General features: G+C 36.1%; 6 protein-coding genes across 6 annotated transcripts; 2 read left to right on the top strand and 4 right to left on the bottom strand.

Annotated features, from left to right (window-relative positions):
- Positions 1 to 7648: 7648 nt before the first annotated feature.
- Positions 7649 to 18561, bottom strand: LOC127808043 (transcription factor VIP1). The gene is made up of 4 exons (XM_052346357.1): positions 17911 to 18561; positions 17247 to 17379; positions 8987 to 9071; positions 7649 to 8174 (listed from the first exon to the last, which is right to left on the bottom strand). The coding sequence occupies exons 1-4, from the start codon at positions 18447 to 18449 to the stop codon at positions 7903 to 7905; spliced, it is 1029 nt and encodes a 342-aa protein (XP_052202317.1). The 5' UTR covers positions 18450 to 18561; the 3' UTR covers positions 7649 to 7902.
- Positions 18562 to 31471: 12910 nt separating this feature from the next.
- LOC127808212 (vacuolar iron transporter homolog 2-like) lies at positions 31472 to 32257 on the top strand. Its single transcript, XM_052346639.1, has one exon. It carries the CDS (start codon positions 31526 to 31528, stop codon positions 32141 to 32143), a length of 618 nt encoding a protein of 205 aa, XP_052202599.1. The 5' UTR covers positions 31472 to 31525; the 3' UTR covers positions 32144 to 32257.
- A 3682-nt stretch (positions 32258 to 35939) lies between these two features.
- Positions 35940 to 51817, bottom strand: LOC127807289 (eukaryotic translation initiation factor 5B). The gene is made up of 12 exons (XM_052345002.1): positions 51563 to 51817; positions 48593 to 51375; positions 48396 to 48503; positions 48215 to 48315; positions 47986 to 48076; positions 47764 to 47874; positions 47622 to 47687; positions 42831 to 42890; positions 39601 to 40158; positions 38059 to 38178; positions 36540 to 36659; positions 35940 to 36457 (listed from the first exon to the last, which is right to left on the bottom strand). Exons 2-12 carry the CDS (start codon positions 51305 to 51307, stop codon positions 36392 to 36394), a joined length of 4116 nt encoding a protein of 1371 aa, XP_052200962.1. The 5' UTR covers positions 51308 to 51375; positions 51563 to 51817; the 3' UTR covers positions 35940 to 36391.
- Positions 51818 to 57272: 5455 nt separating this feature from the next.
- Positions 57273 to 58096, top strand: LOC127807288 (histone H3.2). Its single transcript, XM_052345001.1, has one exon. It carries the CDS (start codon positions 57335 to 57337, stop codon positions 57743 to 57745), a length of 411 nt encoding a protein of 136 aa, XP_052200961.1. The 5' UTR covers positions 57273 to 57334; the 3' UTR covers positions 57746 to 58096.
- Positions 58097 to 59027: 931 nt separating this feature from the next.
- Positions 59028 to 63101, bottom strand: LOC127807286 (protein WHAT'S THIS FACTOR 1 homolog, chloroplastic). Its single transcript, XM_052345000.1, has 2 exons — positions 61329 to 63101; positions 59028 to 59478 (listed from the first exon to the last, which is right to left on the bottom strand). Exon 1 carries the CDS (start codon positions 62593 to 62595, stop codon positions 61342 to 61344), a length of 1254 nt encoding a protein of 417 aa, XP_052200960.1. The 5' UTR covers positions 62596 to 63101; the 3' UTR covers positions 59028 to 59478; positions 61329 to 61341.
- Positions 63102 to 64221: 1120 nt separating this feature from the next.
- LOC127807285 (uncharacterized) lies at positions 64222 to 124090 on the bottom strand. The gene is made up of 7 exons (XM_052344999.1): positions 123026 to 124090; positions 102312 to 102390; positions 73555 to 73709; positions 72756 to 72879; positions 72456 to 72641; positions 65537 to 65608; positions 64222 to 65408 (listed from the first exon to the last, which is right to left on the bottom strand). Exons 1-7 carry the CDS (start codon positions 123454 to 123456, stop codon positions 64599 to 64601), a joined length of 1857 nt encoding a protein of 618 aa, XP_052200959.1. The 5' UTR covers positions 123457 to 124090; the 3' UTR covers positions 64222 to 64598.
- Positions 124091 to 136123: the final 12033 nt, after the last annotated feature.

Here is a 136123-nt window from a genome sequence, read left to right as displayed (position 1 = left end):
ACGGATGACCTTGGCCATTGGATGTGTCGTAAACGCTATTCAGTAATCCTTATAAAGATCCATTTTAGGCCAGGGTCTTTACCATGTGTTCCTTCAGCCTTCCACTTCAAAGATGGCTTCTTTCTTTTTATCTTGCTTTTCCTTGTTGTTGATTCATCAAGATCGGGATAGGCCTGAGGTTAGGGCGTCGGGGTTGATCGGCACCAATGGGTCAATAAGGTGTGAAATGGTTATAGTCTATACCCGGCCTTTCTTGGGTTGCCTGAAAGTGGCGGTCTGGGTGTTGTGTTTTGAGGGCGCGTGTGACACGGAGTTTGAAGCGCGTGGTTATAGAGGTGAAACGACATTTCCAGGTGCAGGATGTGCTGTTTTCCTAGGAGGTGTGTTCACGAAGATGGGAGGACGTTTTCACAAGCGTGGTGTGTCGATTCCTTAATGTAGAGTATTAACTACTTGGGTACGTGGCCATATTTCAATGGCAACTATTCAGTTGCTAGATACAGAGAAAAAGAATGGTTGGAGGCAAGCTTGCAACGAAGAGGGGCAGGCTCTGGCAATCGGTCCGTCTAGGGGTAGTTGACACCTGCAACCACTTAGACACTCAAGTGAGTAAAGGAGTAAAAAATGGCAGAGTCTCAGTGAGTCAGAGAGAATAATATACCTTGGTTGGTTCATATAGAATGAGGATAGGTCTTTTTGTATGCATGCGTAGTGTGTTTTCAAGCTGATGGGATTGAGTATCCAACGCTAGTGAAGAGGTTCCCAGACAGTAACATAGCATCGACGAGATCCTCATTAATGTGGATGAGATCCACCATAAATGAGGATGAGATATGCCATAAATGAGGATGATATCTTGAGTGAGCACGCGGATTCCTAGGATACGACTGCAAATAATGTTATTGTAGACTGGCGCAGAGGCAAGATTGGGCCGAGGGCTGAGATTGGGCAGACATTGGGCCGAGGGCCATAGGCCGAGATTGGGTTGGTATGGTCCAACTTTGTCAAAAAATCTTAAATAAATTGTTATAATAAATAGTATTATTGATTTCTCACTTAAACTCGTAACATATAAGATAAGAATAAATTAATAGAGTACTCATAATTTTAAATTCATAAATATAATATTTAATTTCAAATCCTCCTAGGCTACATAATATATGATTGGGCCGCCACATTTAATAAACAAAGGGAAAGTGTGAATTATAAAGTGATTCGATGGAATCCATCCTTTTCTAAGGGAAATAATGTCACTCTCTATGCTTAGTGAGATTGGTTAAGGGGTTGTGTCAAAGAATTTTCTGGTTTTGTTTGCTTTTTATTTTTTATTTTCATTCAAAAAAAAAATAACTTTAAATATTGTTTGATAATTATTATTTTTTTATTTTTTCCCTTATACCTTCCTAAGTAGGAGAAGATAGAGAAAGAGAACAAATAAAATTACGAAAATACATTTTTTTTAATTTTAATTTATTTTTTGGCCAACTTAATCAATAAATAAAAATGAGATAAATTGGACATTTAACGTAGCCACTTTATTTTCTTTGACTTCTACATCAGTTGCTTTTTAAAAAAAAATAAAAAATAATAATGGGATGTGAGATGTTTTACGATTTTAATTTTGAATTAAGATATTTATTATCACATTATAAAATTTTAAAACTATAAATAAAGGAAATGTTATAATGTTGGTGTTTTATGGATAAAAAAAATATTTAAAAAAGCATGAGACAAAAGCTAGCTTCCTTGTTAGCAAACTCCTATGAAAACAAGTTTCCATAAAAGGAATCTCAGCAGGTCTGCCGAAGGCATATCTATTCCAAAACCATTGGAATTTGCTCGGCTAAATGACAAAATCAATAATTTTTTATATATAAGGATAAGGTAATTGCAAGAACAATAGTACAAATAAAAATCTTACTTACCATTTAGTATTTAAGATGTTAAAAAATAATGCCATTACTAATGTTTCGAGAATTTATGAATTTGGTTCAATCCGCCGTCCCAATTCATTTTTTTTTTTTTGAGGAAGAAGAAGAAAAATAAGTTTATTAAAATTAATTAACAAGATTAGTGGTGTTAACAAGATTAATTTTCATCCATAATCTTATGGATTAATCTTTTCTTTCTCTTTATCTAAGTAGGTGAATCTAAATATGAATTAACTTTTGTTTATTGAGAATTTTGGGTGATATAATGTATAATTTATTATTTTTAAGTATAACTTATTTATCAAATACACACACATATTTATATATATATAGAGAGAGAAATATTTTGGTGTCTGCATCTAACAAAGAATAAGTGGGTCCTACCTCATGCCCTTGCTCGCCCGATACGGACAACATAATTGTTGTTCAAATAATAAAACATTTTTATATATATTTATATGTGTCCTTGCTCGTCGATGCGGGCAACATAATTGTTGTTCAAATAATAAAATATTTTTATATATATTTATGTGTGTGTATTATGATTAAAGGAATAAGAAGTTGATATATAATAATTTTGTCAAAAAAATCTTAAAAAAATTATTACATCAGAATTATTGATTTCTCACGTAGACTCGTAATATTATAAGATAAGAATAAGTTAATAGAATACTCATAATTCTAAATTTATAAATATAATATTTAATTTCAAATACTCTCATTATTAAACGTTAATAATGGTCCCGCCAATACACATAGCTTGTTGCAATTAGGGGGCGGGGGGGGGATGATAGATAATGATAATAATTACGTGACGCCGGCCATGGCTGTCTATTGGATTGAGGGTCCCCTTCCAAAGGAAATTCATTGCATGAAGAAATAGAGGATAAATATGAGGGCCAGCGTTTGGTAATAGGGTGGGCCATATCCAGATTTTATGCATCCGGCAGATGTTGACTTTTGGGCAGCATGGAGTCTCTGCGACAGGGATATGTTAAAAAGCACCCAAATTAAAACCCCTTTCTTTAATGGAAAAAACCAACCAAACTTAATGGTGCAACTTTTATAATTATAAATTATTCGATGGGTACTTTTCTTTTTATGTATAATCATCAATCAGTTATATTATTTTGTATAAAGTTATGTATAATTTTGAATTTTATATGTGCATGTGGGGGTGTGTGTGTGTGTGTTATTAGGGCAACATAAGGTGGAAGGTATATGGATCTCACTTTAGACTTCATTTCCCTTGAAAGCTCAATGTCCATTATTGACATGATCAGAGACCTCTCTTTCTTTCTATTGACCATGGAAATATGGATGCTCTTGAGATGTCATTTTTATGGGATTATTATTGTTTAGTTTCATGATTTTTTATAAGAAAAGTAAATTTAAGTCTGATTTATAATAATTGTGCAGAGAATCAATTCGAATCTAAAAATTCAAATCGTCTACCACTTCTTACTGACTATTGAGATAACTCAAAAGACGAGAAAATACTTAACTAATGGAGAGAGATGGATGCTCTTAGCACCTCCATTGATCATGGAAATATGGAGTCATGATTCCATTACCATATTATTTGGTGGATTGTTTTATGTGTTTAGGAACAAAAGATATGAGTTCTGAGAAGAAAATAAGGCCATATCTTCTTTGTTTTTAGGTTATTTTTAAATTTTTAAATAGAAAAAATATATTTAATTTTATATTTTTAAAAATATATTCTGAAAAATAAGAAAAAAAATTATAAAGAAAATTCAAAATAATAAAAATTTATTTTAGTTGTTTTCATTACAAATACACTCAAAATTTTTAAAATGTGAAAAATGCTAATGACAAAAATAAGTGTTTTTAATAATTTCAAAATAGACACTCAAAATACAAAATTGAAAATGAATTTAAAACTCAAAACTGAAACACGAAAGAATACCACCTTAAACATTTGCAGTCATGTTTCCCAATTTTTGCATGAATTATAAATATATATATAAGTGTGGTCCGTGTAAAAAAATTAAATAAAATTTTAATATGTGAACTTTTCACTTTTAATTTTTTCAAACAAAATATACTTTGGCGCAATGGTAAAATTTTTTGAGAAACTAATTATTATTTTAGAGATCAGGAGTTCAAATTTTTATTAATATAGTTAATTTTTATTTTTTAAGTAAGATACATGAAAGATAATATTTTATTGATAGAATTTCATAACATTAAAATATAGTATTTATTTATAAAATAGTATACATATAGATATATATATTTCTTTATCTATTTATATTTGTAATGTAATGTATGAGAATTGGAGGAGGGTTATATTTGTACATAGTATTTTTTTTTATTTTTGTACGTTTCTATTTAAAGAAAATTAAGGAAATAAATTCATATTTTGTTTTTGAGAATTAAAGAGAGAAATTAGCTATTAAATAATTGATTGGTCCAATAATTTTGTTTTTATATTGATGTTGATAAAAAAAAAAAAAACAATCTTATTAACAATCAAAAACTCCCCTTAGGCGTCAAAATAAACAATTAGGGTGGAAAAACATATCCATAACTCAAACCATTATTTTATATGAAAGTTGATATTTGTGATGTCAACCTCAAATTACAAAGATGTTTAAATTAACACAGTAGTAGAAATTTCGCTAGTCGAAAGTAGGGACGGAGCCAAGATTTTGATTTAATGGGGGCGAACTTAAATACAAAAAATATAATTTTAAAAATAAGACAATAATAATAATATTAAAATATAAAAACTTTTTACAATTATTTCTTACGATTTTTTATACTTTGATAATGTCGTATAATGACTTCATTATCAATTTTATTAAATATATCATTTTTAATATACACAACTAAGCTATTATTCATCAATTGGTTTTCAATCCTATTACATAACCAATTATTCATAACGTTCCTCGCAAAAAATACTCTTTTAACTATAATAGTAGCAACTAAAGAAAGAAAGTTGTGTGGGTATTGGAAAAGAAAGTAAGAAATAAAATAAATTTGGAAATTAAATGGATCACAACTCAGTGGATTTGGACCATTTGACTTATTTAAGCTAATCTTTAATATAATAATTTTGAATTGATTTTAAGAGTTGGATTTGATTAAAAATAATATAAAATAAAAAAAAATTAAGATCTAGCCCAATAAGGGTTATTACCCTCATTGGGCCTCACTTGGCTCCACCCTTGAGCGAAAGTTGTCAATAATGCCACAATGCATAGTTTTGAAGTGTTTATAGAAAAGAGATGGTGGACAATTGCGTTCAGACAATATATTGAATTTGATACGTCAATTGGGACGCAAAATGCTCGTACTCTCAAAAGTAACGATTGTTGCGCTTCCTCCAAATAAAATAAACTATAACTTGTAAAACCAAACGGTTAGTAATTTGCCAGGAATTCTTATCACTCTATTTTGCTATTGCCCCTAATACATTGTCTTCCATCTACCCAAATCCATTCAAATTTCTTCGAATGACGAAAAAATGACATCACTTGATTTTTTTATTTTTTATTTTCATTGTGAAGTTCAGGGTGTCTTAATTTTAAACTCTAGACACTCATTTATTTCTTTCTAATGAAATTCTTGTTTATAGAAAAAAAATATTTTTTATAATTAAAAAGCTCAAACTATTACATGTAATTTGATTTCAATATAATTCAAGTTTTAAACTAAAATTTGTGGTCGAATTATTGCTACAGCTAATTGCATGCCTGACTTCCTCAGAGAAATTCCATTCTGATGCGATAAAATTAGATTTCATAGGTACATTCTAATCATCACTCACTAAATACAACCATTTAAAATATTAAATTATATTAATTAATACAAATTAAATGAAACTAATAATTAGTTGGAGAAAATCCTGCACTGGATAAGAACTGAATTTGAAATCTCAAAATATCTGTTTTGCCACTAAGCCAATACGACATTATTAACTAAATTCATGATTCCTGGAAGAGTAAGTTTATTTTTGGGTACAAGAATGACATAACACAGCACTAGAAGTAGAAGGATTACTTTATAGTTTGGGTAAAAGCAAAAGCCAATGAAAGCTTGGGTTGATCCAACAAAAGATGGAAGTAATTCAATGCAAAGCATGGAGTGTATCTGAGAAAGTTGTGGCTTCAAGTGGGTGCTGCCATCATTTTACTTTCAACCCTAAAGTTAAATTGATAGGGAAGGCCAACAAATAAGTGTCACACACCACTCACTTTGTGTGATATATATAACTTAGTATTTCTCTAAAGTAGCTATCATCAACTGCACAATTCCAACAGTAAATCTGTATTTTAACCAAAAGAAGGGAAAATCCATTGAGGAGAAAGGTGTTATTCTGCAACCTGGACAAGACCCTTTGAGAAATTACTCTCTAGTGACCAGTAGTGAGCTTGTTAATTCCTTCTTGGTGGATTTGCAGCCCTGCATTTTCCATCCTTTTGGAGGCATTTCCATATAGAAAATTTGCCCTCCACTGTTCTTAGGATTAGACCCTTAAGAGACATTACAAATTAAAAATGAATGGTTTCATTTTTCCAATTTTCCCAAAGTCTTATAAGTTGAATTAATCAACTTCAAACTTTCTAGCTTATTCGAGATTAATCTGCTTTTATTTTTACTTTTCAAGAGTAAGTTTAAGCTTTTTTTAATCTATTCAATATTCTCCTACATAGTTCTTTTAAATTTTAATTAGCTTTCAAGATATTTTTTCTTCGATTATCTAATAAATCACTTAATAATCCCTTCCTGAACCAAACATGAATTTTTTAATTCATTTGATTCTCACACTCAATTACCTTAATTACTTTTTATAAATTCTCATATTTTTTTAAATATAGCAAGCCTATTTTATTTTCTCTAGTCATATTCCAAAATATAAATATTGAAATTGGTTACTAATCTAAAAACACAAAATTGATTCAATATAAATATTGTATCAATCTAAACTTATAACTCAATAATAGTACGAAAAATCCACTCAATTTAAAGAGAAAAGTTAACAAAGCCTCTCACACAGTTTTTGAATGGGCAAAATTAGAAACTCTTTGCTATCTTCATCATCAAGTCTCTGATATTCACCATAGAAACACAACCCCATTAAGCCAATCACGTCCTTTCTCGTATTAATGTGACCACTCAACTACAATATAGGTAATAACCTCATCCGGATTTTCAGTTCTCACTTGGAATAGATTTCCAAGACCTAGATTTAATTTTTCTGAAAAACCTAACCTCCCATGGTTTGAGATGTAGAGAGTTTATCCAACATCTGCTAATCAAGCAAGGAATCATTTAGTCTGTCAAAAGAGGGCACGAGGCTCATGTCATTGATCTTGACACCAAGGGAGGAACACAATGGCCACCATTAATGGTGGATCTTGAATTCTTGCATCAAGACGAGATATTTCTAAGAAGATACCTGCAGACATTTCAGACCCACAAAATGCAGTTTTTATTGAATAGACAGGCAGGAAACTGACTCAATTTGCAGACCCTATTAGCCTGTAATGTGACTTTTGACTACATGCTGATGGAGAAAGAAGATTTTTTCAACAAAAAATTGATCAGCTTGGTCATATACTGATGATAGCCAACTGCAAGACTCAAAAGCTTCACATACCTAACAAGGACAACTCATTAATTAGCCAAAAGAAAAATACACTGCACTTTCTGATTTCAGTAGTTAAAGAATATAGCTGCTTCACTAAGATGATAAACTAGATCATTTCCAGATCAAGAACTTGAAATTTATTAAATACATTAGCCATCAACTCATTGGATGTTTCACAACGATCTAATAGGTCCATATAGCACGATTCTTATCCTAAGAGCACATACTATCTGTAACTTACATAAAGGGCAGATCACACTCTTTACAACCAGTACCTCAACACATTTGTATATACAAGAATGTGACCTTTATACCACTGAAGCATATGGTTAATGAATTTCTGGGATGCTACTGAACTCTCTGATTGAAATCCATGAAGCTAGGCCGAGATTGAGGACTTGGTGTCTGATTGTTAGTTGTTGATTGAGACACCTGAACCTGCTGCTGCTGCTGCTGCTGGGGCTGCCCAGATTGATTGGTATTGAAGTGTTGAAACATCTGGGGTTGGGAGCAGTATTGAGGAGGTAAAGCTCTGTTAAAAGGGTTTCCATTGGCAGCTTGGATCTGGCCGGCTGCTATCTTAAGCCGCTGCACTTCTTCCCTCAGAGCTTCGTTCAGAGCTGCAGCCAGTAGCAGAAAAATATAATTCCTTACTTCCTATAGATTCTATATGCTAACATGCAAAATTGGAGCAGATTTAATCAATGTTCCAAAAGTTCTATACAGAGTTATCATGAAATGACAGAATAAAACTTCTAATTCGTTTGTGAACATGCATTGATATACTTCGTTTCGTCTGTGCTATATAAACAGGACCATTCATGAATCTTGTTGGTTCAACTTTCTGTACCTAGAAAAGTTTCTTTCCCCCTTTGATTGATGAGTCCAAAATTGTAAAATATGAAATATCAATTTAAAGGTGTTCCCAACTCTGATGCATGGAAACACTGAAACAGAGCCATTTTGGGAACGTTTCCTGCCCCGAAGTGGCCAAAACACCAAAAAAAACATTTGGGCTGTTTCTGTAATTTTAGAAACGTTTCGGGACCATTTCACAATACTGAAAAAATGGGAAATGCATTTCTATTCCACTACCACGTTAGAAACAAAAGTTCCGTCTCTACTGTCCCGACAACCACGTTAAAGACAAAAGTAACTTGTGTTTATATTTACTTGAATAGATGATGAAATTTATGTTTATACTTGATTGAATAATTATTTTTTTTATAATTTTCTATATTAAAAATTATATTTGCAAAAGGCCCCTATATTTTTTTATTTACGCGTTTCCCTGTGTTTCCATTTTCTTTTCTTTTTTTTAAATGTCATTTCCCCATTTCCATTTTGTATCGTATCCGTTTCCATGCAACCTAGGTTTCCAAATGTCTAAAGAAGTTGCACAGATGCCCTTAAAAAGTTTAATAATGCATACCATCTCGAAGATGCGCCTGTTGTTCCATTGCCTGCAACCGCAGTTTGAGCTCTTTGTTCTCAGTAGTCAACCCAGAAGTGTCTCTCTGCATCACATGAAATGATAACCATAAGTTCATGTATATTAGTATTTTCCTCTACCTGTTCATGTTTCTCCAACCATGTGCAACATGGCAATAACTTTCATATGAGTGAACTCTGATTATAAATTCTTAATCAAGATATTAGAAGACATTCAGATATTTCTGAAATTAAGAAAATTAGGAAAACATCTGTGGGAGGAGAGAAATTAAATGTGGGGCATGTTCTTGAAGAAACACTAAGACAGGTTAAAGTCAGATGCTCAGTTTGCACTGCTTCATGAGACTGGATTTTAAAACATCAAATGGCTTATCAAGGATTGAATACTATGATTTCACCAATGAAGTTATTTCAGATAGAAAGTAAAAGCCAAGAATAACACAATGTCTCTTATCAACTTACAGCCCAGATATCAAAAGAAACTGAGAGGATTTAAGAAAGGACAATTGTTGAGTGATGAAATTTAACATTACCAAATTCTGTGTAATACCACCAGGATTGAGAAAATTTAGCTCCTAGCTGTTTCATTCATATACCCTTTTTAATTGAGTGAAGTTGGTTAGTAAACCAGGCTGCACCATGATACTTCAAAACATAAAGATCAAAAGATGAAAGCAACACGAAGGACTGCCCTAAACACTATGATGTATAGCTTAATGGCCAAGGAAAGATGGAAAAAAGGAAGGATGCCTCTTACAGGTTAAATTCAGGGGGGAAAGGACAAATTCCAGTTACTTGAGGTTATATGAATGATCAAACTTAGTTATGAGCCATCATATCTCTTATCAATTAACAAACTTTTCTTGCCTTTGACCTCTCCTTTTCACACCATTAACTCAAAACTTACTCTCCTACTTGGCCATCTCAACTTTGCTATTAATTTTTACCTTTTTTCTTTTTTTGTACTTCTAATTCAGAATGCAGAGTGCTAAATACCAAAACTCTCTTTTATCTACATATTTTAGTTTTTCTTTTTTTTCTTTGTAATAAAAAAAAATCTACTCAACAAAATTTATATATGCGTATATTAAGTCATACATTTCCACTTCTTTTATTGTAAGAGAAACACAAAACTTCTTGAGTAGGAGATAATGATCCTAATTGAACTCTACAAAATTTTCTGATTTACCTATTATGATTTGTTTCAGAGAAATCAATCTGAATTTTGCCAAAAGTCAAAAACGATCTCATGATTTCCACGTCAGATCTAATTAGAGTTGGACTCTAAATTCATGTTGCTTAATATGATGACTTTCTTGTTATTCTTATTCATATGTTTGTGGATCAAGTACTCATTTTCACTATATTAAAATCAATAGGAATAAGAAATATTGAAATAAATACGTGGATGGGAAAAATAAAAGCATATGAGGGGGGACTAGCAGTCGCATATTATAATATTTCAGAAAAACTACAGTTATAAAAGATTAAAAAGAAAATAGCCACAATTTAAGCAACCCGATCACCTTCTCTGACATCACTCTTCAACCCTGTCAGTGTCAGCCTTCTTTTTTTCTCTCTCTCTCACACACACTCTGCAATGAAGAATCAAAGATTGTTCCAAATGTGTTCTTTCTTGCTTTCATTTTCTCTATTTAGTGGAACAACTCAAGTTGATGCAATTTTCTATTTTTTCTTCTTTTTCATTCCTTAATGTTCTTTTATGATTCCTGTTTAGGTTTTCTTCTCTTTTGTCATCTAGCAGCTAGTTTATTTCTTGGTCATAATTGTCCACTAAATTACACCACTCTTATTCAAACCCTTTTTCTGTTTACTTTTTTCTCTTTTCTTTCCATGTATCATTTTTACAATCATAGCTTTCCTCACATTATATAAAGCTCTTTTTTTCCCTTTTATTTTATTTTTCAATCTCATACTAATCCTTCTCTCAATTTAACCCTGTTCCCCCCCCCCCCCCCCCCCCTTTTTTTTAAAACTACTACTATAGAGTGAAAAAAGCTGTATAGCAAAATTTGTCTTCTCCACCACATTTTCATTCTTTTTTATGAAATGAAAAACATTAACACAAAAACTTAAAATTCCATAATGCTTACATTTAAATGGTTAAACTGAAGGATGTTACACATAACATCAAGGTAGGATAGTTAAAAGCAGACAAGTGCATCTAGCATTTTATACAATAGTCAAAATCACTTTAAAGCTAAAAGGAAAGTTTTATTGAAAGTCATATGCCTCAAAATGTTGGGCAACTAAGCGCCAACTTGTCCAAAATAAGAACGCAACTGCAGTACAAATGTTATTGTAGATGTGCAGCCATACAGTAAATGATCAAATAAGAAATGACATCATATGTAATAAAGTTAGAATGTCACCTACTAGAGATAAGATGCATGAGTTACGATTAAGATGGATTGGACATGTGAGAAAAAGACCAATAGAAGTACCTATGAGATGAGTGAATGAAATGAAGAAAATTTGTAGCAAAAGAGAGAAGAATACCAAAGACAACTTGATGGGAAACCCTTAAATATAACATATGATATAATGGTCTTACAAAGGATTAGACCATGGATAAAGATGGTTTAGGTTCTAGAATTCACGCACACATGAATTGGCATAATTTTGGGCTCATGAACAAGCTCATTTAAGTGCTTGATTGTAGGCTACGTACGTTTATATTTGGGCTTGTTTACAATTGAGGAGTTTTTGGTCATATTATTTATGTTGAATTATTAATCGCCATCTCATCTAAAAGCTTAAGTTATAATCTTAAGCATCTAAAAGCTTAAGTTATAATCTTAAGTTTTACTCTCAATATGCCCCCTCATGTGCGACCAATGTTCATTACATAATTGGTCCAAACAAGTACAACAACATAAATAGTGGGCTCGTGAGGTTTGAATTTAAGACTTTTGCCTACTCTTGGGATTTATGTCCCCTCGGAAATGTCCCACACCATCGAGCCCCAACGGATGGCGCAAGAGGTAAATCAGAGAACTTGGTGGCCCTTTTGATCCCAGAGTAACACTCTAACTATGAAGAAGCAGGCTTCAAAGGGAGTCGCTAGGACCACCAAGCTATGCCCCTGGGGGCGACTTTTGCCTACTCTAATATCATGTTGAATTGTTAACGACCATCTTGTTTAAATGCTAAAGTTGTTAGAGATAAAAAAAAAAAGTTAACTTCATCTTTTATATTATTATTTTTACTCAATAATTTATATTATTAAATAATTAAATATATATTGAAATATACCATTTTATATGTTCCTTGTAAACAAGCTTGAAAATTGAGCTTAAAATTAAAGCTCATGAAAAAGTTTGTTTGAAGCTCGTTTAATATAAATGAATCGGACTCGACTTGAGCCTAAGCTCGCCAAATTTCTGAATAACCTTTATGGCCTTGGCTCGACTCAACTAGTTTGCAACCCTAAGCATTAATAAGAAAAGAGATTTGAAAAGACCTCTCATTCAAGACATAGTAAGATTGAAGTAAAAATATAGACTAATTTTCTTTGAGAAAAGAGACATAAATGTCTAAATTTTTCATAAGATGAAAAATGCTCATAGGAGATAATGAAACAAGCAAATTGAATGGAAGCGGTCTATAGATTAATAACAAGTGTGAAACTACTTCAAAAATAATTGATTTTTATACATGTCTTGAGGAAACTTAGAGGCTAATCCTTCCTAGTTTAGAGTTTAGATCCATATCCAAGGATAAGAGTGATAGGTTGTGATGTTGCATAAACACTGATAAATTAATAAAATTGATTATTTTGAAAAAAAAAGTTTCCTAAAAAATATATATTTATTTATAAATATGTATATAAAAAAAAATAGAATACCTAGTTTAATGGTCTAAACCCAACCCAAATTGACTAGAGTTAGGCACAAATAAAAATAGCACTTTAATCCACCTAGGCTTGGCCCCATTAGGTCTCTGCAGGCTCCCCTTGTTTCTTACAGAGAGAGAGAGAGAGAGAGAGGCTGAAGGTGTTGCTGATTGAGGCCCAAAGATTGAAGCCCAAACTTGAGATCAAAACCAAAGACCTGAACCATGACCCAATTTGTAACCCAAGACCAACATTCAACCCCTAAGCCCAAAAATTGGATCAAACTTACTCAAAATAGTTTTAGCCCAACCTGCTCAAACTGGGCTTGATTGATCTAAAGTTGACCCTTAAACCTAGACGAGAGGCTTGCTTAGCTTCATAAACAGAAAACAGGAAAATAATAATAAAAAAAAATAGAAACACGAAAAAATGCAATTGATAGGAAAACACACACACACACACAGCTTGTAAGCTAGTTTTTGAATCCAAAACGTGGAGCAGTTTAAGTTAGGCCTGTAAGTCATGACTTAGTGGTGCACTATTAGTCTACTAGAAAACTCTTAAAGACGCATTTCTTGGCCCTAATGAGTTCGAGATTACTTTCAACTAACACTTTTGAGTGAGAATCTATGATGTTTCAAGTGGTGCCAAAGAAAACCCAAGACCACTGCCGAGTAGGTATGGGTTAAGAGAGTGTTTGAGACAAACTTAGAGTCAAATTTTGAGATGTGAGATTTCTAGCCTGGCAAAGATAATAAAAGCAAAAGAAGATGAATTTGTCACCATCTAATCCCACATGAATGGTCCATTGAAGAAATCTTGGGTATACTAGTTAGTCTAATAAGTCCAGCAGTTTACCTTTAACTTGAACTTTTCGGGTGAGGACCTATGATATTACAAGTTGTCAGTCCTTCTGAATTTAGCAGGTTTTAAGGGCTCCAAAAGATCTAATGGTTGCATTTAACCTTTCTTTCATCACTGTTGGGAAATTGTGGGTGTTGAGGCCTTATAAGCAATTAAAGAATTTTTTATAATCGATTTCACAAAAAGTCTCAATGCTACTTTTATCACTTCAATTATTAAGAAATGAGTATGTAAAGAGCTTAAAGATTTTACAACTATTAACTTCATAAAGTCACAGCTAAGAATTTCTCAAAGAGCCAAGATCAGTAATCTACTTTGCAAGTTCTGATTAGCAATGCCATTTTGGCAAGCAGGCAAACTTTACGTGCAATTTTGGCGGCAAACAAATCTTTAGATACTAGACAGAAGGTGCATTCTAATTTTAACATGCAAGTTAAATAATGAGAAGGCTTGTGACCATGTTCATTGGAATTTTACTTCAGATTATGAATATCATGAGGATAACAAAAAGGTTACTTATTAGTTTGAGCAGTTTATGACAAGGAGATACTTCATCCCTATTCCTTTTTTAATGGTTCAAGAGGCATTTAGCCAATTGTTCCATAGAGCAGTGAGCTAGGTTGAATTAGTGGCTTTTGGGTGGGTGTGAAGTTGATTTGAATCTCACACCTTCTTTTGGCAGGTGAGACAATTATCTTTTATGACCTTTGTGAAAGAATCTTAAGTCATCTTTGCCTATTTAGGCCTTGTCTAGCCTTCAGATTCGTCTATCCAAAAGTGATATCATTCTTGTGGGAGAAATTAGTAATATTCATCTTTTAGCTAACATCATCGTTCCGAAGGGGTTGGTTTGACTTTGAAGTATTTGGGCTTACCTCTTGGCCACCCATCTTCAAACTCTAAAGCAGTTTGTGACTTAGTAATTTACTAGTGTGAATAGAGGCTAGCACTGTGGAAACGACAATATTTGTCAAAGGGTGGGAGGATTAACCTTATTAAGAGGACACTTTTGAATATCCCTACTTATATTTCATATCTTTATTTCCACTGGCCTCAGTGGAATCTAGATTAGAGACTTTGTGAAGGACAATTTAGGTGACACATTCAAGTTTCATTTAGTTAATTGGGGAAAGATTTGCCTACCTTAGTTGGGAGGTGATTTAGGAAAAATAAATGAAGCTTTTCTGCAAAGCTCTTTTGGAGAAGCAAATTTGGAGATTTACAAATGAAAATAACCTATAGTGGACAAAAGTTAATTAAATGAAGTATCATTCCCTTTGAGGAGTTGTTGTACAAGTTTGGCAAGGGAACCACATGGCATGGAGATATGGAAAGGCGCTATGAGAGTTTGAGATAATTCTTTAACTCCTTTCAGGAGATGGTCAGGTCAGATGAGGTTAGAATCCATTTCTGGCTAGGTTGTTGGTGTGGCTTCAGTACTTTGAGTAAATTCTTCTTTGATTTATTTCAGTTAGCTAGTAATAAACTGTCTTCCGTTACTTTTTCTCTTTTAGCTGGTAGCATTGTTCTGTCCATCTCTGCATCCATAGTTGGCTTTGACTGAATTCAAATCCACTTTTGTGTTATTTCAATATCTTCACTCATTCCAACTCAGAACAGGGGAGGACAAATAGGTCTGGGGTCCACTAAATAAGAACATTCTTGGTTCATTCCTTTTATGAGAATCTTTACGATGAAGTAGATTGAATTTTCCATGAAAATATATTTGGAATTCTAAAACCCCTTCCAAGGTGGTCTTTTTTTGTTTGGATATCCTCTCTTGCTGCATTTTCACAACTCATAATTTGAGGAAAAGAGGTTTCTTTGGTACAAACACTAACTTAGCAAGAATGATGAAGAATCAGTTGATCCTGACTTCTTAACTGTCCAATGGCTTGGGATGTTTAGAGTCTTTTCTTGGTGTCTGTTGGATAATGCAACAACCATAGTTTTGGATGCTTTATCTTGGATTCAAGTTTCTCTAGTGGTAGATTGAAAGAGTTTTGGTTTATTATTCCATTATGTATCATGTGGAATATTTTGAAAGAAAGAAATAAGAAAGATTCCAAAAATGTTGACACAACAATCACAATCACAAGCTTGAAAATTTTGACAATTCTCCTTCTTATCTGGGGGAAAAATTCCTGGTTTCCTTTTCCTTTAGGTTAGAAGGAATTTTTCTTATAGTCTTCCGTAAATTTCTTAGATGCTCTTGTTTTTTAACTAGTTTTGAGGTCCTTTCGCAAAGGGTAACCCTTCAAGGTTAAAATAATAATAACAAATATCTCCAACATCCAGGAAATTAAAGGTTATATGATGAATTTATGATGTACATGCCGACTTATGATAAGTGGAAGCATAAGTTGGACAACCATATAGAATATTGTTCCAACTGAGATCCTACTAATCCCTCCAGTGTTCCAGAGGAGGATCCTGATTTTGACAACCTCAAGTTAGAGTTTGAAAAAGAGAGAGAGCGCGCGTGAGAGAGAGAGAGAGAGAGAAAAAAAACAAAGTGAAGGCAGGAGGAAAGTGACATTTGATGACAGTCCCATGATGAATTTCAATGTACACATCAATTGATGTTGGTTTATAAATGAGTGATTATGTGGTAAGTTAGTAATTTGTGAGTTTAGACTATGCAGAGTATAACCAAAAGACAGGAAAATGAAATTAACAGACACTTCATGGTGTGCTATGTATGGATCCAGCATTAGAACTAATCAGATATGCCTAAAAAAATGCCTGACATACGTTCAAATATATCATATTATTTTAAAATTTATTTAGAAATGGATACTTATCAGAAAAAAGGGACCCATGCCAATTACTTAATAAACAAATGAAAGACATTGCAAGTTGACAACATAACTAGAGTGATAAAATAAAATAAAACAAATCTAGCGAATTACTTTTTTTATACTTCTAAAGCCCCAACTTTTCACATGGAAAAGAAAGCCAAACTCAAATTATTCATATGATACAACCAAAGCCCTTTACACCACATCATCCACCTTAACAAAAGCAAAACCAACCTACCTTCTCATTCCTTAAAAAGTTCCAAGAACCATTGCTAGATCTATTAGGCACAAATAACTAGTATAATGCATAAAATGCAATTGACTCTATGCTTATGCACCATTTAACACAAAAGTATTTCAAATATGCCAGCCAATCCAAAGTTGGAAATCTATTTATTCCAAGATCTAAAAATCTTCCATAATAACGTCCTCTTTGCATGTAAAAGAGTAAGACGACATAAAATAATATGGCATCAATTATGAGATTTGCCTTTCTAAAAGGTCAGATAGCCAACCTTCATTTTTCAACATGTTCATATAATATAAGAAGCACAAATTCCCTGCACCTATATCAATTCAACCACGAAATTCACCTATAATTTGCATAATTTATGCTTCAAATCATCAGTTAGGGTTTCTATTACACGGGATAGGTTAATTTATATATCCGCTGCAATTCTACATAAGGAATAGTTAAAGCAGGGCCAATAAGGCAATACCTGGAGCATTGTGACCTGTGCAGAGAGTGTGGTGGCTTCTGTCTGAAGGGTCTGTACTTTCCTCTCCAGCTCATTTGTGTACCTTATTTTTCTCTCCTTTGAGCGTGCAGCAGATTGTCGATTTGCGAGAATCCTGTAATTACCAAAAACAAATAAGGCCCAAATAAATCACCTTGCCTGTTTTAAAGCTACAGAATTTTATTCATAAACCTTTAATGGAACAGGAAATGTTCTTCAAAACATATACCGGGCCTCGAGAAGTAAGGAAGCAAAAGAAACGAAAACTTCAAATCAAGCTTAGCAAACCCAATCAAATGTCAATTCGTTGCAGTTTCATGAACTTTAAAACAGAACCAAGACGAAAGATGGTAGCAGTCCAGGTCTGATGTCGATTTCCCAAATTTTTCATGAAAAACATTGCAGCAGAAACCGAAGAACGAAAATTTTGGATTTTCTCTCTTTGTTTTCTTAGAAACCAAACAGAAAGAAGTGAATTCCAAGATTCATAAGAGAAAGCATGTTCTATCTACGGCTAAATTAACAGAAACTACAACATAAATTGATTAAAAGGAAGAAGAAAATGACTTGTCTATTCCACCCAAACCACTCACAAATTAAACCCCCTAACCACACAACCACACACACGCACACACGCACAGAGGACCTTTTAGCTCTCTTGGGGTCAATCAGAGCCAGCTCAGCGAGTCGATCAGGTCCCATGGCCTTCTTCATTCCGTCCAACAACGACGAGTCCGCCTCAAACGACGTTGTAGAGCCGTCCATCGAATTACTGTGCCTGTGACGACGATGAAGCTGTTGTTGCCCCCCCGACGGCGGCTTCCCGCCAAGCCTCTCAGCTTCGCCACCACCGGAGCTGAAGTCGAGCCCGTCGAAGAAGTCGGCGCCGACGGAAAAGCTCCTGAAGTGGAGAGTCGGCACTGACTTGGAGCTCTCGGCGTCCGGCTTGGTGGAATCGACGGCCATGGCGGCGTTGTTTTCGGTGTCGGAGGAAAGAGAGGGAACGTCGAGAGTGGCCAGGTCGAATTCCGATACGACGTCTTCCAGGAGGATGTCGTCCGGGAAGCGGAAGAACGTCTCCGACTGGGCCCGCCGGTGGTGCGCCCGCCGGTTCGGCGTGTCCGGCATCTGCTCGATGTCGGTCCTTCCCACCGCGATCGCCTTCCCGGCGAACTTCTGCTCCATCTTCCCGGCGGCGAAATTCGTATGCGCTGCAATGATTAGTACCCCGAATGAGAGAGAGAGAGAGAGAGAGAGAAGAGGGAGGCAGGGAGGGGGACAAGTAACCTGTCCGGTAGAGAGCGTCTTTGCTGTAAGAAAAGAGGGTATTAGTGAAAACGACATGTACGGCGTCGGGTCAAAGTGTAAATAACAAAAGAATCTGGGACCCGCTAACTTTGTCTTCGGAACCACCATGTGGCGGTTGCGTAGTCTTCCTTAGAAAAAATGCTCAATACATTTTAATCACATTTGTTTATATTTTTAAATTGCGAATACATAATAATATTAAGTAACTTTTAATAAATTAAAAATAAAAATATAATACAATGGTTGAATTCAACAATTTTTATACTAATTCAAATTCATAATTTAATAATTATTATTAATCTCTTAACTTAATTTATAATAATACGATAAATGAAGATATAATTAATTTATAATAATATGATATCATAATTATAAATAATATATATTCCTTTTGGGCCTGCGAGTTGTGTCCTGCATCTTTGGTCAAACCCAAGAAAACCCCACGGGAAGACAGATGTGCAAAGCAAGGTGGCCCAACTATACTTTCAGACATCATCCTTTGGCTTTGGTGAGGTACGCCCTGTTTGTTTCCTGGGAAAACATTTTCTCGCAAAATCTATCTCCCAACAGGGAAGTAAAATAATATTCCACGAGCGCTTCATTATGTGCCACCAAAGCAACAATAACTCACCAATCTGACTTCTTTGTAAGTTGTTTTTGGATTCACGTGATCCTCTCCTTTTGTGTAGCAGCAACCAACACTTATTAAATTAAATGAATCTTTGACATTTGCCTCCAAATAAGATTATTACAAATAAAATAAAGTCTAAATTCTCATCTTAATTTTTTTTATATAAATAAAGGCTTTGGGCATAAAAATGTCCCAGAATTTTGTTAGTTTAGTTGCGTGCAGGCATAGGCCCAATGCGGGCCATGACCCTTCATTAATTTGGCCCATGCTGAGGCTGTCCAAAATCTACAAACTCTCCTATGTCCCACATTCATTTCCTCTTTCATTCAAGCGTCCGTCCTCAGTCGTTGTCCACCCCTCTGCGCCTTGCCCTTCATAATTAAATAAATTATATTAATTTTTAATATATTTATATTATTTTTTTTCTTTAATAAATTTCGCCCTCACTGAAAATATTTTCTAGCTCCGCCCCTGGTTGCGTGGTACTTCAAACTCATCTATTGCATCTCTTTACTGCCTAATTTTACAATAATTAGACACCTTTATGTTCATATGAGTGCACACATTATATGAGCAAATTTGAATATATATATTTATGTTTGTGTTTGTAAACATTAGGCATATTATGTTGTTCATGTTGGGTAAGGATGGATTTGGTAGTGAGCTACCTTGAACTGAAACCAGGGCAATCCATAACAAAATTTATATTTGTAATGTAATTTTTTTAATTTTTTAATAATAATTCAACCTAAATTTAGTTCAGTCTACCTCCAATTTTGTCCAACTCACCTACTTGGATCTGCCTCTAGTATTAGGCAACATAATACTACTGGTTGATACGGACTTGCAAGGGTCCCACCCCTGTGAGACCCATGCCCTATTCTCAATTTGTTTGTGTTGAGTAAATAGTATCTTGTAAGTAACATAATATTTTTGTTATATATATATGCATATATATGTATCTAAAGATATTGGTGTAAAATATTTTATTTGTAAAAACATTTTTTAATTTTTTTGGCCAAACATTGGAAAATAGAAATTTATTTTTAAGAAAAACATTTAAAATTCAAACAAACAGAGAATTAATCATATTATTTGATTATATAATAATAATAATTTAAAACATTTAAATTAGAGTTTAATTCGATCCTAATTTTAGACGGAAACAAATAGTTAAATTTAAACTAATAGCTAACTAAATAATCATTTTAAATTACAAAATTGAAAACAATATAATTTAAAATATATGTATCAAATGAAAACAAAAAGGTTTAAAGCATAAAATGCCCTTTAACTTTTGCTATTTTGGTTGTTTGTTATCCTTAACTCAGATTTTGACTCATTGTGTCCCTCAATTATCTAATTTTATAATAATTAAACATTCATTTATCTGCATGACTGCACGCATTGTATGACTATAAAGAATGGTGTTTAATTATTACAAAATTAGATAGTTGAAGGGCACAAAAAATTAAAATAAGAGTTAACGGTGTCACATAGCTAAAATGACAAAGTTCATAAGTATTTTTGTGCTTTAAACAAAAAATAAATAAAAAACATTTACATTGTAAAATTATTAACTAAAAAACAATGATATGCGGACAAAAATTTTATGTGAATTTATATGACTCGTAACAACTACGTACCAAGAGAAAAAATAGTGATCAAAATGATTTGTAATTATAAAAAATACTATTGTTACATATATTTTAATTATTATATAAAAACATCATTTCCGAGATGTTATTAATTATGGGCCCAAATCTAAATTAGGGGTGGCCGCGATCACCATCTTTCATGTGGGCATGTGTCTTAGGTAGGAGGCCGAGGCACAATATGCCAATTGAAACCATCTCTAAGCTCTTCAAACCCAGTCACTGTCTTAGGTGACCTTCCAACGCCACCTTGGTGGGTGGCCCAAACCCAAAGGAAGCGGAGAAAGGAATCACTTCTCTTCTTCAGATGACTTGTAATTATAAAAATACTATTGTTGCATTCTATTTGTACAAAAAAAAAAAAATATAAAAACATATAGTGAATAATTTTATGATACATTAAAGTTATCGGGATATCAAATTCAAAGGCATCAACATGAAACCTTGTGGTCACATGCTATTGTCATTATGGAATAAGAAAGATTAATTTAATGCAAAAGAGGTCGTTGTAGACATGCATTAGAACGAGTTTTCAATGCTTGAAAAAGAGAATATGTGAGAAAGACTTTTTTTGGTATTTTGTTTATTTTCGTATTTAAGTGGACCCCGATTTTAGTGCATATATTTAGGGAAAATCTTTTAGGGCAAAAATATTTGGTGTATATTTGGTTATGGCTATTTCAAGTTTCAAGATCAACTAACACATAGTTAATTTGAATGGTGTAGTGACTTAAGCATATCAGATGCCCTATTTTAGGACACCTCAGTCTCAAACTCTAATCAAAATGGGCTTTAGATTAAATTTTCAGTGAAGTGTAAGCCTGTGAGGGTGGAGATGAATGTTGAATGGGCCCAGTCCATGGTAATTAACCAGAATAGCAACCCAGCCCAAGTCTAGAATTTGGTGGCCCATTAAGGTTGTTGGACCGTGGTGGCCATTTAGGCCTTAACAAACCAAGTTTACTGTTTTTTTTTTTTTAACATCATAGTACAATATATATCTCATGAATTGAATCAAAATAATTTAAATAAAGTATTAAAGTATAGCTCGGTGAAATTTAATAACACAAATCAATTATCAACAACTAAAAAAAATTTTAAAAACACCTTCACAAAATATGATTCGAACTCAAGATCTAAAATATTGAGCGTAATTTCATCGATTATCACAGTAATGATAATGGTAGCAGTTCTAATTAAGGACATCATATTTTCTGTTTTAGGTCATTTTCTCAAATTGGGGTCATATTAATTTAGGAATTAATAAATCTTTTATTGAACTCTTCAACTCTTATGTTACTTAAACTATACATGCCCGGCCAAAAAATTTCAAACACTTCCTTTTGAAGGATAGAAAAGAAAGGTGTATGGAGACAAAAACAAGAATGGGCAAGCATTATGTATTGCCAAATGTGTGGATAGAGCAGACACCCATTTAGGGAAATGGAAGACAAGACATGATATTTATTTAGGTCATGGACTGGTAGCATTGCTTCCAATTTTTAAGATTGATGGCATGCTTCCCAAATCAGATGCCTGACCGACTGAGAGTAAGGCCACTTCCAAAATGGGTCCTCATCACCATTCACTAGTCATCACTAGCTAATAATATCTGCCACAATATTGATATACATTTTCTTTCTTACAATTATATTTGGGAACAGAGATGTGTTGCCAAATGTTAGTGATAAGAGTAATTTATATTTTATGGCTATTATTTTTCTTAATTAGAAGATTTTTTTTAGATAAATATTAAGATCGTTATAAATAGAATTAGGTGGTGGTAGCATCTCATTGGCTTGGGGCATAAAAAATTTCCAATAATATAGTGCTTAAGATACACAAAATAATTTTTGAAAGAGTTTAAGTCAGACTTAGAAAAGTTATCGTATATAGTTGGAGTCTAGTTAACGTGTATTTTTGAAATAAACCCCATATTTTTTACTAGAATTTTAATGGCAAAGGGGGTAACTTTTCTTCCATTTTCTCTATGATCTCCTCTTAAACCTTCACCAACTCTCTAGCCTTCTCTTTTCCTTTAGGCCTTGTTTTCAGCCCCTACCTATCATTCTTGGCACTTTAGAGTAATCTCTTTCCTCATTATTCTTGTTTATTTTCAAATCAACAACTAACTTCCTTGTGAATTCTGGCACAATAATTAATTTGGTGTAATTTTTAGCCTTTTGGTTTGTTGAGTTCTTCCAGACTAAACAAAGGGTGTTTTCTTCTTCATCAAAGGCTTCTAAGTATTCATGGTTAATAACATAGTCTTATCCTCAAACTCCAACCTTAGTGATATAATAGGGCTCAGGTCCCTCATAGTTTGGCCAAGATTTGATATTTCATTAAAATTTTCAACTTCTAAAATGACATTCCTTTTGGTATATCATCATTCCTTGGCACATTAACCTCTCGAAAACAACCTCCTTTATTGGTGACTTGGTGTGCGTGCCAAACCATGGATAGGATCTCCAATGCGTTCAAACAAGCTTTTAGTGCTCACGTTTTGGCCTTGCTCATCATTCTCTTATGAAAACTCTGCAGGTGTCACATCTTCAATAGTTAAGGGTTTTTAGTAAGCAATCTCCCTTCTCTAAACTCACCACGTGTTGTTTCCCATCCTTTTCAACCTTTCACTCCATCAACATTGCAGAAATTTACATTTCAAGATAAAGTTACTAATAAGATTAATATACAATCGCCACACAAAAATCTATATGTGAACTCAACTCTAAATATTTCTTAGGGTTTGAATATTGATTGTAGATAAGACAATTATAAATTTCTTACCAATAGGCCAATTGAGAGTCTATTTAAAAATGTGCCAATTTGGGTATTTTCATTTCATTTCAAAAAATTGAAAACAAAAGACATGATGGTGTTACCATTTTGTAAAAATGGCAAAGGTAGAAATTATTCAACATAACTATATATGCCCTCTTTTTGTTTCCAATCCATTCCATTTTGATGGGGAAAAGAAAAATATGAAACCCTTTTCCTTGAGCTTAAACCCCTGTTGGAATAAGCTCTTTGTCAACCACCATCGTGGAGATCTAAAAGGTTCCCTTTTACATTAATGACCCAGCTTCAAGCGATCAACTTCAAATACCACCATCAATGACCTTACCTCTTTGTTTCATCTTTGGCATTTTATCCATTTCTACTTTTTTTTCTTCTTCCTCTTCTTATTTGACTCAAACGCAAAGTAATAAATAAAGTCAATCAAACTTTTGTTATTTTGCCTTTATTATGATTTTGATGATGAAAAATAATATTATTTTTATGATAAAAATATTTTATAAATAGTTCTATACTTTATGCTCTTAAATTATTTTATAAGTTCTATAAGCACCAATCATAAAATTCAATTTCATCCTTAGTCAAAAATCTTATGTTTAATATTCTTCATGGCAATTGATTTGGAAAAATAAGTTTTATTTGTCAAAAGAATATTTGATATATCAAAATTGGTCGTATTGCATTTGAATCTCAAATCCACGTTTGAATTTTGAAGGCCAACATGTTAACCATTTTTGAAAAAGAGTCAATTGTTTTTGAAAACGGTCAACTGTTTTTCAAAAGAAGTCGATTATTTTCTCTTAAAGTGTTGACCGTTTTTTAAGCATGTCAAGCATTTTTATGCAAGCTCTAGGCTGTATGCGGTCGATCGTTTTTGCATCATTTTCGGTCAACCGTTTTTGGACTCAGTCGACCATTTCTTATATACTATCAACCATTTTTGTTTCTAACAGCTAGTTTTGCAGGTTCCAACGATCACAAACGACTAGTTTTGCTTTATACTTTTGTGTAACCTATAAATACACAGCCAAATGGAGAACTTGATAAGACTAATGGATGAGAATGAGTTGATTTAAACTTACAAAATATATTCATCTTCTCCATATATAGTGATTATGCTTCCATTTTCTCTCAAAAGGCTTTGTTATTATTTGTATCATTTGTTCAATGTTTTGTCTTTTTATTTGAGAGATTATTGTAACTAAAATAATTATTTTTTAGATTCATTATTCATTTTATCATTCTTGTATTTCCTAACTTGTGTAGTTAGATGGCCTACTTGTGTATAAGTAAGAGGTTTGAATTTCCTAAATTGTTGCTAGAAGGCCTACTTGTCTAAGTAGGAGCCTTGTAATTCCTAATGATTTATCCTAGAGGGCCTACTGGGTTTGATAAAAGCTTTTAGTGAATTGTTTAAAAATCTTTAATAAAGAGTTAAGATAGTGGATTAGAGTTGGTTTAGCTGAACTACTATAAATCTTTATGTTCTTTATATCTCTTGCTTTACTTTCTTCAAGATTTTGAGATTTTATATTTTCGCTTTTAACTCACTAAAACCTCATTTTTAGTAAAAGATTTTCAAACTTTAAGTAAATTTTTATCACCCAATTCACCCCCCTTGGGTGTGTGTGGTGGCATACATTATGCTAAACCAAACCTAACAACTTTGATTCTCCCCCCTCGCCTTCCCCCTCTCTATATACCCACATTGCTAGATAAATTTGGGTTTAGTGACACTAGCTTGTCTACCACAACCTAGATCTAAGGTAGAGAAGAAAAGATGATGATGATGGTGAAGAGTTGCATTTTCTAACATTTTTGCTAAATTTACGTTTTTGAATTTTTTGTAGGTAAGAACTAATGTTTTAAAAACAAGATTAGGGTATCAAACTAGAATGTAGAGAGATTTACCATTCAATGATCAAATTGGGATCAACTAGTATGTATTCTTATAAAATAAAGTAAATATATATTGCTTAAAATAGTGAAATAAAATTTTTAAAAATAAAATCTATCACATAAGGGTAATAGATTTAAAAGTGTATTAAGTGGCATTAATTATCCTATAATTAAAAAAATTTAAAATAATATTAATACAAATTTATGATGAAAGTAAAATAAAACTCATGATAAAATATTTAAACAATAACAAATGTATCTTGCTTTCATACAAGATATATATTTATTATGTATTATTTTTAACATTCAAACAATTCTATTGGTTGATTAATTGATTCAAAATACGATACATTTATCATTAATCAAGAGAATTATTTAGATGTTGAATACATGCATTGCATCTTGTATGAAAATAAGATAGGTTTATTATTGTTTGTCCATTGCATGTAGTATTACTCTTAAATTATAAATAAAAAATTAAAAAAAAATTATCTATATATTATCAAAATGATAGATTGTGAGTGATGTACCCTAATACTAGATCTAGATGGCATTTAAATGAGTATTTTGATATGTTCTTATACATAATAAAATGATAGTCTATTTTCATTTATAACTCTTAATTTTGTATGAATAAATCCTTAGATTTTTTGTTAAAGATCTCATTATTAAGAATACGTGGATGAGATTTTTAAGTATTAGAAATCTTAAATTGTTTCTGGTCCTTAACTTTCTTAAATGGAGACTTTAATCAAGCGAGTACGAATTAACACAAATGTTTACTATTTTGATTAGTATAAGATATTAATGATAAATAGTGGTGAGTTACATACAACAAAGTGTGAGACGCTTATAGTAAATGAGGGTGCATGGTTGTTGGTTGCACAAAGCATCAAATGTGATGTTAATAACAAATCATATGGTTAAGAGAATTAATAATTTTTTATTAGTTAATTACAATTGTGTAACTGATCTTCCAACTTGAAACAACATGATTGTCTTGTGTATTGGTATGTGAGATTTGTTGGTAATGTGAACTTACCCAATTGCAAGGTGTGTGGTCTCATTTAACTAGTATATGAAGGTAGGTGTCCATTACCTTCGATGTGAGGTGAATGTCGTATGCAATAATCTGTTGGTTTGTGATGAGATAAGTCCTTGGCCAAGGCATGAATGATTGAAAATGAATTTTCAATGTGTCATTTCATCACACCAATTGAGATTTATCGTATATAGTACTAGTAAGTTAGCTAGTGAGTTTGATTAGTCCATAGATCTTGCTCAGTCAGGACGTTAGTAATGGAATGATTTGAATTACATGATAATTGATATGTTGCTAGATGTCATTTTGATTATCTTGATATCTTAATGACCAAAATAAGAATTTTGGAGTTTGTATTATGTTTTCGATGCCATTAAGAGTTAAAAGAAAGTCTAATTATCATTAAGAGTTAATGATATATATATATATATATAATTGAGTAAGGGTCTCATAGCAGGAAACACCAAATTGTTGACTCATTTCATAAGCTATTGACAGTTTTTCAAAAATTAAAAACTATCAACCCTGGATGCATATTGTCAATACTTTTTGTTTGACAAATTGTTCGTGGAATTAAATATCATTTTCAGTTATATTTTCTCGAAAATTGACAATAGAATCAAACACAATAAATTATATTTTCGTTTTTCCAATTGAAAATGAACACAACACAAAATATTGAAAGCCAACGCTCAAAACACACAGACACAGAGAAATCACAACATTTGTTTTTAATATTATTCTTAAAATCACAACATTTTCAAACTCACTAACAATTTGCCAATACAAATGTTTACTACTTTGTATTATGAGATCCTAATAATAAATGTTTACTACTTTGATTATGTTATGATCCTAATAACAATCACAACATTTGTTTGTATTATGTTCACAACATTTGTATTATTCTTAATACAAATGTTTACTACTTTGATTAATATGAGATCCTAATAATAAATGGTCAAAAATTGACAATAAAATCAAATACAATAAATTCTATTTTCGTTTTTCCAATTGAAAATGAACACAACACAAAATATTGAAAGCCAACACTCAAAACACACAGACACAGAGAAACCACAACATTTTCAAACCACCCCTAATATATATAAGATTACTCCCTTAATTATAATACAGAAAAGGAACAGCACTAGCTAGATATATATACTTGCTAAAGAAGATGAACACCAATCATATACATGTACTGTTGAAGTGGAAGCCTTCAACCTCCAATACATATAGTAGTGGAATTAAAGTTGAAAAAGAAAGGAGGCTTAAAGGGAGGGGAGGGAACCCCAACTAACAATTGCATTTTTTTTAGTTGAATAAGATAATAAGTGTGGTGGTTTTCGTGTGGAATGCACACTCCCCTCCATTTACTAACATTATCTCTCCCATAGTCCTCCTCTTTCCCTCTTCCCTCACTGCGTAACTAGTGCTCTCCTCTTCAGCAATCCATTCTTCTCAATTTTCTATAAAAACTAGGCCCCATGCATGCATCATGCATGGCTCCCCAAGCCCCTATATATATTTTTTCATTAGAGATAATGATATTATAAAATAATGCGACTCAGTAATGAATATATGGATGACTAGCTATATATGTATGGAACCCACTAGGTAGGGATTCTTACTGGAGCCATGGTCGAGATCCAGCTAGCTATTTGATCCCTGTAATTCATCAATGATGATTAATTTTTTTAGGTTTTCTGTTGAAAATATCACTAATAGAAACATTATGCTAGCTGGTCTAAAAATTTTATGAAAGACATCGTTTTTCATTCTGCCATGCATGCCAGACAGGAAAGGAAAATGAAGCTTATCAAACACGACCCACAAAATGACTCTATAATTATATATTGAGGAATTTATTAACTTTAGATCATTATATATACACAGATATGTCTAGACCATATATATTGTGCTTGCCCCTTTCCCTAAAGGCCGTTCTTACATAAAGGGTTAAGAAGAGACATTGACTAGGTTTGAATATCTGTTTCCATTTCCTTTTGACTCCACATATCTGGATAAGATAAGATTTTATAAATCAACACAAATCTTGTTTAATTATATGAAGCAAAGTTCACTGATGTGAACTCAACTGCCTCAAATTCTTTAGACAAATTAAAATTCATTATGAAGTTAATTTTCAAGTATTTTCATCATATATATTGTATTACTCTAGGGAGGAGGAAGAGGGGTGGATCTAACCCACCATCTACCAGGCGGTCTTAAAGAATATTATTTGGGGTCTTAGTCAAGAGTTAATTTAGTGGTGTTTTAATAATATAAATAAATATTAAAAATTATCTAGTTTTTATTTTGTTTGTTTTTTGAGATCCAAAATCACTAATTTAATTTTTGTATATATTCAACTCTAAAAAATAATTTATTTTTCAGTTGACAATATAAATAAGAAAAAAAGATTTGAAAATGTAAAAATTGAATAAGCACAAAATGTGAAGAGTTTATAGCTAGATCATGTAAATTAAAAATTAATTGATTTACTTTTTTTTTTCTTTAATGTTTAGATTAGTGCAGATTTTTCATATAAAATTTTCGTTGTTCAAAAAATCATTTTATCAAATTGTCTTTCTAAAATAATGTTATTTTTTGTCTTTTTTTCTATTATGTTACTAGTTCACACTCCATTGTTCATTGTCTAACATTAAAAAATGATATGTAAACTTAAAAAGTTGGAGGCCTCTTTGTCTAAATAACATCTTACTATACATTGTTTACTATTGAAAAATGATCCGTAGATTTGGAGAGTTAGAATGCCTCCTCATTCAAATAAAATAACAAAATAAATAAAATATAAATTTAAAATAATCCATCACAAAATAAAATTAATAATTTTACATCTCAAAATATATAAAAATAACCTTTAATTAATTATTAATTTTGAACCCTTTCTTCTTAGGGGCCTAGACATAGACCTTACTGGCCTATGCCTTGAGTGGGCCTCCATCCACTAAACTACCTATCCCTATAATACCTAACATTTAAAGATTGTACTAACATGAGAAAATATACATAAACTACAAGAGTTTTAGCTAACAAACTAAATAACACCACCACAATAAAGAGTATCAAAACCCCAAAATGTATTAAGAGCGAAACAACAATCCCAAATACAATATTGTTCCAATTTGGGGTTTTTACTTATTTGGTTGTAGGAGTCTCTCACACTCGAAACATACAATTATATTAACTTTGTTATATCTCATACATTACTAGCGTAGTCTATTCACAATCGACGAGGAAAACTCTAGTGAGATAATTAGTTCTTCTATGTTTATCTCTATTTTTTATCTAAAATCGTATTAAGTATTATCTCAAAAATTCTATAATAAGAATCTAATATTAAGACCTATAATTAAATGTTTTGAAAGAAAATTGAGATTAGTTAGTTGGGTGTATATATATGGCAGAGAGAGTACGTATTTCCGTAAAAGAGTGAAACTACTACTACTACTACTACTACTACTACTTTATGGTACGTAATGGTCTAAAGATAGGCATGAAAACGTCTTCATTCTTCAACAGCTTCCTTGTTTTCTTTCGCTTTCTTCTACAGTGCCATGCTTCAGACTTCAGTTATGATGTTTCTAGCTATATATATATATATATATATATATAGTATGGTATAACTGCCTAAACAATACGACTCATATCTAATCCCTATGAGAATAAATATTCAGTTTTTGTTTTTGTTTTTGTTTTTTTTTTCTCCAATTACAGACCAGTGGAGTATTCTAGCTGTACTAATACTGCAAATAGTCATGTAATTTGATCAATCTTAGGCTTGGCTTCTTCTTTGTAGGCCATTAACGAGACGTTTTGAAAATTTGGAATGTCACACGACTTTTTTAATAAGGTATGGAGATATTTTTATGATTTTTTCTTTTAAACAATGTTTTAAAACATGAGGTTACATGCATTATGTTTGGTAAAACACCAAACATTGAATTAATTTTGCCATGAATAGAATGAACCCACTTAACTATCCCATGTCATTAGAACATGATATATAATTACATGCATTATGTTTGGTACCACTACTGATTCTTGACTTTTTGATGTCTACAAAATTTTGGGTAAATTTCATATACAGTTTTATGATTTGACCCATTTTTAAGAACACTCTATATATATACCTTAAAATTGCTAGCTAGGTCCTAGAAGGTTCTATATTTTCAATTATTTTCAAACGCACCATCTCCATCAATTTTTAAAATTAATGTCGTCGATTCTGATTCAAAACGATGTAGTTTTGATTTAATATCCTTACTTAAATTATATAGAATTAGATTTATTAATTGAATCAAAATTACGATAGTTTGAATAAAAAGTGACGATATGTTAGTTGTTAAAACAAACTGAGATGGTGTGTTTTAAAATAATTAAAAGCATACAAACGTCTAGAGATAATTTTAGATCACACAGCAAAAATACCCTTAAAAATAATGTATCAAACCAAAAAACAAAAATCTATGAAATATACCCAAAATTTGTTCATAGTGTGGAAGCATAACCTCTTAATTATGGTATTAGAGATTTTTCTTTAATATTCATGTCACATACTCCCTCTTATGTGGTACGTGAGAAATAATTTCAAAAATAATTGTTAGGTTAATACATGAATTCACGAGTATATATCATTTTAAATATCTAAATTAAGTATTGAAATATTCTTATATAAAATAATATTGATTCCAGCATATACATATATATATATATAAATAATTTTTTGTTTCCCACAAGTGTAGTGGCCACTCCCCTCTGCCTCCACTACTCTATACATTAGTATTGATTAATCCAATCCCCAGTCTATAAATACCCTTCACTCTGCAACGGCGTGTGTCCACCACACTCACTACTGATTATCTCTTCTTCTTCGCTTATCAACTTTTAGTATTCATCCATGGCTTCGTCTTCCAACCAAGCTTCTCTTGCCGCCCTAGAAGCCATGGAAATGGAAGACACAGCCTTCGACTACTCCAAACGCTCTCAGTGGCTCCGAGCGGCCGTCCTCGGCGCCAACGACGGCCTGGTTTCCACCGCCTCCTTAATGATGGGAGTTGGCGCCGTCAAGCAAGACATCAAGGCTATGATCCTCACCGGCTTCGCGGGGCTCGTGGCCGGCGCCTGCAGCATGGCCATCGGTGAGTTCGTCTCCGTCTACTCGCAGCTCGACATAGAGGTGGCCCAGATGAAGCGAGACAAGAAGGAAGGTGATCAAAACGCGGAGGAGAAGGAGAGCCTGCCGAACCCATTGCAGGCGGCTGCTGCTTCGGCTTTCGCGTTCTCGGTTGGGGCAATGGTGCCGCTGCTGGCGGCTTCGTTTATCAGGGATTACAGGGTTAGGGTTGGGGCGGTGGTGGCGGCCGCGAGCTTGGCCCTGGTGGTGTTCGGGTGGCTGGGGGCGGCGTTGGGGAAGGCGCCGGTGGTGAGGTCTGGGATTAGGGTTTTGGTCGGAGGGTGGCTGGCCATGGCCATTACCTTTGGGTTGACAAAGCTCATTGCTTCAAGTGGGCTGTAAATTAACTACAAGCTCTCAAAACCCAAGAAATTAAGGAAGAAGATGATGATGATGATGAAAGAAAGTGGGTTGTAAATTAAAAGAACTACAAATCTATAAAAGGCTTGTTTGAAATTTTTTTTTGCTGTGTTTTGTGGCGAAATTTGATGATTTTTCCCACTTTTGGGGACATATTTTGTCTTGATTTTGGTGAAGTGGGACTCATCAATAATGTAAACCTTTTGTTAATTTCCTCAAAGTTAAAGCATATGTTTTTGTTTTGTAGTAGGCAAATTTTTTTTTAAAAGATTAAAAAATTTAAAATAATTTTTTTGGTTAAAAAGTGTAAATTTTCCTGACATCCTTCATAACAGACAAAACTAGATAACTCAGATATTCAAAAATCTCTCCAAAAATTCTACGGAAGATATAGACAATTATTCATAAAAAATTTTAGAATATATTGAAATAAATATTATCTATAAAAATCATAATTCTAACATGTTTTAAAATGTCAAAATAAACGTTATTTGTAAGAATCATAATCCTGAACTACTTAAAATTACTCCATGCCCCTCTATAAATAAAGATGCATTCATTTTAAAAAATGTACGTCTTTAATACTAGTTTTAATTCAACGTTCATTATTTTCAATGTCTGATGTAAGCATCATTTACATAATTATTTTCTTTCTTGTAAACTCAGGTAATTTAACGATGATATTTTTAATTAAATAAATTTATTATTGTATTTTGACGACAACATATTTGATTTAGAAGGGAGGGGCCGGGAAGGTGTTGGCCTCTCTCATGAAACTAGTCAAATTCAAATTATAAACAAATGAAAAACCCACTTTAATTTGAAATGAAATCTCTCAATTGTTTGATGAGATTGTGATAAGAGGAGTTAGGAGATCTAATTAATTAATAATTCAACATTTGGTTTGTAATTGAGATCTCACAACTATTGTTATCTTCAGCTCAACATTGGATAGTCTAATGCATGCATGCAGTGTAACCAATAAATCATAAGTAGATGAGTTCATACCTTGAAAAGAGAACATACATGAAGATAATTTGATAATAGGAATTCTACAATTATGAACTTGGGTTTGCTGATTTGGTAATGCAATGCTATAATGCACCGAAATGGTTTGGGTGTGTCGTTTTGGTATTTTTGAAATGTTTTTTTTATCGAAATATTGAGAAAAATCAAAAAACTATTTTTGGGTCATTTTTTTAATTTTGGAAATGTTTCATAATATTAAAAAAAATATCATAAATACATTTCCGTTTACAAAGAGTTTAGAGTCAATTTTTTTAATTTATTTCTAGAATTTATTTGAATACATTATAAAATTTATGTTTATTTTTACATTGAATAACTATTTTTTCATAATTTTTTATATTAAAAATTATATTTACAAAAATATCTATTTTTTTTTATTTACACGTTTTCTAGTATTTTCATCTCTTATTTTTTAAAAAAATATCATTTTCACTTCGTATCGTATTCGTTTTTCGTTTCCCGTTTTCGTGCAACCTAAATGTAATGTTATATTTTTTATTGTGTTATTCCGTAATTAGTATATTGTTATATTTATTAATTTTAAAAGTAACTGAAAATTTTAAAATAACTAAAAGGGACACTAAGATGTTAATTAAATAATAATTTAAAAAAAAGGTTCAATAGTTATAAAAATAAATATTCTACTAATGATAATGAATCTAATTAAAAATTATTATATTCTTTTATAAAGATGGGGATCTCTTACTTTTCTTTTAAAAGCGGCTTTATTTATTCTTTTTCCAAACAAATAGTTGTAATTTAAACACACAACAATTCTTTGTTAAACGATACCTTTTAAAAAATAATAAATAAAAATTAAGATCCAGTTCTTTTTATTATTTTCAGATTGTTTTTAATTTTTAATTTTTTAAAATAATAAAAAAGTGTTTACGTTCATATTTTCAAAAACAAGAAAATTTTTTATAAAAAAACTCAAAACGACAAAAAATTATTTTGGTTATTTTCATCACAAATATGTTTTAAAATTTTCAAAATACGAAAAACTCTATAAACAAAAAGAACGCGTAGCAATTTTAAAATAAATGCTCAAAATATAAAAATAAAAATAAATTCAAAACTAAAACACGAAAAAAAAAAACTCCTAATATATATATCTAAAAACACAACCATACAAAATAAATTTTTACAAATGTAAAACTAAGAGGGAGTGACTTACAAAAAGCAAGCACACAATATGGCAATACTTAAGTTACAAATAACACCACAATATATGATCAATGATAAGTAATTAAACTCACTTCATTTGGGGAAAAAAAAAATATTTATAAAAATTTGATGTGACCCATTTTTTCCCCTTATTCCAAGTGGATGGACTAATTCAAAGTTAAGGGTGGCACTACAAACATTGAGCCTGAATGCTGTATATGGAATTAAATAATGATGACAATATGTGTGTGTGTGTGTATACATATATATAGATATAGATATAGATACATTACTGTGTTTCTGAACTAAGCTAATGTACTTACTTTCCTCTGCTAAAATTACAGACCAAAGCAAACAGATATAGATATACATTTAGAGAGAAATAGTCACAAAAAAGTAAGTTATATAAAGAGAAGGTGTTGTTGGCCTCAGAAATTGTATAGAACAAGTTAAAGAAATATTACATTGGATTAATTATCTGCTGCCCATTATTTGTTGGTGAACTAGCTAGGTTTGCCAAACCCTTAAAACTCTGTGTGTGTGTGTGTGTGAGAGAGAGAGAGAGAGAGAGAGAGAGAGATCTGGGCTGGGCTAGAGGGAGGGGTTTGGCACACAAGAGATTGAGGGCAAGAAGAAGAAGAAGAAGAAAGAAGAAAGAAGAAAGTTTCAATGACGGTAAAGGTGGATGAGAGGTACTACCGCCTTAAGGTTGGCATGAAAAGAGGAGCTAAAGGAAGGAAGGACAACACATGGGATGGGATGGGATGGGAGAGTTGAGAAATGTAGGGGAGCGGGGGAGACTAGGCCTATTGTCGTAATTTTATTTTAATTTATTTTTTGACGAGTATTTTGTTTAATCTCTATTCTGATTTTTTTAATAAGGCAATCAGTATTGACCTCATATTCCACTTGTGTCTAATCTTACTTTGATTGGGGGGGGGGGGGGGGGGCAGTCCCTCCCTCTTGTTATCTCTAGATTAAAATATTTAAATACCATGTTATTTTTATGTTAGAATGACCTCAGATTCCACTTATGCCTTATTTATGTATATAAATTTTAAATGCTTTAACATAATAAAATTTTCAAATAAATATCGAGTTTCTCTTTACTCATTGCTATATATATTTTTGTTTATGAGAAAATATAATTAGACTCGTGAGGACATAATATATCATTACATTGAAAACTTTCTCAAAAGATAAAAAGAGTCTTGTCAACAAGGTTGACAATTAAGTTGTAACATTTCATTTCAAAAAGGAAGTGAAAATAGACTAGGATTTCCTTCCTAGAACCAAAAAACACCCGACTGACTCAGAAAATAATATTCAATGCAACTGTAATGCCATGTCAGTTGATATAATATCGTAACTAATCCAACCATATCTTACCATTTATATAATTTTTTTTTTTTTTTTTTTTTTTTTTTTTGGGGGGGGAGGGGGGGGGGGGTTAAATTCAAAAACAGAGAGACCAGACATGAGGACCTTACCTAAGAACCATAACTAAAAGAAATAATTTGTTAGCAGCGGATTTAGGAAATGTATAATGAAATACTAGAGATTATCTACAGGCACCAACAAATTAAAACAATTTCCCAAAAGATGAGCCCTTTGATTGATGAAGGTAATAGAAAAGAATCGCCAACATAAGCTTAAGAAAAGATTTGAAAGTGAACACATGAATCACTCTCTCTCTCTCTATTTGTGTCTCTGTCTTTGCCGGTGGTACCCACCAGCTTGCTTTTCTTTCATGCAAACAACCTCTTCAATTCATAAACAACAACAGCCCAACAAATCATCACAAAGACGGCATCATGATTGCAATCAAAGAGCTCACTATGCAAGTCAAAATTTGGCATCAAATTCCTTAACTCATCCTTCTTTCATCATATATGTCAACCTATCGGTTGTTCGACTCTGTAAATCTCTCCGCTTCACAAATTGCTGCTGGTTCTTTACATTAACCCCCGAAAGCCCCTCTCCTTGCATCTGGAAAGATGGATGCTTTGCTGATGCGCTGATGATGTTCAGAACTTACTGTATCTTGAAGAGGTTTTTCAGTTTCACAACCAGCCTCCACTCGTCAATACTCAGGTCATCCTGCAAAATTTCCAGATGTGTTACAGTAAGCTATAGCTTCTCGTCGTTGTGCAACTGAAAATACAGAGTTCAATTCTCTTACCCGATAATTAGCTTTAAGTATGTCAATTGATTTCCTGGAGATATGGCTAACAAGCTCATCTTCAAGCTCAAAATGCCTGCCAAACATTTTTTGCTGCTCCTCTGGATTGCTGCCCACAATCTGTCCAAGGCACAAATAAACTTGTCAGTGATCACCGTTACAGGATTGACTTTGCAATTCGATAGGATAAAGTGACATCGCTTATAGGATAAAGCAATCCATTTGGATTTCAAGGGCTTGATGCATAAAAGAACCACCCAGAAAAAGATGATGAAAATTGGCAAAAACTTCATGAAGAGAGATGGAACCTGTTGCAGTCAAATGTCTAGAGGAGCCAGTAAGCATAAATTAATACAAAGGACCCAAAAAAATGGTCACAACTTCGGAGGTTCAGTACGCAATGATCCTGTTAATTATATTATTCTGGGTTTATTATTTGAATGGTTGATTCACAACACTACTTTGATCGTCTAGCTTTTCCACAAATGATAGCATCTCTATCTTGATTTTAGATGCAAATTTACTTCTTGTACATAATATCTGAATGGTATGCTAAATGAATAAAAATGAGTGTTCTCAACTCAGTTTGCATTATCTGTAGGTCAGATAATCTGTACGTGCTTTGGAATGAAATATTAGAAAAGATGTGGGGTAGTTCTAGTACCTGTTTTTTCATTAACTTTTTAACATATTTATGATGAGAGTTTTAAACTGGTTTAATTACGGTTCACCTACCAGCTGAACAACCAACAAAAGCCATCAGTCAATTTCCTAATTTGCTCAACAATCTGGGTTTCAAGCAGACAGACAATTACCTGAACTTCAAAAGAGAACTGAAAACATATTTAATACATGTGACATAAATTCCTAGATCATTTAAACTGTCATATGAATATTTCTAGTAAAAGTTGGAACATATGAAAGACAGGCTCCACAAAACTCATTTTTATGTACAACACCACCAAGCCTTACTTCAAGTTAGAAAATTACCATGCTTATGTGTGTTAGAAATTTCCAGTTACATGCACAGTATGTTAAACAGAGATTCATCACATATCTCATGAATCTTTGAGAAGCATCCATCCAATTGTCCCAGCATTATGAAATTTAAGTTTCAAATCGGAGGGAAACTCAATTACAATTTCAGGCACCTCTTCGAGGAGTTCAGAGAAGTGCCTGTTCAGAAAGCCATGGGTCCACTATAAAGATGTCTGTTTTAAACATATATATGTACTATCACTGTATCACATGTCTGTGTTCATGCTTGATAAGAGTTTGGATTTTGGGGATCTTGTTGAAATGAACTTCACCATATTGCAGGTAAGCATTTCAAACAATTCATGGTCCAGTTTCCTATGAATATCTATAAGAGATCGGGAAGATGAAAATAAAGGACAATATAGCTTTCTTCTTTTGGCTATTCTGGTGACATCTCCATATAATACTTATCCACTACTTCGTCCAAATACACATAATAGTTATGAGGTCAAAGATTATGTAGAATATCTGGAAATCATACCTTGATGGCCACTTTCAGGCCTTTCTTTGCATAATCAACTGGCTTGTGATTATTCTCTATTGATGCAATTCGACCAATACCAATAAACTCCCTCTGGGGTATACAAATTGGAGTTCCAACCTGTACAATTAAGTTTAAATGGTTTCAGATGCCTTTGACACAAGCACTGACAAATTAGAAGCTCATTTCTTTTTCTTCTAATTTTGTTTCTCTGCAGTGCCAGAGGCAAGCATATGCAACTACTTCCAAGGAATTTAAAATGTGGAATAACAATACGTTACACTAAAACAATATGCGAGTAATAAAGGCATAATATAGTTAAAAAAATCTTAACTTGTCCAAATTAGAAAAATAAACAAATAAGTAAATAAATTAGAATTACAGACAACAATCTAAAGTCAATAAAGAATTTATTATGCTCAATCCAATAAATTTTATGTTGGTTTTCAGCTGCCTAATGCAATGCTTTTTATCCAGGCCTGGGACTGGCTATCAATAGGAGGAAAACCTTCAAGACTATAGGTGTTAAGGAAATTACTCAATCCCCAAGCATATTAGGTAGAAAATTGCGTATGTGGAATTCAAGTTCCATAAAAATAGAAACGCAATCAATGTTCTTGTGAAATTTGGAGACATTGCAAAAAAGATCAATTTTGACATGTTGGATCAAATGCCCAAAAAGAAGGGGAGGTAATAGCAGATGCTACTTAGAATCAATGCATGATGGTTAAAAGTGGAAAAGTGCATCCAACATCTTATATGATCATAAAATCTCTTCAAAACTCTTAAAAAAAAAAAAGTTACATTATAGAGCTATAAGGTCATCTTGTATGGCTTAAAATGTGGGTAATTAAGCACCAATATGTGCAAAATTATTAACATACCTAATATGAAAATGTTATGGTCAATGTGTGGCCATGTAAGAAAAGACAAATAAGAAACGAGATCATATGCAATATGGTCAAAGTGGGACCTATTAAGGATTAGATGACATAATCATGATTAAGATGGTTAGGACTTATGAGAAGAAACCCAATAAAAGCACCAATGAGCCGGGTTGGATGAAATGGAGAGAATTTGTAGCAAAAGAAAGAGAGGAAGACTAAAAAAACTTGGTGGCAAATCCTTAAAACATGAATAGGTTATAACGGCCTTATAGAGTAGGGTCATGGATAGAGATGGCTAGAGGTCTAAAATACATGTAGCCAACCCCACTTAACAGGATGAAAGATTGGGATGATTGTTGTTGTAGTAACCTGAAATTAGTAGTAGACCCAGGAGGGGCAAGTTTACAAGGATAATTTAGTCAAGAAACTGAATGTATATACCAGTAAACTTAAGAAATCCCCTATACTTCAGGTAGGGGATTCTTTTTTAGTAAAGGCTCATTCCGATGGAAAATCGTAAGGCAAAGCTTTGATCGTTCTGATGAGAATCAAAGGCAACAATTTACCAGTATCCTACTAGCACAATGTTGAAACATGTGGAACATATAACAAATAACCAAGTAAGAATGAAAGCTAAAATATGATGATTCAATACCTTGGCAATGCCTTCAAGAACATCAACCCCCAAAACAATGGGGTCCTTTTTGTTAAAAACACAGTTTGGCATGATCTTGAGTACGCATGGAAAAACTGCCTCTTCAGCAGCTTCCCTTTTCTTTTCTTCCTTCAGATTGTCAATGTAGGCCTTGAACTGATCAAATAAGTGATAGATGATATCAGCACAGAATATCTTGACACCAGCTTCATCCGCAAGCTCCCGAGCCTCTGGTGTCACTTTAACATCAAAGGCCAAGATTGTGGCATATTCCTTTTTCTTCTCAAGCATGACACTGGCCTTCATGACATCCTTTTTGTGTACTGGACCAATACTTATACCACTAACAGGTATGCTTACAGCTGGAGATTTCAAGAACTCCAGCAATGCTTCCAATGATCCAAGGGTAGAGGCCTGAACACAAACTCCCTCACCAGTTTTATCAATCCTGCTCAATACTGACTTCATATCTTCCATGGCTGCATCTTTAATATCTTCTAAATCATCATCAGGACCCACCACATACAGACTAGTTCCAGCAATTGCATGCTCAAGTCCCTGGAATAAAATTTAGAAATAAAGAAGAAACAATGTTAATTCAGTCAACAGGATTCAAAACATCCATAGGCAATGAAGCTATAAATGTGTGCATAAGAATGTCAGATGAGTTGTCAATCTATATTGTACACTACCATGGATGGGACACACATTGAAGCCCATGACTCAGAACTCTCAGAACCTTTGTTCTAGGAAAGATGGTTCTTCTAGATAAACTCACAAAAATAAGGCAAAGATTAGAATCTGAGGTTTCATACTTTTTCTCACGTTAATATCACATGTAAGGAGCAGTGGTGTGACCCTTAAGAGAAGTTATCAGAAAAAAAATTTCCCTTGGACCAGGCACCCATTGAGACTCTCTTTCTTCTCATCTGGGCCATTCTTTGGGCTTCTTACCACCCTTCTGGTGCCTTTCTATCTTAAACTTAGCCCATTGATTTTCTCACTTTGGCCCAGATTTAATCAGGCTTTATCACCATTTTTTGCCCACTAAAAAAACTGTGGTTAAGGCAACTACTCAACCTATTTTGAAACTTGGGCCCATTTTCAAGTCCATTGAACCACAACATTCAGCCCACAATCAGATCCCTGGTCAAGCCTTACCATTTTGTATGATTTTTCATGGAAAATAGTTGAGTTCCTCTGGTTGAAATATCTTTCCCAACCCCCCTTCTACAACAAGTCAGCAATTTTTTTATTATATCTTGACTTAATATTTTTCTCCGTATCCAATGTAACACGTCTGACTTGTTATACACCATCCAGTTTCAGATCCCAGTTTTTTATTTGAAGTCCCATGGTACCTCAATTTATTACCAAGCAGGGTTGGGATCCAACCCAACTCAGACAACAGCCCAAGTCAATCCCATTTTTTTTCTTCCTTTCTAATGGACCAACACCACTCTTGGGCCCCTTGGCCTCCCTGATAAATTGGGCTTCCTTTCAGAAACACTTTTGACAATTGATTGGTTAAAATTTTCAAAATCTAATTAATTCCTTACCCCCCCCCCCCCCCCCGGCCCTCCCCCCAAGGCCAAGCCTTCCATGGCTCTCTCTCTCTCTCTTTAAATTTTAGTGTTTTGTATTGTACACCAACACACCAAATCTCATTTTTTTTTTTTTCTTAAACCAAACCAATTCAACATAATAGCATCATCCTCTCCAAAAAGGCTAGCACATCTCCTCGAAGCAACCATTTTAAGCTCAAAATATACAAACTAAATGTAAGATTTTTACACCTATGAAATGTGGGAATATACAATATTTTTCTTAACAAAATCACCACAAGATAGCCTCAAAATGGCCCAACAAATCCACAGCAAAAATGGAGATGGATCAGCCTCTATAAAGCTGCATAATTAGCTTGTACCAGCTACAAACACCCAACCTTTTGTTTTCTTTTACCTCTGCAACATGGCCTCCTCTCTTCCTCCTATTTTTTTTAATTCAACTAGACTTTCCCAAAATATCATACAATAAAAAATCACTGAATTTGAATATCAGACGTCAGGAGGACGACCATAAGTCTACTGCTCCAGGCCCCCAAATGACACATTTCTTCCACTTTAATTCAGCAAACCATCTCCTGTTCTTCCCCTCTGTATTTCCCCCCCTCAAGAACTCTTAGAAGTTCACAAAATAAAAAATCATTCAAATTATCTACCAGATGCCGAAAAAAATTTACTATCCCAGCTTGCACCAGCTGAGAACACCCAACCTTCTCTTCCATTTTACCTCAACATATCGATCTCCTTGCCCTCTTTAACTTTTTTCCCTTTCAATTAAACTCCTCAAGAGTTCATAAAATCAAGAATCAGTACTAATTCAGTCCAAAGTACACTCATCCAAACTAATGTCCCCAAAAGGACATCTTTCCAAGTCACCCAACTTTAGGGCCCCCTCAAATTGTGTGGGGAACTTACAAGCCATATATTGTTTAGCTTATCAGGTCTATTTCTTTCATACCGAATTTCATGGGAAAAACAGAAGGGATTGTTTCTGTGAAAAAAGGCATCCTACACTCCTCATTTTGAGGCCGGCTGTTAGGCCCACTTTCAACCCGTTCTACTTCTTGAAAATCATTCACAAATTTATCCTGCTATATTAGATACAGGTTAGGTTAGGGGTCAGGTGATTCTTGCCTTCCAATTTTCATCTTAAAATGGATTTAAAATTGGAACATAGTTTGCTTACACAACCTGAGACCCATTTCCCTTCTTAATTACTAAGGCCAATTTCTTTTTTCCAAGAGGATGGTCTTGAATCTTCTAGGGTCAAATATAATCCAAATATCATCTTTTTCTTCTTTGACCATATTTTGTGTTCTTTTTAATGTGTTAACCCATGTAAGGCAATGTACAACCTTATATCATTTTGGGGCCCCTAAAAATTCACTGGGCTTTTCTTTAATTTCCTTAAGCCAGAATCTCCTAATAACATAATCTAGCCTGCTCACACCACAACATAATAATGCCATAACTGATCGATTACACAGCACAATAATCCTCAGAAAATTTGGCCCATAATTGTATTTGAATTTCTAAACGAATAATACAAATCATATCAATAGAGTTCAAAGTATTCTAGGCAGCATTTTCATTGCAGAAAAATAAGTTAAGTTGCTGGAGAAGCAGAAATCAAACAAAGTGACAGAATAAAATTATAGATATTACCTGTGCAGTAATCTTGATACCCATGGCAGCCTTGATTTCTTTATGATGCAGATAGGTTCCCTGAAGTAAAACAACCAGCACAGGTTAACGACTCTGTTGCATAAAAACTGAACTCAAACATTACCTTGAAAATTACAGGACAAAAACAAAGGAATATATCGGAAAAGTTCAATATCCCTTATGTCATAAAGAAAAGAATATACACCAACTAGCTCTACCTTCTTAGTCCACAAGAGTTTGGTCACCTTTCTATCTTTTCATTGTAGCATCTTTGTTACAATACTACAACATATCAAAGTATGGGTCTGCTACATGAATTCTAGTTTGCTAATCGTTTCTATCTACAGCTTTATCTTTGCCTCAATACTGAAAACACTAAAAACCTTGTTGCCACCATCTTTTCCCTCTAATTTTCAGTTACCTAAGTAAATGATCCTAGGGAATCAACAAAAATGTCCTCCCATTACTTCCTAAAACTATATGTAAAAGAAATAAAAAAAACTAATTAACTAATTCACAAAATGTCTTCTCCGAGGTTTACCCAATTTTGGAATCAAAATACTTCACAATTGTTCACAGGCAAATCTAACACAAATGGAGAACAAAAATGTGCAAGAAATTGAGCAATTGGATCTCAAAACTTACGCCCGCCCACATCCACACACACACAAAGCATTAGGCACAAAAAGGTTGCTCCAGAAAACACCAAAATCCCCAGAATATAGTACCTTTCATATTTGCTCCTCTAGATAGTTCCAGCACTGATTCAATTATCTAGAAGTAAACTTAAATAAAGCGAAAACTCAAAAGGGATGGCCTACAAGGTCATGGTTAAAGATGTTTGGTGATCTCCATTGCCTGGTGACATCAAGGTTTGGTGGTGGTGTAAATTATCTATCATATAGATGTCAAGGAGGTGGGGTCAGAATTCTCTTCTTCTGCTCTTTCAGTTTCTGGGTTTAGAACAAAGTTATGTTCAAATATCTCAATCTAGTAACAGATCATTCTTTCACAAATTCACTCTCAATCTAGTAGCTGAGCTCAGTCAAAGAAAAGCTCAAGTCAATTGGGACCAGCTGTCAACAGTCAACTTGAGAATACCATAATATCCCCCTCCACCAAACAAATGATCGTAAGATAACTTTTTGCAGTTTTAAAAAATAAAAGGAAAGGAAAGTAAGAAACACAAACAATTTTGTCCAAGCCTCAACTCTTTGATAAAAGAAACAAGGGTGGAGTTGTTTGGGTTCACGATAAAAAACACTCCAAATAGGTTTGTCAAAGATATTAAAAATCATTATTTGTACTAAAACTTACAAAAATTTCCTTCTGGAGATCCAAGAAAATTAAGGTTCTGGAAAAATAATCATAGTGCTCCTGTATTTTTTACTTTCATGGATCCAGGACATCTAATAAAAAGAGGATTAGTCGTTGGGATGGTCAAGATAGCTCAGCTAGTTCCAAAGACTAACTCAAGATAAAAGAAACAAAAGTGAAGTCATTTAGTGTAACAGTAAAAATTGTTCAACTATCTAGCAAAACAATAGCCTGTTAAAGAGTGTTGTCTCAAGTAAATCCAACATATTGGCAACTAGGATACATCAGAAATTTAGGGGGTATAGATAGGCGGTTTTCCAGCTTGTAAATAGAATTGAGTTGGGGGTCAAAACCGGAAATGTCTATAACGGTTATAAGTTTCCTAGTAGTTAACGCCCTATTTTTCTATAAATAGGACAGTAGTCTAGGCATAGGCGATTCATTCATTCTCACAAGAAAGTAGAAAGAGGAAGGCTTTGTGATAGAATAGTCTTTGTAATCTTGAAGGCTTGTAATCGTGAGGGATTGTACTGTGATCATTCTTTCTGAATCAAAGAAGGCTGCTCTCGGGAGGCTTTACAGGCTGGATGTAGGGTTGTCCTAAGGGGCAATCTGAACCAGGATAAAGGCTGTGTGTTTTTCTATGGTTTGGTTTAATTTCTGCCAATTTACATTCTGTTTTCACTCATTTTGATTTTATCTCTGTTGTTGTTCAAGACTGAGGGTGTGTGCACGTGTGAGGCAGTAGTTTAGGTCTAAATAATCTATTTCTAAGTGCTCCTAAGATAATAGTTCCCAACTCACTTGTCATGGGAACAGTATACTTCCAGTTTTGGATGGTTAACGTTAATTGAGTCGTTCTGACACATTTGAATGTTGTGTCAGCTGTAATTTTTCAGGTGGTTTCAGTAAATGACTAAGCTGCCAATTTTTTCAGAACAAGAGACTTCTAAATTGAGCTGATTTATAATCCCCAAACTAGTAACTTAGAAGCATTATATTTCCCAGAATCTAAGTCCAACATTTTGTACAGAACTGGCTCTAAACTGCCATGATGTACCAGTCCGTGGTTGGCTTATAATCCATCAAATTACAAGCTTAGAAGAGTTCTATATTTCTCTGGGACCTAGCTCCTACAATTTGTAGAAGAATTGGCCTTTGGAAGCCATGTTAGGGCCCCTCTCTCAATTTCTAGCTTCATCGCGTGAACAATGTGCATTAACCAGAAAGAGGAAAAAAAACAGCCATCTACAATATATCACCCAAGGCCAAAAAAGTAAAGGTAAAAATACACATCCAAAAGGAGGAACATCCCTGTTTTCCCTTTATTTTTCCAAGCAAGACACAAACATCCATGTGCCAACGCAGACCAGAACCTCCACGTGCCCTTTGAAAGTGTCAGCAGACACCACCTGAGCTAACCAATTGATGATAACCTACACTCTTCCCCAAATAAAACCTCCTAATCCAGCAGATTACAGAACAAAAATTGACCCAAGAACATGAAATCTAGTGTTTTCCAAGACAAAATCGAGGTTGAAGTCAGTGAAAAATCAATACTTCCAAACACAAAGAACAGTTTGGTTTTCTCAGATTTTCAATCAAATTCAATTCCAATGGCTGATTGATGGCAAATTGAAGTTATATGAGATGTTTTTGATGATTTGGGGTTGATTGTGATGAAACTGGATGAATTTGGAGTAATTTAAGATTTAAAAAAAACATGGAAAATTTCGTGTCTGTACATATGTACGTACATGGTCCTCTGCCAGTTCGGTGATCCCCTCTGGCTTTTTGTGGCATGCAGTGCATGGCAACAGAGTACACTGATGGTGGCAGTGTAGTGGTGATTGGTCGATTTGGGCAATGGAGCTGGTGGCTCTCTTCTATAAAAAAGGCAGCCCGGCAATCGGTTTTTGGCACAAATCAATCACATCCTTGATCAATTCTAAGAATTTGATGGACAGATCTGAGAAATGGAGGAGAAGAAAGAGGGTAAAATTGAGGATTATTGGTGACAGGGACACCGGAAAAACAAGTCCAATGAACTGGTAACAGCAGCGACCGCGGAAAATGGGGGAGGAGGAGGAGGAATCTCGCTGGAGAATAAAGAAAATCAAGGATTTTTCTGATCTCGCTGGAGAATAAAGGGTCTAAGCGCTGTAAAGAGAAAGAAGAAAGAAAAGAAAAGGAAAAAGAAAGAAGAAAGAGGAAAAATTCAAGTGCTGGGAAAAATTCAGGGCTTGAGAATTTGCCTCGAATGTGCCAACGCAAGCAAAGGAACTAGACGTCGACTCATCGTGGTTAAAACTCAAGAAATTTCCCTCACCAAAAATCACAAAGTGACTGTTCTCCCCCAAAAACGTCTCTTATATTTATTGCATGATTTTTATTATTGAAATTACTGGCATAAAAGCATGAAAACTACTTGTTGCACATTTTCTATGATGCATTGTAAATGTGGTTTATTTGTATAACCATGGGGTTTGGGTAGCTTGTGCTGAGGGTACATTACATTTTTGCCCAAAACAAAGTTAAAAAGGATGAACGCCATAAACTGCATCCTAAACCAAACTTGGAAGTCAGCAAACAGGCATTAATGCATAGCAACATTAAAAATCCCTCCAAGGCTAAGAAGTGTCAATTCATGATCCTAAACACAAACCATGCACGAAGATTATTTTTGAGCCCTCACTAAGTGGTCTCATCAATTACAGTGGTATGTTCAACATCCTGGGTGATCCAAGTAATAGCAAGGGGGAAAAAGAAAAGATAACTAATGATGGTTCAATTCTTGTTATTTTTATCACATGTTCAAGTTGTACCTGTATTCAATGAAAGGATGTATTTTTGTAAGTTTAGATTTTATTTTGGAATGAACATAATAAACAGTTTTATTGACGTTTTAACATACTTTGTTTAGGTTTCAATCTAGACCACATTCCGGTTGTTGGAACTCTGAATAAATCGCCTTAATCTCATATGGTAGCATTGTGAAGCAAGCAGGGGCGGAACTACATGTATGTGAGGGTGGGCAATTGCGCCCCCCCCCCCCCCCCCCCAACTCAACTTCTAAGATTGCCTTGGGCCCTTAATATTGTGCATATAAATTATTATGCCCAACACTTGCCCAACCCCCCCCCCCCCAACTCAACTTCTAAAATTGCCTTGGGCCCTTAATATTGTGCATATAAATTATTATGCCCAACACTTGCCCAACCCCCCCCCCCCCCCCCCCCTAAAATAAAAAAGATGAGAGGCAATTAAGTAATGCAAAAAAAATTTAGTATGCAGACTTTTGCCCCTCTAACCCAAGATCCTGACTCCACCACTGGGAGTAAGGTATTGAGGGTTCAGGGGGAAATTGTGAAAAATGAGGATCAAAAAATAAAATTTCTTTATATATAGGGGAAAAAATGTCCCCGGGACCACCGAAGTCTTACAAAAGAAAATAAAGGATGGAAGAGAACTTACCTTAACACGGAGTTCCTTCATTGGATGTGGCGTCAGTAATGCTCGAATTGTGGTAACAATAGGTCCCTGAAAATAAAATCATATCTAAAATTTTGAACCAATATCCTTAAAATCTCAGCCACTAATAATGAATTAAACTTGCCTGCATGCCACAAACAACTATCTGATCTCCTTCATGAAGCACACCATTAACTAACACAACATCAATGGTAGTTCCATGGCCTTCAACAACCTTAACCTCCAAAACAGTACACTGGCAAAGAGTTCCAAAACATGATCAGTAATGAAACCTTCCCTACATGTATTCACCAAAAGAAATTGACATTGAGCTGGGCAGCTGCCTCTACTAGAGAGGTTGGAGTACCTGAATCTCATTACTGTATGTAAGTTTTTCTGCCATTGTCTTCTGAGTCCATTGAACTAACAATAACAATAGATCAGGAATGCCTTCACCACTGTGTGCATAAAACAAAAACATCAGCACAGAAGTGACAAACCAACAGACTTTTCTAGGATATGCTGCAGAAGAAATTTGAACCAACCAAAACCAGCCCAGATAAAGAGCATGAAAAAATATCAGGACAGCAGTGTACCTGATTGCACTTGTGGGTATAATACTGTAAGTTTCCCCCATTTCTTTGTTTTTATAATATAATTCTGTGTTTAATCCTTGTTCCTTAAACTGGGTAATAACCTGAAATGATAACAAAAACATTTGAATTGAGATAGTTGGGGTTTATGTCATCATGATGTAATAAGCAGGGTATAAATGACCTGAGTGAGCCTCGTATTAAATTCCATTTGGACATCTTTGGATTGTTGCTTCATTGTCTTCACAATTGGTGCATTCCGGCAAATTTTCCACCCATATAATCTGTCCACCTGAGAGTTTCAAAATCAAACAAGAAAAATAAGCAGTACAGAGATTAAATGGAAAGCAATATGTACTCTGAGGGCAGTGAAATCTCCACCTTATTCAATGCAACAATAAATTCGGTATTCCTCATCTTCAGAAGATTGAGTGATTCAATGGTCTGTGGTTCTAACCCATGCATAATATCGACAACCAAAATTGCAATGTCACATAAACCAGAACCCCGAGACCTTAAGTTAGTGAACGATTCATGTCCAGGGGTATCAATAACCAATAGACCTGGGACCTTCAGCTTCGCATCAGCTTTCAGTTCTTTTGTTCTGTCTCTTATGTTCTCTGCTGGAAAATATGTTGCACCAATTTGTTGAGTAATTCCTCCAGCTTCACCTTCCTGAACATTAGTCCCTCGAATACAATCAAGCAGCTTAGTTTTCCCAGTATCAACATGACCCATAATGCAGCAAATAGGGGATCGGAGGTTACTTTCACTCTGGTTATCTGTAACAGCAGTATCAGGCTGGCTTTTTTTACTTTCAACATCATGAGATTTAACGGGCAAGGTAGACCTAACTTTCTGGGATGTAATGGCAGGCTTGGCAGACACAGCAGGTGGGCCTGCATCATGACTGGATGAAAGTGCACCCTTTACCTCTTTTCTAATCACGCGCTCAGGCTCAGAGTCAACCTCTTCATCAGCAAATGCACTTTTACCAGGCAGTTTGAGATCTGCATCATCCCAACTCTTCGCATCCCACTCATCCTCATCGTCTTCTTCTTCTTCAATTCCATTCTCTTCAGCCACATTGTCAGCTTCTGTTTTCTCCTCCATTTGTGTATCCTCTTCCTCTACCTTTTCTGGTTCCACAGAATCAACGTCAGCCACTTCTTCCTGCTGGTAGTCCTTTGCTTCCATGCTTTCAACAGCCTTTGCAGGAGCAACACCATTTGCTTGAGACTGATGTGGTTTTGACTTCTTTGTTTGATACTTTGGCCGTTTGGTAGGGGCGCCAGCCCCATCACCAGTAGGAAGAGGCAAACCTCCTGAATTAGCAAGTATCTGGTTCCTCATTGCCTCCAGTCGCCGAGCTTCTTCCTTTTGTTTCCCCGTTAAAAGCCTTCCTTCCTGCTTCTTCCTCAAAAGCTTCTCCTTTTCCTTTTCCTTTTTTAGGCGTTTCTTCTCTTCTGCTTGCCTTTCAAGTTCTTCCTGCCGCCTTCGTTCTTCCTCTTCCTTCCTTAACCTCTCCTCTTCTTCCCTCTTCTTCTTTTCCTCCAACTCCTTGAGTCTGGCTAGTCTCTCCTGCATCTCCCTTACATGCTTTGGGACTTTTTTATCTGTTGATTTAATTTTAGTTTCATTCTTTGTTTCTTCTTGTTTTTCTTCCTCTGGGGGTGCAGTTGCTGCAGCAGCTGCTGCTGCCTTCTTCTCTTTTTCTTTTTCCTTCTTCTTTTTCTTCTTCTTTGCAGCAGCAGACTCCACAACCCCCTCTTCTTCAACTTCCTTTTCAACTGCAGCATCTACAGAACCAACTGGTTCAGGCTGAGTCTGAGCCTTGTCCTCCTGAGGCAGAGCAGGAGCAGGTTTTGACGTAGGAGATGCTTCACCAAGCTCCGCAAGAATTTTGTCAAGATCGTCCTCTTCTTGAGCAGTCCTTCCACCCTTCTTTTTCTTCTTTTTGTTTTTTGAAGTTTCAGCCATTTCTTCATTTACCTGTTTGCTACTTCTGGAATCATCAGCCACTTTATTCTCAGTAATCACAGTAGGTTGCTCAGGTTGAACCGCATCAAATGATTCATCATCAAGCCCAGATTCCAGTGCGCCAAACACACTATTATTTTTCTTCTTTGAAGACTTTTTTTTACCAGAAATTGTAATAACTGATGCATCTTCATCCTGAGCACCAATATCATCAGTAGTTGGCTCACCCCCTGACTTAGAGACAGATGTTCCCTCTTTGTTTTCTTCATCAATAAAAGCAGCAGAAAATGAAACACTCTTCTTTGAAGCCTTTGAAGATTTCTTTTTCTTACCTGAGAAAGTAATGGTAGTTGCATCCTGTTCTTCATCTTCAACTTCAGCCTTCACTTCATCATCCCCATCATCAAGCCCATCAAAATTAGACTCGTTGAACACATTACCACTACTCTTTTTATTAGATTTTGATGGTTTCTTCTTTCCTGAAAAAGCAATAACTGGCTCTTCATCATGATCAGGTTGCTGCTCTGTTACCGAATCATCAATAGCATCCCCATCTTCATCAGCAATTGCCCCAAAAGCCGATGGCTTGGACAAATTACCACTACTCTTTTTTGACTTCGATGACTTTTTCTTCCCCTTAAAAACTACAACAGACTCCTCATCATCGCTGCCAACAACATCATCTTTATCATCAGTTATGCCAGACTTTTCATCATCATCTTCATTCCCATCCTTATCGTCCTCCTCGAGTAACCCAAAACTGGAAGCACTAAACAAACTGCTGCTCCCACTATTCTTGGACTTGGACTTCTTCTTCCCTTTAAACTGTACATCCAGAACATCATCATCATCCTCTTCGTTGATACTCCTTTCCTCTACATCCTCGTCTTTATATTGCGAATTCTTGGCACTTCCCTTCTTCCCCTTCTTCTTGCCACCGCCAACTAGCAATGATTTCTCCTCCTGAACTGGTTGTTGCTCCGACAAATCCGTCCCTATCGAGTACTCATCATCATCAATCACCGGCGCCTTCTTCTTTGATTTCCCTCCAGCGCCCTGGGCCGCTACCGCAGGGCCGCTGTCGTCTTCACGGGCGGTAGGCTTCTTCCGACCCATCTAGATTTTGTGATTTCGACGGATGGCAATTGAACTCCAGCAAACACCAGAAACCAACCTCCAAAACCCTAATACCAAATCAACGACCCAAATCAGAATATGCAGAACCAAAAAACGAACAAAATCAGATCCATATGCACAAATTTATGTATCTGGCACGCACAAAGCATATCAGATTCCTCTACGGATAATAAAAGCATGATCATATAATCAAATCTAATAAAATTCAAGAGAGTTGGCTTACAGAGAGCTTACCTAGACGATCAAGGGACGAAATTAAATAACACAGTCGATTTATACTTCTGTGTGGTAATATGTATAATCAATCGAAGCAGATGCCTTGCGTGGTTCGGCGTTCAGAGATTGGATTCGGTTTAGAGAGTGAAGGAGATAATGGGAGAGAGCTCGGAGCAGAGAGAAAGGAAGAGTGATGGGGAAAGACCAGAATGAAGAGAGAATCGGAGCGAGGTCAGCTATTATAGGTCTGCTATTCCTTCTAGGGCTGTGTATTGGAATGGGCCTCCGATATGGATCGGAGTCAGACATTGAAGTTGGTTTATTACTTGGATAAATTACAACGTATATCTATCTATCTGTATAATTATATACCAAATTTTTATTTTTATTTATTTTTAAATTTTTTTCTATAATCACATTGAATTATATTTTTTATTACAATCATAGATTGATAGATCTTGTCTCGAAACCTTGTTTCTTGCATGGTTACTCATCGTTGTTAGAATATACAAATAGTTTGCATGTCTCTCGCCTACGTTAAGTTACGTTTTAAATTAACAATCAACATTAACGAAATCATGCAATAATCTATAATTAATAGAAATATAAAATTGTATCTATCAATCATGTTATGAATCGATGTACAACAAGTTTTAATATTTGTCATGAATATCAACTAAGTTCTTCAATATGAAAATAAAAAAGTATTTGACATTCTATAACTGCCTTGTTGAGTCTACGAAACTTTGTTTATTGTTGTCAACTCGTAATGTCTTCCTTGATTTGCTTGCTTATTTCTAGTTCATAATACATAATACCTATTATATAGTGCTATAAATTAATCATCAAAAACTCACTCTTCAATCATCACTTCCAACGTAAAAAGCCAAACATTTTGTTAGATGTCCCGACTTGGGAACCTCGTTTGCCTTTGATACTTTAAAATTGAGTGGTACTTAAGTAGTTAAGTTTTCGAATGCGAACAACCTCATGTTCTTTCGTAAATGGCTTTTTCCGAAGATGTTGGAAGGAATTGAGCATACGTATGTCATTAATTCAAATGAATATGATATATATATATACACAATACACATATATCGAGGCCGATAGGGTAATCGAATATCATCTATTTCTTAAATTTTGTCAATTAATATTAACGGCATCAATAAATTTATATCTTACTAGCCAATAATATATTACCATCTCTACCAATGAGAAATGCTCTAGTGCAAGCAAGAAAATCTATTGATAGGTTCCGAGCTCAAATATATTTTTGTTAAAAATAATGGGTTATCATTAAATATATAAACTACCTTTTACTTATCAAAAAATTAATGATTATTTTATTTTTTGTTAATAATTAATTAAAATAAGTGATCAGTGAGTACCATTCACATAAACAAAAATTACCAAACCAAATTATTGAATTTTGGTTAATTTGATTCAAAGGCAGGCTCAAGTTTGCAAAAATTGCACTTATAAAAAAATTTCAAATAATCCTCTCAAATATGCAAAAAATGTACTTAGGCTATAATATTTGAAGAGATTTTGAAATTGCCCCACCCAAATTTGCAAACATTACATATAGGCTATAATATTTGACTTTTTTTTTTCAAAAGTGTGCCCCTAAATATAATATATGCTCAATTTGTAAAAAGAAAAAAGTTAGGGGTAACTAAAATAAACAAAATTGAATAAATTATTAATCATTTTTGAATTATACATATATTCTAAAGTTAAAATTTTATTTTTTAATTATAATAGATGAGTTTTTTAAATGGAAAATAATGTTAGATTAGAGTCACATTTTTAAAATTTGATAGTCAGATGATAAAAAAAAAATTTAAAATGTTGTGTTAAGATAAATTTACAAGTTTTTTCGACTAATTATTTATTATATGAATAAGAAAAACAATATATGTAAAATATACTTATAGAAAGACTTTATCAAGTATCAACTTTGTCATTATATTTTGTCAATGAAAAATATTTAAAAAAATACTAAAATCATATATTAATTTAATAAATTTAACAATTAATTAGAATATAATATAGGAAACAATTTAGGTTGAATTTTTGTTTTTTAAAAAATTCAGTTCCGGTTTTGTATATGAAATTTAAGTTAAAACTAAAATAACCGAAATAATATGTACGTATTTATATAATTTTTATACTAATTTTAATAACCAAAATAATATGTATAATTTTTATAACAAGTAATAAGTAATAAATTGTTTTATTGTAATGTTGCCAATTTCTAAATTTTGTGTTATAATTATGTTATAATCAATATATTTCAGTTATTTTGGTTAAATTGATTTTTTTAGTCATTTCGATTTCAACCGTTAATTAGTTATTTCTAAAATTAGATTCAGTTCAATGCATTGTAAATATATTTGATTTGGTTTTGAAGTCCCACAAAAACCAAATGCTGGTTTTAATTTTAAAACATGTACTTAATTTCTTAAATTATAAAATATACTTATGATGAATATATATAATACTTGTATATGTACATTTTACTCGAAACAAATTGATCATTGTTATGATTGCAATCATAGCTCTTACTTATCTAGTCGTTCTTTTGCCATGTCTTCACATAACGGTCACCCTAGTAACATTTGGGGATCCTCGTTTGCAACAACCACATGAAGTAGGATGTTTAATCATTGAAATTTTGACTGTTAACTGGGGTTGCAACCGAGTCAAGTTAGCTGAGTCGAGCTTCGCTGAGCTTAGGCTCAGCTCGTCAGGAAGCTCGGCAAGGGCTCGGAGTTGCAGGTGGTCGCAAATAGCAAATGAGTTGGTGCAGAGACGGATTCAAAAATCTATGTAAGGGGAGCCTAAATTATTTTTTTTTTTAGATATAAAATTACACATCATAAGCTTTGGGATGGGTTGGAATTTTGTTTGACTGAATTATTAGTATAATTTATTATTTTTTACATTAAAAAATTATTTTTAATTGTGACTTGCCCTGAGATTCAGCCTAGGGTAACTCATGCATGGATTCGCACCCTAGGTTGGTGTTAGCATCCAGTCGGATAAGGTAAATTGGTTGGAGATGAGGTGAATGGTTGGCGGTCACCTTCACCAAAAAAGGCAAATGGTTGTAAGCATGGATGCTGTAGCTACTCGGTTGGAAAAGATAGACAAGAATGTCGGTCGCAACCAATAAGAAGAATGAGAAGTCGTTGGTTGTCCTTACTTAGTGTTCAAATGAGAAAAATATGAGGAGAAAAAGCCAGTGAGGGACAAGGGCGAAGGCAAAGTCATTACCATGCTCCCTACTAGAGAATATGAGGATTAGGCAATCAAATGGACAAGGAAAGGAAATGAACAAGTGAAATAACAACTAGGGTTTATTGGATAAATCGCCCTTACTAAATCTAATAAATACATATGATATAATGATAATATGTATATATACTTATTAGAAGTAATATATTTATAAAATATATGTCTAATATATACATGTATTTTTTAACCATAAAATAATATATTTATAAATTAGTCTATTTTCACAAGCTAATCACAAACTTCTAATCAAGTTTGTTCACGAACCTCTAATTGAACCAATTTGCCAACTAATGAACAGAACTTTATTGAGCTCAAGTTCGGTTTGTTTACAAATCGAGGTTCAAAGCTAAACTCAAGTTTAGTTCATTTAATTTAAAAAACGAACGAGTTTTTATAAAATCAAACATTGAGCCACTCACAAATGACTCAACTCATTTGTAATTTTAATGTCGACCATGTTGACTATAATATTATGCACAATTGGGGCTAGCTTATTCACTACTACCTACACCAGAAGGTAACAAAATTCCTGTGATTATCAGTTCCAGTTTGGCTTGGCTTAGTTTTTTATTGACCTCAACTTGAGTTTGATTTGATTTTATAAAAAAATTAAGGATTTAGTTTGGTTTCAATTTGAAAGCACAAAAACACAAACCGAACCAAAGTTACGAAATAAATTGAATTGAATAATGACTTTGAATCGAGCAAGCATACTATTTTAGTTTTAGGCCTTCTCTTTACTTAGTTTACTAATTATAGCAAAACCCTTGCCTTTCCAATCCTAAGTTTCTTTCTTCTCTACACCTCAACTCGATGACTACATAGTTTCATTACTAAGTCGATCTTATCTCTTATATTCATTATCTAAACTTAAATATCCTTCAACTCAATGTCATATTGTCTCAATTGAAGATTTAAAGCCATTGACCAAGAGACCAAGCTTATCAACTAACTCTAAGTCAACAAACGTCTATCTCTCTCTCTCTCAAAAAGGTTAGTATTTACCTCAATCATATCTCCAACTTTGCTTTGTCTCCAAATAAGCAAATATTTTTTTACCTTATCTATCTCTCATTATCTGGATAAATTAGACCTCCAATATCTAACAATCGAGTTCCCAAACAAATCATTTATTAATAATATTATGCAAGTCCTAGTAAATGTGCATATCGCTTGAATTTCAATTTCAATGGTAAGGACTTGATTAATTAATTGAATTTTCATTTTCATTTGAAATAGTGTCTTGTTCTAATATGATCTTTAAATTGAAATCAAACCAAACACAAAGACACTAAAATATTATGTGATTTCTGATCAAAATAAGAATTTAGTTAACATTAATTACCAAAAAAAATTACACCAGATTTTAATTTTAAAACAAACTTTTAAAATTTTCAACATTAGCATCATACTTTAATCCATATCAATTATGGGTTATTGTCCAATTAAAAAAAAGTCTTTTAAATATTATATAATAAATTAATATATAATGGGTTGAACCATAAATTGTTAAAAATTAATGGCTCCATATATTACTTTTTTTTTTTTTACTTAAAAAAGGTAGATCAAATACGTCCTCAAAATTTAATAAAATTTTGGTATTTTGTATGGTGAGATGGATAATTTAAGCCATTTCATTATCTGAGTTATTACCATACTAATGACTATATCATATTTTAATCAAGGATGGATCTATGATTAATTATCTTGGGGACTTCATTTTTTTTTTTTTACCGTGAGCTTCGCCAATAAGAGAAAAATAAAAAAAGACAAAAATGAAAGCTTAACCAACTTTAACATACTCAATGATGTGCAATTGATGAGAAATTTCAACAAGAGATAGAAAAATAGTACTGAATTAGAACTCTTAAGAAGTTGAATTGTGAAATCTGAAATTAAGAATTAGAGAATATGTTTAGATTTGGGTTTGGGCTTAAGCAAAAAAATTTATCATTTTTAAAAAAAAATTAGGTGGGCTCTAACTCACCCTGCCCATCTAATTTTAACAACAACAGTCAATTAGGAAAAATAATAAATTATTACTAAGATTAAATAAAAGTAGAATACTAGAAAAATAAAATTCTATTTAAAAGACTAAAATTCAATTGAACCCAAGTTTAGTCAATGTAAGTCGGGAGACTAAAATAATATTATTGGGAAAGATTGTATTTTTAAGAAGTCGGAAGATAAATTAATGCAATTTAACCAAACCTGAAGGGTATTCTGCAAATATAAGGCGCACTTTCTCTGTGGCAAAATAAAACCTAACAAAAGCACACGGACAAGGATCCGCGTGCACCCTGTCAAACAAATCCAATCCGTTCGTTCCCATCCACATCCAACGCTTCAAATTCACCCGCGCACAAATTTTGCCCGAAATTTCAAATTTCGCTCTCTGTTCCTCTCTCTATATATATTACAGACAGCTCCTCTCGTTTCCAGAAGCAGCCTGAAACTGAAGTCTTCTTTCGCTATACGGTACATACGATAATGGCAAGAACGAAGCAAACTGCCCGGAAATCGACCGGCGGGAAGGCGCCGAGGAAGCAGCTGGCGACGAAGGCGGCGAGGAAGTCGGCGCCGGCGACGGGAGGGGTGAAGAAGCCGCACAGGTTCCGGCCGGGGACGGTGGCTCTGAGGGAGATCCGGAAGTACCAGAAGAGTACGGAGCTGCTGATCCGGAAGCTGCCGTTCCAGAGGCTTGTCAGGGAGATCGCGCAGGACTTCAAGACCGATCTTAGGTTTCAGAGCAGCGCTGTGGCGGCCCTCCAGGAGGCTGCCGAGGCGTATCTCGTCGGGCTTTTCGAGGACACCAATTTGTGTGCCATTCATGCCAAGAGAGTCACCATTATGCCCAAGGACATTCAGCTTGCTCGGAGGATCCGAGGCGAGAGAGCTTGATTCAGGCTCGTTACAATTATTCGGTGATTTTATTGTTCCGATCTTCGCTTTGATTGGAAAAAAAAACCTTAGAATTTCTCGTAGTAAATTCCAGATCTGTTCTTCCGTTTTCTTTCACTTTCTAGTTGAAAGATTAATGCAAGATCAGTGTAGTGTGTTTGTTGATCAACTAAAAAGGCTCCATAGCTTAATCTATAAATGTGTAGGACTCTTGGATCTTCATTTCTGATGATAAGTGCTATCTAGCAAGGTGATGGATCCATAAAAACAAGCTATTTGCCTCTTTCTGCATTTTGAGACAGCTAGGGCTATATGGTTACATTTTTAGTTTATGTTTTCAGGATATGGCTTTTTACTGATATTCAGGTTTGGTTGTCCCTTATTATTAGCCCTAAACATTAAAAGGAAGAAGGATTAGGAACTTAGGATAATCAACTCATAATCTTCACATGGAAAGAAAGGTGGAGCAACATTTCTCTTAAAACATTTATGAATTGCAATCGGTCGATAGCAAGTCTCTCCCCAGATATGATTGCAACATTCATCAAGCAGTTCTACAAGGTTGAAAAAGATGATTTCCTGGGACATATTCCCTTATAGCAAGTTCATCCCAAATCAAGGTTCAGGAAGTGGGCACTCTTTCAGAAAAAAAACAAAGATCAAAAAGGTAGCAATCATGATCCCATAATAAACGAATATTGCATCATTTGGCTGCAACCTCCCTCCCTAAGTGATAAACTACAACACAGTGCAAATTTCTTATAGAAGACATGGAAAATATTTATCCTTTACTCTTATCAGATATATGATTATAAAAGAATGGTTGGAGAATTTAAATTCATGTACCTAACCATACGATGAATAATCATTATATTAAAATTTGTAATTGTTGGAACTCAAGCTGAATCTTGTATTCTAGAATGATAAAAAATACAAGAGAATTAACAAGTTGTGAATCATAGTACTTGGTATCCATGCTAAATTTCTGGTCAGCTTGAAATGGTTGCGCGAGGATGGACAAGTTAAGAAGGCTATGAACATTTGTATACTTCAAAGGTTCAATGAAAAGATATGTGTTATGAGTACTACAATCAGATCTTCAATTACCTAAATTCACAAGTGTAGAATGTCTAAAATTAAATAAGATTATTTTTTCCTATTTTGAGTCAAATTTTTATTTCTTAATATTGTTAGGTCTTTTCCTATTTTGATTAAGAGATTTGCAATTAGTTTTCTATTAAGAGTCTTTAAAGTTATGATATAAATACTCCATAGCAATTGATTACAAGGCAATAAAGATAATTTTTTTTCCAACATACTCTGTGTGCAGAAGATTGAAGGATTCTCTCAAACATGATCTAGCTTTTAACATATATAAATAGGAAAGGAAGTCTTTGAAGGGGTTAGCTTCTGATCTAACAAATCGCCCGTCCATACTATAGGGACAGTATTTCTTGTAACCACACCAATACAACAATCCTATCTTCCTCAGTTTTCAATCTCCAGGCATGGTGAAAAAAAGAAGCTCTGGGATGACATCAGATGCAGTGAAACAACAAAAAATGTTTGAAGTGCCCATGCCCTGCAGGGGTGGGGTTCAGATGCTCCATGGCTAGTTTGCTACCACCAGCTAAAAGGACGTCCACGGAGGCACCTCGCTTTGCAAGCACCGAGAGAGGGTCATCTTCACATGTAGTGACTAGCATTGTTACCACCAGCTAATGGAAATAAACCTGAAACGGGCATCAAGGGGAAGTTATCACTCGATAGCTAGCAAAACCATCGAAAGTATAAAGAGCTATGATATTAGATAATTTAATTATTTGAATTCATTGGCAATCCCAAAACACAGGCCTCTTTCGCATAATATGCCCCCTTCAAAGGGCCTGAAGATAAGGATATTGTTATTTTTTGAATCGGCTTGTTTTGTTGCAAAAGTACCATTATCCTAAAAAGACAAACATGGGAACCTCAAATGATGAATCACAATCACAGTGCTCTAACCGTGCGGGTTTTGGTCACTTAAATACCAGTTATCCGTTACTGACTTTCATTGTAAAGAAAAATAAAAGAACCAATAGAGAAGAAAACCTAGAACAAACAATCCATAAACATAATATTGATAAATTGGTTGACTTGGATTAAAATTGTGATCACAAAATTAATGAGATAGTACCAAGAAAAAGAACTTCAGAACATTAACCAAGAAGAACTCAAACATGAGGCAATGAGCAAAAACTATTATAGTAGTTAAGAAAGTTCCTAAGGATGCTTAGAAAGAAGCCTGTCAGGAAATTGAAGAATCTCATAATGTTTTCCCTGAGGAATTCCAGAACCACTTTCTCCTTTGCTTGATCTTCAACATGCCATAGATCATCTCTCACTAGCGATCTTTCCTATTTTGCCTCATCATAGAAGGAAACTCATTGAATATGTTGAGTTAGATAAAGCACTAAACAGACTAAAAGCTAATCCATAAACAAGCTGCCAAACTTCATACGAAGGATTATGTTATGCTTCACCCAAGACCAGAACTAGTTGAACCAAATGTATGTGCATCGATATATCACCTAACTTTGCTTTAAGCTCTATATTTAATGTTGAGCACATTAATTCATAAAAAACCATTCTATTCCTCTATAGGAGGCTTTTGTTGGCCCACACACCGAACCTGCTCCAGAGTCTATAGTCTCATTACAATTACCTTTCGTTATGCACATAATGATAAAATTGATATTATTTTAGATTAGCAGAATCTTTTAACCAGAGATGGACAGAGTCAATGTTTTCTCGTTCGTTGGGTGAATCCCCAAAATTTAGCCTACAATTGGATCCCAAACAAGAAATTGTTGCTGTTTGACCCTACCCTACTGGAGTTATATAGGAAACAACAGGATTTAGGTATGGCAACAGAGAGTTCTTCTCACTTCGAGTGACAGTTGACAATGAACTGACTATCCATAACACAAGTCCACACAAAACTCGAAGACAAGGTTTTTTTTCTAACAAAGGCAGAATGATGAGAAGTTAGGATTATTGAATTTTAATGTTTGGTATCATAACTATTAGTTATTTCAATTTATCTTATTTTATTTAGATTTTAGGTCTTATCTTTAGTTTATTCTGTTAAAATAATAATAGTAGGAGTAATTATCTCTTAGTTAGGATTTCAGCCTATAAATAGGCTTACAATGCAATCAGAAATTAACCTTTTTGCATGATATTGAACAAAGAATTTGCTGATTTTCCTCTCTTTCTATCCCTCTATCAAGCTTCTTCTTCTCTTCTTACTCTAATTTCACTTTCTACTTCAATCGTCTCAATTTTCTGGCTGTCTCACATCAACAGGACCAGTCAGTCAGGCATCAAAGGTCATAATATCTTTAACATGAATGCTACTATTGCAATTCTAAACTCACTGGGAATAGAGTATGAATGTTACAAATGATAAGCTTATAGAACAAATTTGGGATAAATTTTGAAATTTGCAATAATGCATGCATCCCTAAGGGGTGACTACCATTACCACAACATGAACAACAGACGTAAATCTATATCTTGATGGCGTGATACAATATCATACCTCTGCTTAAAACTTATGTGCTGCTATCATCAAAGAGAACTTTGTAGAACCTTTTTCTTTCTTCCGGGTCAAATATGCCTCCAAGGTCACCTCCTTGATCATCTGGAGCACTTGCATCAGTTTCTGATTCTGGCTCCTTCCTTTTCTCCAGTCTTCCCAAGCTACCTTTCTTTTTCTTCTTTTCCAAATTCATCAAATAGTGCCTCCGGTTGTATTCATGAAGCCCCTCTTGCATAAGTTCCCCAAATTTCTCCTTCACAACAACAAGTGGATCCTTGCCAATCAGTTCAGACCCAGTATATCCTTCTCTAAGAAGAACTGTGTAGATCTGATACTTATTTGAGACATAGAAAATGCCATGATGCTTAAGCAGCAAAATGTTAAACTTTTCTGGTAAACAAAATTCTCTTCTAAAATGACCTAATTTCACAATTGAAGCTTTCTTCCATAGGGTCAATGATAGTAACTCATGCACTAAAGCAACTGTTCTCTTCTCCAGTTCTTTTGATCCCTCGACCAAACCTCTAGGGTCTGAGTAAGGAGAAATATATGGAGTTGAATTAAATTCATGAAACCTCTCCCATGATTTTATCCATGTTGAAGGCAATGAACAAGGAAAACATGGCTCGGAATCTTGTTTCCTCCGAGCTATCATTTCAATTGCAGAAACTGCAAGATCAGGATTCCAGGAAGCAAGCTCAATCTCCATTGAACTCCGCCGTCCACTGTAATTAACAACTCGAAACATTTCAGGGTACTTGGGAAGTATTCTAATCAAATAATCATCAGGAAATCCAAAACTTCTCTTCAACTCATTAATCTTCATGACGTTCAGCCTCTGGTTTGAGCTCATCATCAACAACTTCGCCAGGCGCTCTACGAACACTGGTTCTTGCCTATCTTGCACAGATTGCTCCTCTTCCACCAGAAACATCATTCGTTTTGTTAATCCACAATAATACTCATCGTGCTCAAGATAGACTTCAAAACAGCAAGGGTACTTTTTAAGCCAATTGAGAGCTTTGCCCTGAAGATCAAGCGTCTTGAACTTCTTCTGGAGGAACTTAACAGATGCCACCTGGTTAGGGCATCGAAGAATTATGTTCTTGATCTGATTATTGACTATCCATCGACGGTTTCGAGATAGAGCCGATTCAAGATCCGGATCCTTCTTCATCGACCAGAGCGAGAAGCATCGAAGAAGAAGACGGCGGAATAGGGGAGAACGGACGCTCAGTGTCAAATGCGGTGGAGTTTGAAGGTACATCTCCAAATACTCATTTCACGTTTACGAAGAAGCATCGGAATTCAACATTTTTATTCCTTTGTTTTACATCTATATTCACAATAGCAATGCATAAAAGCAGCTACATGTCGCTGGGTAAAGACAAATTTTGATTTCCATCTCTGTATATATGTATGCAAAGAGTCTCCAGTCGAAACAACTTTCTCTATACATACCGTAATGGCAAGAACGAGGCAAACTGCACGGAAATCAACAGGCGTGGAGGCGCCAAGGAGGCAGCTGGCGACGAAGGCAGTACGGACATCGGCTCCGGCGGCAGGAAGGGGGAAGACGCCGCATACGTTGCGGCCAGGGAAGGCCGCGCCGAGGGAGATGAGAGAGGGAGCAGAAACGAAAGGAGCCGACGATTCCTCGGGAGTTCAAGACAAGAGTGCTGCTGAGACTCTCTTTCCCCCCGCCCCCTCCTCTCTCTCTCTCTCCGTTCTTTTCCTTCTCACTCTTCCATATTCTGTTCTATGGTAAATTACATTAACCCCCACCAAGATCTACGATGCACGGCAATATTTTGAGGGCGTTATTTTGACACCTTTTTTTTAATATTTTTGTTTGCAAAATATCAAAAAAGTCCCCAAAAGTCATTTTTATAATTTTAAAAACATTTTCACAGAAATTTTTTCATTCACAACTCAAAATTTATTTGTATTATGAAATTTATATTTATTTTTAAATTAAATAACTATTTTTAATAATTTTTTATATTAAAAATTATATTTATATTTTTTTATATTTTTTTATTTATGTATTTTTTTTGCATTTCTTTTTCTTACTTTTTTTTTAACAAATATTATTTATCTATTTCCATATAGTATCCATTTTTTATTTCCATTTTCATGTAACCTAAACTAATATAAAGCTAATTTTAATTTATCATTCTTTTATTTTAAAAATTATAAATTTTTTTATCACTAAAAAATAAGATAGAATAATTATTTTACTCGTAATTCTTCAACCTCTATGTTATTTTGAAGAAAAAAAATAATGACCATGTAATTAGATAGAAAATGAGAAAAAAAAGAATTAAGTAATGAATTATTTTTTTTTATAAAAATATTTTAATCTTATCTTATTTATTTTATCAAACGATACCTCAATAAATATCTATATAATGGACATCCAAGACATTTAATACAAATTATCTTGAACAATGCCATCAATTTCTCGAGCATAAATTTGTGAATCATATGAACGGGACTTGGAAACAAACAAGACACTTTCCTGACAACGTTAGAGAGCTCTAATAATTGAGACTTATAGCGATTTTTCAACAAAAAATTATAAATAAGCATTGGAAAAAGAGATGAAAACAAAGATGTCTTGAATCAAAATGCTTCACTTCATTGCTAGGGATCTAAGAAAGCCCCCGCATGCCAATTGACAGTGTCGTCACTACTGGAAGGCGAAAGATATATATATAATTGAGGATGTAGAGAAAAGAGAGAAGATAATGTTACAACAATTCTCAAGCTGGGCTGAACCAGACCATGCATGGTTCTTTGAGGGCCATCTTTATCTGAAAAATTGCCTAAAATCAACAAACGAGACCAAATTAAGGAAGGAATGGCAACGCTTTACGGGTACGAGCACGAATAGAGCTGAAATCTGGACGGCCCTGTCCATTGTATTAGAAATGTCGTCCTAAGCAAATACCAAGCCCAAATGTATATTCTACAAATTGATAAGAGAATCTTTTTTTTGTCTATTACCAAAGGAGGAACAAAACCAAAACTCGAATCAGAGTAATTTTAATAAGAGATAATAATAGATAAGGGCGCGCCTTTGTCCAAAACCGATATGATGGGATGGGAGCAATTGTTTTCTCGTCGTCGTCTTGCACAAATCTCTGGCGTCCATCTCCTACGGCTTCACAAGGGATTTTTGGTCTTTGATCTCCTCCAAGATTCCGACATTGAGAGGGTGAGGGTACATGGGGAGAACTGAACTGTATATGGGGCCCACAAAAACTTTCAGACTATGCTTGGGGGATCTCCTGTCCAGTTGCAAGTGGCACGGGGCCAGCGCGTTCTAATGCAGTCTGCCAAGGGTGCATGCTGGGAAGACTCGGGTTTGGCTACTTCACTTTCTTTGGAGCTTGAATCGGATGGCAGTTTCACATCTGCCATAAATTCTTCGGGACTCCACCTGGGGGGAACTGAGACCCTCAATTTTGTAAGCCTAGGCCTCTGCATAGGAGTCTCACCTCCAGAGGCTGCGTGGCTGCCATTTATATCAGATTTTGCAATCCCATTAAAATGGTGAAGATCAAAAACCTTTTTGCCCATCAATCCAGTGGAATCATTTAAGCCTCCTAAACTCTTATCTAAATCCAATAGCACCTGCCAGAATTCACTCCATACTATGAAGCCCGAGCTGCAAAGGTGATCCAACTTCTCACTTGGGAGGTTAATGCCTGTTTCCCTCAGAACCTGATGAAACCCTTCTACACTAATGAAGCCACCACCCCCGCTCTGATCTTGCGCATCAAAAGCCCTACGGATCTGTGTCTCTCTCCCTTCAAATTCGTTTTCATCTTGAACAGATGTGTCAAGAGCAAATAGCACAGTATAATGGGACTCACTCCCAACAACCCATATCGGCCATTTTGGGCATTTAAGATATTGGCCAACCTTACAGAAATTTAGGGATTCTAGTAAGGTAAGGAATCCAACTTCCACATTGGTAGATATTCCCTTCAGAAACATGCCACCACCTAAATCCATCCTTCCATCAAAGACATGGGCCACGGCCTCCCCGCAAAGTAGTAGGTTTACTATTTCCTGCCAAAACATTAACTCAAAACGCTGTAGCAAACCATGATGTAATGATCTACAAGCGAGAGCATCTAGTGGATAATCAATGAAAAATCCAAATAAGAAGCATGTATGCTTCTTTTATTTGCAGATACCTGTGATGCGTGCCCAAATGGGGCAGTGACTAAAGGTTGACTTGGATCATCCCTGTCTGCTTGAACAGAGTCCTAAAAATACAACCAAAAAAAAGGCAAATCAGTAACGAATTTCCCACACAAACAGGTAAAGATAACTTCACTGAGTGCTTCCCAGAGTGTCAGCAAAACATGAAAACTTAGTAGCAGTTGTATGTTACATGCACATGATATCTATTGTTTGTCAGTTTTTCAAAAAGGTTTCTATCTGTAGGAGACAGGTGACATCATCCATGGAGAATTATGATTATAGGATCAATATTCAAAATAAAGGTCTTTTTCATGATTACATATTCCACTTATCATTCAAGATCTCCTAGGATGAAGGTTGAAAACAGCATGTTACTGCTCTCCAGCATAAAAGTAACTTTCCCCATCTACTAGCAATACAAACTGTTCCAACAAAAAGAAATTCCAGTGGTAGGATGGAGCCAGGGAATATAAAGGATGAATAAACATTCCAGTGGTAGGATGGAGCCAGGAAATATAAAGGATGAATAAACAGACTTTCCAAACAGAAAACACAATAAAAAGAACAGAAGAGATGCTCCACTTTCTTGGTATTTTGGAAAGGCGATTAGAAGTGACTTTAACATCTAACAATAACAAAATAATTGCCAGACTGAAGATTGTAGAAAAATTTAGAAATGATGTACATTTTTTCAGCATAAGATTTTCCCCTTCCCCAAGAGAGTTAAAAGACAAACAACTTAAGTTGTTAGTCAGGATATGACATGAAAAAATCAAAATTAAACAGCAGTATACAGACTAGGGTACAAAACTCAAATATGCAAAAGATCAAACAAAGATGTGGAGTCAATTCTCAAATATTGAGCTTTGTAAAGGTTATTTCTCCTCTCTTTTCTTTGAACCCTCCAGAATAGTAGGCAAATCCATTAAAATTTCAGTGATCAGGATACAGGCAAAGCATGGATAAACAGAGTTTCCAAACATTCATCCCATTAAAGAACAGAGGAGATGCCCCCTTTCCTCAGGTGAGTTTTGGAAAGGGGAACACAAGTGAATTGAACATATACTACAACACCACCATGCCTTACCCCTACCAAGTGACTAGAAGATATGATCAGAGCAAATTATTTGCAGACCAAAGGTTGTAGGAATGCATGCTGTACATTGTTTTAAAAAAAGATTGTTTTCCTAAAAGATTCAGAAAACAGACAACTTCATAATGCTGTCACTCAGGAGATGACATTCAAAAACAAAATTACAAAGTGGTATTCAGACTCAGGGTGTAGTACTCCAATTAGTCCAATATGCATAACGACTAAACAAAGACCTCAAGTCTAATTTTCAAACATTTGTAAAGGTTGTTTCTTCTCTTTTCTTTCTTCCAATCCTCTGAAATAGCAGGTCCAGCAAAAATTACACTGATTGGGATAAGAAGCCATTCATAATCCCTTTTCTATGTTGTCCAGAAAATCAATAACAATATCTAAGGGCCTGTTTGATTTTGTTGAGGTTTCTGGTTTTCTATGCTCGTTTCAAACAATTGAAAAAAAAAAAAAAAATACAAAATGCTGTTTGACTGGGTGTTTCCATTTTTCAAAAAGACTAACTCATTTAAAAAAAATGACAACCACAGAAACACCAACATATGTAGTCTCACAAATAATTGGAAATGTTAAGATTGAAAAAAAAATTAATCTATATAAAAATAGCATTACTTTGCATGGACTTAGAAAAGTTCTATCACTATATGAAGAAAAGAAATTAACACAAATGGATTTTTCAAGAAAGAATTTATGTTTTTTTCGTCAAATTTTTGAAGGTGATGCCAAATATCAAACAACAGATTCAGTTTTCATTTTTCCAACTAGAAATGAAAACTACAAACAACAATTTGAAATTTTGAACTGAAAACAAATATATGAAAACTGGCAATAAAATCAAACAGGCCCCAGTAAACATGTCACAAAAGGAAAGATTTGATGAACAAACCTCTAACAGTCAAATCTGTTGATCAGCGCCAGATACCAAAAAAACTGCCTCTGTGAACTTCTTACAAGAAAAATCATGTTTGGAATACAGCTATAAGATTCCAGAGATGATTAGTATGACAGGGCAGAGAAAATATGTCCGAGGGAGGAGCACATTGAACTCAAAACATATTTCATGTCTTCTTTTTGATTTGCCAAGTTTATTTCGTGTCTTCATTTGTTATTCCTTCTTTGGTGGCTCAAAGAGTTCCAAGTTTAAGAGATACTTTTGTAAGGTCGCACAGAGATGAATTTGAGTTTTATTTGGTGGATTGGGATTTAAAATTATACTCCTATGGATGGAGGCGGTTTGCTCCTGTGTTAGGGCAGTGTAGTGGAAGACAAGATCTCTTGGGGAGATTGATCATCCCCAGAGATCTCTACGTCTCATGGGGTTGGAGCCATAGAAAAATACTAAGTCCAGCTTAATAACTTCAAGAGTCAACTGCCTTTATGTCATGTCTTGACACATTAGTGGTCTGGGATTCGAGGTCGAAGATGTTTTCTTGATTCCCCAGCAACAATTAGTGATTATCACATGCACAAACAATTACTATAAATACAATGTATCAAGCCTTAATACTGCTTGGAGATGGTCCATGATATGTTCTTTGCATGGTGGTACGTCCTTTGCATGCAGGGGATGCGTGGTCAAGTGCTTGAACCTGGTCTTAAGGCATTATCAGATTTGTTTATTGTATTGCTGTTATTTACTGTTGCTAGTGGTTGAATAAATTAAGGGGAGTACTGCACGGTGTGTTGGTTGTGCAAGTGCTTCCTGTTTTCTAGTGATGTTAGTTCCTGCTTTTCCGTTCATCAGTATTCAAGCCTATTTAAAGGCTTTGTTAGGATTGTAAAGGATATGGATTAATCAGGAAATTCCTTCCCTACTATTATCTTGTATTTCTGATAGGATCCTCACAAGAAATTGATAAAATCTCACAATCAACGCTAAGAATCTCCGATTATAAGCTAAGAATAGAAAAAAAGAAAACAATATAGGCCTATTTGAGAGGGCCTTCTCTCCCAAAACTTCTTCAAAATTCTCTAGCTGCTACTCTCTCATTTTTTCACCTGTTTTTATGCCTCCTCGGCTCCTCCTCAGTCCGTTGCAACCATGTGGGTTGTTATGGAGTCTATTGGCACCATAATCATGATCTACACATTCAAATTTCTTCGAGCAACAACCAATCCTCCATAGATAACTTTCATGTCCATAACATTCCTGACAGATGACCCATTTCTCCCCATTCCCATCAGATATGATTTAATCACCACTCATTTTCGGGGCTGATAGTCTGCAGTGAAATCTTCAGGGGCTGCTTTGCCATAAACTCCAAACTGGGAACTCAACAACCAGTACAGTGGTTGTCCCACCCATGTTGGGCACTGTTTTGGCCATTTAGATCCTCGTTATGTTTCAGCAATAAGAATTCTGTGCATGCATGCTTGCAGTGGCACATTCCAGGTTGCATTAGGGTCATTAGATTCTTGACAGACAGGAGGCTCATTTTGTGCTCTTTCTTCATAGCACTCATACGTAGTAGGTTTTTGATTTACAACAATTCCCATTCCAATCACTCCATTCCTGGTTATTGATACAACTTCCCAGCACCTTGACTTTGTCAGTTGTTTCATGGCTTGCCAAATCTCAACCTCATCATGAAGTTCGCCCAAACTCCCATCATTATTTAAGATCTTTGGGTCTATACCATTGGGCTCCACAATAGAATGCAAATTGAGCCCTTGACTTCTAGAAACATGCTACCTTTCCACCATCATGACCTGCTTGGACAAGACACCCACCCCCTAATAATGGTGAGAATACATGGGGGGCCCTCCATTATCAACCAATCCCATGTGAAATCTTTGGAAAATTGGGCTAAGAATCAAACCAACTTCCCAGACAACATGGACCGTTGATGGTTCCCTAATCATCGGTAAGATGCTCTCCTTGGATGTCACCAGATTAGCAGTCAACATTTTAAATGGATTGATCGTCGGTTGCCCTTCTGCCTCACTGGTGAACTCCCTAACACCATCATCGTCGACAACCATTCTGCCTCATGACACCATGTTCTGCTCAACCGCCAATCCCCCTTCAATATGCCAAGGGACCCTAAATCGTGCACAGTGGACAACATCAAAGACTCTGCCCAAAAACTGAAGTCTCTTAGTGCCCATTACTATTGATATAGCGGGCATTCCCCTTTCAAGCGCAAAGTGAACTTGCGCTTCATGTTCATCTTGTTACAACCCTTGGGTAGAACTCACCCTCAAAAGCTAGCTGTTAAGGGGAGGATGCCCAAGAGGTTATAAACCCCACACCAAGAGCCTGAGCTTCCAATGTGGGACAAGTCCCATACCCTGTAGTTGACCATAACATACCACCACACTCTGTAGTCCGGTGTCCACGACGACAGGTTGTGCACTAGCCACTGTTAGTCCCGGGCGAACACTGCAATGCCCGCGTCACCTCCGTCGCCGTTCACTTGCACTGGGAGCCATATGGCCAGCTCTGATACCACTGTTACAACCCTCGGGTAGAACTCACCCTCAAAAAGCTAGTAGTTAGGGGGGGGGGGGGGGTGCCCAAAAAGTTATAAACTCCACACCAGGAGCCTGAACTTCCAATGTGGGGACAAGTCTCATACCCTGTAGTGGACCATAACATACCACCACGCTCCGCAGCCCGGCGCCCACGATGGCAGGTTGTGCACTAGCCACTATTAGTCCCAGGCGAACAGTGCAATGCCGGCGTCACCACCAAATTGTCAGTTCATAATATCTGACAATGGTAATTTTGATATAATCAGAGAGAAAAATGGGAAGAATTAGACTGAAGGGGGAGAGAAAACAGAATTAGAGGAAGATAGAAGAGGTTCGAAGAGAGAGAATTTAGAGAGAGGGAAATGATTTCATTCATAGCATCAAAATTATCCCCATCCTCTTATAGGCAGCCTTTTATAGGCAATTCCATGGTTGTAACAGCTGTGTCCGCCATATGCACGTCTAACCAATTCAAAACAGAATGCACTATTACAATTATACCCTCTAGTACTAATTACAATTATGCCCTCCTAGTACCCTAGGGTCGTGACACATCTTTTGGGGCAAATGACATGGTCAACACATCTCTTTGAACCAGAAAGCCTCCAAAGCTAGTAACTCCACATCCAACATCTAATACAACATGGGTTTGTTTTCCCCGGGCAATATTAGAGACGACCTTGTTTAAAGCCTTGTAGTCCATGTAAATTCGCCACCCACCATCCTTCATTTTTACCTTCATTGTCTGTGGTGGAATTAGGCCTACCACGGAATTCAACCACAATTCCACATCTTACCCTCCTTAATTGTGTCCCCCAGCTCACACGACTTCTCCATTGTGCCTTCCTGCGTGGATTCTAAGCAATTCCTCAGTAGCCCCTTTAGTTCTTCCCAGCTTCTCACTTTTCGTCTCCGTTGCTCCAACACGAACCATAAAAAGGCCCCTTCTTCGAAACACAGAGCCACGGGCTCCAATTTCTCCGCCTATGGTAGCTGGGTTACAGTGAAATATAGCTCAACCTGGACAACCCAACCATCCGGATTTTCATCCTCGAAAATTGGCATTTCCAGGCACTAACGAGTGTCCCGTTGCCTGATTCTGTTGACTCCGCTGCTTATTTCCCCACTCCTCCCTCTTTTTTCCGACATCAACTCAACTGATAAGGAATAACACGAAGGTTTGTCTCCCCCATCGCGCTTTCCCTTCCTCTCTCTCTTGCTCCTCCCATCGCGCCTTTCAGAGGTTGATCTGGTTCAACATCACCTCCATGTTCTCTATATTTTGCACCCTCTGGAATTCAATCCTCATCGATTCCAATTCCTTCTGTAGACCCGCCATACGCCCCTCCATCTATTGGTGGTAGCCTTCCAATCTTCTCTCTAGCTCACCCACTCTTTCAGAGACGGTCATCCCCATGGATTGATGCTCTGATACTAAATTGATAAAATCTCACAATCAACGTTAAGAATCTCCGATTACAAGCTAAGAACAGAAAAAAAGAAAACAATATAGGCCTATTCGAGAGGGCCTTCTCTCCCAAAACTTCTTCAGAATTCTCTAGCTACTTCTCTCTCCTTTTTTCACCTGTTTTTATACCTCCTCGGCTCCTCCTCAGTCTGTTGCAACCATGTGGGTTGTTATTCTCCCCCAACCGAATTTGACCCTTCTGCCCTCGTGTCCTATTCATTAGCTGCCCCTGCCTCTCCCTTTTTTTTTTTTTCCCTTTAACGCCTCTTACGAATCAAGGGCTCTAACAATTTCTATCTCCCTTCTACTCTTTAAACCCAAATTAACCTCATCAGTCCACCACATGAATTCTAGCATGCCAATCACTTCTATTTATGGCCATATCTTCTACAAGACCCTTATGACACATTTACAATGACTAGTAAATATTTTTAGAAGCTATAAAAGATCAGAATCTATTAGATATTGCTTTTAGATGAAATTTAAATGGTTGGGAGATTGATCAGTTCATGAATTTGCTAGAAACCTTTCACTCTGTGCTAGTCTGGAAGGGGGGAGGCTACAGTATGACGGTCCATCTCCTAACTGCCATTACACCAAAATATATTAATTTCTTCTAATACACAGAACTTAGCCCTTGAATTTTGCCTAAAACCCAATCAAACTGGCTCCAAGGGACACCCAGAATCAAATTTCTAGTTCTCCCTTGTCTTCTACCATTCTCTAAATTAACATGTCCTTTTTTTTCTATTTCAGGTGGCAAAAGGGAACAAGGAAAGGATGAAACCATAAAAGAAAACGGGAAGGTCGGTCCAAATACTAACAGGTACAAATAAAAAACAGAGCATTTTTTATGCAAACATACCAGTCCTCGAGAAAGCAAAGCAGAAATAAGGAACAACATTGCCCCCATACGACTTCGGAAAACAGGAATCATTGCTTTAAGTCTCTGCAATACACTAGCCTGTGAAGTGTATGTTTCAACTCTCAAAAATTTGTGCAAGTCAGGCCCCGATTCAATTGAAAGACCTTCAAGTGCTCGTGCAACAGCCTATGAGATTGGACATACCACACATAAGAGCCCACTTTAATATTCAGAATAGCTAACATTCCTACCAAAGTCAATCTGACAAGATACATCAGCATAACTCAATAAGCAATTTACCTCATCCTTTGAACTGTCTTCAGATCCCTCAGTGCCATGGTCAAGGATACTTAAAGTTGCAATTATGGCCCTTTTATTATTTCCACATAAAAACAAGATCTCCCCCATACTTCTGACCAAGGCTCTGGCAGAAAATATAAAAAATCGTAATAAGCATTGTCATAGAAGATTAAGATTAAAAAAAAAAAAAAAACTGTTGATCAGCAACAACTATCCACGCAATTAGTTTAACATGAACCAGCATCACTTTCCAGCCCCTAAAATAAACTTTTCACAACCCATCTCTTAAGAAGTTCAAAACAGCATGAATTATCACAAGAATTACACCAAAACCATTACTAATGGTGAAGCAACCAGCTGAAGTGAACAAATAATGGAATTGGGTAACTAGCTCGATGATTACAATTAAAGGAAAACAAACTATAATAAAAGTACATATTTCGTAAGAAAAATGTTTAAGGAGGATCAATCAATAGAAAATCAATGACTTATTGGAGTTATTCTCTCACATAGTACTTGCACTAGTTAGGTAAACAATGAAATCACTACAATTCCATCTTCAGTGTCAACAAAATGAGTAAGACATTATATGAGTAAAGGAAAGTAGGGACCAGCTTTCAGTGAAAATATGATTTTCTCCAGGGAACTGATTTTTTTCCTTATTCCCTGAAATTTTACATGTACAGTTGCAAAAGATAAAATGCTGTTTAAGTTGTAATCTTTTAGATTCTCTCTTCTGATTCAGTAACATGGAATTGATGGATGCAGTCAGCAAGCCAAAATGTAAAAATTAACTCACCTTGACTTTCTGTCTTCTGAAAGAGAAGCAAACAGATCATCTGGTGCAACAAATTCACTCTTAGATGATCTCCTTGAACCTAGATTTGGCAGTATGTTTGGTGTATTTTCATTTAATTCCTCTGAAAAAAACAGGAGGTATTTGAGAACAAATGCCTGCATAAGCAAACAGAATGTTTAGTAAGAAACATCAAAAAGATTTTGCGGTAAACATGAAAAGAGACTGAAAAGAGAGAGGATATCAAATAAAATTAATAAAGCGCCACTAACATAAACGGGAGAGAGAGAAACTAAATTTTTCTGTATGAGATGGTCATAAAATGTTGGGTGCTGCTATTTAGAAACTGGTTCAGTTATATTACTACTACTCTTACTTCATTAAGGAGATTGCTTTGAGATTTCATCTGCAAGCAACCTTCTTCCCCTCCCATTCCCCATTTTTCCTTGCACCCCAATTTGGGGTGTAGGGAGAAAGATAAAGTATTAATAATATTTTTGACATTTTACTATTTTGACCTTATTGTTTTTGTAAAACCCAATATTATTTTTGAAAGTCAAGGGTATAATTGTCATTTTGTTTGTATTATATTACTGTTTCATTCCATTCCATTTTCTACCCAAACAAAGTGAAGCTGCATTACTCTCCTTTACATTCCATTCTCCCAAACAAGGGGAGAGAAACAACCTTTAATTTATGTTACCCTTCCATTACATTCCATTATGTATCATTTTATTCATTACCCCACCCCTCTCTAAAATAAAGGATTAAGGGTTGACTCAGGCTATTAATTTATGCCCAAGATTGACACAGCATTAAGACACTAAATATGTTATCCCCCACAATAACCACCTCTCAACAAAAAAGTTTACAATTAGCAAGACACATAAAACAATTGCAATAAATGAATTTCTTTGTAGAAATTATGGGCACCTAAGTTCTTACAAAGAACCAGGACCTGCACACTTATATTGACATATTATAAATTGCATGTTCCTTCCCTTATTAAAGTTAGATACCATAATATACCTTTTTCCCTATAAAATAAAAAATTACTCCCTTTTTCCTTTTATAACAAAACAGCTAGCCATAAGGATGGGCACAATTTTGTCCATGAATTCAATTCAAATAGTTAAATCGGCAGCAGGTGTAGGATCGATAATGGGCCTTCCTCTACCTCTTTTGCTAAAGATTTGTTCCATTACATCCACTCTTTTAGTAGGAGCTTCTATTCATCTTCTTCTCACATGACCGGGTCATCTTAATCATGTCTTACACATTTTTTCAATGCAAGCCACTCCAACCTTGGTATGGATAACCTCTTTTCAAATTTTATTTTTTCTTGTATGGCCACATATCCACTGTAGCATCCCCATTCTCGTTACACTCATAGCTTGGTGCTTTACAGCCCAACAATTTTCGCTATACAACAAAACTAGTCTTACAATTGTCATATATTTTTTTTAGTTTAAATGGAATCTTACCAACACATAAAATGTTGAACTCGTTAATCTCCTCATCTTTTTGGATGTTTGATCAAAGATATATAAACTAATATTTTCTTAGTATGATTTGATCTTCAAGTTTTACCATAACATTATTCACAACTTTTTGCTAAACTTACATTCTGCATATTTAATCTTCAATCTACTTAAAACCGATAGATGCTAAAGTGTCCCTCCATATCTCGAGATTAGTATTCACGCGCTCTTTTGTCTCATCTACCAACACAATATCATTTGGAAAGAGCATATGCCAAAACATGTCCGCATGGATATGTTTAACACCCCCCCCCCCCCCCAAAAAAAAAAAATAAATAAATAAAAAAAATAAAAAAAATCTACTTTATTATGTTATCGATGTCATTCACATATTCCATATTTTATCCCAACTATCAAATTCCTAACAAGTGTAATTCATAACTTCAGAAAGGTCCATGTAATGCCACTTAAAATCCATGGTATACCTTTTATGCAATCCATTGAGATGAAACAAGTGGGAATACTGAAAAGCCCAACCTAGATAAATGCTCCAGATTCTCTTTTCTAGTGCCTAAAAATAAACTAATGTAATGGAATGAGCTTGTAACGTTTGAAGAGTTAAAAGGAACAAGTTCACCTTATTTAAAGAAAGAAAACCATCTAGGATTTTTGTTTCCAATTCACTTGTCCCAAAATTAAAAGTCTATTTCCTTGGAAAAAAAAAAAAAACAACATTTTGACTTCTCATACTGGTTTACTTGAAGAAACTCCTAAGACTAATTCCATGGACTGTTAATGTTATACTGATTCCTTGGACGAGTAGTAAATGAATCTCCAACTGACACAGGGATTGGTCTCTTTTTTTGAATAATTGGATCAGGATACTCTCTAGAAAGTAATTCCATTAGAAGACTAAGCTGATAATGTTTGGCCATCATGATCATGAGTTCGTCCAATTTCCTTTCAAATCAATCCCATAGAAGCTCCGAGTGACTAGTGATCCTTAGCCATGGAGAAAATACAAAAAAAAAAAGAAGATCTAAGGCCGAGAAACTGCTTCTTTGATATCAAATGTCAGGACCCTAACCCTAACTTAATGCTTCATTTCAAGGTAGAATTGGAATTGAGGGAGAAAACTAATGAAAATGTGGCAGAACAAAAAGAATAATAGGGAGAACATATAGAAATAAGGGAGGAATCTAATAGAAAGTAGGGAGAAACTGAGAGAAATGGGGAGATAATATAGACAAAATTGAGGGAGAACAAATAGATTTCAATAATCTTCTTGATAATTCATATATACAAGATTTATCAGTGGTATGATACTATATTTGTTGTAGCTTGTTTAGAAGAAGGTAAAAAACCAATCTTATCCATTCTCACATATATACATGCCTATCATTCGTATAGGCATCAGTTTCCTAAGTCTAGTTAGGAGGTTTTTTGTTGTGATACCAACAAATTTTCTGAAATTCTATTGAACCACTCAATTCCGATTGGAAAAATTACACAGCTCAAGAAAGAAAAGAAAACAAAAAAAACACTAGGGCATTCGAGAGGCCCTAACTCTCCAGAATCCTTCTACAAAATTCCACACCTCTCTCTCCCTCTCTTTCTCTTATTTATACCCCATCCTACTCAGCATAACTGCCTCTGGCAGCACATGAAGGTTTGTTACAAAGGAACCAGCTATTTCCCCTTACTACCCTCCACCCTAGCTTGCTGTTATGCAATTCCCACCCACTTTACCCCCTTGCCCCTATCCCTTGGGTCGCCTCTAGTAGGTCCAATGGATCAGGGGTCTATCATTATCTCCCCCCCTCACTTTCACCTTGTCCTCAAGGTGGAAATTTGGAAACTATTGCTGAATGAGGTCAAACAGTTCCCATGTTGCTTCTAAAGGGGGTAGTCCCTTCCATTGAATTAACACATCCCTGCCTTGTAGATTACATTCTGTTCCAGATCGAACCCCCAGAACTGCCTCGGGGTCCACCAACAACTCTAAATCTGCACTCAGCTGGCTGGGAACTTCCACACTAGCCCTCAACACCCCTCTTGCCTCACGTAATTGGGACACATGGAAGACGGGGTGGATGTTGCAATGGGAGGGCAGTGTCAATTTGTAAGCGACCAGTCCTACCTCCTTCTCAACTGCAAAAGGACCATAAAATTTAGGAGCTAATTTCTCGTTGGAGCGACCAGCCAGCGATTTTCGACGATATGGCCTCAATTTCAAGTAGACAAAGTCCCCCACCTTGAATTTTACCTCCCTTCTCTTCCTGTCAGCTCCTTCTCTTCATTACCTATTGAGCCCTCAGCAATTGTGTCTTCAAGTCATTCAAAATCTTATCCTGTTCAGCCAGTTGCCGTTCCACCATTGACATGGGTGTGGTACCTCTTTCAAACCTCACCAAGGCTGAAGGTTCTCTACCATACACCACCTGAAACAGGGTCTTCCTTGCAGCTGTATGATAGGACGTGTTATACCATAATTCAGCCCATGGCAACCACATGGACCATGATTTCGGTTGAGAGGAAGCAAAACACGCAAATATGTTTTCAAAGTTCGATTTAGTACCTCTGTTTGCCCATCGATTTGTGGGTGATAGGTGGTGCTTCGGTTTAGTTTCGTACCTTGGAGGCGGAACAATTCCTCCCAAAATCTGCTCATGAAAATTTTGTCCTTATCCGATACAATGGACCTTGGGAGGCCATGTAACCATACGATTTCCTTAACAAAATTTCCAGCCACTTCCCCTGCAATAAATGGATGTTTCAGCCCGATAAAGTGCCCATATTTACTTAGTCGGTCTACTGCAACCAATATTGAATCCATTTTTCCCGACCTTGGTAACCCCTCAATGAAATCCATAGCAATATCTTCCCAAACTTGATTAGGGATAGGAAGAGGCTACAGTAATCCGTCAGGTGTCAAAGCTGAATATTTGTTATGCTGGAAAACGAAACAACTACTCACATACTTATGTATGTCCTTCTTCATCCCTTGCCAATAGACACTAGCCGCCACTCGCTTGTAAGTCTTCAAGAACCCTGAATGACCCTCGAGACTGCCATCATGTCCCTCATGTAGAATCAATGGTATGAGAGAGGATCCTTTTGGTAAATACAAACTTCCTTTGTATAGCAGTTGGCTGCCCACCCACTGGAAATTGGGTTGGAAAGTAGGATCAGTTTGTAGATCCTTGATAATTCGTTACACCTAGTCATTTGCTTCTACCTCTTGGGCCAATTGATCCAGTTGGACCACTTTAGGTACTGTCAAAGCCATTAAGGTTGCCGTATGGTTGATGCATGATAACCCATCGGCTGCCTTATTCTCCAATCCAGACTTATAATGTATCTCAAATTGAAATCCCATTAGTTTTACCATCCATCTTTGATACTCGGGGCTCACCAACCGTTGTTCCATCAAGCATTTGAGGCTCTTTTGATCAGTCCAAACCTCAAATTTCCTCCCTAAAAGATAATGTCTCCATTTTTGCACCACAAAGACTATGGCCATCAATTCCCGCTCATAACCTGATTTCGTCCTTCCTAATTGGCTGAAAGCTTGACTGAAATAAGCAATTGGTCGGTGATCTTGCATTAAAACAACCCCCATGCCTTCCCTCAAGGCATCCGCCTTGACCACAAAAGGTTTTCCAAAATTCAGCAAGGCTAGAACGGGCAGGGAAATCATCTTCGCCTTAAGCTGTTGGAAGGCTTGCTCGGCTGTCCCATCCCAAGAAAAATTATTCTTCCTTAATCGTTCAGTTAAGGGTCTTGCCATCTTGCCCTAGTCTTTCACAAAGAGACGATAATATCCTGTGAACCCCAAGAAACCTCTCAATAAATTCATTGTTGTAGGAGTAAGGCAATCTACCATTGCTTGCACCTTAGCATGATCAACTAACACACCTTGTAGGGAAATGATGTGGCCTAAATACTCAACCTCTGGCTGCCCGAACAAGCACTTTTTCCTGTTAGCAAGAAGCTGATTTTCTACCAACACTTTAAAAACACAACGTAAGTGCTTTGCGTGTTGCTCTAAACTCCTACTATAAACCAATATATCATAAAAAAAAAAAAACAATACAAATCGCCTTAAATACTCCCTGAAAATATCATTCATCAGCGATTGAAAAGTTGCGAGTGCGTTTGTTAACCCGAATGGCATAACTAAGAACTCGTAGTGGCCCTCATGTGTCCGGAAAGTTGTTTTGGGAACATCTTCGGCCTTGACTCTAATCTGATGGTAACCAGATTTTAGGTCTAGCTTGGAGAAAACCATAGCCTCGTGCAGCTCATCAAGCAACTCCTCAAATCACCGATATAGGGAATTTGTCAGGAATGGTTATCGTGTTCAAGGCCCTGTAATCAACACAAAACCGCCATCCTCCATCCTTCTTCTTAACCAACAACACTAGGCTAGAAAATTGACTGCAACTTGGCTGAACAATCCCAGCCCCCAACATCTCACCCCCCAGTTTTTCAATCTCATTTTTTTGCAAGTAAGGGTAACGGTAGGGCCTCACATGTACGGGTGTGGTTCCTGGAATCAGGTTAATAACATGGTCTTTTTTTCTGCATGGTGGCAGCCCCTCGGGATTAGAAAATACCCCTTCAAACTCTTCCAGCACCCCTTGCAACATCCTTGGGATTTCCCACTGTTTTTCTTCAAATTCTGCTGTAATGGTTCCCAATTCCAGCAGCATCCCCTCCCCACTTCCCTTAAGAGCTTTCATCATGTCCTTCAAGGACACCATGGTTTTACTTAAGCTTGGGTCTCTTTGCAGTGTTGCCGCCATACCCCCCACTTGAAACTTCATTGTTAAAACTTTCCAATCCACATTCATTTTCCCCACTGCGACTACCCACTTCATCCCTAAGATCACATCTGAGCTACCCAACTCTAAAGGCAAAAAATCCTCCACAATTTGTAGGTTTTGTAGATGCAGTTTCACCCCCTTGCAAATGTCGGCCCCTTGCACTGCCATTCCCTTCCCCATAATCACTCCATACCCGGCAGTTTTTGTTCTTGGCAGCCCCAACTGCTGCACCAGCTCGGTTGCTATAAAATTATGGGTCGCCCCTCCATCAATAAGCACCATAACCGGCTGCCCTTCAATATCCCCTTTCAGCTTCATTGTTTGCAGCATTGTCAATCCAACAACTGAATTCATTGAGAGTTCAATGACCTCGCTCCCTTGCCCCACTTCTTCTTCCCTCCCTTCCCCTGTTTCCACCTCAACTCCTTCCTCTTCCATCTCTTTATCATAAATCATCATAACTTGCAACTCCCTGTTCTTACACCAGTGGCCTATAAAATATTTCTCATCACAACGAAAACATAGACCCTTCTCCCTTTTGGATTTCCACTTGGCCTCACTAAGTCGTTTAAAAGGGACATTGCTGCCACTCCTAGCCACCGACAACTTGTTGCTCGCCTGACTAACGACTCTCAAATGAGGAGTCGAACTTCTTGATTGCATGGGAGGGGGTCGATTAACGTTGGTTGTAGAGTGGGTAGGGAAATTACTACTCGTTGGCCCGAACGTCCTGCTGCAGCTGAGCATGGCCGCATTTTTATCCTCGATACATTGAATCATCGACATGATCTAATCCAACTAGGTTGCAGTACCCTGATCTCAACCCTTATTTCCGGTTTAAGGCCATTAATGAAATGGCCTTCCAAGAACGCCTCAGAAACTTCCGACGCTGGCACGGCCAAAGTCTCAAACCTTAGCCTGTAATCCTTAGACAATCCTTTCTTGTCGGAGAGCCAAGAACCTTTCCTCTAGCGACCCCTCTTGGGTTGGATGAAATCGGTTGAGAATACCTTGCTTGAGCCCCTCCCAACTGCGAATTCCCTTGTGCCTGGACTCCCACTGAAACCAAGCAAGGGCCCCTGCCTCGAAGCACAATGCAGTGGACTCGATCTTCTCATCATCGGACAGCTGATTGATTGCAAAGTACCTCTCTGCCCAGAAGATCCATTCGTTCGAATTGTCCCCCACGAAGGCCGGCATCTCCAACCGTCGACCTCTCCCTCCCTGTCACCATCCCACGCTCACGCCACCCTTCATTCTCCGGTTCATGCCGACTCCAGGGGTCACCTCGGAATCTTGGGCAAGTTTCGTTGGCCATTCGCCTCCATGGGTCTTAGCCTTCCTCTCCCGTTCCTGTTCGTCCCACCTTGTTCGCATGATGGCGAACTGTTCGAGCATCTTGGCTACGTTCCAATTGATGGTTTGAATCTCCCCCCTCATAGTGTCGACCTTCTCCTCTAGGTCCCCCACTCTCTCGCTTAAGTTTAACATGATGATCGACAACTGCTCTGATACCAAATTGTTGGGATACCAACGAATTTTCTGAAATTCTATTGAACCACTCAATTCCGATTGGAAAAATTACATAGCTCAAGAAGGAAAAGAAAACAAAAAAAAAAAAAAAACACCAGGGCATTCGAGAGGCCCCAACTCTCCAGAATCCTTCTACAAAATTCCACACCTCTCTCTCCCTCTCTTTCTCTTATTTATGCCCCATCCTACTCAGCATAACTGCCTCTGGCAACACATGCTGGTTTGTTACAAACGAACCAGCTATTTCCCCTTACTACCTTCCACCCTGGCTTGCTGTTACGCAAGTCCCACCCACTTTACCCCCTTGCCCCTTGGGCCGCCTCTGGTAGGTCCAATGGACTGGGGGCCTATCATTTTCTAACTAGATAGTTTCCTAAACTAGTTTAGGAAATATGTACAAAAAAAGAAAAGGAAATAAACTATAGCTGCTAAATACAATAAAATCAGACAAATAAATAAAACATTACACGATACAAACAATATTAGGAATCTTCATATTAGGAAAGCAGCATTAGGAAATCTGTCGTCTTCTAACACTCCCCCTCAAGATGGTGAGTGTATATCATGCATTCCCATCTAGCTCAGGATCTTGTGATACATGACCCGGTAGACCTATAGTTAAGAGATCTTCCAACTGCTCTCCTGTAGGAACAAAGGGTGTGCAGATCAAGCCACTCTCTAGTTTTTCTTTAATGAAATGCCTATCAACCTCAACATGTTTGGTCCTATCATGTTAAACCGGATTATGGGCAATGCTGATTGCTGACTTGTTATCACAATAGAGCCTCATAAGAGCTGACCAACTGATTTTCAAAGCTTCCAAAATAATTTTCAGCCATAGTAACTCACATATACCTAGGGCCATAGATCTAAATTCGGTTTCAACACTAGATCTAGCCACCACATTTTTTTTTTACTTCTCCAAGTGAAAAGATTTCCACCTACGAATGTGCAATATCCTAAAGTAAACCTCCTATCAACAAGAGACCCTGCATAATCAACATTAGTGTATGCTTCCAAAGACACCTCTCCTCATTTTTTAAACAAAATACTCTTACCAAAAGTCCCCTTGAGGTAATGAAGAATCCTGTGTACAACCTTTAGGTGGCTTTCCTTAGGGCTATGCATGAATTGGCTAACCACACTCACTGCATAAGCAATGTCTGGCCGTGTATGAGATAAATAAATAAGTCTTCCTACTAGCCTCTGATAGGATTCCTTACCAATTGCACCCTCTTCAGAATTCACACCAATTCTGTGATTTTGTTCAATGGGTGTATCAAGGGCCCTACTACAAAGCATACCAGTATCTGTCAAAAGATCCAGCACATATTTGGGTTAAGAAATGAATATTCCTTCCTTAGATTGAGCTACTTCTATGCCCAGAAAATATTTTAACTTCCCCAACTCCTTTATTTCAAATTCTTTAATCAAACACCCCTTTAAGAGCTCCATTCCTTCCTTGTCATCACCAGTAACAATTATACTATCAACATAGACTAACAAGGCAGTCAGTTTCCCTATTACTGAATGATGTATAAAAAGAGTGTGATCCCTTTGACTTTGCTTCTATCCCAAACCAAGCATAACCCTTGTAAACCTCCCAAACCAGACTCTTGGTGATTGTTTCACTCCATAGAGAGCCTTTTTTAAACGACATATTACATTCTCCTTTTTAGTTTGCAACCCAAATCCAGGAGGAACTTTCATATAAATCTCTTCTTCTAAGTCCCCAAGTAAAAAGGCATTTTTTACATCAAATTGGTGTAGAGGCCAATCAAACATAGCTACTAGTGATAGTAATATCCTGACAGTGTTCATCTTTGCCACAGGAGCAAAGATTTCAAGATAATCCACTCCATATGTTTAGGTATAACCCTTAGCAACCAGTCTACCTTTATATCTTTCTAAGAACTCATGAAACTTGTATTTCACTATAAAAATCCATTTACACCCTACAGTCTGCTTCCCTTTGGGAAACTTAACCAATTCCCAGGTTTGGTTCTTCTCAAGGGCTGCCATCTCAACCCTCATGGTATCCTTCCAACTTCCATTATGCTTCACACAAGGTCTTTGGGATAGGAATAGAATTAAGGTTGGTTAGGAAGGCTTTGTGTGCAGGAGACAAGTTTGAGTAGGTTAGGAACAGATGCAAAGGATATTTAGTATAGGACCAGGTTCCCTTTTTGAGGGCAATTGGAATGTCAAGGTCATTAAGATCAGGTTCGGGTTGTTGACGGGTACTGGAATCAAGTTTTGATGTAGCTAGATCAGGACAACCCATAGGCTGGGTGGAGGTTGAAATAGGTTCAGAATCTGGGTTGTAAGGTTTTGGACTTGGTTTAGATAATTCAGCATGCTTAAGTTGATGTCTTGATGATCCGAGACCTTTCTCCTTTTTTTTTTTTTGATCGAAAGGTACATGTATATATAAAGATCAAACTGTACAGGATACATTGGGCATACCCAGGAGAAAACAAAAGGACCAAACTAATGCCCCAAAACATGATGCTAGTGTTGGACTAAAACATGGGGATACAAAGAAAACATAACTCTGTATACATGTGTTTTAATCCGACGAATAGAGCAATCCACATGAGGTCTAGTGCCCACAAAAATCATCCTATTCCGCGCATTCCAGATCTAATAAACAGAGTAGGCGAGAGCAATTCTCTTGATCCTTTCTCCTTGAATATACCTTCAGTGGACTAGAAGTAGGCTGGACATTTTCCCTAGGTATCATATTTAGAGAATCCTATGGAATATCCTTTGGATGAGGCAAAGAGTGATGAGAGGAAGAAGGAAGAGTAGGAAGAAACAATTCCCTATTTTTTCCTTCCAAGAATTTAGTCTCCCCCTGAGGATAGGAATTACTAAAATAAGAATTTTCCTCCCCAAAACTCACATTAGCTGAGACAAAGAACTTTTTGGATGGAGGATGGAAGCATTTATACCCTTTTTGAGTGGAGGAGTATCCTACAAAAATACATTTGAGGGCTCTAAGATCCAATTTCCCTCTATTAGGTGAGTGATTGTGAACAAAAACCACGTAACCAAACACTCAAGGACAAAGACCATTAGGAGGCATGAATTTTGGAAAAGCCTTAGAAAGAAGCTAAATTGGACTATTGGAGTCAAGGCTTCTAGAGGGTAACCTATTTATGAGAAAGGTTGTTGTCAAGGCAGCTTCTCCCCAATAATGTTTAGGAACATTATTGTGGAATAACAAGGCCCTTGTAACAGTTAGCAAATGGCCATTTTTCCTCTCTGCCACCCCATTTTGCTGAGGAGAATAGACACAAGAAGACTCATGGATTATACCCTTCTTTTGGAAAAAATTGGATAATATTTGGTTGAAAAAATCTTTGGCATTATCTGTTTGAATCCTTTTTATTTCAACTCCAAACTAATTTTTACTCATAGTGTAGAAGTTTGGAAAGATGGTACATACTCTTCTAATTAGGCTTTTGATAGAAATAACCACACCACTCGTGTGCAGTCATCTACAAACAACACAAACCACTAAGCACCTGAGAGATTAGGAATGGGAGAAGGACCCCATCTATCACAATGAATTAGAGTAAAGGGAAGAGAACTTTTGTTATTATTGAGAGGGAATGAAACCCTTCTATGTTTAGCAAATTGACAAACATCACATTGGAAATCCTTAGTGTCTAATCCCTTGAACAAAGAAGGAAACATAAATTGAAGAACTTAGAAAGATGGATGTTCTAGGCAAAAGTGATGAAGCCAAAGTACATCCTTATTGGATTTAAATGAAAATGATATAGGGGAAATCTGTCTCTTAGCTCTGTCCACTAAGGTCTTGAAGATGATAAAGTCCCTCTTTTACCCTAGCATGCCCAATCATCTTCCTCGAGTCCTTTTCCTGGAATTCACAAAAGGAATGATAGAAGATGACATGACAATTAGCATCATGGGTTAATTTTTTAATGGAAACAAGATTGGTGAAAAGCTTAGGGACATGAAGGACATCCTTCAGGGTTAGGTTGTTGTTTATAAGTATATCTCCAATTCTAGCTACAGTTGTTAAGGAACCATCGGCCAAAACTATTTTCTTTGTGCAAGGACCTGGTTTGTAGGACAAAAATTTGTGTGAGGAAGGGGTCATATGGTTTGTGGCTCCAAAGTCAAGAATCCAAGTATTTTTAAGGGTTAAATCTGAAGCATGTAAGTTAAGAGAAGTGAAAGTAATACCCGTGAAGGCTAGGTTTGAAGTACCTACCCTCGACCCCTTTTCAAGAGTTCCCAATAGGTTCCTCAACTTCTCTATTTCCTCCCGATTGAGCAATTCAGCCTGTTCTAGAGCTTTCCCTTCTGTAACCTGCTAGCTATTGGTCACATAGGCTTGTCCTTTTGGTTGTCCTCCTTTGGCTGGCTACCCATGAAGCTTCTAGCATTTTTCAATGGATGCCTAAGCTTCTTGCAATACGTACACCACAAATTATCCTTGTTTTTGGTTTTACTTGGATCCAAAGCCTTCTTATCTTCTCTAGTCAATCTCTCCTAACCAAGGCCTATTAGGGTTAAAAGAGTTGAATTCTCCATTATGATTATTCTCCAGCACTCTTCTGCATTCCTTTGCACGCACTATGGATATTGCCTCATTTAAGGAAGGCAAATCTGTCTTGCCAAGAATCTAAACCCCAACTGCATCATACTCCACGTTTAGTCCAGCTAAAAAATCATAGGTTCTCTCCTTCTCCACAAACCTTTTTTGAATGGTAGTGTTGGAGATCCAAGTAAAAAGGATTAAGAAAAGGAGGAGGAATAATTGAATGAAAATCAGAAAGCGAGTAAGTCGCTACTCAATCTGAAGCCGAGAAAGGAGGAAAAGCTGATAAGTTCTATCTAAGAGATTAAGATTAATCTTGTTTGTATTCTAGATTATCTGTAAATTATTTCTAATATATCTTGTATCATATATCTCTTAGAATTAAGAGTAGAAGTCGGAGTTTCGTGTATATATATAGATTATTCTCTCAATACAAAACTTAGAGCCTTAATTGATCTCTCTCTTTACCTAAGGCTGTTAAACTTAGGTTTTATCTATTTTGTTCATGGTAACAGAGCTCGGTTCCTATTAATCGAGAAATGACATCATGACTTCTTCCAATCCAGAGGAAGCAGTCCATACCACTGCAGAATCCTCTTATATCTCAACCCCTCAGCAGCAATTCCAGCCGCAACAATTTCTGTTGTTCCATTAGGATCCGGTAGTCATTCATTGCAGATCACACAACATAGATTGAATGGCATAAACTTTCGCGAGTGGTTTCAATTTGTTATGCTAGTAATCAAAGGCAAAGGTAAATTCGGTTATTTATCTGGAGCAATTTCTTCACTAGCAAAGGATACAACTGAGTATCATAGATGAGAGGCGGAAAATTCGATAATCATGGCTTGGCTTATAAACTCTATGAAACCTAAGATTGGACGCACGTATTTGTTCTACAAGACTGCCAAAGAGATATGGGATGTTGTCCAAGAAATCTATTCTGATATTGAAAACACAGCCCAGTGTTTTGAGATCAGATCAGCAATAAGAACTACCAAACAAGGTATGCTTGGGGTAACTGAATATTACAATACATTGGTGGAATTATGGCAGGAGATGGATCTATTTTATGATCCAAATTGGGAATGTGTTGCTGATAACCAGAAGTATAGCAAGATGCTAGAAAAGGAGTGAATTTTTTATTTTCTCTAAGGTCTTAATGCGGACTTGGATGAGGTTCGAGGCAGGCTACTAGGCATTAAACCACTTCCATCTCTAAGGGAAGTGTTTGCCAAGGTTAGATGGGAGGAAACCACGAAGCGAGTAATGCTCCAGCCATTAGGAGAACCTATGGCAAGTCCTACATAGATCTCAACTAAGCGAGAAGATAATTCTAGGAAAAAACAGTAGTGTGAACACTGTAATCAACCCTATTATGAAAGATACCTGCTGGAAATTGCATGGGAAGCCAGCAAACTAGAAGCCAAGGAGTAAAAGGGAGAAGGAGAAATGAGCCTATGTCTCAGCAATAGCTCCTACAGTGAATAAAGGTACAAGCCTAAATTTAACAATTGAGCAGATGGAATTTTTGCAGAACCTATTGAGCAATTCCCAGATTACAAAAGAGGTAGAAGCATCAGGCACTGAATCCACTACATTAGTGGCCCAGAAAGGTAACTTACTTCACTGTTTATTGTCTAAGAAGTTGAAGAAAAACTTTTGAGTTGTAGACACAGGTGCATCAGATCATATGACAGCATATATCACTACTCTTAAATCAATTTCAACTTAATGATAAAGAGTTGAAAGTCCTAATGGCAGATGGTACTATGGCTTCTGTTAAGGGGAAAGGAAGTGTAGATGTGTCTGGTTTACATCTTAAATCTGTTCTATTCGTGCCTAATCTGAAGTGCAATTTGTTATCTGTTAGCAAATTAGTCAAAGACATGGATTGTAGCATAACTTTCTTCTCCAATCGTTGTATTTTTCAGGACCGGTCCTTGAGGAAGGTGATTAGCAGCGTTGAGGAACATGATGGACTCTACTAGGTGTTAGGGGCTAAGGCTTCTTCTTTGGATTGGTTACCACATAATTCTAATTTGTCTTCCTTGTCTTTCCTATCTTCGTTTGCTACTGTTTCTAATTCTGAAATACTGTTAGGGCACAAACGTCTTGGGCATCCGAGTTTTCCATACCTTAGACATTTGTATCCAAATTTATTCATCAATAAAGAGAAGTTTGCACTTCAATGTGAACATTGTATTCTTGCTAAACAAACTCATAGCACATACTTACCCCATCCTTATACACCATCCAAACCCTTCTATTTGATTCATAGTGACATATGGGGACCAACAAGAGTTTCAAGCTTGTCTGGTGCTCGATGGTTCGTCACTTTTATTGACGACCACACGAGGGCTTGCTAGGTATATTTAATGAAGGATAAATCTGAGGTGTGTGCTGTGTTTCAAAGCTTCCACAAGCTGATTCTTAATGTGATTTAGTCCTCTATTTGTATCCTTAGAACTGACAATAGCCAAGAATATTTTTCTCTCTCATTCACCCAATGCCTCACTTCTCATGGAATCTTTCATCAAAGCACTTGTTCTTGAACTCCCCAACAAAATGGGGTGGCAGAAAGAAAAAACCGCCACCTATTGGAGGTAGCCCAGGCTTTGATGTTCACCAAATCTCTTCCAAATAGGTATTGGAGAGAGGCTATTCTAACAGCCTCTTATTTGATTAATTGATTGCCATCTAAAGTGCTCAAGTTTCAAACTCCATTACATAGTCTACTGAGCATCTTTCCTCAAGCTCGAATCCTAAGCTCTCTTCCTCCAAAGGTCTTCGATTGCATTGTATACGTTCATCATATTAGACCTAACCATCATAAACTTGAACCAAAAGCTATTAAATGCATCTTCCTTGGGTATTCTCCAACTCAAAAGGGATACAAGTGCTACTATCCTCCAGCACAAAAGTTCATCATCCCATGTGATGTCACCTTTGTGGAGCATGAATCCTATTATCCAGGTTCTTCTATTCAAGGAGAAACCACAAGAGAAGAAAGCCATTGGGACCCCACTGTTTCCTTACCTATATCCCTCTCTTCTCCAATTACTGATTTTACACAACCAGATGTAGCGAAATGCACCCAATCAGTTACAACTGAACAGTTAGTATCAGCAAATTCAGAACCTACATCCCAATTTGACTACCCCCAACAAATGGATTGTGTGGAACGAAATACAGAGAAGGAAGCACCCTCTAGTAACCCTTTAAAGGTCTATTATAGAAGGCAAAAAGGCCCTACTCCTCATCTTAGCCAATTACTAGAACTTAAGGACGGTCCAGAAAATGAGGCAAATACTAAAGCTGACAGTGACCTACTGCTAGACGTTCCTATTGCTATTCGGAAAAGGGTGTGAAATCGTGTGTTAAGTATCCAATCTCCAACTACTTAACTTACTCCAAATTGTCACCCCAATTCAGGGCATTCACTATAACAGTTAATGAAGTGGTAGTCCCACGAAGCATTCATGAAGCCTTGAGAGATCCTAAATGGAAGGAAGCAGTAATGGAAGAAATGAAGGCCCTAGTCGGTAATAAGACATAGGTGTTGAAACCCTAGAGGATAAGAAGATTGTTGGATGCAGATGAGTATTCTCGGTGAAATACAGGTCAGATGGCAGCAAAGACAGGTATAAAGCAAGGCTGGTGGCATAGGGTTTCTCTCAAACTTATGGAATATACTATGAGAAGACATTTGCTCTCGTGGCTAAGCTGAATTCCATAAGGGTATTGTTATCACTGGCTATTAATCTTGACTGGGAACTATTTCAGTTAGACATAAAAATGCCTTCCTAAATAGAGAGCTAGAAGAAGAGATCTACATGAAGGTTCCACCCGGATTTGAGGAAGAAAATATGGGCAAAGTTTGCAAATTATATAGATCACTCTATGGGTTAAAACAATCCCAAGAGCATGGTTTAAGAAATTTAGCTCTACTCTAATCAACTTTGGGTACAAGCAAGGAGAAGCCGACCATACATTATTTACCAAACATGGAGAAAATGGAAAGAAGGCTATTTTGATTGTGTATATGGATGACATTATAATTACTGGAGATGACATCCAAGAAATTTCTGCTCTTAAACACTGGTTGAGGAAAGAATTTGAAGTCAAAGTTCTAGGGGCAATGAAGTACTTTCTCGGCATGAAAGTAGCAAGAAGCAAACAAGGCATTTTGATTTCTAAGATAAAATATACCCTTGACCTCCTCAAGGATATAGGTAGGCTGGGAAGTAAACTTGCTCCTACACCTCTTGAAAGAAACTGGAAGTGTTCAATAACAGATCAGGATCCTCTTGCTGATAAGGGAAGATATCAAAGGTTGGTTGGAAGACTAATATACCTATCCCTTACTTGTCCAGACATTGCATATGTGGTAGCCGGTAAATATTGTGAGCCAATTTATGCACTCACCTACTCAACAACATATGAATGAAATGTATCATATCTTGAGATATCTAAAGGGGACACCAGGAAAGGGTTTGTTATAACAAAAGAATGAGAATAGGGGAGCTGAAGGATTTACTGATGCTAATTGGGCAAGATCTATAGTGGACAGTAGATGAACCTCAGGTTTCTACACTAAACTTTGAGGAAATCTAGTCACATGGAGGAGCAAGAAACAGTCAGTAATTGCAAAGAGCAATGCTGAGGCAAAATTTAGAGCAATTACACAAGGTATTTGTGAATTGATTTGGCTAACCAGATTGACGGAAGACTTACAAATGCCTCTAACCCTACCAATAAAATTATATAGTGACAGCAAGTCTGCTATCAGTATTGTGGGTAACCCCATCCAACATGATCGAATGAAGCATGTTAGGATTGATCAATTTTTATTTAACAGGAGATTGAGCAAGGAGGAATAAAACTAATCTATTTACCTACAACCAGCCAAGAAGCAGATATATTCACAAAAGCCATGTCAAAACCCGATTTTGAAATATTAATTGGCAAGCTAGGAATGAGGGATATAGGGGTTGTTGGAGATCCAGGTAAAAATGATTAAGAAAAGGAGGAGGAATAATTGAATGAAAATTAGAAAGCGAGCAAGTCGCTACTCAATCTGAAGCCGAGAAAGGGGGAAAAGCTGATAAGTTCTATCTAAGAGATTAAGATTAATCTTGTTTGTATTCTAGATTATCTATAAATTATTTCTAATATATCTTGTATCATATATCTCTTAGAATTAGGAGTAAAAGTCGGAGTCTCATGTATATATATAGATTATTCTCTCAATACAAAACTTAAGAGTCTTGATTGATCTCACTCTCTTTTGTACCTAAGGCTGTTAAACTTAGGTTTTATCTATTTTGTTCAAGTAGCATCTTCACTACACTTCATTTGGATACACTAACAGTGATCTAATTCCTGCCACAAGGTCTGCAACAAATTGGCATACTCGGTTATGGACCGAGTTCCTTGCTTAGTAGCTACTACCTTGGTTCAAATCTCATAGATTTGTACAACATCATTTACCTTTGAATATGTGATCTTCACTGCTTCCTAGATCTCCCTAGTTGTTATAAGGAACATCACCATGTCATTGATTTCTAGAATCATAGAGTTCCAGAGCCAAGACATGACTAGTGAGTCCTCTTCATCCCATGTAGCATACGTGGGATCACTCTCCTTAGGCCAGATTCCAAGTAGGTGACTCAACTTTCCCTTGCCTTTCAAGAACGTCCTAATCAATTAGGACCACTTGAGGTAGTTTTCCCATTTAGCCAATAAGCTGCTACTAGATTCCATGGAGTCGGTCATAATTCTAGGATTATGAAAGAAGATTGGTTCAAGAAGATTTGGGCCACAAACAACCGAGAAAGGCTTTACTTTGAGGATAGAAGCCAGGGCTCTTATACCATGTTAAGAAGAAGGTAAAAGACCAATCTTATTCAGTCTAATGGATTCCAACCACATATATACACGCCTATCATTCGTATAGGCATTAGTTTGCTAAGTCTAATTAGGAAGTTTTCTAATTAGATAGTTTACTAAATATGTATAGAAAAAGGAAATTGTACAGAAAAGGAAAGGAAATAAACTACAGCTACTAAATATAATAAAATAAGATAAATAAATAAAACACTACAGGATACAAACAATATTAGGAATCAACATATAGGAATTTGCATATTAGGAAATATATTGTCTTCTAACATAGCCTAGCCCCCGAGATAGTTCCCCCCAGAGAAGTCCTCAAGAAGATCCTCGAGAAGCATGCTTGTGGCCGAACAAGTGCTCACTGGGTTACCGCCTTTCGAAGCCAAGGAAAAAGTCAAAATTAATAATTATAATCATAAATATTGAATAATAATATAAATAAATAAAAAATAAGCAAAAAGAGAGTAAGGGGCAGCAAGCTGCCCAGACCTATAAAAAGGGCGACTGGGCCTTGCAGTGGCCCTTTTTGGCCATGCAAGGGCCACCACGTGCGCAAGGGCAGCCATTCGAAGACTCATGCGTACGCGCACAAGGGTAGCCATCCAAAGAACCCCGCAATGCCAACGGGGTGCCTGTGGCTTGAAGACTAGCCCCTCCGTGTGCCCCGAGTGCACCCAACAACATGCCCTTGTGCGCCCTAGTGCATCCGTCTGTGCCCTTGCACTCCTATCAAGTCCTCACCCATGATTTGGCCGCAAGCTTCTCCTTCACAAGCACCCGCAAATGACCCTCCCAAGTATCCACACAAGCATTCGATCAAGTCTCCGGTAACCTCCAGGGTCACTTGAGGACCCCCAAGATCTCACCCCTTGTCACCTCATGGTGACAAGGCCAGCCTCTTAAGGCTCTCATTCCTCCTGGGACCCTTTATCCGCTGGGTGGGGGGGGGGGGGGGGGGGGATGTGTTTCTTACGTAGGTCCCTCCATGCATGCCTAACCTTGAGACCATCGAATACAGCGGGAAAGTCATGCGCTCCCTACATCCGCATGTCACGTGCCAACTACACGTCCCAGTCACAGCAGACCTACATGAATATTTATCGCCTCCTCGGCTTCAGGCAAGCCATCCAGGCTGCATAATCTCTCTCTCTCTCTCTCTCTCTCTCTCTCTCTATTTTTCTGTATAACTCCCCCAAAGGGTCCACATGCATAATTCACTCATACTGCTCACCCGTGCACCTCCTCACAGTGCACCCACAGACTCTATCTGCACATGGCACCCCGATATACTGCATCATACCATATCTTTACTTCTTCAAGACCTATACTTGACTTAGGCATCAGAAAGCATGTGGAGGAAAAGTCCTTGTGTGCCTTTTGATTGTCTATTGTCTTGCAGATCCTCGAAGACTGATCTGCAGATGGTACGGGCACCCTCCAGAGACCCATCTGAGGCACCCTTGCCTCTCCGGTGTCCACACCTCCTGCTCTTTCGGTGTTCTATCCTTCTGCTCCCCCAAACAATGGGTTGAGCCACAGGCTGTCCATCCCCTTTGGTGACCCCTCACTCTTTTGTCTCGCTAGGCCTTGCCAATTATTTGCTAAGGTTCCCGAACATAAATTTTCAATTATTGTGTTTTGGCAACAACAATATTGGTACCATATGATACTGAGGATCTATACAAATAGAATACTAGAATAACTTAATAATATATATAATAATTGTATATCAAATAAGGTATTGAATTTGCAATTAATATGATAGAGTGACTAGGTGAATAAGAAATAAATATCACTTAAAAAACTTGAGAATTTAATTATAACAAAATATTTATATTTGTAAAAGAAAACTGAAAACATAATATATATTTCTCTTTTACTTCGCAAGGAATAGTTACAATATATATAGGACAAAGAAATCAATCAAATCTCTATAATTAAGGAAAAGAAGGAATCTTAATTACATTAATTACTAATTTACATCAATCAATCCCAACAATTAAGATTAATTATAATCAATCCCATAGATTAAGGGATCTGATTTTCCAACAACACTCATCCTCAAGCTAGTGAATGAATATCGAACATTCCAACCTTACTTACAAGTTCTTCAAATTGCTTGAGAGGTAAACTTTTGGTGAGCAAATCAGCTAATTGTTTTTCTGAGGGAACAAAAGACAAACAAATTTTCCCAGCATCTAGCTTTTCTTTGATGAAATGCCAATCTATCACAGCATGCTTAGTGTGATCGTGTTGCACAGGATTGTATGCAATGTTGATTGATTGTCGCAAATTAATTCCATAGGACCATGACCAAGTATTTTCAAATCACTAAGCACAATTCTCAGCCAAAGTAACTCACACAATCCAAGGGCCATTGCCCTAAACTTTGCTTCAGCACTAGATCTTGCCACAGCCCCTTGTTTTTTGCTTCTCCATGACACTAAATATCACCCAAAAAACACAGAGTGGCCAGTAGTGGACCTCCTATACACAAGCGAACCACCATAGTTCGTATCAGTGTATCCCTTGACTTCCAACTTCTGTCCTAACTTAAACAATAGACCTTTTCTAGGTGTTGACTTCAGATAGCACAAAATTCTCCATATCACTTGCATATGTTCTTTAGTGGGACTATGCATAAACTGACTTACCAAGCTAACAGCAAAACCTATGTTAGGCCGAGTGTGGAATAGATAAATCAGTTTTTCTACTAACCTCTGGTATCTCCCTCTTATCCACCAATGGACTGTCACTTGGTCCTAATTTCGGGTTAGGATCCAAGGGAGTATTTGCTGCCCTACCACCTAGCAATCCAGTTTCTTCCAATAAGTCCATGGTATATTTTCTTTGGGAAACAAATATACCCTCATTTGAGTATGCAACCTTTATTCCCAAGAAATACTTGAGCCTACCAAGGTCTTTGATGTCAAATTCTCGGGCCAGATTTCCTTTTAGCAATTTCTTCTCATCCTCATCATTGCCAGTAACAATTATGTCATCAACATAAACAAGTAGAGCTCTTAGAGTACCTTTCTTGGAATGCTTTACGAATAAGGTGTGATCTCCTCTACTTTGCCAATACCCCATTGCCTTCATAACCCTTGAGAACCGATCAAACCAAGCTCTTAGGGATTGCTTCAATCCATACAGAGCATTTTTTAATCTACAAACATAACCTACAACTTCCTTAGAAAAACTAGGTGGGGGGGTCCATAAATACCTCTTCCTCCAAGTCACCATGTAGGAAGGCATTTTTCACATCTACCTGCATCAACTCCCAGCCATAACAGCTAGCCAAAGATAGGAGAACCCTCACTGTAATCATTTTTTCCACGGGTGCAAATGTCTCTAAATAATCGATGCCATATGTTTGAGTATAACCCTTAGCCACTAATTGAGCTTTGTATCTTTCCAATGTACCATCAATATTGTATTTCACATTAAATACCCATCTACACCCTACTAGTTGAACCCCCTTTGGTTTAGGCACCATTTCCCAGGTATTATTCTTTTCTAAGGCCTTCATTTCTTCCTGCATAGCTTGTACCCAATGTTGGTTCTGTAATGCCTCTTCTATAGTCTTAGGAATAGCTATGGAATCAAGGGAGGACAAAAAACTTTTGTGTTTCAGGGACAATCTGTGGTAAGAAACAAATTTGGCTATAGGATGTTGTGTATAACTCCTCACACCTTTTCTAACAGCAATAAGCAAATCCATGTCTGAGATTTTAGGGTTAGGACAATCAGTAGGGTTAAGCAAATCAGAATGTTGAGTGAGATCCAAACTTGACCGAGGGGTAGATGATGGATGCTGGATATAACACTTGGGTTAGGCTATCCCTTCCTTTTATACACATATGGTGAGCCTTTGAACCGAACAAGAAATATCCTAGGCTGAACAAGAATCAGAGAGTCAGACGAGGGTTCCAAGTCTCCAGAATCTGCTGGCTGAGGATTAGAATAAATAGGAGAATCAGAAGAGTTAGGATCCAAAGAAGATTGAAGTTGATAGGGCTGAGAATCTTCTAAGATAGGACCATGATCAATAGAAACACTCTTCCCCTAAGGACCAGAAGTAGGAACCTTGAAAAAAGACTGATTTTCAACAAAGGTTACATCCTTAGATACAAGGACCATTTGGGTAGGAGGATGATAGCACTTGTACCCCTTTTGAGTAGGAGAATAGCCAAGAAATACACACTTTTAAGGGCTCGGGAATCAAATTTATCCCTATGATGTTTAGATACATGGACAAAAGTCACACAACCAAATATCTTAAGAGGGAAAGGAGTATGCAGACCAATTTCAGGAAAAAATGAGTAGAGAGACACTGAAATGGGGAGAGTTGATTTAGAACTCTTGAGGGAACACTATTGATTAAATAAGTTGCAGTCAATATTGCTTCACCCCAAAAGGTTATAGGAACTGAATGATGACGCAAGAGAGCACTAGCAACATTTAGGAAATGCCTCATCTTTCTTTCAGCAACTCCATTTTGTTGGGAAGTTTCCACACTAGAGGATTCATGAACAATCCCCTTTCATTGGAAAAAATGATTGAGATCAGGTTAAAATAGTCCCTCGCATTATCAATCCTAATCCTTTTAATAGAAACCCCAAATTGAGTTAGAATCATTCTATGAAACAAGGGTAGAATGTTGTTGATGGCTACTTTGTCCTTGAGTAAGTAAACCTACGTCATCCTAGTGAAATCATCTATAAATGATACAATTTGGCCCTAGAATAATTAGAGAGTCTAGAAGGCCCCCCCCACACATTAGAGTGTACTAAAGAAAAAGGAGACCAAGGAAAGTTTATTGCTAAATAGCATAAGGTACCCGATGGTGTTTAGACAATTCACACACATCACAATGAAACATACTAACATCTACCCCTTTAAACAAGTATGGAAACATAGATTTTAACAAAAGAAAGGAGAATGACCTAACCTAAAATGCTAAAACCAGATATTGGACTGAGTGGAAGTATGAAGAGAAGAGGAGTGACTTAAACTAGGTTCATCTCCTGCATGTGGCTCACTACTCTCTTGTAGATAGTACAACCCATTAAGTGCCTTAGCAGCACCAATCATCTTCCCTATGGCTAGGTCTTGAAACACACAATCATGAAGTGAGAAAATTACACATCAATTAAGGCTTTGGGCAAGCTTGTGAACTGGAAGTAGATTGGTGGAGAGGCTAGGCACATAAAGTACTTGTTGGGCAAGTAGAGATGGGTTCAAACATACATTTCCTTGTCCAACTATAGGGATAGTTTGGCCATTAGCAACTGTAATTTTTCTGGAACTAGATATTGGTTCAAATGTCCCAAAGAATTTTAGGTTAGGCTATGATCGGTGGCTCCAAAATCTAAGATCCAAAGATTATTCCTAATTGTATATGAGGCATTAAAGGACTCAAAATTAAGGCACATACCTGCCCTCACCATCAAAAACCAGTCTACTAGTGACTAGTTTTGCGAAAAAAATCTATCCAAAAACTCTCTCAAACTCACCTTGTTGTGAGTAGTTTTTCTAGATCTGAGAAGGCTCCCCACCTATAAAACTTCCTCGTGCTGCTAGCAAGGTTAATCAGTTCGCTAACCTAGCTCCTAACAAAAATGCTACTGGGGATAGAGATAGTTCTTGCCGATTTTGTCAATGCAGAGGAGGCCCTGCAGCTGTCTCTGATGAGAAGCAGCAACAAACAACTTGCTTCCGGCTTCGAGAGTAGCGTTAGAAAGGTCATCAGGCAAACCTGCAATGAAGCAGTAGCAGCAAACGATGTTGTTCCCCTTGGCTTGCAATGGTGCAGGGACCCGAATGGCTGTGGGCGGCAGTTGTTGGACACTCATTTGAGATGTCAAGGTGAACAACAAAACGAGGAAGACTGAACAGCAGCTTGAGAAGCTTCTCGTTCTGGGGCAACGACGACCAGTAGGAGCAATGCTAGAGATGGACGACTGATGAGGGACACCAGAACTAGACGCGAGAGAGACAAGGATGTATGCAACAACCAAGGCTAGGGCAGACAGAGGTGATGCCAAATATGAGTAACACACGAGGATGAAGGAGTGCTGGCAATAAAGGCCTGCAATTAAGGGATGTACACCACAGAACTACAACGATGGCAGAACTGGGGAACATGGCAGCGGCAATTAAGGCCGACAAGAAATACGCCAAACAATGAAGGCAAAACAATCGGCAATGAAGGCCGAAGAGACAAAGGCAGTCGGAAAGGAAGGCAACAAAAAAACAGTTGATTTCTTTCTCCTATAAACTATGTTTTCAGTTTTCTTCTACATGGTATCAGAGCAGGCTTTTGTTTGTGATGTTGGGTTTGGACCCCGACCATATGTATTTGCACGCTACGCGTGAGGAAGGATGTTGAAGTTGCATTTGTCCCACATCACCAAGTTATTGGGCTGTTATGTTGTTTATATGTGGTTTAACCACCCTCCTCCTCTGAGTTAGCTTTTAGGAATGAGTTCTACCCAGGCCCATTTGACAATATTTAACAAGTTATGGCATTAATTTCTCAGTCACTTTTTCTTTTACCAATTTTGCAAGAATAAACTGTTGAAACAGGAATATAGAAACAAATATACAAATTGCTACCAACACCCCAAAAAAGGCTAACAACAACAATATATTGTGACAATATCGACAGCAGCAATATATATCAAAACTATAACTGTAAGCAAGCCCAACAACAAGTAAATGCAAACCCAGGCTCCGGCAAGGCAGCAGCAATTGGAGAAGGGAGAAGACACGTACGACGGAAACGCACACTGTGAGAGAAAGGAAGAAACGAAGGACCGACGCACGCTGACAGTGTTGTCCTGAAGATAGTAACACCCTGCTCCAGTCACTACAGGCTCTAGTGACTGTCAACGCATGATACAACAGTCTTACTCCGGCGAACGACGACCTCGATCGAGTGGATCTGGTAGAACTGGGAAGGCACTTGCTCTCTGTGCGACAGATCGAACATGGAGGGAAAAACCAAACACACACGAAAACTCTAAACTTTGAACTAGGTGATTAGAAAACGAGGTTTGACTAGCCTTTTATAGGCTGGGTCGGGGCACCGAACAGCCTTCGCAATCAAGCCGGCATTGAACGTCGGCATCAATGCCTGAGGCTTGGGGCAACTGAACAGGTAACAAAAATTAATGGACGGACACGTCGGAAATCAAACCGTCGCTAGAACCTTCGGAGAGCAAATAAAAAATAAAGAAAATAATTTAAATTTTCTTTATATAAATATATATATATATTCATCGACCCGGCCCGCCCGACCGGACGGACGGCATGGTGCGAGGCCCATGAGGCTCGCTAACTCACAAAATCTAAGTGCCCCTTGGGCCCAAACCCAAGTGAGAGGAAGGAGTATAAATACTCGCTCCCATCTCTTTACACAACCAATGTAGGACACACACCCACACTCACACTTACACTCACACACACCCACAACATAAAATTTATAAAACCTTCAGAGTAAGTAATAGTCACAGTATCAATGGAGCAAAAATCCCAAAAATATACGTAAAACTAAATTTTGCTCCCAAAAATAAAGTAAAACTAAATTAGGAAATAATAATGTAGAAATAGAAAGAATGCGAGAAATCTAGGGCAAAGTTTTTACCACACAAGTTGCACAGTATAACCTTATCTCTAATAGAAAAGGCCTTCTAGCACTTAAGCACACACTCCCATTCAATCTAAACGAAAAGCAAACTTTAGGATAAATAAAATGATAGTATAATTATTAGATAATATTGCCAAGACAAAAATTCATGCCAAAAGAGAACAATAGATGGTCTTTTAATCCATTTTCAATGGTTTAAGATAGATTCAGAAAATCATCTTAATTTCTCATCATTTTTCTCGTTAATTCCATCTAAATTGACTTCTTCTAAAAAACAAAAACTGGTTATAAGCTAGAAGTTCAAGCTGGTGATCCAGTTGTTGCATTGTGTCCTTTGCTTCTAATATTAAATCTAGACTCTTCAACTCCAATTATATCAACAACACCCCAAGTCAAAAAATATTACCAAAAGGACAGTTAATGGTAATTGAATTTTCTACTAATGATGAATACTTCCATGTTGGACCTTTTTTTATTCTTTAGTATTCATCTTATTTTAGTTCTTCAGTCTGCAAGATAAAAGAGACTTCAAAAAATTACAAAGAAGAAGAATGCAAGAATGCCCGAGATTCAACAAACAAAAAAGAAACAGAATGCATGAGTATGATTGAGAAAAGGATAATGATTTTTTGTCCTCTTTGGTGGACCAAATAAGGTCTGCCTTTGCCCAATATACCTTTGTTTTAGTTTTAACAATCATCACCAAATAGAACTAACAAAGTGGAGTGGATATCATTGTCCTTGAGAGAAAGAATGCTAAACTAAAGGACTGTTGGAGATGACTCAAAAGGAAAAAGAAAAACAAGAAAAAAAAATTGTAGCAGATGATAACTTGTAAGAAAAACAAAAATAGGAGGAGAGGTAGTGGCAAAGTAGAATAAGAAAATAAATAAATAAAAAGAGGAAGGCAAAAGGAGGAGATGTTTGTGGAAGAAAAAGGCAAGAAGAAACAAAGACAATTACAAACAAAAACCTGGACTATAGAGGAAAAAATGTTAGGGCCTGTTTGAAATTGTTGTTATTTCAACAATTACCATTCCTTTTTTTTTTTTTTTTTGTCTGTAACTAATTACCATTCCATTTTGTTTTCTTTTTTTTAAATGGAATGGTGTTTGAAAATGCAAAACTCATTCCGTTTTTGCAAAACCCATTCCAAAATTTTTGAAATGGAATGGTAAAAGTAGTAAGAGAAAAAAGAAAAAAAAAACATTTCACTTCCTTTTTTTCCATTCCATTTCCCCCACCTCAAAACCCATTTCTTCTCTTTCTTAATTAATATAATTAATTACATTGTATTATATTAATGAATACAACATAATTCTTTTGTTGTCGTGGAAGAATTCTTTTGTTGATAAATTTCTTTGAGAAGAAAACTTTCTTCTTCCTCATATCTCTTCTACAACACTCCAAAACATTTGTATAATAGATGGGTGTGCTCTGGTGTATCAGGGTACACAATAAAAACTCTTCTTTTACCATGAACTGGTAAAAAGAATATAAAAATTTAAAAAAAAAAAAAGACGTGTGTTGCGCTTAACAAAAATGCAAACACTTTTACCACGGGTTTTCTCATTTGCACCTTACTTTGACATGAGAAGGCACTAGAACTGCCTTTTGTGCATTAATGGTGCATGGTGCTTAAGCTCGCTTTTAACAACACTGGGATTGATATTTGTTCCTGTATCAAATCACCTGCATCACTCTATCTTGTAAAGTCGTGGACAATTTATCCATCCACAAACTCTCTCTAAAACCCATGAGTAGAGAATCTCCCTCCCTCTTAAAACCCATAACTAGAGATGGAGAACAAATACATGGCTTGAGAAATGTGGTTTCCACAAGCACTGTGAAGGCATGCGTACAAACATATTATAATATATAAAATAATATATCACATACATAATTGTGTCCCAAGAAGGAAAAAATTGTTCCTATCGGGAATGTAGGCCCAAAGAGTATCTGTGTCCAAAGATTAGGATGAAGAAAGTGGTATAAAAGATTCTGAATGTAGAAACACCAGTACAAATTCAATGCCGGCCAATACTGCCAAAACCAACCGGTATCTTGACCAGAACAAAATGGGGAGAACTCTATACTGGATTTATTTTCAATATGGTATGTATCGAACAGTACAAAACAGTATTGATAGTTATGAAATCAATCAGAAAAATAGGAAATGTGTCTAAATATAGTTAAAACAAGTTAATTTCCGATCTTCCAAAACAAACTATGCTATCCCCTGAGATGCAATGCTACCATAGTGACAGTATTTTCTTGAATTCCAATTTGATGAGATGCTACAAAAGAAAACAGAACGGTTCCATACTGCCATAGTTTAATTGAAGTGCAGTCGCATTTTACATATTTTATAATGGACAAATTGAAAATAAAAAATAATATTCTTACAATTTCACCTCTAACCTTTTACACTTTTAAAGAACCTCAAGTGCATATCCGAATCAATGAACAAAACCAAATTCACCCAATGTGAGAAAATCTTTTATAATTTGCATGAATCTCTAAGAATTAGTTTTACTTCCTAAGGTACTTTGGTGAAACTTAAAGACTAACTTAAAGAATCTTAAAATAAGATTGTCCTAAATGTACTCACTAGTTAATAGAATTTCAGTAGAATCCATTAGTAAATTCAGAAAACAACGAACCATATGACTGAACCTAAGTAATTTTAACATATATGCCAATTTATTGTCACATAGGAAACAAAAGTAAGTGAGAACTCCAATTAAACAACACAATGCTCTTAGAGGTAAAGTGAGAGATCAAGGCATTACTTGAATGGCTGCTAATACACCACAAGGACCACCTTCATGTTGCACTAGGCCCATGGATGTTTCTGGATCAGGGCTAAACCTATAGGAGAGTTATTCATAATATTAGCAAGTACAGGGTATAATTTTGTTTATTGTTTATTACTTAATGCCCAGTTAGAACAAAAAAAAGACTAGGAACAACTTGCAACACACAGAAATAGCATGATGAATTTGGAAGAGAACAAAAATGCAACAATACAACTAATTGACATGCAAGATTTCAACAAACAACAACAACAACAAAAAGGAGATGACTCAAGAGGTTAACTCAAACGAAAATTTTACAACAAGAGGTTAACTCGAAGGAGGTTTATTGTGGAAAATTGATGTTGCACATGCAAACAAAATGGCAAAAATCTGTCAATCATTTGCTCCTCCATTGGGAAGTGGCAAGTGAACTCTTGAGGCTTGAACTTTCTAGATTTATTCCTTTTCGTTATTCAGGACCCCTTCACAATGTCACCAAGTAATGTATTTGGAAAGCTAAAAGCAAAGGGTAAGTTGTAAGCTTACTCCCAGTATGCTCATGTGGATAATTTGCAGACAGAGAAAATCAATATCATTTCTTGTTGAAATATGAAAATTCTCTATATTGTTGAAGGTACAAAGAAGACATTGTGATGCTTGGTCCTTAAATTTCCTCTCGATAATTTGGTGGCAAAGAAAAGGAATAACATTTGATGTTCGAATTTGAAAGTCCTCTATACAGGTTTAGAGTCCTCTTTTCCCTTTTCCAGTCATCTATGCTATATTTGGGAGAAATTTCCTCTAGATAATTTGGTGGCAAAGAAAAGGAATAACATTTGATGTTCAAATTTAAAAGTCCTCTATATAGGTTTAGAGTCCTCTTTTCCCTTTTCCAGTCATCTATGCTATATTTGGGAGCAGCTTTAACCCAACTGTTGAACCACTCTTGCATTTTTTAAAGCTCTCCAAGAAGCACAAACATGCATGCTTTTTGTTTGCTTCAGTACATGGGCAATATCTCCTTGATAGTTGTTCAGTGGATTTTATTATACAAAAATAGTGTTAAAAACATCAACGAGGATGGTAAAAAGTCACTTTGAACTTTGCCTAGAAAGCATAAGAACGGTAGAAACAAGGCAGTAGTACTATTTTTAAGTAATGGGAAGAGGATTCCGTTTACAGATAGAACAACTTCAATTAAGGGCCTGTTTGGTATTTTTTGTGCTTTTAAAGCTAGGCTTCTTTTATTAAAAAAAAAGTTGTTTTTTAAAGCACAACTAAAACTTTAAAAAAACAGGTTAAGTTGCTTTTAAAATAAAAGCAAGAGCAATTGACCCCTGCATTAAATTAAAAGCACGACAGTTTATAATGGGACCCATTATTTTAAAAAAGAAATAGACAATTTTAGCCTTTACTTTTAAACACATTTACATATATGCAAATGTCATTATTTATTTATTTTTTATTTCAAGCCAACATAATTTTTTTATTTTAAGTCAACCTAATATTTTCTATTCTATTTTTTGTTTCAACCCAACCCAATATTTCCTATTGCAATCAAATACAAATTCATTTTTTCATATGTATATAAAAAATAATATTCTTATAAAACTTTTACAAAGAATGCAAAGGAAGTAAAATTATAAATCAATTTGATAGGTGTTTTTCTTCTTAATGAATATGATTATTAATCAGTCATTTCATTTTTATGTAGAAATTTTATGTCAATGTTATTGTGGATGTGTGTGTATATATTGAATATTATGAGAAAAGAAAGCAATATAAGATGACAGCTACTGTACAAGGCACCATTGCATTTAATTGATGGCAATGATGGGAAGTAAAAATTTGTTTTTAGCCAAAAAAAAAATATGAATCCAAATTGTTGCTTTTTTTGTGTAATAAATAACATCTTTTTCTACTACTTTGTTTAGCTATCCAATTTGAGATTATAATGTCGGGAATAACAGATAATTTTTCAGAATTATCTGATGTGTGAATTATTGTTTTCCATGTAATTGCTGATTTGTTTTTTAGTTGTATTTATTTAGTAGTGGGCTGAGTTATGGACTTAGGTTGTGGTTTGTTTCAGATTAGGTGGTTAGATAATTGTTTCCTTATTTTAAGGAAGTGGGGGAGTGGAGCAGTGGTTCTCCTAAACTATATATATATTGAGATAGCGTACTGGAAATGGATATGTTTTTTTCCTTGGTAAATCCTAACATTGTATCAGAGCCATAAACATCCTATTTTGGAGAAGCCAACATCTTGTTCCACAACCTTAAGCCTAACAATCTCGTGACCCAAGAAATCAAGCACAATTTCCCTGGAAGCTATGTCTACTTCAACTAAATCAAGTGGTGCATCTAAAGCACCAATTCTAGCAACGGTTAGTGGGTAGAACAAGAACAGCCTCTCAACTGGAGAATTGCAAAACATTTAGGCAACCTATAGGCTAAATGGTAAGAATTATTTAAAGTGGTCTCAATTGGTTCGTACATTTTTAAAAGAGAGAGGCAAGCTGAGCCACCTACCCAGTACTAGACTTAAACAAGGAGACCCTATGTTTGAAGCTTGAGATGAAGAAGATTATATGGTAATGTCTTGGTTATGGAACTCAATGGTTCCTGAAATAAGTGATACTGTTATGTTCTTAAGCACAGCTAAAGAAATTTGGGATGCAGTCAAACAAACTTATTCTAAAATGAAAGATGCAGCTCAGATCTATGAAATTAAAACAAAGATCTCAACAAAAAAGCGAGGAAGTAGATCTATCACTGAATATTCCAATCTCTTGCAAACTTTATGATAGGAAATGGAAAACTACCAGTGCATCAAAATGACATACAGTGAGGATGCAGCCCTGCTTAAAAGGTTTGTTGAAAATGGCAAGATTTATGAATTTCTTGCTGTTACAACTCTCGAGTAGAACTCACCCTTAAAAGTTAGCTATCAAGAGAAGAGTGTCCAAGAGGTTATAAACCCCACACCAAGAGCTTAAACTTCTGATGTGGTACAAGTCTCATACCTTGCAGTGAACTAACATACCACCACGCTCCGTAGCCCAGGGCCCACAACTACAGGCTGTGCACTAGCCACTGCTAGTCTTGGGCAAACACTAGAATGCTAGCGTCACCTCCGTCGCCACTCGCTTGCACTGGGAACACTAGAATGCCGGCGTCACCTCCATCGCCACTCGCTTGCACTGGAAGCCATGGGACTAGCAGTGGCTAGTGCACAGCCTTTCGTCGTGAGCACCGAGCTGCAGAGCATGGATCGAAAGTTTAAGCTCTTGGTGTGGGGTTTATAGCTTCTTGGGCACCCTCCCCTTGAATCTCCCAGCAAAACCCTAGGCAAGCTGATTTATTGATTACTTTGTCCCCGTTGGCTACGGTCACAGACAGGTGTGGGGTACTAGCCGTTGGGCACTTCATCTTCTTAGCAATCATCTCATCAATGAAATTGTGGGTCCTCCCACAATCTATCAAGACCATGAGAAAATTGTCTTGTACCTTCCCTTCAACCTTAATAATCTTGTTGTTGGCTACCCCTTTAATGGCATGCAAGGATATAGCTCCATTGCCTTCCTCCTCCTCTTCTCCTGTCACATCCATTTCTTCCTCTTCTTCTTCATCTCCTCCTAGCAATAGTAGTTGCTTCCTACATTGGTGCCCTGGTATGTATTTCTCCCCACACTTGAAACATAATCCCGCTAACCTCCTTTGTCCATCAACTTGTCCCTGTTTTGCATATTGTGAGAAGTTGGGGGTAAGGTTGGATACCTGTTGTTGTCACCAAATCTGACCATTTCCTTCCCCATAGGTCGGCTCTCATATGGCATAGCTCTGGTTTATACTACCTTGTTTTGTCCTCTCTGTTTCTTCAGTAATTCCTCAAACGTCATCTCCTGCAGTGAGCCCCCCCTTGTTACTTCTTGCACCGTTTTAGGTTGGAGGACTTGTACTGTAGACCTCAACTCATCATTTAATCCTCCTATGAAACTAGATACAAAATACTCCTCATTCAGGTAGGGATTCTTGTTTAACATCATGAATTCCAGCTCCTCGATTTTTCCTGATATTCCAACACCGTCCCTTCTTGTCTTAGGTGATTGAATTCTTGTACCACATCCCATCTTCCTCGCTCCCCAAACCTCTCGCACAACCCTTATGCGAAGTCATCACAACTATAGCTCTCCCTCACCCTGAACCATCCTTGGAACCATATGTCCCCTGCATCATGGAGGTATGTTGCAGCTAGGGCCACCCTTTTGTTATCTGTTACACGATGGATCTCAAACAATTTCTCGCATCGCCTTAACCACCACTGTGGTTTCACACCTTTGAACACCGATAATTCCAACTTAGGTACTGGAAATCCGATTTGAAGCGAGTGAATTGACACCTCCTGCCTCCTCTTCGATGCTAACTCTTCCACCATAGCCGGTTCTCTTTTCGACACTGATAATTCCACATTACGATTACCACCACCAATTCCCGGTATAATTGGTTCTAATCATTCCCTGGGTGGGAAATCAAGGGAAATCCTCACTTGCGGTTAACCCACAAACATCCTCATGAATTGTTGTAGTTGATCACGCAACAAATTCCCTTGATCCCTTACTTCTTGCATTTCCTCCCTTATTTATATATGCATATCTCCCCTAAGCCTATTGGCCAATGTGTCCAACTTCCTATCCACTGTCAATTATCCATTCTGCCTTGCATCTCGGCCACCGATGCTGAAACTTGTTGCATTTGCGCCTCCATTTGTCGCATCCTAGTATTGCCAACCATTGCTCGATCAGTTCGCAAAGAAGGACATAATCTTGCTTTGATACCAGTTTGTCAGATTACAAATCTGACAAGATAATTCTCGAGGGATTTGAGAACGAGAATTGAGATAGAAGGGAAGATATTTGGGAGGGAGAGATTTAGAGAGAGAATTGGAGGAAAACTAATTTATGTTATTGTCCACTGCAAGGTATGGGACTTGTCCCACATCGAAAGTTTAGACTCTTAGTGTGGGGTTTATAATCTCTTGGGCACCCTCCCCTTGACAACTAGCTTTTGAGGGTGAGTTCTACCCAAGGGTTGTAACAATGGTATCAGAGCCGACCCCATGTCTCCCAATTGCAATCGCGCGGCGACAGAAGTGACCCAAGTATTGCAGTATTCGTCCGAGACTAGCCATTGCTAGTGCATAACCTGTCGTCGTGGGTGCCGGACTGCGAAGCATGGTGATATGTTATGGTCTACTACAAGGTATGGGACCTGTCCCACATCGGAAGTTTAGGCTCTTGATGTGGGGTTTATAACCTCTTGGACACCCTCCCCTTGACAGCTATCTTTTGAGGGTGAGTTATACCCGAGGGTTGTAACACTTGCTAGTCTAAACATCGAATTTGATGTAGTAAGAATACAGATACTTGGGAAAGAGGACTTGCCATCTCTAAATGAGACTCTAGCTAATGTTTGTGCTGAGGAAGGAAGGAGAGGAGTCATGCATGAGACTCCTACACAGTGGAGAATTATGCACTTATGACAAGAAAGGTGCACATGCAACAATCCAATGTTGAACACCAAAGGAATGAAGCTAAAAGAACTCCAGATGGGTCTCGGGTAAACAAGGACTACTTGTGGTGTACTTATTGTAAGAAACCTAGACATACTTACAGATAAATGCTAGAAGTTGCATGGAAGACCACAAGCTGAGAGTAAAAGGGGATCAGGCAAGCAAAAGAGGCACAAGCAGGCCTATGTGGCAAACACACAGCAGGCTGCAAAGACAAACTCTATAGACCTATTGAGAACCGAGTTCAACAAGGAAGAAATTATCAAGCTAAGACAACTCATTGGATCCCTAGAAAAGCCTACCAGGTCAGGTATATGTACTCTTCCTTATTCAAGCATTTCTTCACTTTCTCATGCACTAAATGCCTCAAATACTACTCTCTCAAGTGACTGGATTATTGATTCAGGAGCCAAAAATCATATGACCTATTCCTCCTAAAGAATTTGTTTCATATACCCCCTATCCTAGCAACAGAAAAATCACCATAGTCGATAGTACAACCACTACAATAGCAGGTCAAGGAGATGTATATATTAATGAATCTTGTTAGAAGAATACGAGGCGTGAAACGTGGCATACATGGCACAGATTAAACTCTTAGATTAAGAAGGAGTTCTGGAAGATAATGCTAGCTAAAATCTAGGAATGTTTTTAGATATTTCTCACGTATATTTGTAGTTTAAATGTATATTATCTACTGTTGTAAAGTAAGAGAGATTTCAGGAGATATCTTAGGAGAGATTGGAGGAGATTTTTTAGAACTTTTGCTGTGTAAATTTCTCCCTAAAGCTGATGTATTATTGACGGGTGAAAGATTGATTTTACCCTAGCTATTTCTTCATGGTATCAGAGCCATCTCTTGTAGCGCCTGATTTTTCCATTAATCCATCTCAAGAAGTCAGGTTAATACTCTGAGATGGCAAACGACTAAAATAGTGAGGTGACCACCTCTAATCCTCCTCCGGTGAGGACTTTTCCTTTGGTTCCACCTCTCTCAACAACCTTAGACAGTCCTTCTCTCCAAATCACACAACACAAATTGAATGGAAGTAATTTCCAAGAATGGTTTCAATCAGTCTTGTTGGTTGTTAGAGGCAAAGGCAAGGAAGGCTACTTAACTGGAGATACAGCAAGGCCAAGTTCAAAATCTGCTGCTTCAAGCATATGGGAGGCTGAGAATGCCATTGTTATGGCTTGATTAGTTAATTCAATGGAGCCTAAAATCAGTAGGACATATCTCTTCTACAAAACGGCTTGTGAGATATGGCAGGTTGTCCAAGAAATATACTCTGACTTAGAAAACATTGCTCAATGTTTTCAAGTTCGATCTCTCATTCGAAACACAAAACAAGGTACAAACTCGATCACTAAATATTTTAATATTCTAACAACTTTGTGGCAAGAGATGGATTTCTTCTATGAGATTAAATTGGAGTGCACAACAAATGGTAAAAAATATGGTAAGATGATGGGGAAGGAGAGAGTGTTTGATTTCCTTCATGAATTAAACTTTAGATGAAGTTAGGGGTCTGTTGCTAGGGATAAAACCTTTTCCAACCATCAAGGAAGTATTTGCTGAAGTTAGGAGGGAAGAAAGTCATGTTCTTGGAGTCGGGACACTCTTGTAATGAAGTCTATTCCTCTGCATTAGCCTTAAATACTTTTAAAGGAAAGACTCCTCTATCTTCTAGAGGAGAGACTGCAAGAGAAAAACAATGGTGTGACCATTGTAACCGGCCCTGTCACACACGAGAGACATGTTGAAAAATCCATGAAAAACCAACAAACTGGAAGCCTAAGAATCAAAGAACAAGAGGACAAGCTAGAGGCCAATCAGTCTATATGGTGGAAGCCGCAAAAGGGAATCCAACACCTCTTACCATCACAGCAACTCAACTAGAAGTATTACAACAACTTCTCAGCCAAACAAAGGTGACTAAATCAGATAATGGAGAAAATAATACTCCTACGGTTTCTTTGGCCACAAAAGGTAATATTGCCTATTCTCTTATATCTCAAAGAATACCTACCAATAGTGGGATCATAGACACTGGTGCCTCAGATCACATGACAGGTTCTTTAAATTTATTGTCCAATTATGAATCATGTGATAAACCTATAAGTGTCTCTATGGCTAATGGTACAATATCCTTTGCAAAGGGAAAAGGAACAACTGTGGTAGGAGGATTAATACTTAAATCAGTCCTTTATGTCCCGAACTTGCAGTGTAATTTAATATCAGTAAGCAGATTTACAATTGACAAGGACTGCAGTGTGGTATTCTCCAAAAAATTTTGCGTTTTTCAGGATCTATCTTTTGGAAAAATGATTGGCAGTGCTAAGATGAAAGGAGGGCTCTATCAAACACCAAGGCATGATCATTCTACTGATTCTAGGACTCAGTTTTTATTTCTTTAGCTATTGTTTCATATTCAAACATTATGTTATGGCATAAGCAGTTAGGACAGCCAAGTTTTGAATATCTTAAACTCTTGTATCCTTCATTATCGAGCAATAAAATTCACAATTATTCTTGTGAACAGTGTATTCTTGCAAAACAAACTAGGATACCTTATCCTAATCATGTTTATACTTCATCCACACCTTTTCACTTAGTTCATAATGATATTTGGGGGCCTTCTCAAACCACAACCCTCACCAATACACGATGGTTTATCACTTTTATTGATGATCATACAACGGTTTGCTAGGTTTTTCTGATGAAAGAAAAATCTGAAGCCTTTTCGACATTCAAAAGGTTTCATCATATGGTGCAGAATGTGTTTCAATCCTCAATTCATGTTTTGAGAATTGATAATGGCAGGGAATACTTTTCTAATGAATTCAACACATACTTAATTGAGCATGGTATCATTCATCAAAGCTCATGTCGTTATAACCCTCAACAAAATGGAATTGCCGAAAGGAAGAATCGTCATCTACTTGAAACAGCTAGAGCAATGATGTTTACTACTTCCGTTCCAAATTCATATTGGGGGAAGCCGTTTTGACCTCTGCCTATCTTATCAATCGCCTCCCTTCCAAAATCCTAAAGTTTAGGACCCCCTTTGGTTGTCCTCCTTGATGTTTTTCCTCATCATGCTAGAGTTCTGAATTCTCTCACTCCGCATGTGTTTCACTCCACGTGTGTTTGGATGTACTGTTTTTGTTCACCAAAATCCATCCACTCCATCCAAACTCGATCCTAAGGCCATCAAATGCATTTTTGTGGGCTACTCTCTAACACAACAAGGATACAAATGCTACAATCCTAGTACCGACAAATTTGTTGTTTCCTATGATGTTTCTTTTCTTGAAAACCATCATTTCTTTCAACCTCACTCTCAACCAACCCATGTTCCAGAAACAGCCACCAGTTGGAATTATCTGTTTTTAGATACAACTCCTTCTCTTTCTCTTCCTACTGTTAATCCTAATCATGTGCCTGAATTTGATCAAGGGGGAGAACATAAGAGAGACCGAGCCCAGAAGAATGATCAAATTCAAGCTGAACCACCCTTATTAGTGTATTCAAGAAGGCCTTGTGACCCTCAGCATCAGCAGCAGCCCATGTCATCTGAACCAAGGATAAGTCCAGAAAAGGCAAAGGAAAAGGAGGCTGAAATGGAGGCTGATATTACTAACAGGGAGAATAGAGATGAAGTACAGCAGGAGCATGAACTGGAATATGATCTAAATGTTCCCATTGCTTGGAGGAAAGGAGTCAGATCATGCACCAAGTGTCCTAAGTATCCTATTTCAGAATTTTTGAGATATACAAAGTTGTCTCCTAAATTCAAGGCATTCACATAAAATGTTGATGATAAGGCAATTCCTAAAGATATCTACAGTGCACTGCAAGAGGAAAAATGGAGGAAAGCGATTATAGAAGAAATGCTAGCCCTGGAAAAGAATGGCACTTGGGAAATAATGGATCTTCCATATGGAAAACACACAGTTGGCAGTAAGTGGGTGTTCACCATAAAGTACAACTTAGATGGGAAAGTAGATAGATACAAACCAAGGCTTGTAGCTCAAGGTTTTCCTCAAACGCAAGGCTTTGATTATGAGGAAACATTTGCACCGGTGGCCAAACTTAATTCTATATGTGTATTATTGTCATTGGCAGTCAATTTAGACTGGAGACTCCATCAACTAGATATAAAAAATGCCTTCTTGAATGGTGAGTTGGAAGAAGTCTACATGAGAATTCCCCTGGTTTTGAAAGAAAAGATACAAGAGGAAAGGTATGTAGATTGAAAAAACCTTGTATGGCCTAAAGTAATCTCCTAGGGCATGGTTCAAGAGGTTTAGTGACACACTAAACCATCTAGGATACAAACAAGGGCAAGCAAATCACACTCTCTTCACAAAAGTTGATAGCAAGGGTAAGAGAATAATCCTAATAGTCTATGTAGATCTATGTTGCATGAAAACGAAAATGGGAAATGTTTCCGATAGGAAACGGAAACATAGAAACAGACATTCTTCTAAAAAAATAGGCATAAATAGGGTCCAAAACGGGAATCGGAAACGGAGAAACGATACCTATAAGGTGTTTCCGTGTAACATAGATGTAGATAATATAATCATCACTAGAGACAATGATCAAGAGATAGAAAGATTGAAGCAACAACTGAAAGTAGCATTTGAGGTAAAAGACTTGGGAGAGATGAGATATTTCTTGGAGATTGAAGTAGCAAGAAACAGTGAGGGTATTTTCATATCTCAAAGAAAATACACTCTTGATCAAATAAAAGAGACAAGAAAGCTTGGGTGTAAGCCTACAAGCACTCCATTAGAACCCAACTAAAAAAACAGAAAAGAGGACAATGAGGACAACCAGTGGAGATTGGAAGGTATCAACATTTGGTGGGGAAATTGATTTATCTTTCACATAAACGTTCAGATATTGCATATGCAGTGAGTATAATTAGCCAATTCATGCATTCCTCAACCAAAAGACACCTAGAAGCTACCTGCCATATCTTGAGGTATTTAAAGGGGACTCCCAGGAAGGGAATGCTATTCAAGAAAAGCAAGGATAGAGGAATAAGAAACTTTGCAGATGCAGATTGGGCTGGATCCATTAAGGATAACAAGTTTACATCAGGGTATTGCACTAAGCTTTAGGGGAATTTGGTCACATAGAGAAGCAAGAAACAACAAGTTATCTCTCGTAGCAATGCTGAGGCCGAGTACAAAGCCATTGCACAGTGCATTTATGAGGTAATTTGGGTGGAAAGGTTCATGGAAGACTTATCTTTCCTATAACTAGACCTAAAGTACTTTGTAGCTATAATAAATCAACTATAAGTATAGGAAATAATCCAATCCAGCATGACTGGATGAAACATGTTCGAATTGACAGGCATTTTGTCAAGGGAAAGCTAGAAAATGGAGACATAAACTTGACTTTTGTTCCCACCAAAGATTGAGAAGCAGACATCTTGACCAAAGCAATGCAAAAGCAGGGTTTTGAAGTGATTAAAAGCAAGCTGAAAATGATTGACATCTATTCACCAGCTTGAGGGAGAGTGTTGGAAGAATCCAAGACGTGAAACGTGGCATATATGGCACGGATTAAACTCCTAGATTAAGAAGGAGTTCTAGAAGATAATGCTAGCTAAAATCTATGAATGTTTCTAGATATTTCTCATGTATATTTGTAGTTTAAATGTACATTATCTACTGCTGTAAAGTATGAGAGATTTTAGGAGATATCTTAAGAGAGATTGTAGGAGATTTTTTAGGACTTTTGTTGTATAAATTTCTCCCTAAAGCTAATGTATTATTGACGGGTGAAAGATTGATTTTACCCTAGCAATTTCTTCAAATCTCTTACTTTGAAAAATGCCCTGCATGTACCTAAGCTATTTACTAACCTTGTTTCAATTCAAAAACTCACCAAAGATTCTAATTGTAGGGTGATTTTTCATCCCTCTCATTGTGAAATTCAGGAACAGGACACGAGAAGGATGATTGGGCATGCTAAAGAGAAAAAAGGTCTTTATTTTCTTAGAGATACAAAGTGGATAAAAGACTAGGGCAGAAAAGTTCTCTCCAATGTCCCGCATGACTGAATCCTTACTGTCACATAGAGAAAGGATTTAGCTACAACATTTATGTTTTGATCATCCCTCTTTTAATGTTCTTAAGATCATATATCCATTATTGTTCAAAGGATTAAGTGGAGAGGACTTCCAGTGTGACATATGTGAGTTTGTAACACATAGGAGGACATCCTTTTCAATTAATATGAAAAAAAGTCCTTTTCCATTTGCTCTTATACATAGAGACATTTAGGGTTCATCTCCTATTCCTAATATAACTGGAGCTTGGTGGTTTATGTCATTTATTGATGATTGCACTTGAGCCACTTGGATCTATCTTTTAAAGAGTAAATCCGAAGTGGGTTCTATAGTTCTAGTTTTCTATAACATGGTAAAAACTCAATTCAATGTTGAGATCAAACGAATTCGATCAGATAATACTAAGGACTATTTCAATCAGTTCCCTATTTCCTATTTACAAGCAAGAGGCATAATTCATGAGTCCTCTTGTGTGAATACTCCACAGCAAAATGGGGTGGCCGAAAGGAAAAATGCGCATCTCCTAAATATCACTATAGCTCTTTTATTCCAAAAGAATGTGCCAAAACAGTATTGGGGAGAAGCTATCCTAACTGCTACTCATCTTATGAATAGACTGCCATCAAAGAATCTGAATTCTCAAAGCCCTCTCCAATCCAATTGATGTCTCAATTCTTTCCACAAGGTTCAATCTCTAGTGGACTTATACCTAGAATATTTGAGTGTGTAGCATTTGTTCGTTTACACTCCCAACAAAGGGAAAAACTTGATCCTAGAGCTCTTAGATGTATTTTTGTGGGATATTCACCTACTAAGAAGGGGTATAAGTGTTTTCATCCACCAACCAAATGATTATTTGTATCAATGGATGTTATATTTGCTGAATAAAATTAGTATTTTGTTCAGAATTCTCTTTAGGGGGAGACCTCAATAACTGAGGAAATATATAGAGATTTATTTCTCCTTGAGTTTCCATCCTTATCACCTTCATATGTCCAGCACTCCCGACCTAATGTTACACCCCTACAACCTGCATCTAAGACTCAGTCCAAACCACAAGAGCAGATAAAAAAAGTGTCAGTTTAGGAACCTGAACACTGTCCACTTCAAGTATACTCAAGAAGGAAGAGACCAACTGCTCATTCAGCACTTGTTCAAGCATCTAAATCAGCAACTGGTCCTAAACATGAATCTGAACCTAATGAGGTAACCACTTCTACTTACGTTTCTCCTAATGAACCTGAACATGTTGCTGACATATCTAACTCTTGTGACCTACCTATTGCTACCCGTAAAGGAACTAGAACATGTACAAAACACCCCATGCATCTATTCATGTCCTATGAAAATTTGTCTCCTATTCACAAAGCATTTCTCACCAACATTAGCTCAATTCCCATACCAAAAACAGCATCTGAGGCATTAAGCAATGAGAACTGGAGGGATGCTATGAGGGTAGAGATGCAAGCACTTGAAAAGAATGAGACATGGGATCTAATAAAGCTGCCTAAAGGGAAGAGTACAGTGGAGTGTAGGTGGATATTTACAATTAAATACAATTCAGATGGGTCTTTAGAAAGATACAAGGCAAGACTAGTTGCAAAGGGCTATACCCAAACTTATGGTGTGGATTACCTTGAAACCTTTGCCCCAAGTTGCAAAAATGAATACCATAAGGATGTTGCTATCCTTGGCAGCTAACTTTAGTTGGAAATTATAGCAACTTGATGTAGAAAATGCATTTCTACATGGAGATCTAGAGGAAGAAATTTATACAGAGGTCCCACCAGATTGAGTTCAACAAAAGAAAAAGGTGTGGTATGCAGGTTAAACAAAACCCTATATGGATTGAAACAATCACCAAGAGCTTGGTTTGGGAGATTTACCAAAGTCATGCTGAAATTGGGATGCAAACAAAGCCAAGGAGACCCTACCCTATTCATAAGACAGTCTATTGTTGGAAAGATTTATGTTTTATTGGTCTATGTAGATGATATATAATGACAGGAGATGATTTAAAAGGAATGGAAAGTTTAAAGCAGTGCTTAACAAAGGAATTTGAAATTAAAGACTTAGGCAAGCTAAAGTACTTTTGGGTATTGAAGTGGCTTACTCTCAGCAAGGTATTTTCATATCCCAGCAGAAATGCATTGTTGATTTATTAACCGAGATAGGTATGCTAGGATGCAGGCCAGCTGAAACTACTATTGAGTCTAATCATAGACTAAGTAGCGGACAGCAGATAAAGGTCTCTACCAAAGATTAATTGGGAGACTCATTTATCTATCACATACCCAGCCTAACATAGCATATGCAGTGGGAGTGGTTAGTCAATTTGTGCACAATCCTAAGGAGATACACCTGAAAGCAGTGCACAAAATCTTGCATTATTTGAAGGGCACACAAAATAAAGAAATTCTTTTCAAAAGAGGACAAGAACTAACCCTTGAAACTTATACAGATGCTGACTATGCAAGATCAATAGTTGACAGGAGGTCAACATTCAGATATTGCACTTTCCTAGGAGGAAATATTGTGACTTGGAGAAGTAAGAAACAGAATGTTGTGTCAAGATCAAGTGCAGAGGTAGAATTCAAGTCTATAGCCCTTGGGATTTGTGAGCTACTATAGATAAAAATAATCTTAGAAGATCTGAAAGTCAAATGGAAGGATCCTATGAAGCTATATTGTGATAACAAGTCAACAATAAATATTGCACACAATCCGGTGCAACATGATTGCACTAAACATGTGGAAGTTGATAGGCATTTTATAAAAGAAAAGCTAGAAAGTGGTCTAATATGTACTCCATTTGTGTCTACAGGAAGTCAACTAGTAGATCTACTCAATAAAGGCCTTCCGAGAACAGCCTTTGAAAGATTAACTAGCAAGCTAGGAATGGAAGACATACATTCACCAGCTTTAGGGGGAGTGTCGGGAATAACTAGCAAGCTAGGAATGGAAGAATTATCTGATGTGTGAATTATTGTTTTCCATGTAATTGCTGATTTGTTTTTCAGTTGTATTTATTTAGTAGTGGGCTGAGTTATGGACTTAGGTTGTGGTTTGTTTCAGATTAGGTGGTAAGACAAGTGTTTCCCTATTTTAAGGAAGTGGGGTAGTGGTTCTCCTAAACTGTATATATACTGAGATAGTGTACTGGAGATGGATATGTTTTTCCTTGGTAAATCCTAACATATAATTTTCCAATATTACTTTAAATATTATAAATAATTGTTTCAAATGCTTATTTACCAATATTACTTTAAATACTATAAATAATTTCAGATAAAATAATTGTTTCAAATGCTTATTTAATATACTAGTCATTTTACACATCTACAACACAACAATAAAATATTAATTATTAACTAACTGCTTATTAATTGCCTTTAACATCAATAAGTATGGTACCACACTCAATTACCAAACACTACTTCCACAATATGGTACAACACAGCACAGTAGCCACAACATGCTAAACAGACCCTAAATCATCGGTCTTTTCCCCCTCACTTTGAAGAATTCATTAACTGGCACCTTATGGCCACGATATAAATCCTTAATCCTTCACCCCATGCTCCCAAAACCCACAAATGAATAATGCAGGCCAAGTATTAGCTATTAAACAGTCTAATTTATCACCGCCCGGGGGGGGGGGGAGAGTCACTAATGGTCTTGGTTTGCAGATATAACAAATTAACAAGATCTACCCCCTCATCAGAGAGCTGGAAACTATGACTTTATGGCAGAGCCATTTCCAACTAGCTAAAAAATCAATACAAGGTTGACCTTAACTCTTTGGATCAACTATTAAACTTGAAGTTAAATTCTCTCTCTAACAAAGAGGGAATGGGACGAGGATCAAGATCACCTAGCTCATGCCATTTAATCTTTGTTATCAGGGGTTTCACTTTCTTATACCTCTTGTCATGAATATATATATCATAATACGAAACTTAGATAACATCAAGTATGAATTTACCATGAAATCGTCATTTCATAAATATATCACATGTCTACGTCAACATGGTATTTGGCAAGCACACTATGACATGCTTTAAAGATACATACATGATTCTATACAAATCACCATCCTATGTCTACCCCAAGCTGGCCTTTCTTCCAGTCCCTTGCATGGTCTGAAATTTTAAAATGCAATGCATGAGCATAAAATTCTCGGCCAAATACATATTTTAGCTCCTATAGTTGCACGTTTTTTTTATTTACTCTCAAACTTTTTGTTGTTTCAAAGACACCCTTGAACTATGCAATTTTGAGTCAATTGCACCCTTGAAGTTTTTGTTATTTCAATTACACCCTTAAACTATGCAATTTCGAGTCAATTGCACACATTGGCAAATTTGTTGAGAACAATGAATTAGGGGTGTAATTGAAACAATAAAAAAGTTTAGGGGTGCAATTGACTCGAAATTGCAAATTCATGGGTGTCTTTGAAACAACAAAAAGTTCGAGTATCTAAATGAAAAAAATGTGCAATATAGGAGTTAAAATTGTTGAGCCAACTTGCTCATATTAATTAAGTTTTGATGATTAACAAAAAGGATATTTTCAATATACAAATTATAGTGTTTTTGGTGATTAACAAAAAGAGTATTTTTCTCAAATATAGAAATTGTAGTATCGAATTATTTTTGATTAATTTATAAAATATTTTTTTCATAGTATAAGTATTACCAAAAATTTTATTTTCCATAAATATAATGCATAATACAATTTTTTAACTATTGCTATAGTGATTTACTATTCGCTACAGTGCAAAAGCCGACCCTTTGATCTTTAAAGGTCAACCCTTCGCTAATGCGAAAGCCGACCTTCTGATCTTCAAAGGTCAACCATTCGCTACAGTGCGCTACAGTGATTTACTATTTGCTATAGTGCGCTACAGGAAAGTCGACCCTCGGGCTTTTGAAAGTCAACTTTTCAAGCAAAGGTCGACCCTCCATGAAGCAAAGGTCAACCCTTGGCCCAACGGTCGAATTTTTTACCGTTGCAAATTCAAGCAAAGGTCGACCCTTCTCTTTTGAAAGGTCGACCCTGAGCCTAACGATCAGAAAAATGACCATTTGAAATAGTGTCCCAAACGCCTATAAATACCCCCAAACTCATTTTTTTTATCATTCTTTGCACATATTGCATATCCAAAGCATTCAAAAGATCTCAAACGCTCTCAAGCTAAAATCCAAACAATCCAAGGCTCTCGAAGCGTTATTGCGCAACAACCGAAAAGCCACAAGGCAAGAGGAGAAAAAGATTTTCAAGTCTACTCTACTTCGAATTTCTCCATCAAATCTAATGTCACTAATTTATTTATTTATTTAAATATTATTGCCCTGTATAATTTGTTCTTAATTGTTTATTTATTTGTGTCTAAGTATAGACAATTTATTTGTAAACATTTAAATTATCATTGAGGATCGTATAGGTTTCCTAGACCATTAAAATCTAGGTGAATCTAGTTTCCAAGATAAGCTAAGGTGGAAACTTTGGCGTAGTAGTTGCTTAAAACTGTTGTAATATAGGTGTGTATCTAGTTTTCAATGTGAGCTAATGTGGAAATCTTGGTGAAATTGGTTTAGTGGAACCCCAAGGGTGGGTTTAGTGGAACCCCAAGGGTGGTTAGACCTTGGAAGAGTGACTAGATGTGTGTAGAGACACCGAATCACTATAAATTGTCTTGTACTTCATTTTATTTATTTTTACTATATCTTGTGGCTTGCATTTATTATTAATCTCAAACATTATTTATCATAATTATCAAATCTATATTCTTATATAAAATCATAAATCAAGAATATTATTAAAATTGCGAAAAAATTTAATCACTCAATTCACCCCCTTCTTCAGTGACCATACCTTAGGGGACCAACAAAAATATGTATTTTGCCTAAAATTCTCAATAAAGCATTTCATGGCCATGCAATCACATACAATGCTATCATTCACACATTTCATGTAGGGAGGCCCTGATCATAACCTTCTCCCATTCAACAGGTGCACCCACTCCAAGGTTCGAGTGCTCCCTTTAACCTTTAGCATCATTCACATGGTTGTCAAGCCCTCAGATTGAGGGGTGGTCAGTTGAGGGAATTTGAGTGAATTTCGATAACGAAGATATGATTTTAGGAAGAAATAGATAGAATGAGGAAAGGGAGAAAGAGAGAACGAGAGAGAATGAAAGAAAGATCAGAGAGAGTATTGAAAGAGAAGACTTGTTAGCATTCTCAATGATCCCTTCCTCTTACTGTTGTAGGATTCTTATAGATCCTCTAGCAACCCCAACAGCAAGTATAACAATGTAACAGTACGGCTAACTAATCATAACAGCGAAACAATAAGTTGTTGCCTAGTTAACTAACTCCCTAACCTCTTAATGCCCCAGCTAGCTAACAACTAACGGCTACTACCGGCCCTTTATGAATTTAACCTTAGGGTCGTGACAATGGCCTAAGCACTCCAACATTGGCCAAACATTAACAACATATTTACGGCTTGAACCTTCATTATCAACACGTGATTGACTCAACTTCAAGCCACATCCCACATTATGCACACATATCAAGAAGACAACATGTCATTTTATGCACTAGGCTGCCATAAAATCATTTCATGCATAATACTAGCATAAAATAACCATAGCTATGCACTTACCATCAATCAAGATGGTTATTCCTTGAGCTTTTCTCAAGTTGAGCAGAATTTATCCACTCTACCAGCTTTCTTCCACTTTTCTTCACTATTTTCCAGCACTTTCTCTCTCTAGCACACTTTTTCCTTAAGAGCTTCTCACTCTACAACTTCTTGTGCTTTGAAATGAAGAATAGAAGTCCTATTTATAGGCCATGGGAGCAACTGATGGCCGGCAGCTTCCTTGGCTGCCACCTAGAACTTCATTTGGTGTCACTTTCCTTGAGTGACACCTAGCTACCTGCTTCATCATGCTAAGGGATAGCTCACACATCTTCTAGAAGTCCCCGAATGATGCTAGAGAATTCCAGTAGCTGCTGGCGTATTTAGAGATCCCTTAATTTCATTTCTTCATCACTTAATTAGCCGCAAATCGTACTTTCATAAACCTTAATCAAAATTAACAAAATTTATAACATTAGAATCCTCTCACCAAGCCTAGCAACATATCTAAAATGCATCTGAGTGTGTCTCTGTCCATTCTGCTGCCACATGTCACCCACTTGGGTGGTATTCTCCTATCTTGACACATAATGGGCGCATTCAATATTTCATAACTTTGTTGTCTTCTTCTCCTTCACCTAGAGGAACACGGAACACCTCATCATGCATACAAGCAGCAGCTGATGGGTGGCAGCTTCCTTGGCTGCCACCTAGCACTAAAAAAAGTCTGCAGCTGACACTCATCTTTCCTCCATACACGCCAAGTCACCTAGCTCTAATTGCCACCTCCCGTTTGAAACCAATACCTTACCAACCTGCTTTAGCAGTGGCAGTTACCTCCTACTTATTTCTATAAGCTTTTACAGATTTCCTAGAGCTGGGATTGTACTAATTTGCTTAATTAACCATAATCTCCTTAAGTCCTTATGTCAAGCCCTCAGATTATGGGCTGGACAATTGACGGAATTCCAATTGAATTCCAAGAAAGAAATGAATGTAGGAAGACAGGTAGACTGAGGGAAGGAGAAAGAGGGAATGAAAGAGAGAACGAGAGAGAGAGAGAAATGAGAGAAATACTTTTGTATTATTCTCCAATGATACTTCCTCATACTGTTGTAGGTCACTTATAGAGCCTCCAGCAACCATAACAGCATTATAACAATATAACAGCTAACTAACATAACAGCCAAAATAGTAAGCTAATTCCCTAACCACTTAACCCCCATCTAGTTAGCAACTAACAGCACATACAAGTAGTTATTAACGACCATTTACTGATTCATCCCTAGGGTTGTGACACCTTAAGCCAACTCTTTCAACTCTTAACCCAGATTAATTATTTTCATCTCATTAGAATCCTTTTTTTATACCTAATAACATATTAAAAATGCAGAAATTTATCTCTTTATTTAATCCTCCAAATCCGATTTTAAATTCAGCTGCTTACCTGAGGTTTTTCACCTGCTTCAGATATCCTGGCTGCCACTTCACATATTTTTATTTCAATATATTTTAGAATAACTCCTCACCTTCTTGTAGTCTCATAGTCAGAACATCTTCACATGCTTATCAATTTATGGGGTGTCACAAACTAGACTACAGGAGATGACAGGAACAAGAGTTATAGAAGGCAAGAAAATTCCAAGGCATATACTACACCATGACCTTATTGCAAGAAAGTGAAACCAATTATTGCCTAAGAATGGCGTGTATTGAAGATTGATGTCCCAAATTTCAGTTTACAAATATGATGCAATAACAAAGCTGAACTTGCTTCGCCCCTGTGCAATAATATTAGAAGTGTAAATGGAAGTAAACATCTCAGAGAGTAAACGACTATTTTTACAAAGTGATTTAGCAAGTAACATGGAGAAAAATAAAGAGGGAAAAAACAAATTGCTGTGGTATTATGTTAAACAGAATGAGCGAGTTGTTCATGCAGTCAAGTTCAACCAGCAATCAGTAACACATCAACTGGTGCATTTATACTCTTAATTATCCCATAAACATGCCTTATGACCTTACCAAGCCCAAAAAAAAAAAGTGATGCAGAAATAACTAGAAATAACTAAACTATAATATCTAGCAATAACCCATATAACGATTACCCCAAGCAATTTCTTAAGAATAACCCGCTCAGAATCTTAGGCAAGCGAAATCCAAACAAAAAATTTCAACACCACCGCCCTACTTAAAACAGCAACTCAGTTTTCCTAGTGGCATAAACCTGAGGACTGCTACTCAAAATAATGAGAGCCAATAGTCCAGATCTTTGTTCTTGCAGAAAAGCCAAATTGCTTGGGATTATCGTAGCATTCAATTCACGACAAAATACACACTGAAATTCGAATGAAACAGAGAGCAATTAAATCGGAAAAAGATTAAAAATACCTAATACCCTGATTGCTCCACTGTGCAAGAATATCCCTAGTAACCTCGCTCCCGAAAACCATCAAAAACAACTGGTTCGCCTCCGCCGGTGAAAGCTCCTTCCCCAAGTTCACATTTTTCCCCTTTGAATCACTGACACGCTTCTGTCCCTCAACTCCAGGACCCAACCCTTTCTCTTCCTTCGCAACAGGGACACTCCTGTCGGGCACCTGAGCATCCGCAGCGCCCCTGGCAGCCAACATCCGCCTCTCAGCCGCCGCGGCCATCAGCTCCCGCTGCGACCTCCGACTCTTCATCTCTGGCGACTCCTCCGGCGACTCTGCCGTCCCTCCAGCGTTCTCCCTCGGCTTGATCCTCTTCGGCTCTGGCGGCTCGTGCTGCATACTCATCCTCAACGCCATCTGCAAATCCTTCTCCTCTTGCCCCGCCATCCAACTTATCTCTCTAGATCAGATCCAAATACCAACCCTTATCTTGGAAAAAACCTCGAAATTTAGAGCTCCGAATCGAATCTTGGCAATAAATTCACGGGTGAGAATTCTCACATATACTTATCACATTAACCAGATGACAATAGCACAAACGCATACATAGAAACAGCCGCGCAGTGATTCCAAACTCAAAGCCCTAACGAAGGAAACTATAGATATACAATCAGCTGTACAGAATCGGCTTTAAACTTTCGAATCTGTTTACAATCTGAAGAACAGAAGACAGGCGACGGCAGACAGGATTTAGTTCCAAAACGACCCCGTATTCACCCACCCCGCGACACTCTGGCTGGTGGAATTTTATCCCTTTCTGTGAAATGACCATTTCGTCCCACCGAGTACTAAGGTGTTTGAGTTACATGCATTTGCCAATTGGGAAAGGCGTGGGTGTTTTGGTCATTGTGCTTGGGATGAAGCATCGTTTATTGCCCGCCGGGTGCGTTACCGGAGATGCTTTCCTTTTGCGGAGAGTGAAGTTGGCTTTTCCGTCGAGAGAATCTTTAGTGTGTTACAGGAGTACGGGAATACGGAGTCCTTCCGGATCGGACGGAGCTGTGATTGGATGAAGAGAGAGAGCAAATCCAGACATTAATCATGATTTCCCAACGATCCTGCACAATCTATAGGTGGAATGCTCTGCTTGGAAGCGAAATTGAGAAAATTCCCAATTCTAAGATCATTTGAAAATGCGATTAATTATATGAATTTTATTTTTTTATTTTTTTATTTGTTATTACATTTATATGCATTGTATTATATTGTGTTTAAGTTTATTTTTTAAAAAAATCATGGCCAAAAGCATCTTTTTGTCTTTGATTTTTTACATTTTTCTTGTAAAATCCTAAACTTTTTATAATTTCGAATATATCCATAAATCCTGTAAAATTACTCATCTAAATATCTGATCAACAAGTGATATGCATACACATTGATATGACAATTTTTCAACATCTCATAAGCTCTCCCTCTCACTATATCCAACGTCTCATTCATTCTTTTTAGTATCTCCTCAACTCCTTCTCTCTCTGGTTGCATTTCTTTTCTCTTTAACGTCTCTTACATATCATCAAGTTGTGTTTCCTCCATCATCTTCTCTCTTTCTTTGGTGTATTCTCAGCTCTTTCTCTTCTCTCTGATTATGTCTCCTCAATTTTGGTGTGCATTTCCAGTCTTTCTCTTATCTATTCGGCTACATCTCTTAGTTTTATATCTCTCTCTCTCTGATATCTTATCAACTCCATTTTTCTCTTGGGTTGCATCTCCTCCAGCATCTATTTTCTATTCAGCATCTCATTTGGTTGCATGTCCCATCTTTTTTTCTAACATCTCATTAGTTATCTCTCTCTTCAACGTCTCATAAACTTTCTCTCTCTCTAGCGTATTATCAAACTCTATCTCTCTCTTTCTAGTTGCATCACCTTAGATCTGGTGGCATATTCGATCTTTCTCTTTCTATCCAAATGCATTTTTGTAACAATCAAATAAGATAGAATGAGCTGAAAATACACAATCAAATAAGCTGTAGCTGAAAGAGACAGAATCAGGGAGAAATAGTAAGTTGAGGAGATGCTGAAAATAAAGTGCGAGTTGAAGATACGCTGGAGAGAAATATAGCTTAAAAAACACATCAAATAGATAGGGAGAGAAAGAGAGAGAGTGTCGAGTAGACACTAAAAATCTGTCACGTCATCATGCATACGCATCACTTGCTAGCCATGTATTTAAATGATAAATTTTGCACTGTTTAGGGACATTTAAAACCATAAAAAAAAAAAAGATTTCACACAAAAATATATATATAAAACTTTAAGGGCAAAAATATACTTTTTAACCTTTTGTTTTCTATTCTTTCCTTATTATTTAATTTTAGAGACATAATTAATATTGATAATTTGTCCATAATTATAAATAACCTATATGCTACAATCGTCTCTCAAGATGGATTACTTTATTATCTTATGACAAAATCATTCAAAGTTTTCAGTAGGTAATATCACCATTTATCAAGACAACAAACAAATAACTATAAAAAGTATGAATATAGCTTTAGCCATCTTACACATGAGCCAACTTAAACTTTGACTTGAATATTTTAGTCTCTTTGCCCACCATTTATTGAAACTTTTCTTGTAATTGTTTATATTTAAATAAGGGCTATTAGCACCAAAAAGTTAAAAATTTTCAAGTTGTGACGATTTTATCCAATTCTTCTAATTTTGGCAATTAAGGTCGAATTTGTAAAGTTAGTAGCAATTTTATCCAAATTGAAAAACGGGTTACCCGTCTTGTTATTTCATTTTTTTATAATTTTTTTTATAATAAAATGTTAAATACATTTTTTTATAATAAAATGTTAAAGTTGTAACAAGATCAGACGGTGATGTAACGGGGTGATAGATGGTTGACGTTGAGCAAAGTTCAGTGGGTAAGTAGTTACATTTTTAAAGTTCAATTAGTGTAATTTAAATTTACTTTTGTCATGTCGGATTCCGTTAGCCATGTCAGATTGCGTTAGCATTTTTCGTTTGTAATATCTAACAGAGTTATAACGAGTGATGGATGGTTGACGTTGAGTAAAGTTCAATGAGTAAATAATTACAACTTTAAAATTCAATGAATGTTTATTAATTTTACCCTATACCTTTTAGTTTTAACTAATGTTTGTGAAAAAAAAAAATGTACAATAAGAAGATATGATAGTATATTTTTAGCACTTGGGATGACATTCCCTTACGAATACTCCCAACGGTCAATGCTTTAATTTCGCTGGAGAAGGTAAATTGTGAGATGTGTCTCGGGAAAACTAGGGTTCTAACTTACGATCCACCGTAATGACACTGACATATCACAATCTGTCATTTGCATCCAAATTATGCCCCGATGGTGTATATTTTTAGTACTTAAAAATAATTCATGTTGCATTTTGATAAAGTTTATCATTTGGAATTTAAATTTTTAGATCCATTAATTGTAAACATTATTGTTGTAAAGCATTTGGATTTTAACTCAAATCCAACATGGATTTGAACTAGTAAAATAGAATCCCTGGCTTAATACATTATTTAGTCCCTTGACTAATAAAAAAAATGGCTTTAAAGATATCAACTAAATTATGTTCACTATTCATCCCTGAATAAAATAATTTTACTCATTTTTAATTCCTGGGTTAACCTACGTTAACTTTGCCTCGTCACATTACCACGTCACTGCCACGTCAATTATAATTCCATATCACTATTTTTATAAAAATTAAAAAAAAAACAACAAACCCTAACCCTAACATCCCCACAGTTGTGACTCACCCCTGCACCTATCCCCATAGTCGTGACCACCCCTTGCCTTACGTCGATCTCACCAAAGGAACTCATCGACCGCCATTGAAACAGTCACCACCGTCGACATTTTCGCAATCAACCACCGTCGTCACACTCATCATCATCGCTCAGACCATCGTCGCAACAACCGTCGTCCATTGCAGGTAATAGAAACACAGACCATCGTCACTCAAACCATCGTCATCCACATTCGATGTAGGTAATAGGTCGCACACCCACATATTCGATTAACAGTCGCGCATATTTTTGAGTTATTTTAGCATTGCACACACTGTCAATGTGAGTTAGGGTTTTGGTCACCCATTTTATCGGACGCTGTCAAATTTGGAGGTTTGTTTATGTTAACATGTAGTAATTATGATGTAGGATAGCCGATGATGTGGCTGTCAACCTTTGTATTCATTTTGGTGGGAGTATTGTGAGAAGCTTGGAAAGGTCCGAGTATGTTGGTGGAGAGTCAAGGGAGCTGGGGCGATTTGATGTAAACACATTGTCTTTTGATGCAAGGTGTTGGTATACAGCAAATGTGTTGGCAATTAATAAAGTGTAGGGGATATTCTACAAGGAAAATGATGTTTTCTTTTCTATTTAGGATGACCTGTCAATGAGTGGGGTTTGTAACAAGTTAAAGGAAGGGGATATCCTTGTCATTTATTTAGTTGGTGGGGATAAAATAAAGAGTGTGCCACCAAATAATCCTCACCAACCCCGTGTGCTCATTGACAAATGCGGAGTTATTGGGGAAGGGACAAGTACTAGTGGCCAAACTAGTGTGCATCAAAAGGAAGGCAAAGTGGGTGAGGCTTTATCTGTGGCTGAGGCTTTACTGAATGAGGAAGGGATAGAAAGACAAGACAAGGGTGAGGATGTAGATGTGGGAAGGCATAGCCATGTTCACATAGATGAGACATTTGATGAAGAGTTAGTAGAAAGAGATTTTGATGGTGTAGATCTAAATGAATTTATTTCTTTTGATGAAATCTATGATGTGGGGACTAATTTTAGTGACGACGAGGACGATGAATGGAAGAAATGATTGATGGTTGCGAGACTTTTTGTTTGCAGCCTGTGCCAAAACCTGGTAGAAAAAAAGGAAGCACAAAAAGAACAAGTGATACTGCTGTTGATGAGGAGCTACGAAGAGAAGTGAGAAATCAGAGGTCATCTACAAAGAGAGCAAGGCGACAAATTGGAATGAGACTATTTGTTTCTGAAAGTGGAGCTATGATTGAAAATGTAAATACCTATGTGTGAGTTGAATTCATCTTGGATATAGATTTTGAAAGTGCGTTGAATGATAATTTATGTGTTTATGTTTTGCAGCCTGGTCAACCTTCAATGAGGATCTGGAAGCTTCCTCCAAAGAGGCAGAACTCTATTGGTCCATCTCCTGCTGCAAAAGGCTCAACTTCTACATCGACTACCAACCAACTTTAACAGTAAATGAAAATGATAAGTTTCTTGTTGTTTTGTGGTGTTTCTGTTGTTTTGTAGTGACCAAGTACTGCAACTTGTGTCTCTTTTTGAGCTATGCAATGCTCTATTCGGTGTTGTTATGTTAGGAATAACTTGTCTCTAATTACGACTGGTGGAGAGATACTTGATTTTATTTTGGCTTTAATGTAACTATTGGCCATATTTTTAAGTCCTTATTTAGGTGTTAAAGCAAATCACATGTTAAAAAATATGAGACTATTTTGGCTTTTTCTATCAATATTTTGTTTGACTGGGATTTTAATGGTCGTGCATAACATAAGCATGTTGATGACTATTTTGGCTTCTTCTATCATTGTTTCTACTGTAAATAATGTGCAAGTAATTGGATGGTTCGTGTATATAATGGTCTTCTGTGAATGAGGATCCAAAATACAAAGAAATACATATTAGATTGACTGTTGCAAATCATTCAGGAACAATCACCACAAAATCATCTTGCATAGATATTTCCACAAACACCTAGTGTCCACACTAAATATTGATCATTTACATAAAACAACACATAACACGACCACACATATGACAAATGTCCACTTCAACAGCTTAATCTCCCTCTTCATAACATCTTCAAAATTGTTGCTTTTCATCTTCATGTCTTCCAAAACCATATTGATCGACACAATGTCTCCAAGTGCTTCATACAAAATCTGATTCATGTTGCTTGAAGTACGCCCCTCTTCAAACGTTAATTCCGAAAATATTTCATCAACCCACATAAAATAATTACACCGACAACCCTAGCAACATAAAATATATATATATATTTGAATTTTTTTTCACACCAAAACAGTTAAATTGGAAATCACTCACCTGAATTTTGGCACACCCTAAAGAACTTTCGATTTGGGTTTTTCTCGGTTTGTGATGTCTTCACAACTACCTTCATTTTGCAATCACATTTTCTATCAAATTCATGTCTGCCATACTACGAAGAATATCGCGAAGATGAAGATGATTCATCATGTCTCCTCATTCTTTACGAAGCCCACAAGATTTGTTGAAGATGGAGGAAGAAGACAATGACAACGGTGGCTATTACGATGATGGCTTCATTAACGGACGGTGGTTGTTGCGACGATAGGCGATGGCTATTGCGACGATGGTCTGAGTGACAATGATAAGAGTGACGACGGTGATTGTTTCAATGCTCGTCAATGGCGGTGGTTGTTTCAATAGTCGTCGATGGATAGGTTTCTCTGGTGAGATTGACGTAGGGCAGGGGTGGGTCACGACTGTGGGGATGGGTGCAGGGGTGGGTCACGACTGTGGGGATGTTAGGGTTAAGGTTTGTTGTTGTTTTTTTTTTAATTTTTATAAAAATAGTGATGTGGAATTATAATTGACGTGGTGACGTGACGAGGCAAAGTTAACGCCTCAATTAACGTCGATTAACATAGGGACTAAAAATGAGTAAAATTATTTTATCCAGGGATGAATAGTAAACACAATTTAGTTGATATCCTTAAAACTATTTTTTTGATTAGTTCAAGGACTAAATAATGTATTAAGCCAATCCCTTTTGAGTGTAATCTAGGCATGTGTCGTTTCAAATTATAACATTAGAATTATACCATTTGAAATCGCTTCATCCAAACCTACCTTTAAATAAGTTATTACATGCATGATAAATTTAATAAAAGAATTTGATACTTGTAAAATTGCACAAAGTCTTTCTAGGTTTGTAATAAAATTTACTGGCCAAATTCATATTCGTACCTCTATACTTTTAGGTTTGTTTTTCATGTGATCATTTAATTTTTTTATTATTTTAATTACATAATTAAACTTAATTTTTTAATCAATTTAATCTATTTACTTTGATCTTTTTAATTTATGTGTCAAATCAAATATTTTTGATATTTTAATTACATTTCTAAACCTATATTCTTAAGTTAATTTAATTTATATATTTTTACATACAAAAAAAATCCAAATCAGAGAGTAAGAAGGTTTTTAAAAATATCTCAACACATTTGAGATGAATGGTTGAGATACATTTTAGATAATGGTTGAGATTAACCTTCGAGGCTTCTATCAGGCATCAACAATGTTCCCACCCAACCTATCTACCCTCTGCAGGCGCAATGAATGCCTCTCTCTCTCCCACTCGCACACTTTGTGCCTCTCTCCCCCTCCTTCTCTCTCTCTCACAGACCCACCCACATTTGCCACCGGCCCCCCTGTCGCCCAACAGGCCATTGTCGCCCCTCCTTCCGTCGTTCGCTGCACCCCCATCTCGGCACAGCCCCGTCGTCGTCGTAACCCCTTCTTGGCTCAGAGATGTTGTATTTGACTGCCCGCGTTAGTCTTTTTGCACCTTCGTCAGATCTGCCTGTTGCCATCCGTCATTTCGGTCTGTATTCTTCCAATTAATTTCTGCAGATGAAAAGCTCGTTGTCTGTAACCTTCCATTAAAGCTTCGTCAAGAAGCTTATGCCGACAACACTCCAACCCCACCATATCTCATCATCTGAAATATATATATCACATATATATACATGTAAAAGGAGAATGGAAACCGATAGAATAAGATCGCGAGAATACTGTTCGGCGCACCTAGAAGAACGGAAGAAGAAGAGAAAAAGAAGAAGGCACGCAAGAGTAGGGGTTGAATCGGAGAAGAAATGCCCAGCACACGTGCCAGAGAAGAAATCGGGAGGAAGGAACTGATTAACATGAATGAGCCCATTAGCATTCAATTCAAAATTGAAATGAATAAAATAGCTGAAGTTCGGATAGTCCTTTCTCATTAATTAATTTATAATATATCTATACATATTGCAGGGTAGGCAAGACGTGGCCCTCTAGGCACGTCTCCTCATTTGCAATCTCTGTGTCCAATTTCATGTAGCCCATTTCTCTCACTTTTTCTTTCACTTCTTTTACAATAATAATATATAATAATATAATATCATATTATATATATAGATGTGCGCCACACCCATTGTCAATTCTAATTTTCCTTCTCTCCAATTCAATTAATTAATATCTAGATGATAAGATAGAATTTTTTAAAAAAAATATGAAAAATGTATAAGAGAAATATTTTATGGGTGAGATAAATTTTAAATGTATATTAATGGTTGAGATTGACTAAGATGAATGAAGTTCTCGACTACTTACTCTCTTACTCACTGTCTCTCTCTCTCCCATTCTGTTGTACCCTCTCCCCCTTACTCTCTCATAGCGGTGGGGTGGGGTGGGGTGGGGGGAGGAAGGGTTGACGGTGGGTGGGGGGGCCGACAGGTGCGACGATGGTAAGGGAGGGCATGATGAACAATGGTAGGTGGGGGGCTGGTGGGTGCGACAGCGGTGAGAGGGACGAGAGGGACAACGATAATGAGGATGGCAGGAGGGACGACAGTGGGTGGGGGCGAGGCACTGCGAACGGTTGACAAGGGGCGATGGCGATCTGAGAGGTGGTGTGGAGGGGGCGACGGTCGTCTGTGGCCAATGGATGGGGCGGTTAGGCGAGGCAGTACGAGCGGTAGAGATAGGAGCACGACGGATGGTGCTTGCGGCAGGGGGGTGACGGATGGCCAAAGGCAGTGCAAGCGGCTGAGAGAGGGGCACGACGGACAGTGCTCACAACAAGGGGTAATGGACGGAAAACACTACTGGCAACGGTAGGAGGCGGCCGCTATTGGGGGCCTTTGAAGCCTGCTAGCAACAGGTCGGGGACTCCAATTTTTTTTAAAATTTTTTAATTTTTTTTAAAATTTAATTTTCTTAAAAAATTAATATACAAGATAGGGGACTCTTTTTCAAATTTTTTAAATTTTAATTTTATTAAAATTTAATTTTTAAAGCATTTAATACTTAATTTTTAAGTATTCTAAATATCAACAGTGTAAGTTTTTGAAATTTTTTGAAATATCATGTAAGTTTTAATACTTAGTTTTTAAAATCTTGTAAATAAAAAAGCACATACAGTGTAAGTTTTAATGTATAAGAATTTGACATTCAGAATGTGAATGATTTAGTTCCAACTGTGGGCCGGGGCGAGGCGTTGTGGACGACTGGCAAGGGGCAATGGTGGTTTGAGAGGTGGTGTGGGGGGGGCGACCGTCTGTGGCCAGTGGATGGGGTGAGTAGGCAAGGCAGTGCGAGCGGCAAAGAGAGGGGCATAGTGGACGGTGCTCACAGCAGGGAGGCAACAGATAGCAAAAGGCAATGCGAACTGTCGAGAGAGGGGTACGGCGGATGATGCTCACAATAGGAGGCAAGGGACGATAAACACTACTCGCAGCGGTGGGGGGCGGTCGCTGTCAAGGGCCCTTGAAGCCCGCCAATGATGGTCGGGACTCCCAATTTTTTTAAATTTTTAATTTTTAAAAAAATTAATTTTCTTGAAAAATTAATATACAAGATCGGAGACTCATTTTCATTTTTTAAAATTTTAATTTTATTAAAATTTAATTTTTAATGCATTTAATACTTAATTTTTAAGTATTCTAAATATCAACCGTGTAAGTTTTTGAATTTTTTTTAAATATCATGTAAGTTTTAATACTTAATTTTTGAAATTTTTTAAATAAAAAAACACATAAGTTTTAATGTATAAGAATTTGACATTTAAAATTTGAATGATTCAATTCTAAAAGAAATAAAAACCTCTTTTTTAAATTATTGATGATCAAATATTATTTTTAATATAAAAATTTATTCAAATAATGATATCAAAGTAAAAAACTTAATTCGAAATTTAATATTTTTATCTTTGTTGAATTTTTTATACTTAAAGAAATATAAAATTGGTTAATTTATCCTATTGTGTTAATGCAAATATTTAAAAAGAATTCATTTATTTTTTTTAATTCTATTTTTATTTTATTAATTATATTTTTTTATTTTAGGCATAATAAAATTCGTTTTAAATTAAAATAAAATAAAAATCAAAGAGTTCTCAAGGTTCTCTGACCCCGAATCCGGGTTACCCCCATTGATGGCCTCGGCTGGTGGCGGGTGGTATGTATTGTTTGAAATTTAATTTTTAATTTAATTTGTTTAGATTGTAGAGCATTTACTGATATGTTTTATTATATAGATTTAGTAATTTTTTTATTTTTATTATCAAACGTTAACAAGTATACAATAACTTTAATTTCTATTTTTTGTTTAGTATTTACAATTTTTTTTACTTGCCCTTAGATTTTGATTTGTAATATTAGTGAACATTATAAATCTTATATGTTTGTTTCTTATTTGAGTTTTGTAGAGGGATTAATACAAACAAAATTATTACAATATAATACGTATAAATTATAATTGTATTTTAATCTTAATATTATTTACACCTGTAACTTTAGACACGGATATATGCTAGTTAAGTGATATAATAAAATACACATTAGACTCTATTCACGTCAAAATACACAAGTTAAATTGACTAGAAAATAAAGATCCAATCATGTAATTGAAATAATAAAAAGTTCGGCTTGTGACACGAAATAATGTCAAAGTATATTAATTAAATTGACTTGAAAATGAAGATCTAAGTGTGTAATTGAAACAACAAAAAATTTAAATAATCACACAAAAAAAGGTGAAAATGCATTAGCAAAAATATAAATTTGGTCAATATTTATTTAAATAAGGGTTGGCGATAAGAGATTATAGTGATTTCTTAATTTTTGTAAATGCTACAATTTAAAAAGCTTGATATTTAGAATGTACTTGTACACATTTATTCTTCTCTCTACAATATAAACAAACACTCAATTTGGATGGTACAAAACCTGCTAATAAAATAAAATTTCAAAATATTTTTTATATATTTTATTTTAAAAAACTAACATCCTATAGACAAGTTTTGAACTTGTAACTCTTTAACATAATATAAACATAAAAACATTTTACCACTAAATTCTAGTTCATATTTACTTAAATTTTGCTTAAAAATATTAAAAAACTAAAATTCAACTATGAAGTAAACTTTTGTATTTGCACAGGCAAAGCATATGTCATGCTTCTATATCTAATTGTTCTTTTATGCCATATCAATTGGCTTATGTATTGTTTGCCACAATTTAAAAAAGAAAAACTCATTACTTTATCACAAAAACCTTAATTTTCCCCTTTTATTTAGCAAAAAAATATTAATTCCTCGAAACACTAGCAACATAACAATCTATATCCCACTACTTAGCAAAAGAGTATCCCACAAGAACACAAGATTCATATATTCTATTATTTTATCCTTTATGGTAGTTTTTTTAGTAAGATTGTGAACACTCGTTAAAAGAAAAAAATGTGAACTCTCCTGAAAGATTTCTATTTTGCTAAGGCACCCCATTGAAGTGTTTTGATTCAATTTAAAATAGTTTAAAATCAAAATATAAATTATGATTTGTTTATATTCCAAATTGATTCACTTTTTAGTGAAAATTTGATGTGAAACAAATAAACAACAAAATTGTAGAAGAGAAGAATAAATTGAGAAATATAAGAAGAATGGGTGAAAAGAATAAAAACAGGGAGGGAGGGGAGAAAGAAGTTTCAATCAACCAAAGAAATTAGTAATTGTATAAATTAAGTAACTCAATTTTTATTCTCCATTTTAATTGGAAGATATTTATTCTAGTTACAATAACTCAAATTGGTGAGATGGCATGTGTTACAAACATGTAACTAATAAAAGATTAATTATATATATATAATGTTGTTGTCTAAATATAATAATAGAATTTATATAATGAGTAATCGTTTTCAAGACAATAAATGCATATAAAGAAGAACGTCATTAGGGGGCGCATAATAGTCTCTGTGCGACCACTTTCATGCTTAAGTCAAATTATTAAGAATATTTATAAAAATTACATGACTCTTGAATTAGTATTAATAATATATCTTTTTTTTATTATTTTTGATAATAACACTTCTATTTATAGAGAAACCTAAGAATGATAAGTATCTATGACATTCCAATATCAATTAAGATTTAAAGTTCTGATAGATAAAATTTATCGATTACGAGTTTTTCAAATTAACTATTATATTATGTTTACGGATTAGTTAAGATTTCTTTATTAGAGTGGGAGGTATTTAGGAGACCTTTTAATTTTCTGGAATCTTGCTTGTTAACTTTATTCTCAAGCTATTATAAATCATTTGGAAGAATCTAGTCCGATTGACAATCTCAAGAAACTATTAACAATTTTCAGAAGTCTTGAATAAAAAATTAAATATATACATTGTGTATATTTTATAATGCATACAATAGATTATAATATACATTATGCATGTTATAATATTTATTATATACTTGATATGTATGTACACATACATACAAGGAAGCAATTTGTCGCAATTGAGACTTCAACTTTTCTTATTTTTAGATTATGTCTATCACTCGTGGCTTCGTCGAATCCACCTCAGAGTCATTATGAAGGAGGTAAATCAGGAATGTACCTGGGTAATCAAGTTTATTATTATTATTTTTTTAAACTGTATTTATTAACAGTTACTAATGACCACTTCCTGAATGATGCAAATTTTTTGCTTTCTCCAAAAATCGATCCCACAGTGACAATTTCTAGCATGACTTTACAACTATTTCCTTTGCCACCTAACTATGCCCTTGGGGTCTTCAACTTTCCTTATTGATTGGGAGACTTAAGGTTTAACCCTCATTAAGGATATGCATATTTATTGTTTTAAAAAAATCAAATTGAATTAAAATGAACTATTTGATTTTTTTTAATTTATTCTAATCGAAATTGAACCAAAGGGAACAAGTAAACTAAATCGATCTGGAATAGCTCAATTTGTTTTTT

Source organism: Diospyros lotus, chromosome 8 (assembly GCF_014633365.1).
Source record: "Diospyros lotus cultivar Yz01 chromosome 8, ASM1463336v1, whole genome shotgun sequence".
Lineage (NCBI taxonomy): Eukaryota > Viridiplantae > Streptophyta > Magnoliopsida > Ericales > Ebenaceae > Diospyros > Diospyros lotus.
The sequence above is the reverse complement of the archived record's forward strand: the minus strand, read 5'-3'. Positions and strand labels throughout refer to the sequence as shown.

Excerpts from the sequence above, each read along its gene's own strand:
- LOC127808043 (XM_052346357.1), bottom strand. The coding sequence starts at position 18,449 with ATGGAGCAGAAGTTCGCCGGGAAGGCGATCGCGGTGGGAAGGACCGAC. Across the intron at positions 9,072-17,246 it reads CACAGGTCACAATGCTCCAG|AGAGACACTTCTGGGTTGAC; the intron begins GTATTGCCTTAT and ends CATGTGATGCAG. Across the intron at positions 8,175-8,986 it reads ACAGGCGCATCTTCGAGATG|CTCTGAACGAAGCTCTGAGG; the intron begins GTATGCATTATT and ends TACTGGCTGCAG.
- LOC127808212 (XM_052346639.1), top strand. The coding sequence starts at position 31,526 with ATGGCTTCGTCTTCCAACCAAGCTTCTCTTGCCGCCCTAGAAGCCATG.
- LOC127807289 (XM_052345002.1), bottom strand. The coding sequence starts at position 51,307 with ATGGGTCGGAAGAAGCCTACCGCCCGTGAAGACGACAGCGGCCCTGCG. Across the intron at positions 48,316-48,395 it reads TTAATACGAGGCTCACTCAG|GTTATTACCCAGTTTAAGGA; the intron begins GTCATTTATACC and ends TTATCATTTCAG. Across the intron at positions 36,458-36,539 it reads TACTTAAAGCTAATTATCGG|GATGACCTGAGTATTGACGA; the intron begins GTAAGAGAATTG and ends GAAATTTTGCAG.
- LOC127807288 (XM_052345001.1), top strand. The coding sequence starts at position 57,335 with ATGGCAAGAACGAAGCAAACTGCCCGGAAATCGACCGGCGGGAAGGCG.
- LOC127807286 (XM_052345000.1), bottom strand. The coding sequence starts at position 62,595 with ATGTACCTTCAAACTCCACCGCATTTGACACTGAGCGTCCGTTCTCCC.
- LOC127807285 (XM_052344999.1), bottom strand. The coding sequence starts at position 123,456 with ATGGCGGGGCAAGAGGAGAAGGATTTGCAGATGGCGTTGAGGATGAGT. Across the intron at positions 73,710-102,311 it reads GTGTATTAGCAGCCATTCAA|GCATTTGTTCTCAAATACCT; the intron begins GTAATGCCTTGA and ends TTGCTTATGCAG. Across the intron at positions 72,642-72,755 it reads AAGACAGTTCAAAGGATGAG|GCTGTTGCACGAGCACTTGA; the intron begins GTAAATTGCTTA and ends CCAATCTCATAG.